Source organism: Bufo bufo, chromosome 6, assembly GCF_905171765.1.
Source record: "Bufo bufo chromosome 6, aBufBuf1.1, whole genome shotgun sequence".
NCBI classification, from domain to species: domain Eukaryota; kingdom Metazoa; phylum Chordata; class Amphibia; order Anura; family Bufonidae; genus Bufo; species Bufo bufo.
In genome coordinates, this window is record NC_053394.1 from 129,019,010 (window position 1) to 129,163,188 (window position 144,179).

Below are 144,179 nucleotides of genomic sequence, written 5' to 3' on the forward strand. Positions count from 1 at the left end.
CCGCAAGTGTGAAAGTACCCTTAGAATATCGCGTAGCAGAAAACGAAATATGTGCTAGCAAGGAGCTGGTATAAATTTCAGGTGCCAATTGTGCCAGATTTCTGGTGCACATATTGTTAAATGTATCGAGCTGCAGAAGTCCCTCCAGCCAAGTTTTTGTAAAAGTGGCAAGGATGCTGGAGAAGGGGGAAAAGTTACACATTTTGCCGCAGAATGGGCTAAAATGTAAGAGTTCTACAGAAAACTGGCATACCACAATAACATATTCCCCATAGTCTGGGGGTGTTTTTTTAGGAGCTGGTACCTTTTTTTCTGTAGTTTGTTTTAGATTAAAACACTGGGGGAGATTTATCAAACTGTTGCAAAGTAGAACTGGTTTAGTTGCCATAGCAACCAATCAGATTCCACCTTTCATTTGTCACAGCTTCATTGGAAAATGAAAGGTGGAATCTGATTGGTTGCTATGGGCAACTAAGCCAGTTCTACTTTGCAACAGTTTGATAAATCTCCACAACTATCGCCACTTTTATGGCATTTTTCTTCACTTTTTTTTTTTATTGCAGCGTGCCCTGGGTATGATGTTTTTTGCCTTATTTTCTGTCCCTTAGATATCCATTGTGTTATCGAGGTCTGCTTGAAAAAGAATACGTGTCAATATGTGTCAATGTGTGTTGCATTTTTTATGGCGTTTTCAAGTGGCGCTTTTTGAACCATGACTTTTTTCACATTTACAGAGAAAGAGGAGGTACATAGTTTCCTGTAGAAAAACACATGGCCTGCAAAAATTGTAATTATTATAAAAAAAATACCATAAAAAGGTGTTTTTGGATCAATCTTTTTTTTTAACAATAAACACGTAGTGTGGAAGCAGCCTTAAAGGACTTGCTAGGTTTTGAAAAAAAAGTATATTTAAATACCCTAGTACACCATTTAGCCATAGTAGAGAGCAGATACAAACTGTCCTCTCAATTTCTGGAGGACTCAGCATGTCTATGCATGAAGTGGCAGTCTTGACCACCATGCAATTGCGTGGAGCCCCCGAAAAGGCGAGTCAGACAGTGCCAGCTGACTGTGGGGCATGGCAGCCTATGGCTCCCGTCCCCACCGTTCATCTTCATAGACCTCAGTATCCTGGCATCGGAGCGCAGCTGGCTAGAGAAGCAAGCATGTGCACTTTCAAAGCCTGCTGCAGTGGCTGCCTATATTCTTCAGTTATACTCCAACACCGGGACACTAGAAGAAGAGAATTGTTTCTACTGTGTAGACGCTGAACACTTGATGTGGAGTCTACGCATTAGAAAACAGGATGAGAATGCCCACTGCCGGCAGGACGGGGAAGCCTATGCAGCCATTTTCTATAATGTCATACATGGGGGCCAGAGTTACATAAACAATGCAGAGGGCACTGCTTAAAGGGGCACCAGCCAGGAACAATAAAAGGACAAAAAAAAGAATATGGATGGATATTAGTGAGGACAAGTTCAGCAGTGACAAATACAGTGAGTAACGAAAAAATAATGCAAAGTGGCCAACCCCTTTAAAACTTAAAAAAAAAACATTAGTTCTTGTATGCTCTAGAAGACTCCATAGCCTTTCTAAGAGTGTTTAGCTATTTGACTGCTGAAGGGGAGAATGTGGGTGTTAGGCTACCCGTCTTACTTCTGAAAAGTGATGGCAGCATATATTTGGGGTGCATTGACTGTGTTGTGGATTTATACTCAATTTGCAGCCTGAGTGGAAGGTGAGTGCAAGACCGAGTAAGAAGAGGTACAGATGTAGCCGAGCTAAACTTGATGGTTAACGTGTTAAGTAAACAATGGCAAGAAAATGCTAATTGACTTTTTCAATAGATTTCAATGGTTTTTGTCACAAGATGACACAGTGGCACATGTGTTAGAGTCAATTTTAGCTCTGCTACATCTGTAGATTAACCCCATGCAGTCACGCCTATGTAATGTGCTAGGACAATGTGCGACTGTCCTCTTCATTGTTAACTAGACGTAGCTGCAAAACCAGGTACAGCCCTTACAAAAAGAATGGAGCTCTCTGTAACTCTGTCTCATACAAGTGAATGTGACTAAGGTGAAATCCAAAGCACGACCACCATTAAAAGTACTGAGCTGGAGCACCATAACCCCTGTAATCAGCTGATCAACCGTGGTGTCAGCAGTTGGGCCTCTATCTTCTGATATTCATGGCCTATCCTAAAGATAGGCCATCAATATTTTAGACCTGGAAAAATCTTTTGAAAGGGTAACTGACCAATCTGCAGAATACAAAAGAGGTTGCTGCTAGAAAAGAAATACAAGGTATTAATTATCCTATGTGTATATTTACTGCAGAGGCTTTATAGCCCAAGTAATCAGACCTCAATACTTAAACAGTCAGACAGATAATGTACTCTTCTGAATGCACAGCAGAATATATCCCACGTTTTTTTTTTGTCATCCTTATGTTTATTTAGTACTATCTTAATGTCCCTGTTCTATTTATAAAGTGCTTGAAGCTTTGCTAACATCATTGCTGACTCTGGTGCTCCGGGTGTCTGTCTGGCAGCATTCTTTGAAGGTGCCTCACATGAGCCTCAAGCTCCTTCACCTGAAACAGAAAATACAAAATTTAGTTTCAGTCCAATAGACTTAATACCTGGATTATCCCGAGCTGTGCTTGGACAACAGTGTGGCTACAGCAGGAGATGTTAGAAAGTTCTTGGCTTTAAAACAAGACCAAATGATCTGCCAGCTGTTCTTGTATGGCATCAGATGACCCCAAGGGAGGGGTGGCATGGTTATCAATCAGAAGGCATACTTGCTCTCCAGCTGTCACATATATGAGGTCTTGTTTTTTTTTCCAGAAAAGGAGTGAGAATTAAGGGTGCCCATACAGGTTGAGGCCCGGCCATGAGATCCATATGCGGAGCACGGCTAATTGTTGGGCTGATACAACTGGCAACACTGACAAGTATAATACATTAATTACTGAAGCAATCAAATGCTTGCAGGGCCAGGTATCATGGTGGAAGTAAAAAAAAATAATGGAAAAAAAAGTGTTTAATTAAATAAATCAAATTTTTTACAACATTTTATTTATATTACTATACACAAAAAAACGAAATGTAACTGGTGTAACCACATCTATACTGATCCATACTACAGAAAGAATAAGTTATCCATCTTGCATGGTAAATGCTATAAAAAATACATAAATACAATCCCAGGATAGCTGTTTTCTGTTTCTCACCTTTCAAAAACAGGAATAAAAAGTAATAAAAAAGTCCTATGTGCACCTGAAAGGCAACTATAAAAATGTGTCTCAGGCTATGTTCAATTAAGGCTATTTTCACACTAGCGTTTTTTGCGGATCTGTCATGATCTGCAAAAACGGTTCCGTTACAATAATACTACCGCATGCATCCGTCATGAACGGATCCGGTTGTATTAATGTCTTATATAGCCAAGACGGATCCGTCATGAACTCCATTGAAAGTCAATGGGAGACGGATTCGTTTTCACTTGTGTCAGAGAAAACGGATCCGTCCCCATTGACTTACCTTGTGTGCCAGGACGGATCCGTTTAGCTCCGCTTCGTCAGGCAGACAGCAAAACGCTGCAGGCAGCGTTTTGGTGTCCGCCTCCAGAGCGGAATGGTGACTGAAAGGAGGCAAACTGATGCATTCTGAGCGGATCCTTTTCCATGAATGCATTAGGGCAAAACTGATCCGTTTTGGACCGCTTGTGAGAGCCCTGAACGGATCTCACAAATGGAAAGCCAAAACACCAGTGTGAAAGTAGCTTAAAGGTGTTTTCCAGAAGTGCAACAATGATGACCTATACTCAGGATACATTTAGGTCATCAATATCTGATTGGTTCAACATTCAGCACCACCACCGATCTGCTGTTTGAAGAGTTTGCAGCACTCTTTTGCTGAGCGCTGTGGCCTCCTCACAGCACACCAAGCACAGTGCTGTAAATTGTATAGTTGCTGTGCTTGGTGTTGCAGCCCAGGCCCTTTCCTTTGAATGAGAGTGATCTCCACATAAGCCATGTCACTGATGAATGTGATGTTTCTGGCCTTGGAAGAGGCCACAATGCTCACCGAAGCAATGTGGCCTCTTCAAACAGCTGATCAGCGGTAGTGCTGGGAGTTGGACCTCCACTCATCTGATATTGATGACCTATCCCAAGGATAGACATTAATATATGAAGACAGCACCAATGTCCCAATTTCTAACAAGACGCGCGGTCACAAGCGGTCAGGCTCATCTCCGCTTTAAACCGTTAGGAACAAAAGGAATCGTGACCAGCATCTTCTCTTTTCCGCAAGTTTTATTCCAGTTCACAAGGCAATGTTTCGGCTTATATCAAGCCTTTCTCAAGCCATATTGTATGTCACACGTTAACAGATTTAAATACATACAAAAAAGGGGGTGCCTCGAATCCTCCACCAATCATCAGGCTGTGTATAATAACTATTTTTTTCAATACCTATCACAAGTATTTGCATAATGTGGATTAAAATATCCTCCATACAAAAGAGAACTTTTTACATGAAGTTTGTTTAAAATGGACCAGTAAACTGCAAGATGGCTGTAACAGCGTGCCTCTCCAGCGTCTCGGCTGTACCTCTGCGCCTGTCTCAGTATCGCGCATTTTCCGCACCTCCGTGCGGACTGCGCATGTCATGTAACGTGCTCTTCAAACTTTATGTATATGGACAAACTTTGTATACGGACATTTCCTGCAGTTCTCATCGTGTGAGCATGCACCAGCTAACGCCCAATGGGCAACAGGCGCCATGTTCCCATGACAACCTCCTACCCACAGCGCAGCACTTCAAACAGATCCCCGCATACTGTAGGAATCCGTCCGTGTGCTCCGGCCCCCTGCTCTCATATCACGGAAATTTGTGTCATTTTGCTATTTACCACTTGTACATATTATTCCTCTTTTCCCATTATTTCACCAGCCACACTGTATGCACTTCAATATCAGCCAGCTCGCAGTTCAATTTGTCCTAATACAAATACAATAGACACATTGTGTTATATAGCCACTGTGTTTAATTGGCGTCATATCACCTATATGTGATAAAATTATCAACATATAACAAAAAATTACTAAAATAAATCCCCCATAATAACATATACCTAGAAGGTCCAGGGACCCCCATGGTTACTACAGATGACTTACATTAAACTCAATATTTAACCCTCTTGGTTGTAATGATTGCAGTGTGTGAATCCTCTTCAATTCCTTCCCACGTAGCAAACCTTCTCTGTCACCTCCTCTACGAAGAGGGGGTACAGAGTCAGACCTTAAATCTCAATTGGTTAACAAAATGTCTTTTCTCATTAAAATGTTTAGGAATTGGTAATTCCATTACTTCTTTCCTAATTGTACTCTTATGTTTATTTATCCTTTCTCTGATCTCCATTGTCATTTCTCCTATATAGATTAAACTGCAGGGACGTTGTATGATGTATATCACATAGTCTGATCTGCATGTATACCTTTCCTTGATCTTATAACTTATCCCACTGCAGGCATGAGTGAATGTATCTCCTTTTAACATATTCCCACAGTTGCAACATCCTAAACATGGAAAATTACCTTTCCTAGGCTGCATAAAAAGTGTTTGTCCATCTTTATTCATAGATCCAATATCAGATTTCACCAACCTATCTTTCAGTTTCTTACTTCGTCTATATGACATCAATGGATTCTGTTCATCACATCTGGACATTCCTTCTTTAAGATCGACCAATCCTGTTTTAAAAATTGTGCTATTTTAGGACTTAAATCACAAAATGTGGAGACAAAGAGGATAAGACTGGGTTCACACGAGCGTGTCCGGATTAGTTCGGGATGCGTCCCGGTGTGTTACGGCAAACCCGCGCGAGTAGGAATGCAATTGCAGTCAGTTTTGACTGCGATTGCGTTCCGATGTTCAGTTTTTATCGCGCGGGTGCAATGTGTTTTGCACGCGCGTGATAAAAAACCGACTGTGGTACCCAGACCCGAACTTCTTCACAGAAGTTCAGGTTTGGGTTCGGTGTTGTGTAGATGTTATTATTTTCCCTTATAACATGGTTATAAGGGAAAATAATAGCATTCTGAAAACAGAATGCTTAGTAGGTGATCAATTGAGGGTTAAAAAAAATAAAAAAAATAAACTCACCTTCTCCTCTTGTTTGCGTAGGTCCCGGTCTCTTCTTTACTTCTTTAAAGATGAACTATGGGCTAAAGGACCTTTGGTGACGTCAGATCACATGCTCCAATCACATGGTGCATCACCGCGGTGATGGACCATGTGATTGGAGCATGTGATCTGACGTCACCAAAGGTTCTTTAGCCCATAGTTCATCTTTAAAGAAGTAAAGAAGAGACCGGGACCTACGCAAACAAGAGGAGAAGGTGAGTTTATTTTTTTAATTTTTTTTAACCCTCAATTGATCACCTACTAAGCATTCTGTTTTCAGAATGCTATTATTTTCCCTTATAACCATGTTATAAGGGAAAATAATATAGTGAATAGACTGTCACCTAGCAACCATGCGTGAAAATCGCACCGCATCCGCACTTGCTTGCGGATGCTTGCAATTTTCACGCAACCCCATTCACTTCTATGGGGCCTGCGTTGCGTGAAAAACGCAGAATATAGAGCATGCTGCGATTTTCACGCAACACACAAGTGATGCGTGAAAATCACCGCTCATCTGAACAACCCCATAGAAATGAATGGGTCAGGATTCAGTGCGGGTGCAATACGTTCACCTACCGCATTGCACCCGCTCGGAATACTCGCCCGTGTGAACGCAGCCTAAGTGCCCCCTTCTCCTTTCTCTTCCTTACATTTCCCTTCATTGTACATTTCCCTTCTTTACATATACATTTCCCTTCTTACATATTGTAGGGATTCGCTCTGGTAGTTAGGATAAGCAGGCGCAGTACAGAGGCAAAAAAAAGTTCGTAATTCCAACTTCACTGTTTATTCACACATGATGCCAAAAACAAAACGGTGTTACTTCACACCCAATGGCAAGTTAATATAACAAAAGTCACCTTGGTGGCAGTTCTGCCTCAGAAAGTTCAAATACAAATACAGGCTTTAGACGGCCTGTTCCCCTGACACATGGGTCTCCGCTCTCCAGCCCAGCACAGGCCTCAGATACCAGGACACAGACCTCCTGAGCTCCACTGTCAGACGGAGGTAATCTTCTCCACCTGGCAGTGCTGGCTGGTTTTTATGCCTGGCAAAACCTGGCCTGGAACATGGGGAGTAGTTACCCACCCAGCACTTTGACTACTCCAAGAGCCATCCCGGATCAGCTATTACAGCCATGCTAAGTACCAAGGTGTCAAACAGCAACTGCTGCTGACACATAAAAACGGGCTCTTAATCCACCGAGGCCAGCAACCTTGGTGACACGTACCTTTCATCCACAATGATTCCTTGTACTTTCTTGCAATATACATTTCCCTTCTTACATATATATTTCCCATCTTACATATACATTTCCCTTCTTTACATATTGACTCTTACGTGCCAAGTCTGCCCAGGAGGCGACTTGGATATTATCGCTGTGCAAACCTGTCACACATTTCGTCTATTCTGTAATTTTCTGTCATCCAACACAATCCGTCTTACCTTTGTGAGAGAAGGATTTATTATTTTATGCATATATAATTAGAACATTCTGTAGTACACATTTTTGTCCACTAGATGGCCGCAAACCATATGTATGAGAAGGTCAATAAGGGAGGGGGAAGAGGGGATTACATTACAGTTTTCAAATACACCTATAGACTCAGTTGAAGTTGCAGAAACCACTCCTATCAGGTTAAGGAGCCAATAGTCTCTTCTTAAGGAACACCCCTTTTGTGATGTCATGTCTGCTATTTAAGTGAATGTACTGTGAATAAAGGGTCTCTTCTACCATGGCTCAGGGAAGATGAGAAGATGCTTTCATGAAACCACCTAGCGTGTCTGGTCTCATTATAAAGCAGTATGGTGTACACATACTTATTCTTCTAATTGATTTGGCACCACACAAAGAAGAAGGAGAAGCGCATGAATTGCGCTAACAAAATGGCGCCCAACGCGGGGCAGACAGCTTGCGTAACTTCCGATTCAAACGCCACGAGAGCGACTTAAACGGAACCATCAGACGAGATCACATGCCGGCAAGGTAAGAAAGCTTTATTTCTTACGAATCTCCTCTGAAACTTCCGCTTTTGTGGGTTCTCAAGAGTTGAATTGGTGTTATCGCGATAGAAGGGTTCAAATTATAGCTGATCTGTCTGTTAGAAAGAACCTGTTGAAATATTCCTTCTTTGTGTGGTAGAACATGCTGGAACTAAACGGAAGTTGTTAGACAGCTGAGTCGGATATCCTGTGACGTAGAATTGGATCCCAGCCAAGATTCTGACGTGAATCTGGAGGAAAGGGTTAACACCAATTGTCATAGGCAATTGGAAGTTATTAAGATTTTGTATCCCGGTGAATTGACTAGGGGTCATCACTTTGAGAGATTGTGGGCTCAATACTATTATATCATTTGAGCTTTGTGCAACTGCGCTTAAGTTTGTGGGTTCGGTAGCGATTACTTATAGTAATCGGATACCGTTTGATCTTTGTGCAACTACGCTTAAGTTTGCGGGTTTGATAAGTAGCAATTGTTTAAACTTTGTGTAACTACAATAATGGGAAATTCTAATGTTGCAGGACAGAGTGAAGAGATATTAACGGCGGCTCAGTTGATGAGAGAAAAAGAAAGGAAAAGTTTCAGTTAGAAATAAAAGTTGAAAGCATTCTGTCATACTAAGTAGCAGCGATTTCCGGTATTATCCGGAAATATGCAGTTTTGTGTAAAAGTTCCCCCTAGAGTTTGCAAATGCAGTAGGAGATAGATTAAATTAAAGTTTGTGGATAAGTGTGTAGATGGAAAGTTGAAAGAAATTGAGAAGAATGGACAATATTGGTATAGTAAAATGGAGGATTGGGGTGTGGTAGGGAACAGAGAACAAAGAAGAGTTTGCCATGTGGCATTCCCTTCCCCCCACCACATCTGTTGTAACTTAAAAAAAAAAAAAAGTAATCCTGGGTCTTGTGGTCCATCAAAGACTACCTATTGCTTTTTCTGTCAGCCCCTCCTCTACACCATGTACTGGAATGTGCTAATCAGCACCACCCACTGTGCCTTCTGCTCCCTCTTCCTTAGAACATCAACCCCCCCTCCTTATGGGGGATGGGAGTGTGTGTGCAAGCCCGAGTAACATGTTGTTTGTTTGTGGATCTCAAAGACAGGACACAATTCCTATCATAGTTCCCAACACTGGATTATATCCAGTGATGTCTGAAAATAACCCTTCCCAATTGTATGTCCCATCAGTTAAAAATGTACCTGCAGTAATTGCCCCTATGATGCCTACTAGAAATATTCCAGACCAGTCTACTCAATCTAGGAATGCACCCATTCTAAGTCCTTATTCAGGTATGAGTGAAAGTGTAGGGATATCTGCATCATTATACCACACCCAGTAGGAACATCAATTTTGCCATGATGAATAGAATTCCCAATTCAGAGGACTCCCAATTTATAGAAAATTAGTTAAAATATGGAGAGTTTTCTCATATTATTTATGAGATTTTGAAAATTGAGTCCAATGTAGAGCTGGGGAATTAATGCATAGTGAAGATCATTGAGTCTGGGAGGAAGCGTCTAGGTCATCAGTCAGTCACATTGTCATCAGGACAGAGAGTGTGGTGAAAGTTTTCACTAGACTCCAGGAAAGTTGGGTGGATTTGGATTTTTGAGATTACCTTATCTATGCATGAGAAAATCCTAAGTGCTGCCTTTGTGTATGATCTTGAGAATCATCTAGAAAGGTCTAGTGTTGGCTAGGCTTGAGAGAAATTCATTTTGTCCCTATTTTGTCATATTGTTAAAGTTAAATCGAACAAAGACCTAAGGTGGGCGTGGCTGCCTATCAGTCCTCCCCACAAGGGGGGGAGGAAGACTTTGTATGTACTTGCCCAGTTCCTCGCCCGTGGGAGGAGCTACAAATGTTCAGCCCCTTCAAATGAAACACCCATAGGGAATTAACAACCCAGAATCAAATGCTGGATCCCTATTATTTATATAATCCTTGGGATCTAATTCCACTGCCTCATAGCAAACATGTTCCATGATCTCTCATGGCTAAGGGTAGTATCACATGTGTAGGAGCATATAGTAATGCAATTCCTACTCCTCTCACCAATTAATCACCGTCTTAAGGGTGTGCAAAATTAGATCCGATTACTCTGCTGCATCTGGAGGGGGGGAGGCTGGGAGTAGTAAATACAAATACTTTTTCCCACCTCTGTAAATAAAAATAAAAAGTGCTTTCTGGGAGTAGTAAATAAAAATATAAAAATTCAAATTTAATATCTCCAATTAATAACCACATTTTTGAGTTTCTGGTAGATCATTTCAGGTTCCTGGAAGATGGATCATTTCAGACAGGATATGCTGCTCCTACTTAATCTGATGTTGTCAAGAAAGAACCACTCCGTCCAGCAATGGTAGTGCAGGAGACAGAGCTGAAGACACTCGCTGAGGTTGGTAAGATGGCTGAGGGTAAGACTACTAACATCCAGGTATGCCTTCGGTATCTTCATTATTATGGTCTAATCTAGTGAAGCTGAGATTTTGTTTGATCCATGGCTAAGCCCATCAATAATGAATGCTGAGTGTATGAAAGATGTTTGATGCCCTGATGCTGCCTGAGAAGGTAAAGGCTACATTATTACCTGAAGTCTACGCTAAGTGGAAGTCTGTGTGATACGGGATGGCCTAGGGCCAATGGACTTCCAAAAAGTTTGTCTTTTTCTGAAAGGAAACATCAAAGGATAAAGGTAGAAGTGATAATAGGACTCTGGAGAGTTGGTAATAAACTCTTCCTTCAGAGGGCACTCTACCTAAAGAGGATGGATTTAGAACATGGGCAAATCGAGAGAGAGAAGGTGTGATTGGGTTCTGTAGTGGATGGCTCCTGGGTTCAACAATGCTGCCACTAGGTTAGTTGAAGGTGAATGCTGTAATAATGATGGGATAACTATGGGAGTTCCAGGAAGGCATATGCCCAGGTCATCTTACCCATTTCAGAGACTGCGGGTTGACTACATTCAGAACAAAGGTGGAACAGTGTGAATATGTCTGTGTCTGTATTGATCTCTTTCCAGAATATTCAGAGATTTGGCCTGTAGCAAAGGCTACACCTAAAAGATACTGACTGAGGTGAGAGTACCTATCCCTGGGGTTTTTCTCCCTCCGATATACCTCTAACCGGAAGATAGGCCTAAGTCCTTATGAAGTACTCTTTGGGAATGCTCCTGGATTAGGTGTCTATTTCCCCAATAGTTCCAGATGCAGCATAGTAGTTTTCCAAAATGTTGTCTGTTGCACAAATTTTATTGTCTAATTTGTATTTCCAAGTTTTAGTTGTCTTCTAGAATCCAGACTGTATAGAAGCAATTCATTCTTTACAATCAGGAGATTGGGTAGTGGCGAAACGAGAGACGTGTGGAAAGTCCTAGAGCTACGGTTTGAAGATCTACATCAAGTCCTGATAACCACCGCCACTGCTGTCGAATTGCAAGGAGAAACTGATCGTATTGCAATCAAGTGCCAGGACTATAAGAGCCATAATGTTGTTTCATGCCCTATTGTTTGTTCCATATTGTACAAAGGGAAAATCACAGTCAAATCAAATTCCAACGGTGATATATTATCAAGATGAGTCAGGAACAACTAAGCTGACTTTTGCAGTATAGTGGACTGTAAGACAGATGACAGGTAGGACACTTGGTTTTGGTCTGATAAGTACATCTGTGTGACTGGGACTGACCCAGTCTATGGTAATTGTGTTTAAATATGACCATACCAACTGTGGATATTGGAAATTAACCGAATGGAGCACTAGTCTGAAGTGTTAGGAATATAAACCAGTGGAAACTACCTCTCGAGTCAGAAAAGCTGAAGGTTTGTCGCAAAGGATGACTATCCTGAAGGGAACCCCACCAAACAGCTGTAAACATAATGAGTGTAATCCTCTGTTCCTGTCCATTAGAAATCCTATCCAACAGGATTCGGGGATATATGTGTTAGGAGCGTGTGTAAAGTGACAAAGATCCCCTAGGCAAATTTAGAATGTTGGCAAGAGAGAAACCTCAAAGTTCAGTTGCATCTGTGGCTCCTACATCCTTACCTATAGTTGACATTAAATATTTGGCCAAATTTAAAATATAATGACAAACTGACCTTAGAGACAGGATTTATACAGGAAAGCCCTTTGGTGTTTTCCCTCCAGGATATTGTTCTTACATAATTCAGCTGAAGAAGACAAGTAGTGACTCTAATGTTTACTCTGACAGTTGGTTTATCAACCAAAATGATCAAACCGCAGATATCTGGTGTGGAGATTTGAAACTCCGACCCGGGATGCAGGTAGAATGAAGTGGTCAATGTGCCCTGATCAAGTCCTGATCGGGTACTGATGCCATTTGTTCTATTCTCACCTCCTGAGTGGGATCAAATCAGAAAACAATGTCCGGTCACGACTAAGGAGGTCACTGCCTACATCCTTTGACTCACGTTTATACATGAATGCCATAGGAGTCGGTAGAAGAGTTTCTGACGAATTTAAAGCTAAAAGTCAGATAGTTGCAGGATTGGAGTCATTAATTCCCATGATTAGTAGTATAAAAAAATAAATAAATAATAATAATTTTGATTGGATTAACATCTCTATTGTCATCAACAGAGAGTTGTGAATTATATCTGTGATGCTGTTAAGGGAATGGTGGAACAACTGAGCTCTTTTCCAGTGATGACTCTACAGAACCGACTGGTCCTTGACAGCAGCAAAAGGAGGGGTCTACAGGAACTGCTGCATCTACATTCCGGACAACACGGCCCCTGAGGGAAGGATCGCCAAGGATCTGAAGAAACTAATGGACTTTATCAAATGAACTGATGGGAAAAATTCTGAAAATAATATCATGGCCAGAATAATGTTTTGGGAACTGGTTCTGCGACTACAATGTTATTAGAATTTGGTTTTAACAGGCTGTCATATAGTTCTACATTTTTAGGAAAATTGTTTTGGAAAATGTATAATACATCCATGCCCACACTATGTATATGTGCTGTGCCCCTGTCAAAGACACAGATTATTCCATCCTTAAGTAAATAAAACCATGTTGATGGTTGCGGGGTAAATAGGACAAGGTGAAGGCAAACCCGAAAGGGAGTTGAGGGGACCTGGTGAAGCAATAAGGAAAGTCTAGCTCTTCGCTGTTTAGGGCGTTGGGAGAGTACCTCACTTTGCCTGTTCACCTCTGGTCTATTTCCCGCAAAAGGAGGGATTTATGAGAGAAGGATTTATTATTTTATGCATATATAATTAGAACATTCTGTAGTACACATTTTTGTCCACTAGATGGCCGCAAACCATATGTATGAGAAGGTCAATAAGGGAGGGGGAAGAGGGGATTACATTACAGTTTTCAAATACACCTATAGACTCAGTTGAAGTTGCAGAAACCACTCCTATCAGGTTAAGGAGCCAATAGTCTCTTCTTAAGGAACACCCCTTTTGTGATGTCATGTCTGCTATTTAAGTGAATGTACTGTGAATAAAGGGTCTCTTCTACCATGGCTCAGGGAAGATGAGAAGATGCTTTCATGAAACCACCTAGCGTGTCTGGTCTCATTATAAAGCAGTATGGTGTACACATACTTATTCTTCTAATTGATTTGGCACCACACAAAGAAGAAGGAGAAGCGCATGAATTGCGCTAACACAATTGACTCCAAGGTAAGGAGTCTATCATATGCTTCAGGTGATTACTCTGATAATATAACATATTATATCAACTCCTGTGTGGACACTATTTCTTTTAGTGTCCACCATGATATACGGGATGTTTCTTTTTTGGATTTGCGCCTGAGGGTAGATCCCTCCACCAATCAAGTCCGCACATGCACTTATAGAAAACCCATGGCAGGGAATACCACACTACATGCTACATCTTGTCACCCTAAACATGTCATAGCCAATATACCAAGCGGTGAGATAATACATGCAAGAAGAAACTGCACGGATGAAAAAAGCTTCATGACTGAGGCATGGATTTTTGCATTAAATACGCGCCAACCAGATGGTCTGAATAAACGTTTGGACTTAATCCTGCAACAATAATTCACACCTTCAGAGCCCACGTGGCTTCCATATTTAGGAACATAATCTCTCCTTTTTATTATATTCTATTATTTTCCTAGCCAGCATATACCTTATGTGTTTCTTGCATAGTTTATTTTACTATGTATTGTATGTTTTTTTTCTCTTTTTATTTTCATGAGAACAGTTGTTCAAAGGCGTGGCACTCTCTTGAGGGCATTTGCAGTCATGTGAACACAATTAGTGAAAACAGGTGCAGTTTCCCTTTTAAAAAGTGCCACTTTTAATGTCTTACTGTGTCATGAGGAAGGGCTGGAATTGTTTCTGGTAGCCCGAAACGCATAGACAAGACTTTTTGTAACCATATTTGGATGAGATTTTACCGCAAGCAAAATAAAGATTCCTTTATCGAAGTGGAGCTGGATTTCTTGAATCTTTTTCGCATCTATGCTAGCCGGGCCTGACTCGGGCTTTCCGTGCTCACAGGTGAAGGAGGGGGCAGGTGAGAGCTGCTGAACTTTCCTTTTTACTATTTTTATCCGTTGGTTTAAAAAAAATATCTGTCTTCAATCTCCCTTCCTCTATATAAATCCAGACATCCAAAAATTGGATTGCCTGTTGGGATTTAGTCATAGTGAAGGTCAAGCCTTCTACACATAGGTTAAGGTACGCATGAAACTCAACTAGTGATATTTCATCCCCTTTCCATATCACAAAGATATAGTCGATGTAGTGCCACCAACTCAGGATGTGCTCACCAAATTTGGACCTGTACACGTACTGATCCTCAAACTGCGCCATAAAGATATTGGCATAAGTTGGGGCCACATTCGACCCCATCACCATACCCCGCCTCTGCCAATAGAGGTAATTTCCAAAGAGGAAATAATTCCTCCCGAGGACAGCCTCCAACAGTCCGAGGATCAGCCATGCACAGGGAGGAGCACATCCCGAGCCAGCCAGCACCACATCGACGACATCCATACCTGCTTTATGTTTAATAGATGTATATAATGATGTGATGTCAAAAGTTACCAAATACCCATTTATAAACTCAATCCCTTTTAATTTCTCCAAGAAATCTGAGGTGTCTTTCACAGGGTGCAGTTGTGGCAAAGCATTGAAGTACTTTATCCCAAAAAATTGCAATTGGACAGAAAATGGATCTTCTGCCAGGAGGATTCCTCAAATCTTTGCATATCTTAGGGAGCATACCGTATATAGTAATAGTGTAATTGGGTTTTCTACTATAAGGAATTTAGCCAAATCCCTATCAATTATTCCCCACTCTAAAGCTCTATCCACCTCTTCTATTTCTCTATTAATCTAACACTTGGGATCTTTATTTAATTTTGTGTATACCTCTTCATCATTTAATTGTCTGTATACCTCAGCCTTGCACTTCGATGTATCCATCACCACAACCGCTCCCCCCCCACTATCTGCTTGTTTAATGGTAATTTTCTTGTTTTCCATTCATTTTTGCAAATAAATCTGCAAGTACATGTCACGGACCCTTCTGTGACAGATGTTAGGAGATCAAGGAGACTGGTGGAGCATGGAGGAATCTAACAGAGTCTTTGATTACTCTTTATTCAGTGTTTGTTTGTGACCTCATCCCCTGTTTCAGGTGTAGCTTAGTACTCATTACTGTACCCTATTTAGTGTTGCCCCACCCTTCTGACTGTGCGGTAGATAGCTTCATTTGGGTTTGGATGAGCTGGTGTGAGGTCGTCTCTGGTGATCTTGCCCATCCATCACTACAGAAGTTAAAGGGATTCTGTCATCAGAAATGAGCCCTATAAGCTAAACATATGGCGATGTCCCTTGTAAAACACAGAATCCTAAAGTGAGTTTATCAAATGCCCCTGTGGCTCTATATTCATAAAAAAGTGGTTTATATCACCTGTCAATCACTTCAAAATGTGTCCAAGGGGACGTCTCATGGTGAAAGGTGCCCGGCTGCAGCCATGTCGTTTAGGTGCCCAGCGCCGCTTTCTGAGCTGAAATCGCCGCCCTCCCTTTCATGCGATCCGCCTACCTCACGTCATCACTGCCTCTCTAACTACCGCTCGCTTCATCCAGATCCCGCAAGCTTTGAACCAGGCTGTAGGAGGTTGGATGGCTGGGATGGGCTGTAATAGGGCACTCAGTGGAGGTTCGAGCGAAGTGCGCTGGCCGGCGCATGCACACTTCGCTATACGAGGCCGCTGCCAGTAGTCCGCACGGGCGCATCAGGATATACCTAGTGCGCACGCGCAGGATCTGGATGAAGCGAGCGGTCGTTAGAGAGGCAGTGATGACGTGAGGTAGGCGGATCGCATAAAAGGGAGGGCGGCGATTTCAGCTCAGAAGGCGGCGCTGGGCACCTAAACGACATGGCTGCAGCCGGGCACCTTTCACCAAGGACACATTTTGAAGTGATTGACAGGTGATATAAACCACTTTTTTATGAATATAGAGCCACAGGGGCATTTGATAAACTCACTTTAGGATTCTGTGTTTTACAAGGGACATCGCCATATGTTTAGCTTATAGGGCTCATTTCTGATGACAGAATCCCTTTAAGTGTCGCGTTTATTTGTGTTTTGTTTTCCCTTCCTTGCTTGTTGTTACTAGGTCTCAGGGAGACGCCTGTTCCTTCATCGGGGAAGGAACGGGTTGACTCAGCCCTGACAATATTTATAGGGCTCTCTAGGGTCTCCAGGGTCCCAGGTTACAGAGTATGGGAATTTCTACCTTCAAGGGGTGCCCATACAGTTAGGAGTCAGGGCCAGAAGTTGGGTTACTAGGAGGTGACCTTTTCCTGTCCCTAGCATTGAGGCCTAGTGGCTTTCCCTTTCCCTCCTGTTGCCAGTTTGGTGTTTCCTCCTATACCTCATCCGTGACAGTACAGTAGAGTCCAAAAGTAATGTGAATATGATGCGTCTGAGGGATTATTATATGATGTGTCTGAGGGATTATTATTTGAGACTGAAGAGAAACTTTACTCCTCCACTTTGTGGAGTCATACAATGAGATGACAACCCGCAGAGTGGCTGAACTGAGGTCTGATATATCAGTAAGAGGCAGTTATATAAACAATATCCCAAAATTATAGAGAGATGCATTAAAACAACTGTTGGAACACAACAGTTTTATATTAGAGTAATCACCCAAAGCATATGATAGACTCCTTACCTTGGAGTCAATTGTTGAGGGTAAGACGGATTTTGTCGGATGAGAAAAAATTACAGAATAGGATAGACTAAATGTGTGACAGGTTTACACAGTGAGGATATCCAAGTGGCCTCCTGGATAGACTTGGCACTCAAGTGTCAATATGTAAAAAGGATAACACAATGAAGGGAGCACGTATCTCCTTTGTCTCCACATTTTGTGATTGGAGTCCTAAAATAGCACAATTATTAAAACAGGATTGGGATCCTACAGAAGGGATGTCCAGATATGATGGAGTTCAAACATAATCCATTGATGTCATATAGACGAAGTAAGAATCTGAAAGATAGGTAAGTGAAACGGATATTGGTTCTATGAAAAAAGATGGACATTTTTGATGCAGCCTAGGAAAGGTAATTTTCCATGTTTAGGATGTTGCAGGATGTTGTTAGTCATCTGTAGTAACCATGGGGTCCCTGGACCTTCTAGGTATATGTTTTTATGGGGAATTTTTTTTTGTAGTTATATGTTGATAATTTTATCACATTTAGGTGATATGATGCCAATTGAACACAGTGGATATATAACACAATGTGTCTATTGTATTTGTATTAGGACGAATCAAACTGCGAGCTGGCTGATATTGAAGTGCATACAGTGTGGCTGGCGAAATAATGGGAAAAGAGGAATAATATGTACAAGTGGTAAATAGCAAAATGACACGAATTTCCGTGATGTGAGAGCAGGGGGCCGGAGCACACAGACAAATTCCTACAGTATGCAGGAATCTGTTTGAAGTGCTGCGCTGTGGGTAGGAGGTTGTCATGGGAACATGGCGCCTGGTGCCCATGCATTAGCTGGCGCATGCTCAAACGAAGAGTAGTGCAGGAAATGTCTATATTGTAGGGTTTTGCTCTGGTAGACAGGCTAGCGAACGCAGTATAGAGGCAATTACAAATTCTTTAACTTAAACAGTTCGGTGGTTATTCACACATAAGGAAAAACAAAAATGACCGTTCACAGTCTTGGTGTTTGTTCACACCATGCAATGTCCATAGAACAAAATCTTCACCTGGTTAGCAGTTTTCCACCCGAAGTCCAAAGCAGGCTTTAGGGGCCTGTTTCCCGGCATGCGGCTCTCAGCCCTTTAACACGGCACAAATTCACAGGTCCCAAAACACAGAGACTTCCCTCTATCAGATGGAGGATAAACCACTCACAGCTGAGACTGCTGGCTGGGTTTTATATAGGCCAAAAAAGACCTGGCCTGGAACATGGGGAGCAGCCACCCACCTAGCACTTTGGCTACTCCCAGTAAGAGCCGGCCCGGATCGGCTTTACAGTCATACTAACAACAAACAGTATCAGTCAGCACTAGCTGCCACTGACACTTAAAACTACCGTCTCTTACCTCACTGAGGCCAGGAATCTCGGTGACACATACCTTCCATCAATGATGGCCCCTTGCGCCTTCCTACATACCTCCCCCCCTTGTTCAACCCTGAGGGGGTGAAGACCCGCCCGACAGTGTACCCGGGACAGAGCATCTGCCTGCCTGCCCTATGTTCCACAGAAAATGTAAAGTTTTGTAATGACAAGAACCACCTGGTGAACCGAGCATTCCTCTCTTTGGCCTGGCTTATCCACTTGAAAGGGGAGTGGTCGGTCACCAGACGGAACTTTCTCCCCAACAGGTAATAGCGGAGAGATTCGAGTGCCCAATTTATGGCCAGGCACTCTCACTCCACTATACTGTACCTAGTCTCGGCTGGGGTAAGCTTTCAGCTCAGGAAAACAACAGGATGTTCCTCCCCATTTATGTCCTGAAAAAGTACAGCTCCGAGGCCTACTTCAGAGGCATCGGTCTGTACCACAAACTCCCTCTTGAAGGCAGGCATCACCAATACTGGGGACCCACACAGGGCAGACTTTAAAGCAGAGAAAGTATTTTCCGCCTGCTCATTCCACTGAACTGTCACTGACTTGCGTCCCTTCAAAAGGCCTGTCAATGGTGCGGCGACCGTGGCAAAATTGGGGTCGAACCTCATAGTACCCCACCATACCCAGGAACGACCTTACTTGTTGAGCAGTGACAGGGCGGGGCCAATTCTTAATTGCCTCAACTTTGTTCACCTGAGGTTTGATAACTCTGTGCCCAATTACATACCCCAGGTACTTGGTCTCTTCTAACCCTATCGCACACTTTTTTGGGTTAGCGGTTAGGTGACTTTCCCAGTCGGTGCTGTGGATAATGATATCGTCCAGGTACGCCGAAGTGTACCGCTGATGTGGACGGAGTACAATGTCCATTAGCCTTTGAAACGTAGCGGGAGCGCCATGTAGACCAAAGAGTAATACCTTGTACTGATACAGCCCCTCTGGTGTGATGAAAGCCGTTTTTTCCTTGGCAGCCTCCGTCAAGGGTACCTGGCAGTACCCTTTGATGAGGTACAACACAGAAAAATACCGGGCTTGGCCCAACAACTCAATAAGCTCATCCACTCGGGGCATGGGATATGCGTCAAACTTGGACACCTCATTCAGTTTGCGGAAGTCGTTACAGAACCGCAATGTCCCGTCCGGCTTGGGTATTAAGACTATCGGACTGGCCCATTCACTTTTTGACTCCTCGATGACACCTAGCTGGAGCATTAGCTGCACTTCCTCCATGATGGCTTGTCGTCGAGCCTCGGGTACCCGGTATGGTTTTAACCAGACTTTTGCCTGAGGCTCAGTAATAATGTCATGTCGGACTATGGAAGTGCGTCCAGGGAGGTCCGAAAACACGTCAGTGTTCCGACTAATGAACTCCCTGGTTTCCTGAGCCTGTTTAGAGCAGAGGCTGTCAGCAATTTTCACTGTGGCAGCCGCTTCCCTTGCTTTAGGCAGAGGGGTCGAAACCACTTCCCCTAGGAACCCTGGTCGTGCGCTGTCTTCCGTACAGGCCTCCCTATCTTTCCAGGGTTTGAGCAGATTCACATGGTACACCTGCTCCGGCTTTCTCCTACCTGGCTTGTGTACCTTGTAATCTACCTCTCCAATTTTTTCAAGCACCTCGTAGGGCCACTGCCACCTAGCTAGGAACTTACTGTTTATGGTTGGTACCAGACCCAATACCTGATCACCCGGGTTTAAGGTCCGGACCAGAGTCTGCAGATTATAGATCCTACTCTGGGCTCGCTGCGCTGCCTCCATATGCTCCCTAACCAGAGGCCAAACGGTTTCCATCCGTCCTTGCATCTGGGTGACGTACTCAACAACACTTCTGTGCTGAGTGGGTTGTTGTTCCCACGCCTCTTTGGCCACATCGAACAGACTGCGAGGGTGTCTGCCGTATAGCAGTTTCGCAGGGCGAGAACCCAGTAGAGGCCTGGGGCACCTCTCGCTCTGCGAACATGAGATAGCGCAGAAGAAGGTCCCAGTACCTCCTTATAATTAGTTCATACGGTAATTTTGTGGCGACGGCCACCTTATGAGTCCACCTCCAGCCACAGTTGATATAGAGACGGTGGGATAGCCCTTTAAGTCTCCATGAATGCACACAACGCCGACCTTTCGGCCAGTATACTCGATGGGCCGCACCAGGGTAGCTCTTACCAGGGACACCAGGCTCCCTGAATCCAGCAGTGCCACCGCCAGAGTGTCTCCCACTTCCACCTGGCACAGGTGAGTATTGTCTACAGTCTCGGAGGTACCTGTGGCACACAGCTTCCTGGCATAAAATGAGTGGCGGTAGCCATAGTTGGTATTCATGGGTTCACCCCGATGGGGACAGTCGGCCCTTATGTGTACAGGCTCGTGACACCGCCAGCAAACCACCGGGGCTGGGTCTGCAGGGATGGAGACTTTCAGGGTTTGACTGGCCCCCTCCCAAAAGAACCCCCCCTTCAGATTTCTGGTGTCCTCGTAGCGCTCCACCAGGTCAACCATCTCTGAGGCATTACCAGGAGACACCTCGCCGATCCAGTGCTGGATGCTGGAGAGGGTACGGCAAAACCCTCCAAAACACATCCACCAACAGACGGTCCTGCATTGCAGTGGGAGTCAATATGTCAGGCTGCAGCCATTTCTGCAACCAGTGTAGCAGGTCATAATATTGTGGTCTGGCGGGTTCAGCAGAGTTAAATTCCCACTGGTGCACCTGCTGAGCCCGGACCAATACATTCACCCCCAGTCTCCCCAGGATCTCACCTTTTACGGTCGGGTAGTCGGCCGCTTGATCATCAGGGAGATCCAAAAACACTTACTGGGGTCCAGACGCCAGGAACAGAGCGACTACCTCAGCCCACTGGTCTCGGGGTAATTTCTCCCTCATGGCCACCTTTTCGAACATCACCAGGTAGGTCTTGACGTCATCTGAGCGGGACATCTTAGGGATCGCCGCACGGACAGCTTTCCGGGCATCGTGGACATTCTGGGACACTCCGGCCGCTTGCAACGCCATTACATGTTGTAATAGCAGCTGATTAGTTTCCTGCTGCTGCTTGTTAGCCTCCCGCTGCTGCAAGTTAGCCTCCACGAGTGCTTTCACGACTGCCTCCATTTATCCGGGGACACGGGTCGTAACCTTGCCGGCTTAATATAGGACATGCACTTTGGGCCCGGGAAAAACAAAAAAACTTTTCGGCCTTCAGGCCTGCCTCACTGTGTTTGCCCGCATCCGACACCAATTGTGGGGTTTTGCTCTGGTAGACAGGCTAGCGGATGCAGTATAGAGGCAATCGCAAAGTCTTTAACTTAAACAGTTCGGTGTCTATTCACACATAAGGAAAAACAAAAATGACCGTTCACAGTCTTGGTGTTTGTTCACACCATGCAATGTCCATAGAACAAAACCTTCACCTGGTTAGCAGTTTTCCACCCGCAGTCCACAGCAGGCTTTAGGGGCCTGTTTCCCGGCATGTGGCACAGCACAAATTCACAGGTCCCAAAACACAGAGACTCCCCAGCTTCTCTGTCAGATGGAAGATAAACCACTCACAGCTGAAACTGCTGGCTGGGTTTTATAAAGACTCGGCCTGGAGCGTGGGGAGAAGCCACCCACCCAGCACTTTGGCTACTCCCAGTAAGAGCCAGCCCGGATCGGCTTTACAGCCATACTAATAACAAACAGTGTCAATCAGCATTAGCTGCCGCTGACACTTAAAACTACCGGCTCTTACCTCACAGAGGCCAGGAATCTCGGTGACACATACCTTCCATCAATGACGGCCCCTTGCTCCTTCCTACAATATACATAAAGTTTGATGAAAAACACGTTACGTGACATGCGCCGTCTGCACAGAGGTGCGGGACATGTGTGATACTGAGACATGCGCAGAGGTACAGCCGAGACGCTGGAGAGGCACGCTGTTACAGCCATCTTGCAGTTGACTGGTCCATTTTAAACAAACATCATGTAAGAAGTTCTCTTTTGTATGGAGGATATTTTAATCCACATTATGCAAATATTTGTGATAGGTATTGAGAAAATAGTGATTATACACAGCCTGATTGGTGGAGGATTCGATGCACTCCCTTTTCTTGTATGTATTTAAATCGGTTAATGTGTGACATACAATATTGCTTGAGAAAGGCTTGATATAAGCAGAAACATTGCCTTGTGTTATATGTGAACTGGAATAAAACTTGCGGATAAGAGAAGATGCTGGTCACGATTCCTTTTGTTCTATCCCAAGGATAGGTCATCAATACTTTACTTACGGAAAACCTCTATAAACTAACTTCTCAAAGCAGTTAGTTTCATTGAATATAGATAGCCTAATTAGTAGTACTCTAAAGGCCCCATGTCACTTCATGAGAATGCTTCAGCTGATGCCAAAGAAAGGCAGCTGTATATAGCTAAGCCAGCTACAATTTTTTTTACTCAGTAGAAACAAGCTGACTCCTGAACCAGTATAAGTACCCAGTACTGAGATTTTGTGGTGGAAGATGACCCCACATGATACACACTAGACCTGAACTTTCTTTACCGCTGTTTGCCATTGCTTTCCACATTGGAGATGCAGAACGATGTACTGTCTATCTCCATGTGGCCTAATTAGTGGTGACACTCCCACATTATGGTTTACAGTGGGGACACCTTGACAAAGTGACAGCAGGACTATATGACATTGGTCAAGGAGACCATGCATGGGTCTTATGCCCATCTCATTCCCTCTATGATATGGTGACCATAGGACTGCTAGCCTAATTTTTACAGTATCTAATTAAATGGTTTTTCTGAGACTTTAATACTGATGACCTATCCAACTCAGAATAGGTCTTCAGTTGTAAAGTCTTGGAAAACCCTTTTAACTAGATAATTTTAATCAGTGTTTTCTTAGGCAGGGACACTTGACTGAGGAGGGACCACTACACCACCTATTCCACACACAAAGAGGCTGTGATATTCCAGAGCAAGCAGACCTTTCTTGGCACCAGTTAGAGACTTTTGTCATATGGGATCTGTCAAAATCAAGAGCACGCTAGCATGAGACCCTTGAATGTCATAGCATTATGATTTCAGGAAGCAGTTATGAGGTTTGCCACTCTACCGTACACTGTGACACCTTTAACTTAATGTCCATATACACATTAGTTCATTGTTGCCCGAACCCTCCATTTTTAGAGGGACTGGGGACATTCTAATGTGTATGGGGAGCTACCGACTCTTCCCAGGCAGATGATGTCAGAGAAGAGAAGGATCTTTTGCCTGATCTTTTAGTTCTCCTGCGTCTGGCAGCAGCTTTCTCCTCTCTCCCTCTCCCCACTGAAAACACATACATGCTCGATTAAACTGAGCATGTATGTGTACAAAATGGGGGGTGGGAAAGATAGCTGTCAGCCAACAGCTACTGAATCTGTATGGGCATCTTTAGTTAATCTAAGTTTAATTATGTTACAATGTGAGATGGGGCCCTGATGATTTCCTATTGTTTTATGTTAGGCTACATTCACACATGCATCAGAGAAATCCAGCCCTCTGGATCCCATTGACTATAATGGGATCTTGCTACTCCTCGACATATCAGCTGGCATTTGGCTGGATAAATATTGCCGCACTAAACAGTTTTTGCCGTGCCGCATTCCATTAAAATCAACGGGCTACAGCAGGCACGTGGCACTATCTGGTTATGCCAATCTGAAGAACTTGGTAGGATGTTCTCTGCTGGGACAGCCTGCCAGATTTCTTTGACGCATGTGTGAAACTAACTTTATTGGCCATTTTCATGGGGCAATTGCTCATATCCTGAAATATTTCCAGATTTCAAAACGTAACTGACTATGTACGACGATCATTCCATAGTAAGTTAATATTCTAAAAGGGTTTCTACCACCTCATTTTGACCTAATTAGCTCTCAGACACTAGAGATCTGCTAGTGTCTGATCTACCTAACAATGCTATTCTCAGACCTGTGTGTGGATTCTCGCGCCTGCGCCGTGCGCGTCTGTATTCGGCGCAGGCGCAGTGAATGTCTGACTGCTCCCTGCATAGACATCTCCACTGCGCCTGCGCCGATGACCGAGATGTCTGTGCAGGCAGCGGTCAGACATTCACTGCGCCTGCGCCGAATACAGACGCGCACGGCGCAGGCGCGAGAATTCGTCCACTGGCTGAGATGGAGGATGGCATTCAAGAGGAGATGGGCGGGCTTAACGGACGATCGGGGCGGCATACAATGTGAGTAGACCGAGCCTCTAGGTGCTGAAAAGATGCCCCCATAGCACCTAGAGGCTCATTAGCATATTAATAAAAGTTCGTTTTTTTGTGAAACGGATCCACACACAGGTCTGAGAATAGTATTGTTAGGTAGATCAGACACTAGCAGATCGCTAGTGTCTGAGAGCTAATTAGGTCAAAATGAGGTGGTAGAAACCCTTTAATGGTTCTCATCACCTTGTTCTGTAGAGTGGAGATGGCACTCTCGAGCCTAGGCACATGATCTTCTGCAGAATAGTCATCAGGAAGATCCTTTAGTCTGTAATAAAGGTAAAGAATGTAATCAGTATGATGATAATTTTCTTCTGATGCCCTCTCACCTCCTTCTCAAAACCTACAAGTCCAGGTATAAATGAGGAAATTCTAGATGCTATAATGTCAGCTACACAAAATCTGAATGAAGACATCAGTACCCTGGATCAAATTCTTAAGAGGCAATCTTCTCTGCAAAAAAAACATTTTTGGGGCACTGTGGGGACTGTATCAGAGCTTTATTCATTGTCGAAATAAAAGTACCTCAATAGGGAAGTATAACTCACCTAGACTCCTCTGCACTGAATCTGTGGGGATTGTCTTCGGAATAACTGAACTGCTGGTTCCTTCTGCTTCGGAATGGTAGATTAAAAGCATCAAATTGACCTTTATTCCCACACCCTGCGTTCACATAGAAACAAGAGGGGGACAGGCCATGAATAAAGTGTCACAATAACCTATGCTCTTCTCTTGCTTATATACTTATGACCAGTCTCTGAGCATCACCAGCTCTGTTAGAACACAACTATGAGCCATGAAAAGATCAACCACATCCTACTCACCGTCACAGCATTCCTTCCAGAAACGTAAATCTATTCCCGGGATATCCTCACATTTCTGCATGCCTTGGGGGAAGAAGGCTAAATGGAAAACATCTTTCTGCACATGCCGAATGTTGTCCCCATTATCACAGAGGATCCGAGCTAGCGATGTCTGCTTTATCTGGGTGAGTTGAGCTGGAGTGAAGACACCCGGGTTACTATACCAGAATCTGCAGGAAGCACATTGAGGAGTTGAAATCCAAAAAGTGAAGGACTTCAAGCTCAAAAATAAAATAAAAATCTTACTGAGATGTGAAAATGATTCTATTCTTGTACATAGTATATGAGAAAAAGTAATCCCTCAACGAGTACTTTGAATGGACTGTTAAAATCCAAACTTTAATGACAAATGTTGAGAACACACATCTTAACGCATGTTGAAAAAGTAGTGTTGGCTTACGCATTTCAGAAAAAATCCTTACTAATAGGATCATGTGCAGTGTCCCACTATTTTTGCTGCTAACTGTCTTATTTAAAGGGACACTGACAGGCCAAATCAGCATATATAGTTAGATATATCACATTACAGGTCTTATAGAGTCTTTTAAAAGCATATAACTATCCCCCCTGTCCACCTTATAAAGAGCGAAATATAACGTTTTATAACCTGCATCTGCGGTCAGCAATCTGCCCAAGGGGCGGCGTTTCATGTGAAAATGCGCCCAGTCAGCCTTCCCAACTGCCGTTTGTAGCCCCGCCCAGCTCATCATTATTCACTTCGCTGGGCGGCGGCTACAACTCTCCCCAGTCCCGATCCTGCGCCTGCGCAATTCAATCCTCCGGGCATCGTTCATGCCCATTCTTCTGCGCCTGCGCCCCGCCCCGCCGTCGGACGCACTATAATTAACCCCTTATATGATGTGAGTGAGCAGCGCTCTGAAGCGCTGCTCTGGAAAAACATCCTATGGACAGATGAGATAAAGACCAACTTGAACCAGAGAGATGGGAAGAGAAGAGTATGGAGAAGGAAAGGAACTGCTCATGATCCTAAGCATACCACCTCATCAGTGAAGCATGGTGGTGGTAGTGTCATGGCGTGGGCATGTATGGCTGCTAATGGAACTGGTTCTCTTGTGTTTATTGATGATGTGATTGCTGACAAAAGCAGCAGGATAAATTCTGAAGTGTTTCGGGCGATATTATCTGCTCATATTCAGTCACATGCTTCAGAACTCATTGGACGGCGCTTCACAGTGCAGATGGACAATGACCCAAAGCATACTGCAAAAGCAACCAAAGAGTTTTTTAAGGAAAAGAAGTGGAATGTTATGCAATGGCCAAGTCAATCACCTGACCTGAATCTGATTGAGCATGGATTTCACTTGCTGAAGACAAAACTGAAGGGAAAATGCCCCAAGAACAAGCAGGAAGAGTTGCAGTAGAGGCCTGGCAGAGCATCACCAGGGATGAAACACAGCGTCTGGTGATGTCTATGCATTCCAGACTTCAGGCTGTAATTGACTGCAAAGGATTTGCAACCAAGTATTAAAAAGTGATGATTATTATTATGTCCTATTACTTTTGGTCCCTTAACAAGTGGGAGGCACATATGAAAACTGTTGTAATTCCTACACCGTTCACCTGATTTGGATGTAAATACCCTCAAATTAAAGCCGACAGTCTGCAGTTAAAGCACATCTTGTTTGTTCCCTTTCAAATCCATTGTGGTGGTGTATAGAGCCAAAAATGTTAGAATTGTGTTGATGTCCCAATATTTATGGACCTGACTGTAACTGCACCTCTGAACGGCAAAAATATATTTTTTTGCCACTAATACACGCCAAAAAGTGCTGTAATATTCTCACTTCACCACAGCTAATAAGCGCCTTTTTATTCCGCTAATACAAGACAAAAATGCTATAGAACATACAGTTGTGTTCAAAATAATAGCAGTGTGTTTAAAAAAGTTAATAAAGCTCAAAATCTTTCTAATAGCTTTTATTTCCATACACACAAATGCATTGGGAACACTACACATTCTATTCCAAATCAAAACATGAAGAAAAATATATCTAATTTGTGTTGTTCCTCTAAAAAAAAATTAGGAAAAGTGACTCTCACCCACAGTGGAATCCTTCAAAAGAAACCTGAAAACCCACCTCTTCAGACAAGCCTACAACCAGTGACCCTGCTGCCTCCATACCGCCATGACCAACTTCACCCGCACCTTCCCTACTACTTCCCTACTGTGTCCTTCTCCCATACCATGTAGATTGTAAGCCCTCACGGGCAGGGCCCTATTTCCTTCTGTACCAGTTTGTAACTCGTCTTGTTTATGATTAGTGCAATTGTCTGTATTATGTATGTATACCTCTTCTCATATGTACAGTGCTGTGGAATAAATGGCGCTTTAATAATAAATAGTAATAATATTAGACTGTTCAAAAAAATAGCAGTGTCTGTATTCTTCTTTACAAACTCAAACATTCACTATATAAACTGAAAAATGTTTGAAGATTTTTCTTTCCTTTGAATCACTTAACTAATATTTAGTTGTATAACCACTGTTTCTGAGAACTGCTGTACATCTGTGTTGAATGTCAACCAACTTCTGGCCCCTGTGACCAGGTATTCCAGCCCAGGATGATTGGACTACATTCCACAGTTCTTCTCTATTTCTTGGTTTTGCCTCAGAAACTGCATTTTTGATGTCACCCCACAAGTTTTCTATTGGATTAAGATCCGGGGATTGGGCTGACCACTCCATAACGTCAAGCTTGTTGGTCTGGAACCAAGATGTTGCACATTTACTGGTGTGTTTGGGGTCGTTATCTTGTTGGAACACCCATTTCAAGGGCATTTCCTCTTCAGCATAAGGCAGCATGACCTCTTCAAGTATTCTGATGTATTCAAACTGATCCATGATCCCTGGTATGTGATAAATAAGCCCAACACCGTAGTATGTGAAACATCCCCATATCATGATGCTTGCGCCACCATGCTTCAGTGTATTCAGAGTGTACTGTGGCTTGAATTCAGTGTTTGGGGGGTCGTCTGACAAACTGTCTCCGGCCACTAGACCCAAAAAGAACAATCTTACTTTCATCAGTCCACAAAATGTCTCTTTAACCTCTTCAGCACATGTCTTTTTTTCAACAGTGGGACTTTGCGGGGGCTTCTTGCATATAGCTTGCCTTCACATAGGCGTCTTCTAATTGTAACAGTACTCACAGGTAACTTTAGACCTTCTTTGATCTTCCTGGAGCTGATTGTTGGCTGAGTCCTTGCCATTTTGGCTATTCTTTTATCCATTCGAATGGTAGTTTTTCGCTTTCTTCCATGTCTTTCAGGTTTTGGTTGCCATTTTAAAGCATTTGCGATCATTTTAGCTGAGCAGCCTATAATTTTCTGCACTTCATTATATGTTTTCCCCTCTCCATTCAACTTTTTAATCAAGGTACGCTGTTCTTCTGAACAATGTCTAGAATGACACATTTTCCTCAGAATTTCAGAGAGAAATGCACTGTAACCAGCATGCACAACATTTGCTGCCTTCCTTCCTTAAATAAGGGCAATAATTGCGACCTGTTTTCAAAGAATGAATGGACCTCACTTATTGAACTCCACACTGCTATTATTTTGAACATGCCCCTTTTAATTAGTGATTCAATTATACAGAATCAGCAGTATTCATGTCATGACTTTTGGGTCTGTTGGATTTCTATTACTCTACTACACCTGCTAGTAAATTATTTGTCATGTAGAAATATAATTTCTACCAAAAACAGTGATTGATCAGGTGAGTGATGTCTGACTGCTATTATTTTGAACACAACTGTATAACTCCACCACACAAAGGCAAATAGGACGTAGAAATATTTCCTTGTAATAAACCCTGTTAGGCTGGTTTCACACGGGCGTTGCGGGAAATGATGCGGGTGCGTTGCGGGAACATGCGCGATTTTTCCGCGCGAGTGCAAAACATTGTAATGCGTTTTGCACGCGTGTGAGAAAAAAATCGTCATGTTTGGTACCCAGACTCGAACTTCTTCACAGAAGTTCGGGTTTGGGATCGGGGTTGTGTAGATTGTATTGTTTTCCCTTATAACATGGTTATAAGGGAAAATAATAGCATTCTTAATACAGAATGCATAGTACAATAGCGCTGGAGGGGTTAAAAAAAAAAAAATAATAATTTAACTCACCTTAATCCACTTGCTCGCGCAGCCCGGCTTCTCTTCTGTCTTCTTCTTTGCTGTGTACAGGAATAGAACCTGTGGTGATGTCACTCCGGTCATCACATGGTCCATCACATGATCTATCACCATGGTAAAAGATCATGTGATGGACCATGTGATGACCGGAGTGACGTCAGTCACCACAGGACTTTTTCCTGTACACAGCAAAGAAGAAGACAGAAGAGAAGCCGGGCTGCGCGAGCAAGTGGATTAAGGTGAGTTAAATTATTTTAAAAAAAAATTTAACCCCTCCAGCGCTATTGTACTATGCATTCTGTATTAAGAATGCTATTATTTTCCGCAGCCCCATTCACTTCTATGAGGCCTGCGTTGCGTGATAAACGCACAATATAGAGTATGCTGCGATTTTCACGCAACGCATAAGTGATGCGTGAAAATCACCGCTCATCTGCACAGCCCCATAGAAGTGAATGGGTCCGGATTCAGTGCGGGTGCAATGCGTTCACCTCACGCATTGCACCCGCGCGGAAAACTCGCCCGTGTGAAAGGGGCCTTAATGGATGTATCAAACAGCACTTGCACCCCAATAACGAGAACGGTTTGCTGGAATTACAGAGCTGTATAATGGCAATTTGGATCCCCAGTCAGTGCAGCAAGGTGTAATAGGATTGTTCCTATTACCCAGGCTGTAACCTCCCCTACTGATCCCTGTTCTACATAAATGCTGTGGAATGATTCCTCCCTATCCTTTCCCTGAACTTCTATACAGCAAAATAAAAGTTTTAACGTCTTTTCTACCACTGTCCTGCTGACATCTCTCCCTGCACTAAGTACACTGGAAAATGGCTGAGGCTATTTATAGGGCTGTGACATCACAGGGCTGGCTGGCTGCTGAATGGCTGCATGCATGGCATTGTGGGTGATCCCAGAGTTCCCAGAGTTCCTTGCTCCATGTCCCAACACGTGCAGCAGCTATTTTAGGAAAAAATGCAATTCGTTACCATGAAGCGTGAGGAAATTCGGATTCGGTGCGAATCAAATTTTTCCTGAAATTCAGATCGAATTCCACTTTGTCAACTTCGATTCGCTCATCTCTATTCATGACCTATCCTAAAGACAAGTCATCAATATCAGAAAACTGGCAACCTCTTTAAATACTTGCACTTAGGGGACAGTTTTATAGTAGTAATATTGTTATATTCTTGTACATAGGAGCAATATTATAGAAATTGTATTCTTGTACGTAGTGGCAGTATTAGAGTAGTTATATTCTTATACATACGGTACAGTATTAGTGCCTAGGCTACTTTCACAAGGCGTTTTGGCTTTCCGTTTGTGAGATCCGTTCAGGGCTCTCTCCAGCGGTCCAAAACGGATCAGTTTTGCCCTAATGCAATCTGAATGGAAGAGGATCCGCTGAGAATGCATCAGTTTGCCTCCGTTCCATCTCCATTCCGCTTTGGAGGCGGACACCAAAACGCTGCTTGCAGCGTTTTGGTGTCCGTCTGACAAAACTGAGCCAAACTGATCCGTTCTGACACACAATGTAAGGCTACTTTCACACTAGCGTTCAGAGCGGGTCCGTCTGATGTCTGCTCAGACGGATCCGCTCCTATAATGCAGACGTTTGTATCCGTTCAGAACGGATCCGTCTGCATTATAGTTTGAAAAAAAAACTAAGTCTGAAAGTAGCCTGAACGGATCCGTTTGAAGATTGAGCCATATGGTGTCATCTTCAAGCGGATCCGTCCCCATTGACTTCCATTGTAAGTCTGGACGGATCCGCTCGCCTCCGCGCGGCCAGGCGGACACCCGAACACTGCAAGCAGCGTTCAGGTGTCCACTCGCTGAGCGGAGCGGAGGCTGAACGCCGTCAGACTGATGCATTCTGAGCGGATCCGCGTCCACTGAGAATGCATTAGGGCTGGACGGTTGCGTTCGGGGCCGCTTGTGAGCCCTTTCAAACGGAGCTCACGAGCGGACACCCGAACGCAAGTGTGAAAGTAGCCTAAGTCAATGGCGACTGATCCGTTTTCTATGACACAATCTGGCACAATAGAAAACGGATCCGTTCTCCATTGACTTTCTTGGCTATGTTAAAGATAATACAAACGGATCCGTCTGTGCAGATCCATGACGGATCCGCACCAAACGCGAGTGTGAAAGTAGCCTTACTCACACATCCATATTAAAATGCTGTGACCACAATACATTTAATATGGCTTTGAGGTCTATATATCTGTGTAGGGCAATGACCTGGTGAATTGTCCCAAAAGGTCTCCAGATTCAGGTTTCATGAGACACATTTAAAAATAGGATATTTTCGGAGTATCCTGAGGGTCCAAGCTAAACAAAACTATGGTGTGAATAGCACCGCTTGTTTCTATGGGTCCGCATGCTATCCATGTGCCGTTAATTGCGTACAGAGATATTAGAAAATAAATATTAGAAAAATACAGTCGTGTAAATAAGCTCTTATAGGGTTTACATTCTTGCATGTAGAGGGTGGTATTATAGGAGCTATATTTTTGTTCATGGGGTAACACTACGGTAGTTTTATTATTGTATACAGGGAGTCATATTATGTTAGCTACATTCTTTTATATAGGGGTGGTAGGATGGTAATTAAACTTTTGTACAGAGGGTCATTATTATAATAGTTATTATAGTAGTTATATTCTTGTACATAGATGGTAGTATTATAGCAGTTATTCTTGTTAATTTTGAGTAGTATTATAACATTTATATATATATATATATATATAAATCTTCTGTACAAAGGGAGCAGTATTATAGTAGTTATATTCGTGAACGTAGGGAGCAGTATTATAGCAGTTAAAGAATGTTGTACATATGGAGCAGTATTATATGGTTACTTTCTTCTCCATGGGGGGGCTATTATAGTAGTATATTCTTAGATATAGGGGGAAGATTTGTAGTAGTTCTATTACTGTACATAGGGATCAGTACGATCAGTACCATATTAGTTAAATATATCTTCATGGGGGCAGTATTATAGTAATTATACTGGTAAGGAAAAATATAAGAAGAGGATCTTAGGCTCCATTCACATATCCGCAAATGGGTCCGCATCCGTTCCGCAGTTTGCGGAACGGGTGCGGACCCAGTCATTCTCTATGGGGACGGATCGGATGCGGAGAGCACACTATGTGCTCTCCGCAACCGCATTTCCGGAGCGCACCACCGATCTTCCGTTCAGCAGCTCCGGAAAAAAATAGAACATGTCCTATTCTTGTCTGCAAATGCGGACAAGAATAGGCATTTCTATGGGGGTGCCGGCCGGGTGTATTGCGGATCCACAATGCACTACGGACGTCTGAATGGAGCCTTAAAAACATTTTCTTGATTGGGCAGAAGTGGTTGTAATGCTATCATTGGGACATAACATATTTACCTGTCTCCATCTCTGAGTCTTTTAAACTGAGTCACTAGAAGACACAATAAGGTGGGTCCAAGCCGACTTCCTGGAACCAGGTCCTCCACAATCAGGGCTGGAAAAAGGTCCACATTTTTAGGTGTCCCATAGAGGCTAAAATTATACAATAAAAACAGCAGAGAGAATAGGTTCTATCACCATTAATATGTCTAAACATAAAATGTCATAATGAAATCTATACTATTGGGCATTTACAAAATCAATAGGTTGTATAATAGAGCTTATAATTAATAAGCATGTTTGGGATACAACAAGTGGTAGATTTGAACCTTTTTTCAATTGTTCCCTGACAGAGCTAAAATCAGAGACCCCTTGTCACACATTTTCACGTAGCTGACCATCAACAGTTAAGTTGAAACATCTAGCCTTAACCCAGCCTAAAATGATTATGTAGAACAACAGGTCACCTTAAGACTGGGTCACTGCCTATAGAGGCTATAGGCTGTGATCACCAAACTCCTATAATGTTTCTGAGTATTCAAATGACTGGAAGCTTCATCCTCTGGACCATTTTGGACATGGTTGGCCAAGATTAGGCCAATTGGACCATTGGGACATTTTTATCTCTAGGCCCACTAAAGTCATTGTGGAGTGTTGTACACCATTAAATTTGGAACTGTAATAATGTCCTAGATTAGGGAGTGCACATGTAGCAGCCACGCCAGGTGGCCATTATGTGATGCTTTACATATCTTTTTAGGCCTTTACTTTCTCAAACTATCATAACTGGAAACCTGTTTCTATATCTCATGGTATTATATCAATCATGGTATTCTCACCTACGAAGCTTCTCTCGTATATCTTGATTCTTGATCTCTTCCTTAAAGTCCTCAAAGTCCTGGGCTGATGTTAGATTGCAAAAAACCCTGAAGTCGTTATAGGGAGGAATACCATGGTCTCGGCCACGTTGGATATTAATTGCAGCAAGATCCAAGGACACAGTATGTACTGCAGAAAACAGTTTCTCTGTGAGTTCCAAGTTCAGCAGCTCTGTGGGTTCTCTCATCTTTCCAGGTACCCCAAAAAGTCCCCGAAGCACTGGATCAATGCCTCCATCCTGGATCAACCTGAAGGGACTAAAGAAAGTCTTGTGCAGTGGGAGATGTCCTTGCTTAATGGGTTGAAAGCTTTCATTCAATCGATAAAGAATTGGGTTAATCAATGTGTGTCCAAATCGGAAGGCAGCAGTGGCAAAAGCATTAAAGATCCCACTATTGACACTAGGGTCATAGCCTTTGTATTCTCCCAATATACTCAGACCAATTTCTCCAAAGATTTTAGGAAGCCAGTGTTCAAAGGTGATGTGCTGCATTTGAGCACCTACTAATTTCCGGGCTTCATGGTAGACCTTGTCCCCATTCCAGAGAGGGTTAATTTTTAGCAGATGTTCAGCAATACGGTTATGTTCCCGAAACCACAGCGTATGCATGGAGGTGAGGCCAAGCTGTTCATTAGCCCTATGGTCTCCAGCAAGGAAGCATGGAACTGAGCTTTCTCTTTCATCCCTCATACACTCTGTCGGAGGTCCACTGGAAGAAGGCATCAAGTGTTTTCCTGAAGTAGGTACCACTTGGCCAACTTTTAACATACCCTTCTGGTTACGAAGATTTCTCAGCTCACGGGATTCCTGCTCCGTACTTCCATAAACATTTGAGGCATCCAAGTATGAGGTCAGCATATTAACCTGCTCTCGAGAATAAACAGAATCCAAAAGAAGAGAAGTGACTCCACTCCCACAGACTGGACTGGATCGAGCAAAGAACATGCATCGTCCACTGTTCCCACGTGGATCATTGTCAGGTATATCAATTGGAAGGCAGGGAGGATCATTGGTGCAAACTTGGCTGCAAGGTGCAGAATCTGAAAATCTGGACATACTGAGTGCTGGCACAGTTTGGTCCAGATCATGGTCCAAGAACTGCCCCCATTGCATGAGCATGTGTGTGTACTGAGAATCTGGAGTAATGGTCTCTGAACCTATCATGGTTGTGGACACCAGACGCGGTAACGGTAAAGGCAAAGCTCCTGACCCTTCCGTGGCTCCAAGTCCACGTGGGAGATTAAATCCATTCTGGTAGGAGGGTTTAAGAAGACGCTGAAAGGCAGTGAGAGATGCCCCCCATGTCGGATGTTGGAGGTTGTTACAGGTTCCATCATGCATGCGATAATGTTGGTGGAAACAGAGATCAGAGCAGTTAGGAGTCCGTCTGTGGGCAGAACAGCCAGACAAATTGGCAATCTTGCTGATATAGTGAGGGGAGACCAGTTCACTGTAGTGGTAGCCTGTAGAAACATTTCATACACAAAATGAGCATATAGTTATTGAAAAGATAATGCCCACCCACCAATGATACTTTGCACCAGAGGACCACATTCCAGCACCATGAACCGACTGAGATAAGGAGGACCAGTTGTGGAATGACCAATCTAGGAATTGAACAATGCCTAACAGCCCAAATCATTAGGGGGACCCACAGCTCTCCAATTAGAAATGATAACAGACATCTTTATTGTGGGTTGGAGCTATGTTTTTCTTATACAGAGCCATTAATCCCCTGCTTCAAAATCATGGACTTAAAGGGGTTCTTCAGGCTGCAGATACTGATGATCTATCCTTTGGATAGGTCATCAATATCAGATTGGTGGGGTCCAGATGTTTCGAGCTCCTGCAGCACTGGGTACTATACAGTGTAAAGATATGATACAGATCTGTACACTGTGTAGTGGCCGTGCTAGGTTATGCGACTCAGCTCCTATTCAGGTAAATAGGAGATGAGCTTTAATACGGCACAGCTGCTGTCCGAAACAGCTGATCAGTGGGGGTGCCGGATGTTGGACCCCCACCGATCTTATATTGATGGCCTAGCCCGGAGAACCCCTTTAAACAACATTTTGAGATTCTGACTGCCTATAACCATCAATAGAGAAAGCTCCTTACATACACATTTATACAGCTTGAATTGTGTTCAATGGGGGCCCCCTACTGGCAACTTCCGGAAGCCTGAGTTTTATGATGCACTGGTAACTCAAGAACTGTGTAAAGGTGATTTAGGGCCCTGTACCAGAAAAATATATTTTTGACCACTATAAGAGATATATGGTGCAGTTGATGAGACCCAAAAAACTGTCAACTTTCAAAATCTATGTATTTAAAAATAGATAAAATTGTGTTAAATAATGTCAAATTCAATGTAAGAATGTCATTCTCAGTTCCACATACTTCAGTGGCCACAGTGACAAAACATTGTCAGGTGGATTCTGCTCTGTTACCCAATGGTAGCACTTCATACAACAGTACTACAATGACTTTTTTTTATTTTTTTTATATGACTCATGCTGATTGTTTCCACGTCTGCTGATGGTTTCCATATTGAGACAGGAAAAAGATGAACATATTTTGGATTATTGGAACTTTATTTCATCAGATGTTTACTGGACTGAATTCTTATATATCGTTCACTTACTTGTAGTATTAAGATCTTCAGGAAGTCCTTGCTGCACATGTTCCTCTATGAGTTGTAGCGTCATCTCTAGGATTTCTGCTGCCCTTACTATTTCGATAGCTTGAGGATCTCTGGGATAACGAGCAAGTGCCATCAGGTCGCTGGGAGATTTGGGGAGCCTAAGCAAACAAATGAAAGCCAAATTTTTTCTATGAATGATAGGACAGCCACTTAACCTGATCGGCAGATGCTCCAGATATAAATCCCACCCAGAGAAGATGTAAATTTCAAAATGTAATTATCCACCCATTGAGATGCCTATGAAACTAGTCTCCTACCAGCTGAACAGATGCCTGTGAGCGGAGTTGAAGCTGGTGTTGACACTATGTATAGCCTCTCGTAAGGACATCTCCACATAGGCATCTCCAAAGCGCACCATGTCTGACAGAAAACAGATGTGGCCATTATATGAAGAGTTTGATATTGAAGATACAAGAAGAATACACTCTGAGACTGGACAACCTTACCTTGTGGCTGTATGTAGAGCTGTACTGACACTGAGTTCACCCCCATAGAACTTGTAGCATGACACTCATACTGGCCCCCATCACCATGGCTGACCCTCAGGATCTGGAGAGTCCCTGATTCTTGAATGATGTGCCTTCCATCATTTGGCAATTCATCTCCTGATGAGAAGTGAATAAAATCTCAAAAATAGCTAATTTCTGAATGTAGCATATTACATGTACACACAGTAGTGGACATGCTCTGTAGGCTAATACATGGCCATATCCTTTAGTAGTAAGTAAACACAATTTTTAGGACACGATAATGGTCAGACCAGTGTTTTTTTGTGTTAGTAGGCCATGTCCGGCTGTTCTATAGAGATGAATGGGGTGGCGTGGCAATGCAAATGCTTGACTGCTGCACCATTCATACTAGGGGCACCCGTTCTTGTGATATGAGGAAGTCACAATGGTTTGAGGCCCACTGATCTAAAAGTGATCCTCTTTAAGATTATTAAGTTTTTGGAAGTGTTGGCTGGTTGTCCACAAGTTATTAATGATTCAGCAGATATTTGGTTTACACATGAGTTCACTTCAAATGGAGTCTTTTCAGGACACTGTGCTGTGTCATGTACCCTGCTGAGGGCTTTCAGTCCTAAAATTTGTGGCATAAAGCCCAAGCCGAGAGCAGCTGAGGACAGCAGTTTTATAGAGCAATTAGATGTCAATATGATGGGTTAATTAAAGGAATATTACAATTTCAGCAAATAAATGGTAAGCTTTACCGAATCAAAATGTATACAATCTTTCAATATACTTTCCATATCAGTGCTTCACATTTTCAATATCTCTGTTTTTGCTGTCATTGAATTTTAACCCGCTTTGTTTTCTTCGAGCAGGTAAGAATCTGTCCTGGTCACGTGATGACCACACACTTGCAGTGACCCAGTAAATCACTGATACAAGTTAATGTATTTGTAAAAGGGGTTAATGTATTTTCACTGCTGTGTTATGCGATTCCAAGAGCTGATATAGGAAAACAGCTTAGTTATTGTGTCCCGTACAGGAGGTGGCTGGCTGGACCTGCCTCCTCTGAGGGAGATGCTGTGTAGTCTGATTGCATCAGCCAGAGAATCTTGCCTAGGCAGCCGAAGTGTGAGGATCTGCATGTGCCTATGCAGTCTGACACTTATTACAAGAGGTTCTCTATTCCTACATGCCGAGGACAAGTGCCAGACCTCTGTGAAATAGAAGTAAGGAATCCGTAGACTGTTTAGGATCACAAAGGACTGTGTGTGATAGCAAATGTAACGCTTGTTTACGGCTATGGATTTTGCTGCTTGTGGAAGGTGTTAATTGCCTCCAGCACCCACGCTTTTACAACAGATTAGCTACCCACTGAGGATCTACACCGTGCTGTGGGAACTATAGTATTTATTATGGATTTGAACACATTATGTTAATTTGGGGAGTTGTCTGGATTTAATAGAGAGCTACTATACAGTCTGCTTTCCCATATACAGCCTTCGAAAGATTGTGTGTGGGTGTATGTGGAGAGACTGACCTTATCCTTACAAGTATTCATTACTAGGAATACTTCAGTAAAGCTTGTTGGACTCGTTACCCTACACTAGCTTCCTTATTGCCTCGCATCCAACACCAGCACTGCTGCCACCATTGCATTGCCTTCACACAGAGGGAGTCCTGCCTTGCATTCATCTACTTGACATCAAGGGCACCACATCTATCACCATCCAGAACTCAGGGAGTGCCCCGAGGGAAGATGGGATGCGCCCTCCATTCACTGCACAGCCCCAGGGAGCACCAGAGTGAAGACAGCTACAATGAACCACTACCCTCATATCAGTGCCACTACTACCACTCCTCCCAGCACTCCCACTTCAGGTTGCTTCACACTTGTAATGCTGATTACAGTTACAGTGTGATTATCAGAGATGCGTCTTTTTGAAAAAAAAAGAAAAAAGAAAAGAAAACGTGTTTGACCTTCACATGACCAGTAGTGTTGATCGCAGATATTCTAATAGCTAATTTTTATCGCGAATATCGGCACTTTGAGAATTCGCAAAGATGTAGAATATAGTGCTATATATTCGTAATTGCGAATATTCTAGATTTTTTTTTCATTAGTAACCTCCCTTCTTGCTTGTGGGCCATCGAGAAGCCTGCAATATCTTTGTCAGAGCTTAGCAACATCCCTAGCAACCAATAGGAAAGTTGCCTACCCCTTACTATACATTTTCTGCAGTTCTGAGAAAGAGAGCAGTGACATTGCTGTGCTCTGTGCTTTCACCTGGATCCTATTTCTTATCCAATTACATTAGATAGTTAGCTCATATATATATATATATATATATATAATACAGATAATTAGTGGGAGATAGTCAGTGTAGGTTAGATAGTGATATAGTGTAGCTGATAGGTTCCAGTGCAGGGTGTTAGGTAGTGTAATAGGAATTACTGTTTCTCTGCTGTCCATACATACATGCTACAGACATAGTGCTGTGATGTCACAACAATACAGAAATATCTACTCAGACCTGATAAAATGTAAAGTAGCATGTATTGCGCAAAAAATATGCACATCATTAGTGCCGATATGCGCAATTGTGACAATAATGACTGGAGATCACGAATTCTAGAATTCACAAATTTATTGTGAAATATCGCGAAAACGAAGATTGCCTATGTCGCTCATCACTAATGACCAGGGCAAAAGAATACCCCTTTAAGAAAGACTCCACTGGTTATTTGGGGATTCGGAGCATGGCACTCATCTAGATATAGGGTCTGATGCCAAAGCTGGCTGTACAATTAGATTTTTATTGGTGCATCCCACTGACTTCCACATCCCACATCACCCCTAATAGAGCACAATATTATCTTGATTGTTATAGTCTTGCAAAAAATCAAGATGAGAAAGGATGAGGCCATTACCTTGTTTAGTCCAGGTTATGACTGGAGCTGGGCGCCCGCTTGCAAAACATGGAAATTGGGCATCTTGACCCTCAGTTAAGGTTTGGTCACTGGGAAGAACAGTAAACTTCTGCACTTCTAGAAACATGGATTACTCCAGTAAGTAATTATACTGCAGCAGTAAAGTAGTTATTTTATACTGTACCTGATTGAACTTTACAATTTTTCCACAATTTGTTGCAGGGGCAACAAGTAATCAGGAGGAGCCAATATAAGAACTGTCCAACCTTGATCCTCCTTTTTTTTTTTACCAATCTTATAGATGGTGTCTAGACCTGCACCAGATTTATCACAGGTGCTCAGGCTGGATGACGGTGTAGGTATAGACACTTCTGTCTGACTTTATACCACCTGGTTGTTGGATAAACTAGATGTGCCAAAAATTTTCTAATTTGCCGACTTTTGGCACAGTTTACAACAATGTCTAGGTGCACCCACATTAGCAGATGTGGGACAATTTCTGTCTGTCGCCAAGAACCAAGATAATTCCCCTTTTATCAACAGCAGTTAAGCAGTGATCAATAAGTAACATACTGTATGTGATCAGCTACTTGCAGGAGAAATTGCTTAATTTAAAAGGGTTTTCCAACATTATAATACTGATGAACTATCCTCTGGATAGGTCATCTGTATCTGATCGATGGTGGTCTGACACCCGGGACCACTGATCAGCTGTGTTGAGAAGGCACCAGCACTCCTATGAGCGCCGGTGTCTTCTTGCAGCTAACCAAGCACAGAACACATTCACTCTCAGCCTCCTTCACTTCTATGAGACTGAGCTGCTCCGAGGCTACGTGACCGATGAACATGTCATCACTGGGCTAGGAAACACTGGAGAAGGCCATGGCGCTTACATGAGTCCCGGGTGTTGGACCCCACCGATCAGATACTGATGACCTATCCAGAACATAGGTCATCAGTATCTAAATGTTGGAAAACCCTTTTAAAGACATTGTCCAAACTGACTAATCCCAATATAACAGCTTTAGTTTATGAATAGACGCTTGTGCTTCTTCTACCTTGCACAATAATAGAGGCAGACGCCTGTATGGAGCCTTCGCTGTTGTTGGCGTGACACCAATAAAGTCCCTGTTCAGAGAAGGTGACATTTTGGATATACAGGTCTCCAGAGCTGGTGATGGTGAAGCGATCATTAGTGGAGACAGGATCTCCTGTGTCTGTGGTCCATGTAATATGTGGCTGGGGATCTCCGGAGACGCCACATTCAAGCGTTACGCTGCTGCCCACTAGGACTTCTGTGTTCTGGGGCTGAATTATAAAAAACGGCTTTGCTGTGAGAAAGAGACACATCTTGAACAAGATATCGAAGATGCAGGCACTAACAGAAAACAAAGGGGAGACAACCAATATGGCCACCATTGCAGTTTCTACAAGGGTTAGCACACAGCTATCTCTGACTTTTGAATGGCAAACCTGACCATATCATTTTGAAGACTTAAGGAAAGCTGGGCGATAACTCATATTGGTAGTCACCCACCTTTTCCCAGACACAGGTATAGGTATTGTATCAGTGATCTCCTAGTCTCCAGTTACTCACATCGGCTGCCGGAGTACCGTAGAATGGCCTCCGGTGTGCGCACCTCTCCGGCTATGTTTTTGGCCGCACATTGATAAATGCCTTTATCAGATTCCTGTGTATTGTGGATCATTAGGGTCCCATCGTGTAAAAGATTCAGACGCCCATCATAGCTTGTATCAATCTCATTGCTGTGAAGAAATCATATAACAAAGGATATACATTGTGCAATAAACTTGTCCTGACAATACCGCCATACACTGCTCAAATAGTACAACACAGTGGCCTCAAATACCACAGTACAGTACAGAAAGAAGTATCCTAGAGTGCCTCAATAATATCACCACACAGAGCCCCAAAAGTACCACAGTATTGAAAACAGTACCACCAAAAATCCAAATGGCCGGATGTCCGGCTTTAGGCTGGATAGTTCCGTTTCCTGGAGCAAGGCCTGGACGGACGATTGAGTGTCCTCCTTTTCCATGTGAGCGTATGCTACAGCCACAGTCTAAGTCACTAGAGTCGACCAACATGTCACTCTGTGACTGAACATGCACTCAGAGCCCGCTCACCTTAAGGTCCCCCTCTTTTTTTTTTCTTGCATGGAATGTTATTGGGAGAGGGGCATGGCTTAGCTGAGTTGGGGGCAAGGCCTAGTAGAGTTGGGTGTGTGGCATCAGGTGTCATCCTTTTTGGGGTTAAGCAAGTGCTAACTACACAGTGCCAAAATAACAGTGCCATGGAAACCCCACATCACATGGTGTCCAAAATCCACCATATAGTGCACAAAACCCACTGCCCTAACAATACAAGTACACAAGGCACAAATAAATACAGTATCGGAGTGATACTACTATATGCTAGAAAAATACCATAAACATAGTACCACAATGTGCCCCAATAATACCACAGCATGCTGCCATTCGAAAAATATTACCATACAATACCGCCAAATACATTGATATACAGCGCACTTATACAGTTCCTATAGTGGACCTGCCATACCACCATGCAGTACACAATCCACCGGATGGACTCACTTGTTGTGTAGCCATACAATATCAGGTTTAGGGTTCCCTTCTGCCCGACAGATGAAATAGACAGTGTTCCCGAGAATGACATCTGCATCTTTAGGTTCTGATGTGATACGAGGAACCTCTGAAAAGGAAATTGTGCAATTCAAATTAACAAGTAACCAAATGACCATCGGAGAAGAGAACCACTACTCACAGCCACATGGAATATCATCCAACCTTCTACCAATTAGTTCACTAAAACTGCTCAGCCTATGTGTCAGTAAAATTCTATTTATGAACCAGGAAGCCCTGGATGAGGAGTAAGATAAGTATATAAATAGATTATAAAATCTGATGGCTAACCGCAGTTGAACTGGTCCTTAGACAATGAGCTCACCGACGTCCCTCGCAGGTGGACAGGATGTTCACACATTGCAACTGTGTGTGTGCTGCTCCTCTCTGTGAGCATACGGAGAAGATCCGCCAGCCACATGAGTTCACAGTGACAGAACAGGGGATTGGAGTCCAGGCGTCTGTTCACACAGAAGGGTCAGGAGCCAATAAGCTTCTCATCACATCAGTCATGGTACAATAAAATCATATAAAACTACCACTTACAGCCGGTGGAGAGATGGAAGCTTAGAGAATGCTCCGGGCTGAATCCTGGTGATCCGGTTATTGTGCAAGAAACTGGAAGCAGTCAAAACATTAATGTGGTTCACGGACAGCAAGCAGAGTTGGTGAGGAATTGAAGCAAATTAGATATTGCAGAACTTTTCATTGTACTGTAAATGCTTTAACCCTTTCCCACATACATGTAAGTCGGGGAATGTGGTCAATTGCTGCATCCCTATGTAAATGTATGGGAAGAGGATCACGTGAGAACAGGAACTGTGCTTGCATGATCATGGCTGTACATGACTGAGGTCCCACCACAGCAGCAGGGATTGGAGATAACCCCTTAGATGCTGCAGTCAATTGCAACTATGGCATGTAAGGGGATTTTCAGAGTAAGGGCTCATGCACATGACTGTTGGGTGTTTTGCAGTCTGCAAAACACGGATACTGGCCGTGGGCATTCCGCATTTTGCGGAATGGAAGGTGTCGGCTCCTAATAGAACAGTCCTATCCTTGTCCGTAATGCGGACAATAATAGGACATGTTCTACTTTTTTGCGGAACGGCCATGCAGACATACGGACACGGAATGCACACAGAGTAATTTCCATTTTTTTGTGTTCCCATTGAAGCGATTGGTTCCGCATACAGGCTGCAAAAAAATAGAATGGAAACAGAAAAAAATAAGTTGATGAGCACTAACGCATATCCCCATTGGCACCTTGTGATCATGTTGCTAAGGCAGCTGGAGGCCTGTCTGTGTGACATTGACCGGTTTAATACACTGCAATTCAATACAGAATACAGAAACCAGTGAGCCAGGATCAAGTCCCCTAGTGCAGCCCAAAAAAAAAGTTTAATTGTTTAAAGAAGTTTTTCAGGTGGATAATAAAGTGGTTTTAATGGGTTAAAAATAAAAAGGATCGTTACTCACCTTACTGATCCCCTGCCTCTGCCATTCTGACACTGATCTGGTCCCTGCTACTCTCCACTTCCTCCTCCCAGGCTCGACACAAGAAAAGGCTTGGACTGTAGGTTCAGCCAACTACTGGTTCCTGTGGCCAGTGATTGGTTTAGCAGGCAGTCCAAGTCACTTCCTGTGTGTTGAGCCCGGGAGCATTGTAAAGGCAGCGGTGGGGGTCGGTCAGCTGAGTAATGATTCTTTTTTTTTTTTTCAATCTTTAACTCATTCTGTCCTTTTTTATTCCCCTAGAAATCCAGTTTAAAATACTGGGAAAAAAACAAAAAAAAAAAAACATTTTCCCATTAAAGGGCATCTGTCAGCAAATTTGTACCTGTGAAATTGGGTGACCTGTTGCATGTGTGCTTAGCAGCTGAAGGCATCTGTGTTGGTCCCATGTTCATATGTGCCCACATTGCTGAGGAAAAGGATGTTTTAATATATACAAATGAGCCTCTATCAGCAACGGGGGCATTGCCATTACACCTAGAGGCTCTGCTCCCTCTGCAACTGCTGCTCCGTCTGCATTTTGATTGACAGGACCAGGCATTATGATGTTTTTACTGCCTGGCCCTGTCAATTAAACTGCAGAGGCACAGCAGTTGCAGAGAGAGCAGAGCCTCTAGGTAACAGCAACGCCCCCGTTACTCCTAGAGGCTCATTTGCATATAGTAAAACATCATTTTTCTCAGCAATGCAGGCACATATGAACATGGGACCAACACAGATGCCTTCAGCTGCCAAGCGCACATGTAACAGGTCAGCCAGTTTCATAGGTACAAATCTGTTGACAGATGTCCTTTAAAAATTTACCCTTTATGTTAGGGTAAAAAAAATACACTACTTAATTGGTATCAACATATCTCTAACAACCCGATTAGCCTGCACACTAAATGCAGTAAAAAAAAAAAAAAACACCAGAATCACTGTTTTTATTCTACCTGCCTCCAAATACAACAGAATAAAATGTGATCAAAAAGTTTTATGAATGGTACCAATGAAGACATCAACACATCCCACACAAAAAAAATAATCAAAAGGAAAAATAAACTTTTTTTATGTGTTTTTCATGCAGAAGTAATTTAATATCCAAAAAAAAACATACATATTTGATATCTGATAACTGTACTGACCCAAAGAGGTTCTATTTATGCCACATGCTGAACGGCACAACATTTAAACCACATAAATCAATAATGGAATTATATATTTTTGCATCCCCCCAAAAAAGAATTAGTAATAGTTAATAAATTATATGCCTCAGAATGATGCGATTGAAAAATACAACTTGATGCAAGCTCTCGATTGAAAAATGTAAAAAAAAAAAAATATTGCTCCTCAAATGCGAGGATGAGAAAATCCAAAAAAGTTGCTGAGCCATTAAGGGGTTAATAGAACCAGCGTGAAATGGTTGATAGCAAGGAGAAATATATTGTATTCCATATCCATGAATTAAAGTAATACCCATTCTGCCTAGTGCAGGGTGTGAGGGGGCAGGGCACGCACAGTGACTCTCAGACTACCAAAGAGAGAATGACTGTGTCATGCTCCGCCCCCGCAGGTCACTATGCAGAAGAAGCATTACTTTTATTCATGAATATTGAACCCCAGTACTCACATGGTATGGCCTGTGTGTGCAATGATAGAATTACATATGACCATATTATGCATATGATGTGTGCGTCAGATTATTGCACTTACAGCCTCTCCAGCTTGGGCAGGTCCCCGAAGGTCTCTGCATCAAGAGTTTCCAAGTTATTGAAGTGAAGATACCTGGTGTAGGGAAAGAAAACATATAAAGTCAAAAGTAAATGTAAAATACGCATTCAGAACGGTGGAGATGCTGCAACTGTGACAGATGTGACACTGACCTCGGCGAACCTGTCACCGCGAACATCTGCAGGCAGCAGGTTATAGAACAGGAGGAGCTGAGCAGATTGATATGTAGCTTTATGGGAGAAGATTCAGTATAATATTTCATTTAAAGAGGACCTTTCATGGAATTTCTTTTGTTTAATTAAGTACCTTTACTTGCGAGGCACCCTCCGCTGATGCTGCTGTCCTTGTTCTTTTTTTCAAATACCCCTTGCATGCCCCGCTGTGCCCCCTGCAGTTTTGACACCCACTATGTTAATACTGAGCATCGTTACAGGCAGGAGGAGATGCCAGAGTTTCTCAGGGAGCATCTCCTTCTCCGTGGCTGTGCTGCAGTCCAATCACAGCAGAGAGAGTCACAGCCAAGGAGAAGCAGACACCCCCTTAGAAACCCTGGTGTCTCCTCCTGCCTGTACTGATGCTCAGTATTAACATACTAGGCCCGAAAACTGCAGGGGAGCACAGCGGAACATGCGAGGGGTATTTGAAAAAAAGAACAAGGACGGCAGCATCAGCGGAGGGTACCTCGCAAGTAAAGGTACTTAGGTACTTTATTAAACAAAAAAAATTCCATGAAAGGTCCTCATTAATTAGATGCAATTTCTATGCTGAAGAGTCATGAGGGCGGTCCTACCAGTGATTGACATCTATGACTCTACTCATACACAGCTGTCACTCACCGATAGGACCACCCATGTGTCTCCTAAGCATAGAAAGAGCATGGATTTAAGGACATAAAATACAAACTATTCTGAATCTTTTACCATAAGACCACATATCTGCTGCCTGCAGATTAGACTGCATTTTCATAGTACGTTAGCTTTACGCATAACGAAGGTGACCTTCAAGATAACTGGTAATATCACCTTGGACAAGTATACTCACAACTGCTCCAGGGACTGGAGGCCATAGAAAGCATTCCTCTGTACACTGCGGATCTCATTCTTGTAAAGATAACTGCAACAAAATAAAGACCAGGGCATAAGAGGTAGAGACCAGTGTGCAGCGACCCGGGAGCGGAGGATGTGGCTGAGGTTGTCACAGACTTGTCCTCACACTGTTGTTCCTTAGTGCCGTGTAGTAAAAGGAGGGGGCACCCTTTCTTCTCTCGGGGCATACTCTGAATATGGGGCTACTCTCTGATGGTAGTTGGAATGCCCTTGATGTTAGGAGTTTGGATGGGGGCAAGGCAAGAGGTTTAGAGTGAAATGGTAAAGAAGTCAGAAAATCAGGTCAGAGTTATGCCTTATTCACACCTCCGTGTTTGGTCAGTGATTTCCATCAGTGATTGTGAGCCAAAACCAGGTGCGGCTCTAAACACAGAACAGGTGCAGATCTTTCCCTTATACCTTATGTCTGTGGAGGCTCCAATACTGGATTTGGCTCACAATCAATTATGTAAATCACTGACCAAACACGGATGTGTGAATGAGGCATTAATTTTTTTTTTACTGTATTGCTTCCGATTAAAGCAAATCACAGCTCCAACTGTTCAAAGTGCAGTTCTCTCCTAGATAACTGTGTATGGATTTCACAAGGATTGGAATTATGTATTAGAGAATTGAGTAAAGCACACTGTTTTTCCTTTCCCGGTGCCAACAAAGACCCGACGGTCACCAATCAATAGTATAAATATGTGGCACGCATTAGAGCCAGACCTTCTTCAGCGACTTGGAATTTCTGGGGTCAGAAGTAGTGGTGCGATCCAGACACCCCACTACCTCTGACCACAGAAATTCCAAGTCGCTGAAGAAGGTCCTTATGGACCGAAATGTCCAGCTCTAATATGGAAAGTGGTTACAAAAGTATTTAATTTCCTATAAACTGGATCATGAACCTCTAATTGTGAAAATCACTTAATAAAATCACCTTTAAATTGCAAAGAATATCCTGTGTGCCACATATTTATACTAAGGATTGGAATTATGACCCTCTGTCCCCTCTATCTTAGCTAAATAGATTACGGTACCTATGCTTGGCCATGCAGAATCCAAATTCTCTTTTTCTCTCTCTTTCTTTAGATCTTGCAGAGATCTGTTAGTCTCTGAAGTCTAAGACCCAAAAGGAATGAGCACATTGAGTTTGCTTCCTTCCTATCTGAAAATACACTCTAGACTCTCCTAAAAGTTAGGGGTGGGTCTAGCACACATCTAACCTCCTATGAGGGCTGATCCACAGTTATTAACCCTTGATTTGCCTTCCATATACACGATACTGGTAGACATACATAACATGGTATAACATGGTATAACGATGTGTTATTTAATATTTAAAAAATAAAAACAAATTTGCAGTTACCCCCTGCACTGGAGTACTGCAAGTGCAATCAGGGAGCGCTACACATATAGTATACACATAATAGAGACCGGAAGCAGTATAAATATGATACAGATCACTGCTGTCATGGAGCAGTACACATATGATACAGATCACTGCTGTCATGGAGCAGTACACATATGATAGAGATCAGTGCTGTAAGGGAGCAGTACACATATGATAGAGATCAGTGCAGTCAGGGAGCAGTATACATATGATAGAGATCAGTGCAGTCAGGGAGCAGTATACATATGATAGAGATCAGTGCAGTCAGGGAGCAGTATACATATGATAGAGATCAGTGCTGTAAGGGAGCAGTATACATATGATAGAGATCAGTGCTGTAAGGGAGCAGTATACATATGATAGAGATCAGAGCAGTTAGGAAGCAGTACACATATAGCATACATATAATAGAGCAGTCAGGGAGCAGTATACATATGATAGAGATCAGTGCAGTCAGGGAGCAGTACACATATGATAGAGATCGGTGCAGTCAGGGAGCAGTATACATATGATAGAGATCAGTGCAGTCAGGGAGCAGTACACATATGATAGAGAGCGGTGCAGTCAGGGAGCAGTATACATATGATAGAGATCAGTGCAGTCAGGGAGCAGTATACATATGATAGAGATCAGTGCAGTCAGGGAGCAGTACACATATGATAGAGATCAGTGCAGTCAGGGAGCAGTATACATATGATAGAGATCAGTGCAGTCAGGGAGCAGTATACAAATGATAGAGATCAGTGCAGTCAGGGAGCAGTACACATATGATAGAGATCAGTGCTGTAAGGGAGCAGTGTACATATGATAGAGACCAGAGCAGTTAGGAAGCAGTACACATATAGCATACATATAATAGAGCAGTCAGGGAGCAGTATACATATGATAGAGATCAGTGCAGTCCTGGAGCAGTATACATATGATATAGATCAGTGCAGTCCTGGAGCAGTATACATATGATATAGATCAGTGCTGTAAGGGAGCAGTGTACATATGATAGAGATCAGTGCAGTCCTGGAGCAGTATACATATGATAGAGATCAGTGCAGTCAGGGAGCAGTATACATATGATAGAGACCAGAGAAGTTAGGAAGCAGTACACATATAGCATACATATAATAGAGCAGTCAGGGAGCAGTATACATATGATAGAGACCAATGCAGTGAGAGAGCAGCATATACTGTATAATGTACAGGGTGGGCCATTTATATGGATACACCTTAATAAAATGGGAATGGTTGGTGATATTAACTTCCCGTTTGTGGCACATTAGTATATGTGAGGGGGGGAAACTTTTCAAGATGGGTGGTGACCATGGCGGCCATTTTGAAGTCGGCCATTTTGAATCCAACTTTTGTTTTTTCAATAGGAAGAAGGTCATGTGACACATCAAACGTATTGGGAATTTCACACGAAAAACAATGGTGTTCTTGGTTTTAACGTAACTTTATTCTTTCATTAGTTATTTACAAGTTTCTCTTTGTTTACAGCTATTGACATGTCGCCGAGGTTAACACGTGAGGAGCGGATAGAAATTGTGTTGATGTCTGGTGAACGCAGTAACCGGGTCATTACAGCAGATTTCAATGCAAGACACCCTACGAGACCAGCCATCTCTCATGCTACAGTTAGAAAACTGCTTGCTAAGTTTCGTGAAACTGGTTTAGTGTTGGATTTGCCAAAATGTGGACGCATGAAATCTGTCTCTAATGAAGAAACATCAGTGGCTGTCCTAGCTTCATTCAGCAAGTTCCCACAGCGTAGCACTCGCCGCATGTCACTGGAGAGTGGCATTAGTTGAACATCCCTTCGGCGGATATTAGCGACTCACAAATGGCACCCTTACAAACTCCAGCTACTGCAGCATCTCAACGAGGATGACCCAGATCGGCGCACTGAATTTGCACAATGGGCAAAACAAAAATTGGAACAGGACCCTCAGTTTATGCAGAAGATTTTGTTCAGTGATGAGGCAAACTTTTATGTGAATGGTGAAGTTAACAAACAAAACCACCGCTATTGGTCTGACACTAACCCACATTGGATAGATCCCTCCAAGACTGTTGGAACAAAAAAATTGATGGTATGGTGTGGTATATGGGGTACAAAGATAGTGGGGCCATTCTTCATCAATGGAAACCTCAAGGCCATTGGATATGCGAAATTGCTACATGATGATAGGTTTCCCTCTTTATGCACTGAAGCTGGCACGTTCCCTGAGTTTTTCCAGCAAGATGGTGCACCACCACATTATGGGTGTCAGGTCTGAGCATTCCTAGATGAACAGTTTCCTGGAAAGTGGATTGGTCGTCGTGGGCCAGTTGAATGGCCCCCAAGGTCTCCCGATCTGACCCCCTTAGACTTTTATCTTTGGGGTCATCTGAAAGGCAATTATCTATGCTGTGAAGATATGAGATGTGCAGCACCTGAAACTACGGATACTGGAAGCCTGTGCTAGCATTTCTCCTGCGGTGTTGCTATCAGTGTGTGAAGAGTGGGAGAAGAGGGTTGCATTGACAATCCAACACAATGGGCAGCACATTGAACACATTTTATAAGTGGTCAGAAACGTGTAAATAACTCATGAAAGAATAAAGTTACGTTAAAACCAAGCACACCATTATTTTTCTTGTGAAATTCCCAATAAGTTTGATATGTCACATGACCCTCTTCCTATTGAAAAAACAAAAGTTGGATTCAAAATAGCCGACTTCAAAATGGCCACCATGGTCACCACCCATCTTGAAAAGTTTCCCCCATCACATATACTAATGTGCCACAAACAGGAAGTTAATATCACCAACCATTCCCATTTTATTAAGGTGTATCCATATAAATGGCCCACACTGTAGACAAGCACAGTCTGGTAGCAGCATACAAGGTGGGACATGGAACTCACAGATGTTTAAGATCTCTCAGCGCTTGAAATGATCTCTGTGAAATCCGTCTAATTTGATTGTTGTTCAGTAATCTACAATGTACAAAGACAGGTAATCAGTTCATTCAAATGCCACTACGTCCATCGCCATCAGAAGGCCAAATAATTAGGTCTTACAAAGTATGGAGGTTCTTCAGCTTCTGAAGATCATCAGAGATTATCTCACGGATGTGATTGAAGCGCAGGTCACTGTGGAGGCAGACAATGCAACAACCAATGTAGTTAAATCATGTTTTTTTGCGCCAACCACTTTAAGATCTGCATTACGATCTGCAGGTTACCACTTGAAACCTCTCACATTAAGCCTACGTGCAAATTAGCTCTCCTTCCAAAAAGAAAAGAAAGCTGAGCCTCTACTGCCACTAGATGTAAGGTAGCAATCCTGTAATTCAATGTTTGACCTTTTAAACAGGCCTTGAGGCATAACTAGGATTATAGCTAAGTTCATCATCATGGCAGGTATGTAACATGCTTCTCTCCTCGCTCTATACAGGTATCTTCAAATATTCAGCTCTGCTGACTTCTACGCTGTCTTTCGGGCGATTGTTATAATTTCATGGTACTTATTTCTGAGTCTCCATTTTCTTAACTTATCTAATGTTATCTTTGTTATTTTTGTAAAGCCTGTGATTCTTAAAGGGGTTGTCCCACTTCATCAAATGGCATTTATCATGTAGAAAAAGTTAATACAAGGCACTTATAATGCAATGTTATGGTCCATATTGCCTCCTGTCACAGTGACAGTTAGTTTCTGCGCATACATTAATGTTTCAGGTTCTTTAATGAGCCACAAACCCAAGTTCGGATTTGGATTTTGGAAACAATGTATGCGTAGAAGCTAACTGTAACAGGCCAGGCACGAGACTAAACAAGTCTCACATTACTGGTGGCGATAAGATTGCCTCAGCAGAGCCCATACATTGCAAGGCTGTACGGAGCGCACATTATTAACGAAGTTTAGGAACGTATCAGTTTTGGACAGAGCCGTCCGAACCCACTTCCCTGAAACCTATCTGTGTCCCTTGTATGCTGTGTGGGCTAGTTGTGTGAATGTGTATCTAGGGCCTTATGTTGCTGCGGCAATGCACATTTTCCTCTGTTGTGCATGCTGCCCGCGGATACTTGTGGGTGCACCATTGCTGCTGTGTCGGCTGGTTGCCAGAGTCGTGTGAATGTGTGTCTAGGGCCGTGTGCCAGTGCAGCAGCGCATATTCTCTGCGTCTCTGTTTCCTTGCAGGTCAGCTTACAAGTGTACAGTAATCACCCCAGGAGGTGGCAGTCCAGTCGCTCCCCTGCTGTAAAGGCCAGATCCCTGTATAGGGGTTAAAGGGTGAAGACCAGGGGAGCACTGGAATAATCCCCTTAGGGTTTGGCTCAAAGTTACAGTGGTTCCACATCTGCCTGATCCAGAACACCTCCTTTGCTGGCTTGATTTATTTTTCCATCACATTACACACCGCTTGTTTCCAGGTGTTATCTTGCAATCCAGCAGCGGTGGCCGTGCTTACACACTATAGGAAAAGGCGTGGACCGGACTGTGAGAGCGCAAATAGGGATTCATGCACAGCAGCTTCCGTCCCGGCCACCTCATATCTGGTCTGCAGCAGTTGTCGGAGCAGTGAGGCTGGAGTAGGAAGGAAGAGAGCCTTCAGATAGAATGGAGTGGGGAAAAGGAGTTGTGACGTCACAGGTCACATTTTGCCGACTGTTAGACAGTAAGAGGTACATGTATCACAGATGCAGTGTATACAGATTTATAGAATATACAGTAGTGTACTGGTATGTGAGGTACAGGGTATAAATTACACCTCGTACCTCACATATTAGTACACTGCTGTATATACTATATATCTATACACTGCATCTATTATACCCCGTACCTCACATATCAGTACACTTCTAAATATATTATATATCTGTACCCACTTCATCTATTATACATCGCGCCTTCCATATCAATACACTACTGTATATACTATATATCGTAACACACTGCATCTATTATACCTCATATGAGTACAATGCTGTATATATTACAAATCTGTAGCCACTGCATCTATTATACATTGTACCTCACATCAGTACACTGCTGTATATATTATATATCTGTATCTGCTGCGTCTATAATACTGCATGATATACTGTATGTTTCGCGTTATAAGGGCTCATGCACACGTACATGCCATTTTTTGCGGTCCGAAAATTGCGGATCCGCAAAAAAGGATGCCGCCCATGTGCTTTCCGCAATTTGCGGAACGGAACAGGAGGCCCATTATAGAAATGACTACTCTTGTCCGTAAAATGGACAAGAATAGGACATGCCTCATAATTTTTGCGGGGCCACGGAACGGAGCAACGGATGCGGACAGCACACAGAGTGCTGTCCGCATCTTTTGCGGACCCATTGAAATGAATGGTTCCGTATACGGAACGCAAAAAACGTTTGTGTGCATGAGCCCTAAGATGCAATTTTCAGCAAGAAAAAAAACTTGCTAAAAAGTGCCTGCATCTTATAAACAGAAGTCAAGGAAATCCAGCATGGCCAGACCCCCTGGCTGCTTCCTTCAAGTCTTTATTACAAATATGGAACCATTTTTTCTGTACAGTGCTGAGACGCTCTAATAGAGGGATCAGAATTTTCTCTCTGCTCCCAGCCAGCTAATTTGACAGGCTCCTTATCTCTGCTCTCTGACATTATAAACACTCATTATAGCCCAGTTCTTATCTTACTGACAGAATGTGGCTTAAATAAGTATGACCTCTTAAGGGTGTATTAGACTGCCAGATTTTCTGGCTGATGATCGCTAACCAGCGTTCCTGTGGACACTCTTTAGCGATCATCTGGCAGTCTAAGGCTAGGTCTACACGACGACAATAAGTCGTGCGACAGATAGGGCACAACTACACTGCAACATTTGTCGCGCGACAATTTTTATAATGGCAGTCTATAGTGTTGCACTGCAACATGCGACAGTCGCAGAAAAATACATCTCGATGTCGTCGTGTAGATCTAGCCTAATACTACCTCCAAATGCCCGATGAATCAGCAATCGTTCATTCATCAGGCATTTGTGATTTTAAAGCATGCTTAAAAAAATCACAATGGTGCCAGTGGCAAATCACGCTGTGTAATAGCAATCAGCCGCCGGCACACTGCTGCCCTGCATGGGGACGAGCAATAGCATAGCGATCACTCCTGCCCATGCCACAGAGGACATTGCTGCATGTAATAGCAGTGGTGTCCTCCGCTAGCTATCTGACTTCCAGGAGGGATGAGGATTATTAGATGACGGGCACAAAGTGAAAGTACAAAGTACATTTTTACCTTTGTGACAGGCTAAATATTTTTTAATAAAGACCAAATAAAAAAAAATGATTTTAAGCCCAAAATGAGTAAAATGCAATCATAAAAAAAAAAAAAAGTCTCTGGAGGACCTTTGATTATGTCATTAATGGGAGGACAAAAACACAGAAATATAGTGCCAATTCTGGAGAAGCTGCTCAACCCCTAACACTGTAGCGTGTTTCTCATTGGGTGAGCAGCCCCACCGCATGTGGACCGCAGCAAACGACTATCCCCAGCAAAAAATGCATACAATGGAGGATGTCGGCGCGGTCCACATGCACCACAAAGGCATCCTACACAAAACGGAGCATTGTGCGGATGAAAATATAATCATATAAATCACAGAAAAAATGCACCAAACAGATATGCCACTGACTATACTGGCTAGTCATAAATGCAGATATTAAAAGCTGAGACTTTTGCCAATATATTCCTGTCAGGAAAATATCGGAGCCCATCATGCACCACGTCACGGTGACTCAGCATGGCAAAGGGTCCTACCACTACGCTAACTATGGTGTGAACAAGGTCTAAAGGTGATGTAATCCAGCTCACAGCCTAGCTTCCACACAACCGCCTAGCAGGACAACTAGTGCAATGTGAACAAAGCAAGACTGTAAGCCACACCCATATCAGGTTGAGCAGCTCCTCCAGAATTGCCACTATATTTCTGTGTTTTTGTCTTGTTTTATATGTAGTGTATGTGCCTTTACCTGGCATTCAAACACTCTTTTGCACCTGGTAACCTCCATCACATGGTCTGATATGGGTGTGGCTCACAGTATGGCTTTGTTCACATTGCACTAGCTGTCCTGCTAGGCGGTTGTGTGGAAGCTTGGCTGTGAGCTGGATTACATCACCTTCAGACCTTGTTCACACCATAGTTAGCGTAGTGGTAGGACCCCTTGCCATGCTGAGTGACCGTGACGCGGTGCATGATGGGCTCCGATATTTTCCTGACAGGAATATATTGGCAAAAGTCTCAGCTTTTAATATCTGCATTTATGACTAGCCAGTATAGTCAGTGGCATATCCGTTTGGTGCATTTTTTCTGACATTAATGGGAGGAGCCAGAACAGAAAAACTATACAGCTGGCACTAGTGCAGGGAAATTTTAGTTTTTATTAAAGATGTGTGTGTAGCAGTGCTGTATGTGTGTATTTGTGTGTAGCAGAACTGTATGGGTGTAGCAGAGCTGTATCTATGTAATGGAACTGTATGTGTAGCAGGGCTATGTGTACAGCAAAAATGTATCTGTGTATGGCATTGATGTGTGTGTACCAGAACTGTGTGTGTGTTGCAGACAAATACTTAAAAATAATCTAGCAGAATAAGGCTACATGCACACGACCGTATGCATTGTGCAGTTCGCAAATTGCGGATCCGCAAAAAAAAAAAAAAAAAACAGATGACATTCATATGCCATCCGTTTTTTTTCCCGCTGATCCATTGTAATAATGCCTAAAATGGACAAGAATAGGACGTCATGGATCTGCACAGGCGGATCCGTTCAGATAATACAACCGTCTGCATCCGTTCAGAACGGATCCGTTTGTGTTATCTTTAACATAGCCAAGACGAAGTCAATGGAGGACGGATCAGTTTTCTATTGTGCCAGATTGGGTCAGTGAAAACGGATCCGTCCCCATTGACTTACATTGTGTGTCAGAACGGATCCGCTTGGCTCAGTTTCGTCAGACGGACACCAAAACGCTGCAAGCAGCGTTTTGGTGTCCGCCTCCAAAGAGGAATAGAGACGGAATGGAGGCAAACTGATGCATTCTGAGCGGATCCTTTTCTATTCAGAATGCATTAGGGCAAAGCTTGATCCGTTTTGGACCGCTTGTGAGAGCCCTGAACGGATCTCAAAAACGGAAAGCTAAAACGCCAGTGTGAAAGTAGCCTAAGAAGCATGGCCGGACACAACAGAGCAATGACAGGAGACACATTTATTTGGATAGGTACATTTAATGAGTTGACCACATGCACCATTGCTGGTTGTTACAATGGTCCGCAGATGACTCACTAAGGGTAACAGGAGCTGAGTAGCTGACCAAAACTATTCCTCTCCCCCTTACACTACACCCTAAAAGTACTGACCTTGACCCCTCCACTTCAGTAAACCACATTCTCTTCAAAGAGGACCTAGAAAATATTTTTGTTGTCTAAACCTGGGGTGCGTCTTATAGTCCAGTGCGTCTTATAAAGCGGGGAAATACGGTATGCAGTGATATATACACTCACCTAAAGAATTATTAGGAACACCATACTAATACGGTGTTTGACCCCCTTTTGCCTTCAGAACTGCCTTAATTCTACGTGGCATTGATTCAACAAGGTGCTAATAGCATTCTTTAGAAATGTTGGCCCATATTGATAGGATAGCATCTTGCAGTTGATGGAGATTTGAGGGATGCACATCCAGGGCACGAAGCTCCCGTTCCACCACATCCCAAAGATGCTCTATTGGGTTGAGATCTGGTGACTGTGGGGGCCATTTTAGTACAGTGAACTCATTGTCATGTTCAAGAAACCAATTTGAAATGATTCGAGCTTTGCGACATGGTGCATTATCCTGCTGGAAGTAGCCATCAGAGGATGGATACATGTTCTCATTCTGTTTACGCCAAATTCGGACTCTACCATTTGAATGTCTCAACAGAAATCGAGACTCCTCAGACCAGGCAACATTTTTCCAGTCTTCAACAGTCCAATTTTGGTGAGCTTGTGCAAATTGTAGCCTCTTTTTCCTATTTGTAGTGGAGATGAGTGGTACCCGGTGGGGTCTTCTGCCGTTGTAGCCCATCCGCCTCAAGGTTGTGCGTGTTGTGGCTTCACAAATGCTTTGCTGCATACCTCGGTTGTAACAAGTGGTTATTTCAGTCAACGTTGCTCTTCTATCAGCTTGAATCAGTCGGCCCATTCTCCTCTGACCTCTAGCATCCACAAGGCATTTTTGCCCACAGGACTGCTGTCGCATACTGGATGTTTGTCCCTTTTCACACCATTCTTTGTAAACCCTAGAAATGGTTGTGCGTGAAAATCCCAGTAACTGAGCAGATTGTGAAATACTCAGAGCGGCCCGTCTGGCACCAACAACCATGCCACGCTCAAAATTGCTTAAATCACCTTTCTTTCCCATTCTGACATTCAGTTTGGAGTTCAGAAGATTGTCTTGACCAGGACCACCCCCCTAAATGCATTGAAGCAACTGCCATGTGATTGGTTGACTAGATAATTGCATTAATGAGAAATAGAACAGGTGTTCCTAATAATTCTTTAGGTGAGTGTATGTGTATATATATATATATATATATATATTATATATATATATATACACTGCTCAAAAAAATAAAGGGAACACAAAAATAACACATCCTAGATCTGAATTAATTAAATATTGTTCTGAAATACTTTGTTCTTTACATAGTTGAATGTGCTGACAACAAAATCACACAAAAAAAAAAAATGGAAATCAAATTTTTTCACCCATGGAGGTCTGGATTTGGAGTCACCCTCAAAATTAAAGTGGAAAAACACACTACAGGCTGATCCAACTTTGATGTAATGTCCTTAAAACAAGTCAAAATGAGGCTCAGTAGTGTGTGTGGCCTCCACGTGCCTGTATGACCTCCCTACAACGCCTGTGCATGCTCCTGATGAGGTGGCGGACGGTCTCCTGAGGGATCTCCTCCCAGACCTGGACTAAAGCATCTGCCAACTCCTGGACAGTCTGTGGTGCAACGTGACGTTGGTGGATAGAGCGAGACGTGATGTCCCAGATGTGCTCAATTGGATTCAGGTCTGGGGAACGGGCGGGCTAGTCCATAGCATCAATGCCTTCGTCTTGCAGGAACTGCTGACACACTCCAGCCACATGAGCTCTAGCATTGTCTTGCATTAGGAGGAACCCAGGGCCAACCGCACCAGCATATGGTCTCACAAGGGGTCTGAGGATCTCATCTCGGTACCTAATGGCAGTCAGGCTACCTCTGGCGAGCACATGGAGGGCTGTGCGGCCCTCCAAAGAAATGCCACCTCACACCATTACTGACCCAATGCCAAACAGGTCATGCTGGAGGATGTTTCAGGCAGCAGAACATTCTCCACGGCGTCTCCAGACTCTGTCACATCTGTCACATGTGCTCAGTGTGAACCTGCTTTCATCTGTGAAGAGCACAGGGCGCCAGTGGCGAATTTGCCAATCTTGGTGTTCTCTGGCAAATGCCAAACGTCCTCCACGGTGTTGGGCTGTAAGCACAACCCCCACCTGTGGACGTCGGGCCCTCATATCACCCTCATGGAGTCTGTTTCTGACCGTTTGAGCAGACACATGCACATTTGTGGTCTGCTGGGAGGTCATTTTGCAGGGCTCTGGCAGTGCTCCTCCTGTTCCTCCTTGCACAAAGGCGGAGGTAGGGGTCCTGCTGCTGGGTTGTTGCCCTCCTACGGCCTCCTCCACGTCTTCTGATGTACTGGCCTGTCTCCTGGTAGCGCCTCCATGCTCTGGACACTACGCTGACAGACACAGCAAACCTTCTTGCCACAGCTCGCATTGATGTGCCATCCTGGATAAGCTGCACTACCTGAGCCACTTGTGTGGGTTGTAGACTCCGTCTCATGCTACCACTAGAGTGAAATCACCGGCAGCATTCAAAAGTGACCAAAACATCAGCCAGGAAGCATAGGAACTGAGAAGTGGTCAGGTCACCATCTGCAGAACCACTCCTTTATTGGGGGTGTCTTGCTAATTGCCTATAATTTCCACCTGTTGTCTATCCTATTTGCACAACAGCATGTGAAATTGATTGTCACTCAGTTTTGCTTCCTAAGTGGACAGTTTGATTTCACAGAAGTGTGATTGACTTGGAGTTACATTGTGTTGTTTAAGTGTTCCCTTTATTTTTTTGAGCAGTGTATATAGATAGATAGAGAGAGCGCAGTGGTAGGGGTTATGATACATATATACAGTATGTCATCAGTAAGGTTGCCTTCACACATGGCATCTTTTGTGGCAGAAAATTCCGCAACCGAAAATCAGTTACATTCACCTTAATGGGGCTTGCAGAAATCCATGTTTTTGTTGCCCCATTTTGTTAGGTATTTTTTTTTTTTCATTTTGGGGATAGGGGGCAATTTGAATTTGAACACGTTTGATCACGGCATCTGAAGGGTTAAAAGTCCACACTCAGCATTACCATCCGTCGCAGACTTTAGGCCCATGTATCACCTGTTTAAAACAGCAAGCACTCCGCAGCTATGGCGTCCACTGTGCTGGCCATCTTTAAAATCTCGGGCAGCACTGTACATGTATGGTGCTGGTCGGGAGGGGGTTAATGTTTTTTATGGGCCACCCAGGCCCAAAGCTTTGTATGTTTACCTCTGATTAGCATTTCCTCTTATGTTAACTTCATTGATTAATAAGTTAAAGAGCTAAATTTTCCCTAGACCTAAGCACACACTCCCCTATAAATCATGACACACTGTAAGGTGAGGCACTCGTGCTGGGATAGGCAGGAGTCAAATTGCCATCATTATGTAAGTGCCCGGCAGTTAATCATGGCAGTTAGACAGAGATGTTATGCCAGCTACACAAACACAGTTGTTGACAGCTCAGGTATATTGCAGTATTGCTTCACCTTATTCACTGCTTCGGTCTTCATTGTTGCTGCTGTTTACTTTCCATCTCATCTACAACGTTCAACCTTTGCTCCATCTCTCCACATCAGTCCGTCCCTCCTTCCCTCACCTATGTTCAGTTCACATACACTGTTCACCTTCTTACATCACCTTAACCCATCTTTCTCCCTGATGCAGCATAAAAACACGCTCACAAATCATTCAATAGTCTGCTGTCTCTGACATCTCACCAATCCAGAGTCCACCTTCTTCTACTAACTTCAGATTCTCACCTACCACAGAAAAACCCTGAAAATCCCCTCTGTCGATCCCCCCCTTAAAAGGTCTAGCATTGACTTCTAAGTTAGCTATGTCTGGTGGTGTTAGAGGCTCAGCTATCTTTTCTTTTTGGAAGGAAAGCTAATTTGCATACCTTTACCCAGAGGAGCATGCATGCATCCATCCATCATGACTGTTATATCCGTTATCCACTATACATAGTGCAGGGCTTGACAAATTTCTTTGGAATCTAGGAGCCAGCTAAAAAAGTTAGCTAAAAGTTAGTTAAATGGCAGCCAGGAGTCACGCTACTGAAGTCCTGGCTGCGATGGTATGTTAGTGAGCAGCATTATACTCACGTGCGCTGTGATCACCGGGAGCTCCTTCTTCTCATAGGTCTGTGCGGCGCATTGCTAATGCTATAAGCATTAGCAATGAGCCGCACAGACAGAAGAAGGAGCGCCCGGCGGCCACAGCGCACGTGAGTATAATGCTGCTCACTAACATACCATCGCAGCCAGGACTTTAGTAGCGTGACTCCTGGCTGCCATGTTAACCGATCAGAGCCCCAGCATTACACTGCTGGGACTCCGATCGGAACTGCCCACTGCCACCAATGCAGACAAACATTCCCGGCACCCGACCTCTGACAGGACGCTGTGATCCGCGCGATTAACTCCTCAACTAAGGGGTTAATCGCGCGGATCACAGCGTGCAGTAATAGGGGCCAGGATATGGCCGGCACATTGGTATTCAGGCATTCATTGGTGGCGCAGTGGCCACAGCCCCTACCCTCCTCCTCCTCCTACTCTGTTCTCATTGGTGGTCAGCGGCAGCCGCGCACAGTGGGGAGGGAGGGACTCCTCTCTTTCTCCACTGTGTCGGCTCAGGAAACCATGGTGCGCGCCGAGAGCGCATCTTTGAAAACGGGCTGACAAATACCCAAGCGCCAGGACCAAATTCCTGGTCGCCATGGCGACCTGGGATTTGTCGAGCCCTGACATAGTGTGTTTTGCTGCCGGCTAGTGGCTATTGTTATATTTGGTTTATATAATATATATATGGCTGTAATTTCATATGCTTTTCATTTTTTAACTCCTCCTCTTCTGTGAGCGGATATCCTATCCTATGCATCACAGAGCTGGATAGAAGATTTTACTTTGACTTCACTCCTCACATCATTTCTCAAGGTACATATAATAAATTATCTATAGACATACCCACTGCACCTTCCTCACTGTAATACTATATGCAATTGGTGTCGCTAGGGGAATGAGTATAGCGAGTTCACCATCTTTCATTGCTTGTAGAAGAGATTGCAACGCAGAGACTTTTATCACATAAATCAGTGGCAGAACATTCTTCATAAGGGAACGATCTAAGACTAAAAATGTAGATGAACTCTCTAGGGAGAAAAATACCTGAAAGACACCATCATCCAGGGATTTATTTTGCAAAAAATGCAACTAAAAATAACATACAAAATGCTGCGGTATGAAAAAGAATAAAAATGCAAGCTCTATGATGATTGTTAAGTGGCAAAAAAAAACAAAAAACACCAGCATAGAGGTTATCCACCAAGATAGGGCCTACTCACCACAGTTCTGCATATATTCCCATATTCAAAGGAATTGCATCTACCCCTATCGAGAATGATTTTTGTCTTATAGTTTAATTAATCTTAATTTGTAAAAAGCTAATACTAATTGAGTCCGGACAGCTAGTGCATATGAGCATTTGTAGGCGCTCTCTAAACTTTCAAGCTAGGGAGCAAGGACACCATCTTCAGAGATCTTTTCTCAGTCCAGCTACATTTGTTGCTGAGCATCCAGGATGCTATCAGAGATCTCTTCGAGCTGAAGGAGGGTCTCACATGGAGCAAAGTGTGATGTAAAAAGATAACAGAGTCAATAATAGCTGAACAAACGAAAAGGGACGTCTGTGCGAAGAAAAATAAAATTATTAATCCTACAATACAAGTCGTGGTCCGAAGAATAGAAGGCATCGTCCCTGGCATCTGGGTGGGCAGTTCTCCAAAGTCCAGCTGATGAGTGAACCTTTAAGGGTGCCTTTACACCTGGTAGAAAATTCCACGACTGAAAGGCTGGTCGATTCATTTGAATTGGGTAGCCAGCACATGGATGTTTGCAAATGGAGCTGAAAATCTGCAGTGTGTGAAGGTACCCTAAGTGATATGGGAGACATCAAGCAGGGTTATAGTCTCCCCCAAGTAACAGAATACCTTCAGGCTGGATGCTAACTTTGGAGCAGGGATGGACACTTTTCTCTAACTGCATACCAACTATTAGTTGGCTTACTTTGACACAGATTTTTACACAAGGATTGTGGTGCACAAAACGGCATACATTATATCATGCCTATTTCCCTGTGAAGCCCCACCCTTTGTATAGGATGTCAGAAAAAACTGTTGAAACTCTAAATGCACCACTTTTTTCTTAACAACATTTTAGTGCAGATACATTTGTAAATTGGGGGCTATGTCTGCACAGGATGAGCTCTGTTCCCATGGAACATCTCTAGACAGAAAGTGACTTCTCTAGATTTAGGGCCAGAGCCACAGCTGTAGTAGTAGGAATTAAAGTAGGAGAAACACAGATACACTGCCAGGGAGCGATGGTCAATAATAAGTAGGTTTTGAAAGGTGGCAAATGGTCATTTTAGTTTGTATCATCTGACCATTTCAGGGGTAGGGTAAAGTGGCCGATTCCTGGTTAAGAGGACAGTTCGGCAAATCTTTACAATGCCATACTCAAGCCACCCATTCCTTGGTAGACACATTTTGTATGAAAATGTAACTCCTCAAAAGATAAGCTGAACAAACCATTGCCAGAATAACTCATGATGAGTGAACATGTGTTTAAGTTCAACGTACAAGGTTCGGGTTATCTAAGAATAAGTTATGGTAGCAGAGTCCATAACAGAATTCTTATACCTTGTACACAGAACTTGAAAACACAAGTTTGCTCATCCCTAATCAGGATAGTAAGTTGACTGAAACTTTTATATGTTTGTGCATGTGACTTTATCTACCAGGAATGTACAGCCAGTCCCATAAAAGAACATGTATAGACCATTGCATGGAACATCATCATCCAAGCAAGGTTTATTCGTGATCTATCCAATCTTCAACTGAGTCAGTTCTTTCTGGAACACGGCCGAGACAAAATAATTTGTAATCATCAAGGGTTACCTCATTGTGTACAGACATAGCCATGGACACATCATGACATCACTCTGTGGCCTTCATTACAAAGACTGCAACCAGAGGGTCTATATATCAACAGTCACTGTCATCACAGACACATTTCTAGCCATCTGATCCTGAGAGGTCGGCCAGCAACACAATGCTCTAAGATATAGAACAGTTGCTAACAAGGAGGGATTTCTGCCAAAATAAACATTTACAGACTCCCAGTGGAAGATGGGACTAGTGCAGTACCAAATAAGACCAGAAGGAGGCTTTGCACCCAACAGGGCCCATGATAACCCCACTGTCTAATAATTTAAATCATATTCAGGGAATGCCCAGTTTTTTTGGGGATGCAGTTAAACAAATACAAGTACATTGGTCAAGGTGAAAATCGGATGTAGCAGGGCTCAGTTTGTCCTGTCATGTGTTATGTTTACACTGAACTACAGCTTGTGCCACTAATATAAATGTATCCTTCCCAACAGATATTGCTGTTACATCACTTTTCCCCAAATACAAACTATTTATCAAAACTGCCTTAGGCTCCTTTCAGACGAGCGAGTTCCACACTCCGGACTAGCAGCGCGAGTGATCATTTATAATGCTATGTAACCCTTAGAGGTCTGGAATGTATTGAATAACACTGACATAATGCTGTCAGTATTATCCAATACATTCCAGAAATGTAAGGGTTACATAGCATCATAGATCAATATAATGCTATGCAACCCCATCAGTGCTGGGAGGTCAGGACGGGAGCTGCTGCATACTCCCGCTGCAAGTCCTGAGTGTGGAACTCGCTCGTCTGAAAGGGGCCTTATTCTAAGTTTATTAGCCTACCATTGCACAGTGTGGTAAATATGTTTTGCTATTCATTTGCAGTTACATCCTGCATTGGAACTTTGTAATGTAGGACGTGGGACATATCAGTGGTAAGAACAAGGGGTGTGGTTAGTGTCACATGATCTGCTAATGTCAAGACACCTCTCACTGCCCTAAGGAATGATGGGACAGCAGACACATGACAAACCAGGAAGTAATATTCAAGCCTGGGGGAAAAGAGAAAAAGGGTATGGCCACACAGCACAGCCACGGTATGTGTGGGGGTGGGGAGATGCCAAACATTATTTTCATTCCTAATATAGTCGTTTTTTTTTTTTTTTTATATGTGGATTATCCCGTTTTTTGTATGGGTATGGCCATGCAGTGGATGAGTTGGTCCCTTAGGATAGGTCATCAATATCAGATCGACAGGGGGCCGACTGCCAGCACCCTCTGCCAATCAGGTGTTTGAAGAGAACACAGCTCTCATATGAGCGCTGTGGTCTCCTCACTGTTTACTTGCTAGCTGTCGACATTGCAGTTGTAATTACAGTTCTGCCATCCCTATTCACTTGAATAGGAGGGAGCCTTCCTATTGAAGTGAATGGGACAGTGAAGGTATAATTACACCTACCCCCCCTGCAATGTCGACAGTGAGCAGGTAAAGAGAAAAGAACAGCGCTTGTACGAGCACTGTGTTCTCTTCAAGCAGATGATCAGCAGAGTGCTGAATCCCCATCTATAAAGCCCAATCTGCTATGTAACCAATGGGGAGTAGTTTGGGATCTCCCCACACCTTTATTTCTTGGAGTGGCCTACACTCATGGACATACATGGTCAGCCATTTATTTGTATGGGCACCATGTACTATTTAATTTCTGTGGCAGGGAAAATGTGTAGTACCTGTACTTTCCCTGCTTGGTTCTGGACTTCGTTACCCATGTCACGCTGTTGGAGAATATACGCAAATCACACTGGCTCCCTCTCGAAAGGAATTTCAAGTGACGGAATGCACATTTCCAGCCGCCTTACATCATGCATTCTTTTACATGCTTGGCCTCAGGACACAAAACAAGCAAGTTGAATGTCAGTGGGTGTCTGTATGTAATCAGGATCACTAAGCAGAGAGAAAGCAGCCTGTGGGAAATCAGGGGCCAAAGCACGTCGTTTCTACACTTTATAAGAGGGCATTCACATGACCGTATTTTCGGTCTGCATCCAATCCGCCTTTCTTGTGAATCGCATGTGGACACTCATTTCAATGGGACTGCAAAAGATGTGGACAGCACACAGTGTGCTATCCGCATCCAAATGTCTATTCCGCGGCCGCGCAAGAAACAAAAACACACATCTTGTTCTTGTCTGACAAGAACACGCATTTCTAACAAACGGCAGGACACGCTGATCTGCAAACTGTGGAACACACACGACCGGTATCCGTGTTTTTTGAACCCGCAATTTGTGGACCACAAAATGGATACGGTTGTGTGAATTCCCCCTAAAGCTGAAGTAAGCGCCAGGATGCAGGTGCCCAACACCATCACACTGGTATATAAAAACAGGACAATAATATGGAAAACCAACTTTTTTGGGATAGAGGGACAGATTTAAAGCAAGAAAGTTATTCCAGCCACAACTGATAAACATACAGCCAGGTCCATAAATATTGGGACATGGACGCGATTCTAACATTTTTGGCTCTATACACCACCACAATGGATTTGAAATGAAACAAACAATATGTGCTTTACCTGCAGACGGTCAGATTTAATTTGAGGGTATTTACATCCACATCAGGTGAACGGTGCAGGAATTACAACAGTTTGCATATGTGCCTCCCACTTGTTAAGGGACCAAAAGTAATGGGACATAATAATAATAATCATAAATCAAACTTTCACTTTTCAATAATTGGTTGCAAATCCTTTGCAGTCAATTACAGCCTGAAGTCTGGAACGCATAGACATCACCAGACGCTGGGTTTCATCCCTGGTGATGCTCTGCCAGGCCTCTACTGCAACGGTCTCCAGTTCCTGCTTGTTCTTGGGGCATTTTCCCTTCAGTTTTGTCTTCAGCATGTGAAATGCATGCTCAATCGGATTCAGGTCCGGGGATTGACTCGGCCATTGCATAACATTCCACTTCTTTCCCTTAATCTCTTCGGTTGCTTTTGCAGTATGCTTTGGGTCATTGTCCATCTGCACTGCGCCGTCCAATGAGTTCTGAAGCATTTGGCTGAATATGAGCAGATAATATTGCCCGAAACACTTCAGAATTCATCCTGCTGCTTTTGTCAGCAGTCACATCATCAATAAATACAAGAGAAGCAGTTCCATTGGCAGCCATACATGCCCACGCCATGACACTACCACCACCATGCTTCACTGATGAGGTGGTATGCTTAGGATCATGAGCAGCTCCTTTCCTTCTCCATACTCTTCTATTCCCATCACTCTGGTACAAGTTGATCTTGGTCTCATCTGTCTATAGGATGTTGTTCCAGAACTGTGAAGGCTTTTTTAGATGTCGTTTGGCAAACTCTAATCTGGCCTTCCTGTTTTTGAGGCTCACCAATGGTTTACATCTTGTGGTGAACCCTCTGTATTCACTCTGGTGAAGTCTTCTCTTGATTGTTGACTTTGACACACATACACCTTCCTCCTGGAGAGTGTTCTTGATCTGGCCAACTGTTGTGAAGGGTGTTTTCTTCACCAGGGAAAGAATTCTTCGGTCATGCACTACAGTTGTTTTCCGTGGTCTTCCGGGTCTTTTGGTGTTGCTGAGCTCACCGGTGTGTTCCTTCTTTTTAAGAATGTTCCAGACAGTTGTTTTGGCCGCGCCTAATGATTTTGCCATCTCTGATGGGTTTGTTGTGTTTTTTTCAGCCTAATGATGGCTTGCTTCACTAATAGTGACAGCTCTTTGGATCTCATCTTGAGAGTTGACAGCAACAGATTCCAAATGCAGATAGCAGACTGGAAATGACCTCTGGACCTTTTATCTGCTCATTGTATTTGGGATAATGAGGGAATAACACACACCTGGCCATGGAACCGCTGAGAAGACAATTGTTCCATTACTTCTGGTCCCTTAACAAGTGGGAGGCACATATGCAAACTGTTGTAATTCCTGCACCGTTCACCTGATTTGGATGTAAATACCTCAAATTACAGCTGACAGTCTGCAGGTAAAGCACATCTTGTCCGTTTCATTTCAAATCCATTGTGGTGGTGTATAGAGCCAAAAATGTTAGAATTGTGTCCATGTCCCAATATTTATGGACCTGACTGTACATACAAAAATATAGCTACTATAATACTGTCACATATGTACAAGAACAGAACTACTATAATACTGTCTATGTACAAGAATATTACTATAATACTGTTTCCTACGTACAAGAATATAAACTATTATAATACTGCTCTTCTATACAAGAATAAATACTGCATCTTAGGTGCAAGAATATAACCGCTATAATACGGTCCTCTGTACAAGAATCTAACTACTATAATACTGCCCCCCCCCCCCCCCCCCAAGGTCAAGAATCTAACTACTAGAATACTGATCACACACCTTCTATTGATGATGGGAATGGTGAGAGTTGCCACACAGATTCCCATAGCATGAATACTAATAACAGTGACTACTCACAGTACAGTGGTCTGGACTGGGACATCGGGGATAGAATCCAGCATCAAATGCATGCACCTTACAGTGGTCCGAAAGCATAAACACCGGCTGGGACATGCTGCCCCCTGCTGAGGTGGTAAAAGCAAGAAAAGCAGTCCATACAATCCCCACTGCATGTTCATAACTGTGTTGCCTCAAGGTCTGATCAGTAAGGAGAGGACCGAGCCTTCCCAAACCTCTGTAGGAGGGAGAACATGTGTTTCTTGTTAATCTCACTCACACCCCTCTGCCCAAACACATGTTCCCTCCTTCTGTGTTCTATGGAGCTTTTCATACTCCAATTTGCCCTTGGACTGATGTGAAGTCATTTATTAGGACTGTTAAACAGACCTCCTTGCTAAAAAAGGGGGGGCCAGAGGTCTGTTAATGGGGTTTTCTGCTGTAATGGTGACAGGTGCTCAGCTCACTTCTGGTGCTACAGCTGGTTGAAGTGAAGGATGGGGTGGCAGGTGCCTGCTGGACCCAGTGATATAAGGGCCTATTGTAATTCATTTGTATGTCTACACTGAAAATCTCAGCTCTTGATATGAGGTGTACTGAACGGCTCGTTCTACTAATGCCATAAAACTGCAGCTATACATATAGGGCGACATTTATCAAGACTGGCGTATTAAGCCAGAGGATACAATAAACTGATGTTGAGGTGCAGGCCTCATGAATTTATCGCATTCTATGGCAGTCTGTGCAACACACTTAGGGCCAGGGGCGTAGCTATAGGGGAAGAGGCTGCTTTGGGGCCCTGACCCAGAAGGGGCCCATCCAGGAGGAGGAGGACTAAAAGATTTTGTCAGGGCCCCCTCAACAGTATTACACAATGACATTACATACAATGACAGTATAGACAGTGTAAAACGGATGGAACAGCTGCCGGGCCTGGTCTGAGAGAGTGATCTTTACTAGCCACAGGAATGGGGGCGGCATGAAAGAAAGGGGTTGCGAAAAAATTACTAGGGGAGGGGGGCCCCATTCAAAAATTTGCTGTGGGGCCCAGTCATTGCTAGCTACGCCACTGCTTAGGGCTCATACACACGACCGTAGGCCATTTTGCGGTCCACAAAACACAGATACTGGCCGTGTAAGTTCCACAGTTTGCATAACAGAACGTCCTGGCCTCTATAGAACAGTCCTATCCTTCTCCGTAAAATGGACAAGAATAAGAAGACAGTCTATTTGTTTGTTTTTGCGGGCGTCACAGAACGGCATGCTGTCCGCATCTTTTGAGCCTCTGTTGAAGTGAATGGGATCGCATCCAACCCGCAAAAAATGCAGATCAGATGTGGAAAAAAATTAAATAAAAATAAAATATTTAATGTGGATGCGCCCTTAAAGGGGTTGTGTCACTTCAGCAAATAGCATATAATATGTAAAGAAAGTTAATACAAGGCACTTACTAATGTATTGGGATTGTCCATATCGTCTCCTTTGCTGACTTGGTTCATTTTTCCATCACATTATACACTGCTCGTTTCCATGGTTACAACAGCCCTGCAGTCCCTCAGCTGTGGCTGTGCTTACATACTATAGGAAAAAGCGCTGGCCTCTCTGGTGGCCGGGACCATGGTGGCGCACATGGTGGCGCACACTACTGCTTTTTTCTTTAGTGTGCCAATATGGCAACCACATTGCAGGGCGGTCATAACCATGGAAACGAGCAGTGTAAAATGTGACGAAAAAATTAATCCAGCCAGCAAAGGAGGCAATATGGACAATCACAATACATTAGTAAGTGCCTTGTATTAACTTCCTCTACAGAATATATGCCACTTGCTGAAGTGAGAGAGCCCCTTTAAGTCTACAGCGGCCTTCTAATTGCTGTAGGTTTCCATCCTTATTTCCGCCTGAAAACTGGTATGAATAAAGACAGATGTGTAAGCCCTTCTGGCCCACCCCCTCACAACACCCCTTTTCACGCCACTTCTAAAAAAAAAAAAGGCGAAGGGCAAAGTCCCAACTTTTGCCGCAAATACAGCATGCGACTTTTCCATGGCCGAATTCTGGAGTAAAAGAGATAGTAAATGCCCCCATAGTGTGTAATATAAAAATCTTACCGTTCATATTTTGTTGCCCCACTCTGTAATCAAAGAATGGCAAAGGGAGGTCTGCTGGTGATGGGAAATCAACTTCTTCCATCTTCTAGGTCATCCATAAAGTATAAGGAGGAGCTTTCATTTCTTGAGGCACAAGTGTTCTTAGGAAATGCAGGTTCATTTCTACTAGCAACAGCATCTATATGGCGAGCTTTTAGTTTTCGTGTTGAATAATAGTCAGGGTGTTATATATATCCTTTTTCCACTATGCTTTGCCTTTTTTTTTTTTTTTTTTTTTTTTTTTTTAAGGGGTTTACCGGGAGTAAAATATTCTCAGGACAGGTTATCCAAATCGTGGGATCGGACTCTCAGCATCCACACCAATCAGCTGTTTGAATAGGCTGTGGCACTCCTGTGGGCACCATGGCTGTACTGCAGCCCAGGCCCATTAACTTGAATGGAACAGAGCTGTGCCTATGCCATGTGACCGATGAAAGTGACATCACAGGACTATGGAGATCGCCGCGGTCTCTTCAAACAGCTGTCCGGTAGGAGAGGACTAGAGTTTGACTCCCACCAATCAGATATTGATAACTTAATAACTTATCCTGAAGATTGGTCATCAATATTGTACTTTAAAAAACAAAAACCCTTTAAATGGTGAATATAAGGCCTTATACACGAATATTAGCACATGGCATCCCAACAGTTCCCAGTTTACACAGCCACGCTATAACCCATAGGGGGTACTATATCTCCTTATGGAGAGCACCTAATCACAGAGCTTGATAAGAGCTCATTTGCATACCTTCTTCACAGTATAAGGCCTCTTGCACACGAAAGTGTGCGCCCCGTGGCCGTGCTGCGGCCCGCAAATTGCAGGCCACAATGCACGAACACCAACCGTGGGGCAGCCGCAGCGGATCGCGAACCCATTTTCACTTTAATGGGTCTGTGATCCGCCCGTTCCGCAAAAAGATAGGACATGTTCTATCTTTTTGCGGAACAGAAGTATGGGACGAAACCCCACGGAAGCACTTTGGGTCCACATCTGTGATGCGGAATGCCCACGGAACGGCACCCGTGTATTGCGGGTCCGCAATACGGGCACGGAGCGCACACGTTCGTGTGAAAGAGGCCTAACCCTGTAATGTTTCTAGGGTAGAACACCACCCTAATAAAATCCAAGGTAATGTATAGGCCCATATACTCCTAGGGGTGCTGCATTACAAAATCCTAACAACTGAAATTGTATGTAGATGCAATACGAATGCATGATATTGCTTGGCCACCACAGGTGATAATGGTAAACCAGTAATTAACCTTTTGTATAACTATTTTAACCTCTTCATGACCCAGTCAGTATTCACCTTAAAGCGGTTGTCTCACTTCAGGAAATGACATAATGTAGAGAAAGTTAATACAAGGCACTTGCTAATGTATTTTTTTATTATCCATATTGCCTCTTTGCTTACTAGATTCATTTTTCCATCACGATATACACTGCTCGTTTCCATGGTTACGGCCACCTTTGCAATCCAGCATTGGCGGCTGTGCTTGCACACTATAGGAAAAAGCTCAGGCCTCTCTGGTCACTTGGACCATGAGTGTATGCACAGTCCAGCATTTTTATTCTATAGAGTTCAAGCACTACCACCTCTGCTGGACTGGAGGGTGGTTGGAACCATGGAAACGAGCAGTTTATAATGTGATGGAAAAATTAATCTAGCCAGCAAAGGAAGCAATATGAACAAATACATCACAATACATTTGTAAGTGCCTTATATAAAAGAGGTTCTCAGGGAATTCAGAAAATAAAAATACTTAAATATTACTTTATTATAACTAATACTCTTCATTCGTTTGGACTTGTTTTATCTAGGAATCAATCATTCTGAGAAATAAAATGGCCGCTGCCCTAATCACATAGATCAAGTTACTTCAGAGCACTGAGGTAAAGAGCCACCTCATCCTCCTCTCTGCTCTACATGTCAGGGATTATGATCCTCAATACAGTTGATCTTTAGCTGCATCTCTGTGGGAATGGAGTTCATAAGGAGACATCAAGTACAGAAAGGACAAACTGTGGTAATGGAGACCACATACAGGTGCTGCTCCTTATCCACCTCCCCACCCTCTCTCTTTACGTCATGTCGCCTCATAATCTCCATTCCTACAGAGATTCAGCTGAATATCATATTAAACTGCAGTCATAATCCCTGACAAGCAGAGAGAAGGATGAAGCAGCTCTTTAGCGCAGTGCTCTGAAGTAACTTGTCCTGCTGTGTGATTAACACAGGTTTTGTGTGTACTAATAGAACAACGGCCATTTTATTTCACCTGAGGATTGCTCCCTAGACAAAATGAGCCATTAATAAAGGAATATTTAAATGGATTATCCAACACCTGAAATCCCCCCCCCCCCCATATGCCTGGGCCCCTCACACACAATGTACTTAACCCTCCCCCCTGAACTTTTTAATCCGCATAACAGGAAGATGCAGCAGTGGCCGTGCAGACGTCAGAAGCAACGCGGGTGCCGGGGAGGGAGGTAAGTACATTGTGTGTGAGGGGCCGGGGCATTTCGGGGGTTGGATAAACCTTTTAACCATTTTCATGTTCTTAATTCCCAGGGAACCCTTTTAACTTTGCCTACATGATAAGTGCCATTTGCTGAAGTGCTAAAACCCAGAGCCCAATTTTGCTCATTTGAAGTGTCTCTTGTGGGAATAACTTTGAAATGCTTTTACTTATCCAAGCCATTCGGAGACAGTTTTTTCGTGACACATCATACTTCAAGTTAATAGTAAATTTGGGTTGATATGTTTTGGGGTGCCATGTCACATTTGAAGCTACCTTTAGGTACCGCTACAGTGAAAAACACCAAAGAGTGACCCCATTTTGGAAACTACACCGCTTAAAGAAATGTCTGAGGACTGTAGCATTTTGACCCCATAGTTTTTTTTCCCCAGAAATGCATATGTAGTGCATGGTGAAAAGTGAATATGTTGTGTGGAGTATAGCAGTGTAATAAGGTAGTAAAAATAGTAGTAAAATTAGAGGGTGAATAAGGGATAAAATGAATAATCCATGGATGGTTAAAAGCAATCCTTTACACAGAGGCTAGGTTTCACAGTGATAAATTGTGTCATTTCATATACTCCTTTTGGAATAAACTCTGCATTTTTGGGGTCTTTCCTTGCTGTTTGGTGTACCAAAAAGTTAGCTTATCCTATCCTGGTCACCATGTCAGACACTGTGACCAGTTTTTTTTGTTGTCAGGAAGGGGTTAAACTATTCTAAATGGCTTATAATTCACATTTATTTTACTGTATTAAATAGGCATCTGAAGTTCAGGGCGTTCATAGCGCTTTAAAACTTGTACACCAGTACAAGGCTGACATGTATGCACTGTACGGATTGCACAGTGCTGCAAGCATAGGGGCCACAATGAGCATTGGCAGGAGCACTCATCACTGCACCTAACCTGTGCCCGCTCCTCTAAAGCCTGGTATAGCACATCAATGCAGGCCCTCATCTCAGACTGAGTGGAGCGGGCACTGCGAAGAGTGCTCCAGCCAATACAGCGCTCACTGCATCCCCATTACAAAAATGATTTACAGGCCTTCTAGAATGGTCTAAAATACAGTTATATAAAAAAAAGGTTAGTTACCCTATCAATTGCTTTATATGTGGGGGGGGGGGGGGGGGGGGTGACAAAAAAAAAAAAAAAAAAAAAAAAAACATTAAAACACAACTTATGAAAAACAACATTTCTATTTAAAGACTACATAAATATACAAAAAAAAAAAAAAAAAGAAATCTCGAATTAGCACAAGTAATACAGGATGCATCGGCTGTAACATGAATCATACCCAACAGCACAAGCGCAGGAAAAAGAATTGTGATGTGGCACTTAAGTAAATCTTGCAATGAGCTCAAATGAAACAGCAAAGTAGTTAGGGATGACAGAACCTAAACCCACCTCACTGTGGCATGCCGCTCTCCTCCATTAAATAGTACTGCCCACCATTACTGAAAGGCAACATACTTAACGTAGAGATTGTTTTTTCCAAAGCATTTATTTTGTTAGGCTACACGCACATGACAGTGAAACACAGACATGTGAAGTACATTGTTTTAATGGCCATTACAAGTCTGTTGTAATACCAATGGTAGTCTGTGGGGCTTATTCAAATGTCATTTATTTTTTTTGACCGTTGGTGAAAAAAAAAAAAAAAAATAGAACATGTTCTATCTTGTCCGCTTTTCACTGACAGACTGGCCCCATGCAATTGAATGTGTCCATTTTTAATGTCCTTTTCTCAGAAAGGAATCAGTGAAAATGTCTGTTTTTAAAGGACTTTTTTTTCCCCCTGTCGTGTGCATGTAGCCTTAGGGTTTGGTTTAAGTAGCAAAAAATCTTGAAGGGAAGAAACACCTCCTTGCTTTCAGATGCACGGTAGGTCCCTTTTAACAAATACCACATACTGAATACTGCCCAGTGTGCCTTTTTTGTTGCTTAATTTACATATACCCTAAACATAACCTGTGACTCACACACAATGGGCTTCCACATCTCCAAATACAACACTGAACCACCCCCTCACTCATAGCTCAACGCTATACTGGAGCTTTACTGCTCCACCTTGTGCCTGAACTCCAGCATAACAACCTAAACGGACCAGTCACTGTACAATTCATGTATTGGAGCTCCACCTAGTGGCTAGAATCCAGCACTACAGACGGCATTGACTTTTCCACTGTATTGAGGCTTGTAACCTAGCTCCACCTTGTGGCAACACCCAAGCACAGCAGGTTGCATTGATCCATTGACCACACACAATTCAAGTCAAGTCTATCTATAATCTAGCATTTGAGCTGTAATTTCCTGTATATGCCTAAAAGTGCTTACCTATCAAGCCAAGCCTCTGCGTCACTGGAATCTGTAAAGGCCAACAGACTATTGAGAATATACAGATGACTCAGAATTACATGCCACTTTATGACATTTGCACATTTCACTTGCTCTAATAAAAGATGAGTAGGTCAATGATATGGACCATTGATCATTTTTACACTGTGGTTACTCCACACGACAGATGGTGTCAACCAGTGTTGGCGCAGGGGCTCAAAATGGCATTAAATAGGACAGGTGTGCTTGTTGAATGATAGCTTGCTCTGTCCAGCAGTATCAGAAGGTACTGGAAGCAGAGGTATTAACATGCAAGCTGTTGTATTGTACCCAATGACTGACAGGCACCTGTACTTCCAGATGGACCCAGTATAGATATCACTTGCAAAATGGTGCATAGTTTGCATGGAATGAGCCCTGTAAAGCTACAACCAAGGTAATTGACGCTCCATCATGCTTACCCTGAATTAGCAGTTTCTTATTTCTATGAAAGGTTTGAACACCAATATACCTGCAACATTACTTAAAGGGATTTAGCATTTAGGGCACCACCTATGCTGAATGCACTAAAAGCTCTGGTTTCTGGTGAATGCTCCGGTATAGCATGTTTTCTACAGAGACACAATAGTACCTGGAAGAGTGACTAGACTAGTACACCCTATAATCACCACATTAGGTCAAAAACCTATGACCTTTTCAAATGTTGCAGATAAACCACCATAGGTCAAAGATGTAGCCAAGTGGGGTTATGTGATTGGAAAGCGAGTGGAAAAGAGCTGTGCTTTTAAAGGGCTGCTCTGCTAGACAAAGCACCCAATGGGCTTCTATAGAAGAGCAATCAATCCTTAGAGGAAAGCAAAAGGATGGAAAGTGTCAGAGTCCATGGACATTCTGGATTCGACTTGGTTGCTTGGGCTATAGAAGAAATTGGCTGCAGAGCTGGAGATACAATTGTCAAGAAGGCAAAAGGGACTGGCCGTCATCCCCATAAGACCAGATGCCAGCCAGTTTAAAGGGGGGAAAAAAATTGGTGCAGTCAGAAGACCTCCATATTGTCCTGGGGTTTATTTTTCTCGGTAGTAGAGCAGATAGTATTTCAGAGGATCTGGAAGAGGCAGACTCAGAATTTTCTCTCTGAGAAAGTTAACAAGAGGTTCTGGCTTTGTGTCAATGACCACTCGTTCTTCCTCTTCTCTTGGGTCTTCCTCCACATCTTCACAGTTGTTGTTGTCATCAAAGGGGTTTGGGATGCGGCTGGCAAACACTTCTTTGTCGAGGAAGACTATGGTCTCCATACGGCGTCGGCGCAGGCGCTTACGTTTGTAGCGGCGTTGGGGTTTTAGGCTCCCCCCAACTCCCCTGCAGGTGACCTCCTGTTTGAGGGTCTTCTTAATACGTCCCCTGATGGCGATGCGAGCCAAGTCTTGCAGTGAGCGCACGTTCGGAGGAGCTAAGAAAGAAAGAGCTCGATTTATATTTTTCTCATTATAAAGATACAGTGTAGCTCTTGGGATTCATTTGACATAATTCACTAATATACGTAAATACATAGAATAAGGAGTTTATCTGATGGGGGGGGGGGGGGGTATTATCGTCCTCACCTTCCTGCAGACTAAAGGCGCTGCATGAATGTTCTCTCTGTGAAACTACAACTCCTAGCATGCAAACATGCTTGGCTGTTCTTCTATCTACCATGAAAGTGAATTAGGCATTCTGGGAGTTGTAGTTTCTGAACAGCTGGAGTGCCGGAGGTTGTTGACCCCTGGAATAGACCTTCTCTCTGTGAGGCATCATGGTGAGAGAGGGGAGGCAGGACAGGATGAGAACATCTGATTACCTCAGAGTGCTATGCACAGCAGGTAACGGTACCAAAAGTAATGAATATCACACCAGAAGAGTCTGTCCACTGAGAAAAGATGCACAGCAAAGAAATTCATACAGAAGCCACAAAAAGACCCACAATATGGACGCTGGACAATATCTGTCTGCTTTATTTCACAGCTGCCCAAGGATTCGGGGTACCAATAAAACATTTGTACTTACGAAGATGGAGGGGGTGTCTCCTTCCATTGTCCACTTTAGTTATTTGCACTAGCGGAGCAAATGACACAGCCAGGATCTTCTTGGTTTCCCAGGATGTTAGACCAGTGCGGGTTATCTTTGTGAGCTGAAACAGAAAAAAAAAAAAAAGGAGAAGGATAAGTGAAGATAATCCATCTCTATATAAGAATCCATTATGGGGGGCTCTGCTACATAAGAGCTGATGAGAGAACAAAGTGACCACCTTCTCAGCGGTAAGGTCTCAGTGCAATGTGGCAGTCGTCTTGATAGGGCTAGCAGAATAAAGCCTCGTGCACATGGCCATAGTTTTTACCCGCATCTAATCCGCATTTTTTGTGGATCAGATGCAGACCTGTTTTTCTCCATGGGGCCTCAAAAGATGGACAATCACACCTGCGTGCCGTCCAAATCCGTTCTACAGCCGGGGGGGGGGGGCAGGCTCTCGGCTGGTATCTGCGTTTTGCAAAAATGGATACAGTATGCAGGAGCCCTAAAAATCTCAAAGTCATAGGTCAATCTAGTTCTTGTATCCTGTGTTGTAGAGAAACATATCCCTTCGTCCTACAAACTGAAGATGCAAGGGTCTTCAGTGTATGCATTTCATCCAACCAAATAAACTAAGCCAATACGTAGGTACAGCTACCCCGATGTCCTATATAGGAACCAGAGAATTGTGCAAGATGACTTAAGTGCTCAAAATAATAAACAGTCATCTTAATTAACAGTTACGTTTTATTGAAGGTACCTTTACTGTCGTTTTCATATTCATTTCACCCCCCTCCCTACAGTGCACAGCCATCTCCAACATGCCCACAGAAAATGAACAGTGCAGCAGCGCGCATGCACGACCTGCCGCTTCTTTTTCGTGATCAGTGGGAGTCCCAGTGGTCAGACCCCAGCGATCAGCTAGTTATAGGATAGGGGAAAATAAAACTTAAAAACTTTGCACAACCCCCTGAAGCTCAAAGCGTGAACAGTCAATAGTAAACTCTAAGTAGCAGATAGCCAGCATGTCGCAGGTTAACTGTCTATGCAGAAATTTGGAGCTTGGTATAAAAAGAAAGCTGTGGTCACTACAACATTATATTCAAACGTAACAGCACAAATTTTCTAAATCTACAGAAATTAACTTTTCTAAAGGACACAATCTATGGCGCTACCTTCTCTTCGAGTGGCATCACAAGGATCCCGCCCACTTTTAAAAAGTTCTTCATGTATTCCTCATGCTCCTTCTGTACCCCGGCTCCACAGTACACGCGATCGTAAGCGGAAGATTCCAGAGAGATTTCCAGACAGTTGCCAGCCACAAAGGACGGTTCACAGAAGTCAAACCTTGGGGAGGAAGGCATTCGGAAATTGTCAATGTATTCATAAATGTTAAACGGAGTGCTGCCTAACCAGCAAAAGAGAAGAAAGAAGTAACAGTGAATGGTGTAATACATCATCTGATGGTGCAGTTTGTACACATATGTGAGCGAGTATACATTCATGCCCCAGGTCTGCTGCATTGGATCCGGACTGGCGCAGTAGCAGCTTGTAGCTGGACGCAGCAGTGAAGAAAGAATCTGAAAAATCTTGATCCTAGTATGGCACCGTATGCGATAACTGACGAAGAAGGCAGCTCGCCATTGAAAAGCATTGTTGTACACGTTAATGAACTGACATCAGACTTGAAACGGGTTTATTCTGTCCAAAATGATAGTGCCATACTATGATCACGAAATTACATATAGACTGGCACTGCTTGGACAGTGTAAGGACATACGCCCCTTTGATGGCATAGTTCGAGCATTAGACAGGGCACAGGCAACATCCATATCTCCAAAGTGTTTCATTGCTTAACGCTCCTGCAAACCTGCACCCTCCCAAACCCATATAGGCCACAGACAGCAGCCATACTTGTCGAAGCTGTCGCTTGTTCGGATGAACTGATCCAACTTCCGCTTTGCATATTCAATGACGTCTGGGTGAAGCTCAACTCCATGGTTCAAGCCATAAGGCCCTGATGACAGAGATAAAGGTTAGTGCAAGCACCAACAACAGGGGGAGCCATGTCACGTCAGCTGCAAGAATGACATTAAAAATTCCAGCGGGCATACATACAATATATAGTGTGAGGTCGGGAGAGGAGCAGCTAACAGACAGACTGTTCAGGTCTGCAACATGGTCCCCACCCCAATGATATGTAACATTCAGTTACAGCCCTCAATGTGTTCTAGAAACCCCACAAATGAGTCGTTTTTACCCAAGGCCGGCAGCCTGCCGCAGTAAGTGAGAGATTCATACTTACCTGCTCCCCGCCACTCTGGTCCTCTGCAATGGCTGAGGCGGACTGAGAACTTAACCACTTAAGGACCACAGGTTTATACCCCCCTAGTGACCAGGCCCTTTTTTACAAATCGGCACTTCACAACTTTAACGGTTTATTGCTCGGTCATGCAACTTGGCACCCCAATGAATTTTACCTCCTTTTCTTCTCACAAATACAGCTTTCTTTTGGTGGTATTTGATTGCTGCTGACATTTTTAGTTTTTCTGATATCAAAATAGACCGCAAAAAATGTGCATTTTTAACTTTTTCGGGTAAAATTGTTCAAATATACCGTAATTACATTTCTATACAAGTTTGTGTCAGAATTTATTGTGCTACATGTCTTTGATAAAAAAATAAAAATCCAATAAGTGTATATTTATTGGTTTGCGCAAAAGTTATAGCGTTTACAAGCTATGGTACAAAAATGTGAGTTTCCACATTTTGAAGCAGCTCTGACTTTCTGAGCACCTGTCATGTTTCTTGAGGCGCTAGAATGCCAGGATAGTATAACTACCCCCCATATGACCCCATTTTAGAAAGAAGACACCCCAAAGTATTCGCGGAGGGGCATGGTGAGTTTATGTATAATTAAAAAAAAAAAATTCACAAGTTAGCGGAAAATGACACTTTGAGGGGAAAAAAAAAAAAAATAATAAAGTTTCCATTTCTGCTAACTTCTGGCAAAAAAAAAATTTAATCTCCCACGGACTCACTATGCCCCTCAGTGAATACCTTGGAGTGTCTACTTTCCAAAATGGGGTCATTTGTGGGGTGTGTTTACTGTTCTGGCATTTTGGGCGGGGCTAAATTGTGAGCAAAAACACAGAAATATAGTGGCCAATATGGGGGAACTGCTCAAACCCCAAACACTGTAGCGTGTTTCTCATTGGGGGAGCAGTCCCACCGCATGTGGACCGCAGCAAACGACTATCCCCAGCAAAAAATGCGTACAATGGAGGATGCCGGCACGGTCCACATGCACCACAAAGGCATCCTACACAAAACGGAGCATTGTGCGGATGAAAATATAATTATATAAATCACAGAAAAAAAATGCACCAAACGGATATGCCACTGACTATACTAGCTAGTCATAAATGCAGATATTAAAAGCTGAGACTTTTGCCAATATATTCCTGTCAGGAACACATCGGAGCCCATCATGCACCACGTCACGGTCTCTCAGCATGGCAAGGGTCCTACCACTACGCTAACTATGGTGTGAACAAGGTCTGAAGGTGATGAAATCCAGCTCACAGCCAAGCTTCCACACAACCGCCTAGCAGGACAACTAGTGCAATGTGAATAAAGCCAGACTGTAAGCCACACCCATATCAGACCCTGTGATGGAGGTTAGTGGTAGGACCCTTGCCATGCTGAGAGACCGTGACGTGGTGTATGATGGGCTCCGATGTGTTCCTGACAGGAATATATTGGCAAAAGTCTCAGGTTTTAATATCTGCTTGTACGACTAGCTAGTATAGTCAGTGGCATATCCGTTTGGTGCATTTCTTTCTGTGATAAATTGTGAGCAACCCTGTAAAGCCTAAGGTACTCGTTGGACTTTCAGCCCCTTTACGCACCTAGGCTGCAAAAAAGTGTCACACATGTGGTATTGCCGTACTCAGAAGAAGTAGGGCAATGTGTTTTGGGGTGTATTTTTACATATACCCATGCTGGGTGAGAGAAATATCTCTGTAAATTGACAACTTTGTATAAAAAAAAATTGTTTTTAAGTTGTCATTTACAGAGATATTTCTCACACACAGCATGGGTATATGTCAAAATACACCCCAAAACACATTGCCCTACTTCTTCTGAGTACAGCGATACCACATGTGTGACACTTTTTTGCAGCCTAGGTGCATAAAGGGGCCCATATTCCAATGAGTACCTTTAGGATTTCACAGGGCATTTTTACACATTTGGATTCCGTGAGGGGTATGGCGAGTTCATGTAAGATTTTATTTTTTGTCACAAGTTAGTGGAATATGAGACTTTGTAAGAAAAAACAAAAAACAAAAAAATCAATTTCCGCTAACTTGTGCCAAAAAAATAAAAATATCTTCTATGAACTCGCCATGCCCCTCAAAAGTGATCTTTATAGCGCCGCAGCGATTTTACGGTGTTTTTGCAGTGATCAGAAAAAAATTATAATTCTGTCACTGCGGTGGGGCGGACTGAACGCAAGTGTGGGCACAAGATCAGGCGAACACTGCATTTTTTGTAGAGCCTAAGGTGACCCTAATGTACTGATATAGATCTGATTGCGATCAGTCTTGATCACTTACAGATACTAAATAGTACTAGTGCTGATTAGCGACAGCGATGACGCTAATCAGCGACTAATCAGTGACTGCGGTGCGGTGGGCGCCAACTACCTAACAAGTAGCTAACTAACTGGCGGTGATAAGGGACCCTTAGGCCACATTCACACGTCCGCAATTCTGTTTCGCATTTTGCGGAACGGAATTGCGGACCCATTCATTTCTATTGGGACAGACTTTGTCCCGCTCGGATCCGAAATTGCGGATCTGCACTTCCGGGTCTGCACTTCCGTTCCGCAAAAATATAGAACATGTCCTATTCTTGTCCGCAATAGCGGACAAGAAAAGGCATTTTCTATATAGTTCTGGCAATGTGCGAATCCGCAAGATGCGGAAAGCACATTGCCGGTGTTCGTGTTTTGCGGATCCGCAAAACACATACGGATGTCTGAATGGAGCCTTACAGGGGGGTGATCAGGGAGTCTATATGGGGTGATCAGGGGTTAATAAGTGACGGGGGGGGGGGGGTGTAGTGTAGTGCTCTTACAGAGCTGCCTGTGTCCTCTGGTGGTCGATCCAAACAAAAGGGACCACCAGAGGACCAGGAAGCAGGTATATCAGACGCTGTTAACAAAACAGCGTCTAATATACCTTTCTGATGCAATTTTTTTTACATCTACAGCCTGCCAGCGAATGATCAGCGCTGGCAGGCTGTAATTTAACTTCAGAGCTGCGCGCCGCTCTCGGGTCTCACGAGATGACGCGAATAGGCGTCGCTGAGACCTGACAGCGCTGCCGCCCCCGGAAGCCTATCAGCGTTACAGTGGCGGCAAGCAGTTAAAGTGGCCCTGGGGAAAAAAAAAAAAGGGGTCCTCATGTTGTATGCGGGTCCAAATTGACAGAAGGCAGGGCTAATATACATAGGCGGGGCCAACAGTACTATAGTGCAGCACAAAATACTGCTGCCGCAGAATTTAACACCATCATCCTGTGAATAGCAATACAGCTAAATACAGGAGGGCATTTTCTTCTGCCAGCCAGGTGCATAAGTAATAGATCAGGGGTACTCAACTCGCAGACCAAATCTGGAGCGGGGACACCAGCTGTCTGGACCAACGAGGAGAGAAGCAGAAGAGAAAAGGACCTGTCATACAGCCAGTGAGGGGGAAGAAGCAGGACAGGACCCGGGAGGTGTTCCAGCCAATTGATGTGCTGCACACAGGCAGCTTCACACGAACTACCAATCACTGGTAGGGAGGGAGGAGTTGGCTCCGCCTACATCACTTCTGCCTTTAGCGAGTCTGTGATGGCGGGTTGTCGATGTGCAGAGCAGGTTTCTTCAACTCCTGCATGGAGAAGTGGCCTCTACATGTGGGCTGTAAGGAGGAGAGGTCAGTATCTGCACCAAGTCAGGGCTGCAGGGGAGAGGACTGCTGTCCAGCACTGGGAAGGGGGGGGGCTAACATTTCCACTGTGTTATCTGAGGACTGGACGATCTCCCTGTGTGTATGACCTGTATCAGCCTGTCTGAGATGTGTCATCCACATGCCCCTTACACACAAGCACTAAACCCCCCCCCCCCCCCCCCCCCCCCCCCCCCCCATGAAATAAGCCAGAGTGCCCCCATAGTCAGTGAGTGGTCAGAGTCCCTCTGTACTATGGCAGCATCAATAACAGCAGAGTGCCCCAACAGTCAGTGAGTGGTAAGTGGCCCTCCTAGGGGCATTCTAGAAATGTGGGGTACATAGGACTATTCAATTTAATGGCCTCCAATCTGTGTGCAGTACTCACACCTGTTAGTGTTCAGTCTGGACCTCCACCTCACAGCAGATCCAATTATGTGAAACTTTACAAAAAGTAGTTGAGTACCCCTGTAATGGGTGCTCCTAGCATTAATTAATGCTAAGAGCATCAGATCGCTATGGACCCGACCAACGCCTGTGAGGAGGCCTTGGGCAGCCCCCTGGGCATCGGCCCACTGGGAAGTTTTCCTGTAGGATCTATGCTCAGTCAGTCCCGGCGATGGCTCTAGTATGGCGATCTTCCGGTCCCCGACTAGTTTACTTCTAGCGCAGCATGGGCATGGTCATATGCTCCGCTGCAGCCAATGAATGCCTTCAGCGGTGACGTGCCACTTGTGGAGCAGAATATGGACATACTGGAGCCATCACAGAGGACCAGAGTGGCGGGGAGCAGGCAAGTATGATTCTTCCACTTACTGAGGAAGGCTGTGGGCATTAGGTAAAACTACTTATCCCTGGACAACCCCTTTAAGTAAAATGTAATCATTGGGTAATAAGTTCTGCAACTTGCTAATATAATTTGATCACATGGCTGATTTCTTACTATGTATGCATTCACTACTCTGTAAGATTCATATTTCCTGGACCTACATTGTGACAAAACCTCAGCTGTGTAATCATATCTAGACCTCCAAGTTTTCAGCTTCTGGGTGCTAATACGATGGTTTAATGACAGCAAACGGGTCATGAACATTATGAGGAATGGAAACAAAAAACCCCACAAGATCAAAACACAGCGCAGCCACTACTCACCCAAGATGAGTCCCACCATAGTGCTTAAATATCCAGTGCCGCTGCCCAAGTTCAGGAAGGACAGGCCGGGCTGTAATTCCAGAGCCTCCATCACCTCGGAATAAATGCAGGGGGCTGACAGATGGATGTTGCCATGCTTCCAGGCCAAGTCCTTATATGCTATTTCCTTAAATTCATCCAGGTAGTAATCTGCACGGTCAATGGCACGAAAGGCCTGCTCCACCTCTTCAGTGCGAATGTACTGAGCTTCCTTTAAGTTGTCGATCAGGTCATCATTGTCCTCCCCGGCGCTCACCGCCCCTCCCATTTTGATTAGAGACCCTGTTCAGGAAAAAATAAAAATGAAGCAGAACAGAGAATTTAAGTCTTCGCATTGTACAGGGGTCAAAAGGTACCATTACCCCCAGTAGGGGATCCACAAACTCACAGCCAATGGCTTCATTGATAGCAACCAAATTCTATCATCAGGAAACATTTTCTTGGTGCACCAGATGACTTCTACAGACGAGACTCACTGCGTGGGAACCTCTCTGAGGAAGGTTAACCAAAAGGGGCCTCACTGCTAGGAGCTCCAACCATATCACCCGCTTGTGACAGGGAAGCCGCTAGGTTTAGAGCCAGAGAACAGAGGAACTGGATGCAAATCAGATCGAGACCATTTTCTGCCAACCATTGGCCCACATTCATGACTGAGTGACAGATGCCAAAAAGTTGACCTGCAGTGTTGCATTTTTGTGCTCATTGTCTAGTGCTTTCCATGGATCAAGGCAGGGAATTATCAGTGACTTGTCATTTTAAGTTGTGCTATAGTTCTTCAAGATGACAGCTTTCACAGACCAACCATGAATGACAAGCCATTCTGAAGATGGCCATCTGAAATCCCTAATGCAGGGTCAGCTATAGGGCGCATTCACACGAGCGTGGCTCGGATAAGGACCCATTCACTTCAATGGGGCTGAAAAGATGCGGACAGTTGCTCCGTTCCGTGGCCCCGCAAACATTATAAATCATGTCCTATTCTTGTCCATTTGGCGGACAAGAATAAGCATTTCTATAATGGGCCGCCTGTTCGTTCGGCAATTTGCGGACCCACAAAACACCGCACATTTCTGTGCATGAGCCCTTACAGTGATGTTTTTAAAATGTCTTTCCAATTACATCTAACATCCAGTGCGGAGGGTTACTACCGCACATTTTGTGGTACAGCTGCCATCCCACGACCCAACGATGTCCACAAAGTATTAGCCACGTGTCCTATCGATTATTACAGGAGCAATGCACAATACCCCCTGGGCACCATACAGTTGCCACAGTGTCACATTGGGTATATGATCATAGTTCCACTTTAAGAGGAAGGAAAATTTAGTCTACAGATATTAAGGACAAGGAAATGGCTTATGTATACCCCAGGGATCCTTCAAGATACAATGGCCTTTTCTGATCCATCCTAAGTTGAAACTAGACTCAACATACAATGCCTCAGACTCAGATCCAACCATTCAAGGCCACTTCTCTGGTAAAATAGCCGGATTAGGTGCTAGTTAGCAACGAATCCTGACTGTTATGTGTAAGGACTTGTTTTACCTGTGTCCATTTTCTCTGATCTTGGACGACATTTTGGGGCTTTGGAACCGGTTACTCATGTTACAATGGTCATCCTGGAACCAATTAATATAGTAACTTGAGGGACCACTGTATACCAATCAGCCAAACCACCTGCCAGGGAGATGGGGGCAGCAATACAGCAGCAAAGCCCTGCACAATACCGGTGGCCAATGGCTGCATAGAGACAGACTTCAAGGAGCTTTAGGTGCCCATGACTCTGTCAAAGGATAACCGTCAAGTCAAAAGTGCCCTTTCCACCCCTTAAAATGTTTTTTTGGGACCTTTCTTATATTGCATACAATGTAGTGGGAGACTGGAAAAAATCCATATGAAGTGGAACTGGGGAAAGAAAAAGCCATAGTTCTCACCATAGTTTTCTGGCTGTTTTTACACCGTTCCCCCATGCGGTAAAACTGACCTGTCCAGTCTTTTGAGTACAATTAAAGGTTTTACAGCGGATAACACATTTATAGTTTTTCTTGTATTTTCATATGTAAAAGAGTTACTCTTACCGGTAATTGGTTTTTCAAATAGCCTCCCAACGGCACTTACAGGAGGGTGTCTCCACCCCAGGACAGGAAACAACGCAGGAGCAAATAATTTAAAAGGCCTCCTCCCCTTACCTATTCAGTCAATAAGAGGACACGGAAGTGATGCAAGAACAAAAATAATTTTTTTTTTTAATTAAAATAAATAAATAAATAATTGTATTAAACATAAAATTACATCATTTGACAAAAAACATAAATAGAGAAAAAAAAAGGGAGGGAAAAACCCAGTGCCATTGTGGAGGCTACTGGAAAAACCAATTGCCAGTAAGAGTAATTAACCCTTTTCCCCAGCGCCTCCACAATGGCACTTACAGGAGGATTAACAGAGTAATCAACTCTAGGGAGGGACAACAGCAGAAAGGATTCTATGACCAAAAGACAAGTTGTTTCGGGTATCGAATTTTCAATACCCAATCGATACTTTTGTCCCGGTATCGATACAATACCAGGATTTGCCTTTTATCGATACTAGGCTGTGCTTTTGCACAGCCTAGTATCATAGAATATGGATCGTGCTGCTCTCAGCGTGGCCATGTTCCTTCAGCAGCACGGGGAGAAGGAAGCAGTCTCTCCCTCCCCCCTGTGCCGCTGCCACCAGTGGGAATGTAGGGGAGGGGAGGGCACACTGCGCCACCAATGATAACTAGCGTTTAATACATTACAAATACAGGCGGCAGAAACACATTGCCGGCACCCGACCTCTGACAGGGAGTTGTGATCAGCGGACGCAGCGCCCTGTCACAGGTCGGGTACCGGCAATGTGTTTCTGCCGTCTGTATTTGTAATGTATTAAACGCTAGTTATCATTGGTGGCGCAGTGTGCCCTCCCCTCCCTTACATTCCCACTGGTGGCAGCAGCACAGGAGGGGAGGGAGAGACTGCTTCCTTCTCCCCGTGCTGCTGAAGGAACATGGCCACGCTGAGAGCAGCACGATCCATATTCTATGATACTAGGCTGTGCAAAAGCACAGCCTAGTATCGATAAAAGGCAAATCCTGGTATTGTATCGATACCGGGACAAAAGTATCGATTGGGTATTGAAAATTCGATACCCGAAACAACCCTAATTGAAAGAATAGACAAAAGGAAGGCAATGATACTTCCTGTTCACAATGAAACCTGGAGACAACCTTGGGAAGGAAGGACAATGCCTGAGAATTATATGACCGTCCAGGACCGGAAGATATGGAGGCTTGCAGGAAAACGCCTGGATTTCTCCAATCCTTCTTGCAGTGGTTATTGCTACTAGAAAAACTATTTTGTAGGCGAGTAGTTTCAAAGGAATCCGATCCACTGGTTCAAATAGAGGTTCCATCAAGGCTGAGGACCAAGTTTAGGTCCCAGGGTGGAATGACTGAACGGATAGTAGGAAACCTTCTCGTAGCCCCCTTTAAGAAATGTTTTATAAGACGAGAGTCTGCCAACTTTCTATCTAGAAAAGCACCTAAAGATGATATCTGTACTTTGAGTGTAGCAGGCCCAAGACCTTTATCCAATCCTGCCTGTAATAAACCTAGAATCTGAGGGATGTCTGGATAAAGGCTATTATTTGAGAAGGTTAAAAAAAGAGTTCCAGGTTCTTAAATAGATTTTGGATGTTATAAACTTACGACTCCACTTTAAAGTGGCAATTATCTCATCCGACAACCCTTTCTTCTTCAAGGCGAGGCGTTCAGTCGCCAGGCCGTCAGGTTGAGCTGGCTTATCTTTGGATGAAATACCGGACCTTGATGGAGAAGATCCGGGATCGAAGGCAAGGTCCAGAATATTCCCGCAGACAGCCGCAGCAGCAGGGGGAACCAAGACCTTCTTGGCCAAAATGGAGCAATGAAAACTTCTTGAGCGCCTTCCTCCTCTACCTTCATCAGAGTTCTTGGATTCAAACTGAAGGGAGGGAACGCATAAAGTAGCGTCTTCGGCCATGGCTGGGATAGAGCTTCTATCCATAAAGGCTGATCATGACGGGAGAGGGACCAAAATCTCCTGGTCTGTCTGTTGACCCTTGTGGCGAATAGATATAGGTCTGGTATTCCCCATTTTTCGCAGATCTGGAATATTTGAGAATTTAGGGACCATTCTCCTTCCTTCAAAGCTCTGCGGCTGAGGAAGTTAGCTACTATAGTCTTCTCCTTTGACATGGACCGCAGTTAAAGATTTTAGATTTTTTTTCTAACCAAAGAAAAATGTTGCAAGACACAGACCCCAGAGAGCGACTTCTTGTCCCTCCTTGCCTGTTCAGGTAAGCAACAGCTGTAGTGTTGTCTGATAACACATTTGTGCGGTTCGGAGATGAGGGAGTGTGAAGGGAAGTAACGACCTTGTAGATGGCAGTGAGTTCTTGATCCGTGGTTATTCTCATTTGTCTCTCCTGTCGCCAATGAACCCCCGTCTGCAAGTTCTTTCTCATTCTCCACCACATCAGGGACTTCTTTACGGCATTGGGAATGTAAATACGCTTTTCTAGAGCGGAATTTGTTCCGTCCCAGGAGGATAAGAGGAAGGCCTGAAGAACCCCAAGAAGATCTTTCTTCTGTCTGGGGACAAGTCTGGCTTCTTGAAGTTTAGGATCCAACCCAGGGTGGTAAAGCATTTCTGAACCAGGTGGGATCGCTGGATCTCTTCTGAGGGAAACGCGATCAGGAAGTCGTCCAGAGAACGTACAATTAAAATCTCTTTCAGACGTAAATATTTAGTGACTTCTGACATTATCTTTGAAAATATCCTTGGGGCTGTGGAGAGACCGAATGGAAGAGCTATGAACTGGAAATGGCTTAGATGTTCTCCTATGTTGCCCCTTCGCTGTGACTAACAACGCTTATGCAGAGAGTTCGGGAAAGCCAGCCGAACTGCTGGCTGTCAGTCACAGCGAAGGGGCAGGGAAGGGGGCGTGGTTATCTTGACTTGAAGCGAGAAGGCCGCTGCCCCCTTGACTTCAGGCATGGCTAGAGAAGCGCGCTGGCAGGGGATAAAAACGTTTTCTGAGCTTTAGCCGCATCGGCTTTCAGGAAGAAAATTATCGTCGGAAACACACTGCTGGCTACTGTCAGGTACTGCTGGCAGCTTGGGATGTTTTTTGGTAGGGATGTCCCGATACAATTTTTTTAAGACAGAGTACGAGTACCGACACTTTTATTTAAGTACTCACCGATACCAATTATGGTGTGGTAATGTTTTTACAGCAAATTTCAATTTAATTTAGTCATAGGGAAGATTTATCAAACCTTGTACAAAGTTAAGCTCGAATTTGGTTGCTATGGACAACTGCTTAACTTCTCCTTTGTACAAGGGTTAATAAATGGGCATATATTACAGTGTTTTCCAACCAATCTGCCTCCAGCTGTTGCAAAACTACAACTCCCAGCATGCCTGGAGACAGCCTCTGGCTGTCCGGGCATGCTGGGAGGTGTAGTGTTGCAACAGCTGGAGGCACACTGGTTGGGAATCACTATTATATGCCCATTCCCCCCCCACCTTATTTTACATTCACTGTTTGAAAATGAAACGGAGAGAAAATAACTGAATTTCTCCTCAATTTCCTGCACCATACCCACCTGGCCTGCTGTAATCCTTCCCATGCGGAAGCACCAGAGTACTGTGAGGAAGTGGCTTTAACTTCCTCTCAGTGCTAGGCAACCGCATGGGACTTGGGAGCCGCCGCACAGAAGTCCCGCCCCCACGCCGATCAGCTGGGACAAGTTGCCGTCCCCACAGAAGCCGACACAGGCCCCGCCGCTGCAGCCGCAGTTGTTGATCTGGAGCCAGATGAGAGGTAAGGCACAAGCGCATTAGGTGGCCCCTTCTCCCCAACTCTGGTGTGAAATTTATCTACCCCGTCATTGTGCACCTGCGCGGCACACCTCCTTCCAAAGCTGGGAATGTCATGTCCGGTGCGGCCGCGTCACAACAGAAAGTGACAAGGGTAGGGAAATTTCACGGAACACCGTCCCCACCGCTCAACTTGTGGGACACAGGACCCGCCGCTGCACGGCCATCAGGTATCGGCGACATTTGTGGGAGTACAAGTACTCGTGCAAATGTCCGGTACATCCCTAGTTTTTGGAAGTGACAGGTTCCTTTTAACATAGGCAAGGAGGCCAAGATTTCTTCCCTTGGGGTACCCGCAGCTACTTGGTCCTCTAACTGATTAAGCCAGACAGTGTTCTGGCTGTACAGGTAGAAGCAATACTAGGGCGCAGCTTAGCCCAGGCTTTTTTTTTTTATTAAACTCTCCGATTTCTTGTCCATGGGATCTTGTAAGAGCCCCATATCTTCAAACGGGAGAGAGTTTTTTTTTTAGAAATACGGACAACTGGGGCATCAACCTTTGGCATCTTGTCCCACTGATTGGTCTCTGCAAAAGGATATTTTCTTTTAAAGGAGTTTGTTATAGCCAGTCTCCTTTCAGGATCTCTCCACTCTTTGGATATCAGAGACTTAATGTTATTATGGATGGGGAAGACCCTTCTTTCTCCCAGACCTTTCGAACAACTGATCCTGAATGGAATGGGCTTCCTTTACATCTTCAATATCCATGGTGGCTCTAATGGTCTTTAGAAGACAGTCTGTTTCTTCCGGGAGAAACAAAGGTCTACCCGAGCCGTCATCTGAGGAAGCAGAGTCCGGATCAGATAATTCCCCCTCATCCAGATCAAATGCCACCTCAGAAGTATGGGATTTCTGAGACATTGATAGATGTGGGGATTGTGGTGCAATTCTTAATCCTTAATCATAGCTCTTATAGAATCAAGGAAGGAAGGAGACTTCTGTGTAACCACTTTTTCGGTGCACTCTGACATAAGGCTTTTTTAGATTTAGAGGGAAAGGACTTCCTGCAGATAGCGCACTTTCTGTGTCCTGAATCTCCACTGGCCGGTTTAGGTGCCATGGTCTCAGTGCCCTAAGATTTAAATAAAAAATAAATAAAAAAAAGTCTATAGGGCCATGAATATTAAAAAGGCCACCACCTTCACCAGGGTGGAATTTCACTGCCACCAATAATACCCAAGGAGCTGTGCAGACTAAAAGACACAGAAAGGATAGAAGAAATAAGTCCCCCAGGGGAGGAGGCTTACCGGGCTGAGGGAAGAGGCATCTCCAGGCTTCCTTGCGGGGGCAAGCATGACTGCAGGCAGCGAGCGCACGCTTGTTCAGACAGCTTATCGCATTTTAATGATTCTGCAGTTGCGCTCTTATCATCCCCGGAAGCGGCCGCATTAACGCGAGATTCTCTTGCCCAAGGAGAATCTCGCCTGGTGATGTCACGGGTCAGGATCCCACGCAATTTCCCCTTACCTGGGAATTACGCGAGCCCGGGGATGCCTGCACGCAGAGCTTAGTCCGAGGAACGGGTAAGGGAGGCAGCGTTTCCCCGGGGTACCCGTTCCCTGCACCAGCCCTCCCACCTAATGTGGGGGGGGGGGGGGGGAAATCAAGGCTGGGCGAAACAAACATACATTCCTGGCACTGCAGCAGAGGCTCCCACACATCCTGAGGACAGGAAACGACTGAATAGGTAAGGGGAGGAGGCCTTTTAAATCATCTGCTCCTGCGTTGTTTCCTGTCCTATCACATTTTGTAACATTTTCCTTGGCAAACCAGTCATTTTGATTTTTTTTCCCCGTTACCGTGTTCAATGTACAGGATAAATATGTTTGTAAATTCTAAGTTTGGGCACTTTGGGAATCAGCTTCTAAATGGGCTCCATCTTTAAAGGATCCCACATTGGGCATGCATAAAAAATAAAATATGCGGATTACATTTACCGGTAATTTTGTTTTTGTGAATCCTCCAGGACAGCATAAGGGTCCATTCACACATCCGTGTGTTTTGCGGATCCATGGATCCGCAAAACACGGACAGCGGCAATGTGCCTTCCGCATTTTGCGGACCGCACATTGCCGGCACTAAGAGAATATGCCTATTCTTGTCCGCTATTGCGGACAAGAATAGGACATGTTCTATTTTTTCCAGGATCGGAATTGCGGACCCAGAAGTGCAGGTCCGCAATTCCGATTCCGCAAAATGCGGAATGGAATTGCGGATGTGTGAATGGACCCTTACAGTGAGATGACCCTCCTCCAACCATGTAGGGACAGGGAGAAGAAGTTTGACCTTCTTCTGGCTCCTTCTCAGTGTCTAACTGGACCGACAGTCTAGAGCGGGGGTAGGCAACCTTTGGCACTACAGCTATTGTAAAACTACAACTCCCAGCATGCATACTGACACTGCTTTTCTAAAAGCTCACATAGAAATGACCGAAGCATGCTGGGAATTGTAGTTTTACAACAGCTGGAGTGCCAAAGGTTGCGGATCCCTGGTCTAGAGTCTAATATCGCACATACACACCCCAACTCAGCATCAAGATTTTGCAACCTATGTGTTCTAATTATCTAATATATTTTTTTGAGGGGGGGGGGGGGGGGGAATATACCATTCCATCATGAAGGACTTACAAAAAGGAAGAAATTAAGAAGTTAAAGTAATGCAGTTTTTCCATTTTGTCCTCCACAACTGCACTACAGTGAGATATACCAGATTATACAACTAGGGTGGGACTATAGCCTGCAGAATCGTCCTGCCACGTGCTAAATCCGGTTCTAAATTAACATCGATCCCGTATAGTTTTACAAACGGATGTGGATTTGAGGACCTTTGTTCCATGGAGGCTCCAGCCCTTTCTGCCCAGGAGGCTGATACTGACTAGTGGAATGAGCCCTTAGCTTTACTGGAGGATCTTTATCTCTGGCTTTAGAGACTTCACAAATCGATACTTTTATCTGACGAGCCAGAGAACTCTTTGAGGCTCTGAATCCCTTATTAAGCTCTCTGGAACGGAACAAAAAGATAACCAGATTTCCTCCATCCTTTAGTAGCTTCTAAATATTGCAAATAAAAGCATTTTACATTGAACCTATGAAAGGTTACTTCTCTCAGATTTTGGGTTTTCACAGAAATAGGCCTCATGCACACGACCGGTGTTTTGGTCCACATCCGAGCCGCAGTATTTGTGGCTTGGATGCGGACCCATTCACTTCAATGGGGCCGCAAAAGATGCGGACAGCACTCCGTGTGCTGTCTGCATCCGTTGCTCCGTTCTGTGGCTCGCAAAAAAATATATAACCTGTCCTATTCTTGTCCGTTTTGCGGACAAGAATGGGAAGTTATATTAATGGTTTGTCCATGCCGTTCCGCAAATTGCGGAATGCACACGGACGCCATCCGTGTTTTGCAGATCCGCAAAACACACAACGGTCATGTGCATGAGGCCTTAGGCCTCTTTCACACAACCGGATGTATTTCGCGGTCCGTTTTTCACAGATCCGTTGTTCCATATTTATTTATTTTTGTTTCTGTATTTCCGCAAAAACATCTCATTATGGTTTCCGTATGCGATCCGTTTTTTGTGGACCCATTGACTTGAATGGAGCGACGGAATGTTATTTGCAGACAATAATAGGACAAGTTGTATGTTTTCTTAAAGGAACGGACACGAAAAAATACATTTGTGTGCAAGAGGCCTTAGTAAAAAACAATCTCCTGCTGTTTGTGAAAGTCAGAGACTAATTTATGTAAAAAGGGCTGATCGAAAATCAACACAATTCTATCCTTTGAATCTTGAGAAAGGGTTCTCCGATCCCTCGGTTAAAAACAAAAAAACAAAAACAAAACCAAAGACTGTTTTTAGAGTCAGAAAATTAGCGATATCTCTGCCAGGAATTCAAAGGGAGAACAGGCAAGACCCGATAACACCAGGTTTAAAGGGAACCTGTCACCTGGATTTTGGGCATAGAGCTGAGAAACATAGACTGTGTCGGCAGATAAGAACCATTTGGCCCATCTAGTCTGCCCAATATACTGAATACTATGGATAGCCCCTGGCCCTATCTTATATGAAGGATGGCCTTATGCCTATCCCATGCATGCTTAAACTCCTTCACTGTATTTGCAGCTACCACTTCTGTGGGAAGGCTATTCCATGCATCCACTACTCTCTCAGTAAAGTAATACTTCCTTATATTACTTTTAAACCTTTGCCCCTCTAATTTAAGACTATGTCCTCTTGTAGCAGTTTTTCTTCTTTTAAATATTCTCTCCTCTTTTACCTTGTTGATTCCCTTTATGTATTTAAAAGTTTCTATCATATCCCCTCTGTCTCTTCTTTCTTCCAAGCTATACATGTTAAGGTCCTTTAATCTTTCCTGGTAAGTTTTATCCTGCAATCCATGTACCAGTTTAGTAGCTCTTCTCTGAACTCTCTCCAAAGTATCAATATCCTTCTGGAGATATGGTCTCCAGTACTGCGCACAATACTCCAAATGAGGTCTCACTAGTGCTCTGTAGAGCGGCATGAGCACCTCCCTCTTTCTACTGGTAATGCCTCTCCCTATACACCCAAGCATTCTGCTAGCATTTCCTGCTGCTCTATGACATTGTCTGCCTACCTTTAAGTCTTCTGAAATAATGACCCCTAAATCCCTTTCCTCAGATACTGAGGTTAGGACTGTATCACTGATTTTATATTCTGCTCTTGGGTTTTTACGCCCCAGGTGCATTATCTTGCACTTAACATTACATTTTAGTTGCCAGATTTTTGATCATTCCTCTAGTTTTCCTAAATCCTTTTCCATTTGGCGTTTCCCTCCAGGAACATCAACCCTGTTACAAATCTTTGCGTCATCAGCAAAAAGACACACCTTACCATCGAGGCCTTCTGCAATATATATTAAACAATATGGGTCCCAGAACAGATCCCTGAGGTACCCCACTGGTAACAAGACCATGGTCTGAATATACTCCATTGACTACAACCCTCTGTTGCCTGTCCCTCAGCCACTGCCTAATCCATTCAACAATATGGGAGTCCAAGCCCAAAGACTGCAATTTATTGATAAGCCTTCTATGTGGAACAGTATCAAAAGCCTTACTAAAGTCTAGATAAGCGATGTCTACTGCACCTCCTCCATCTATTATTTTAGTCACCCAATCAAAAAAATCTATAAGAATAGTTTGACATGATCTCCCTGAAGTAAACCCATGGTGTTTTTCATCTTTCAATCCATGGGATTTTAGATGTTCCACAATCCTCTCCTTAAGTATGGTTTCCATTAATTTCCCCACTATTGATGTCAGGCTTACTGGCCTATAGTTGCCCGATTCCTCCCTACCTTTCTTGTGAATGGGCACAACATTTTCTAATTTCCAATCTTCTGGGACGACTCCTGTTACCAGTAATTGGTTAAATAAATCTGTTAATGGACATGGGTTGCTAGATAGCCGCTAGCACATCCGCAATATCCAGTCCCCATAGCTCTGTGTGCTTTTATTGTGTAAAAAAACTATTTTATAGATATGTAAATGAGGCTACTACCGTTTCCAGAGCCCAGCCACGCCCACTGTGAAGGAGCCCAGCACCGGCCCGCATCCGCCGAATCTTCTCCTTGCTCCCCCGATAATACAAAGCTAGATCACCGTAATCTCGCGACGCGATAGCTAGATCATGCGCAGTTCGTTCCCTGAGGCTGATGCCAGCACAGGGAAGGAACGCTATGCCTATCACAGGACCTTTTACAAGCAGGAGAAAGGTCCTGTGACAGCACTGAAACGTTGCCAAGATATGGGTGGATAAACTATTTGCACTTTTATTCAAGCCGTTGGAGTGTTTTTTCTTGGAAATAGATATAGAGATGATAAATATTTTTTTGCACCAATGCTGAGATTACTTATTGTGCAGCGCTATCTTTGCATTTTTAACTGTATAGGGGGGGATCTGATTTGGGTAGAGGCAGAATGTACCATTAGGCATTTGTAACTAGTTTTGGGAATTATTTTAATAATTTTTTTTTTATTATTCTGTGGTGTTTTTTTTTTTTGTATTCATTGCAATGTCACACAGTGCCTTATAGGCTTTCTATACTTTCCTATGTGCAGATTTGCAATGGATTACAGACACCCCAGAACTGCAGCAACACAATACAGGCGCAGTCTGAGGCCATCTGCACATGGGTGCAGGTGAAAGCACATCAGATCTACACACTTTTCTATGCGGATTTACATGCGTTTCTGCAGCATATACGCACCAAAAAGGCTCCATCTACATTCTGCGGCACTGTAAAAGACCACATAACACGCCACCTGCAGGATGCAAGCGGACCTGCACACCACGGCCAGTGAAATACGCGTCACAAATGAATAAACATTACAAAAGAAACTCCCCTTCAGGACTCAAGAGGAATGTCCTCACACAGGTCCCTACAACACAACCACACGGTACTCCGCTGCTCCCCCTGCAGGGGTTAAGCAGAATAGCTCCAAGCCCTGTCTGACTACCGCACGACATAGCGGGCCTGCGTCCTACAGAGTTTGCCCCTGCTGCCCTGCACACGCACCGTCCCCCGGCAGTCTGGGGACCGTTCGGCGTGTTACCTCGGTAAAGCACGGCGGGAGGCCGAGGGTGTTGTCGGTGCTCGGTAGTGACGCGCTCTCCACACTCGCTCACCTCCTGCTGTAAACACAGTACCAGCTGACCGCGCCTTACGTCACCAGACAGGCTAATGAGATGGGCGTGACTCAGCCGCAGCACCGCCCTCCCAGAGCACGGGCCCCACGCCCCCTTAACTGCTCGAGCGCTGCCCGTTCTTGTCCCAGGCACGTGATGCAGGCTTGCAAAGGGCGGGACATTTCTGCTATTTAAGGCGACATCCTGTCATGAAGGGGACTCTGAGGAGATATACGAAGCCTGTCACTCCGAGCATTACCATGTTCTTCAGTACCTTTATACCTGGAGAAACTAGGGAGCCCGACAGTAATGCCAGGCTTTTCAGCATGTGTGTCCACCATGCTTAGGTTCTGAGAGGCCAACAAAAAATACTGGCCGAGTTAGGACACACCCCAAAGAGGGTGTGATTGTGGGGCGTGGCTTAACACAAGATATGAAGTTGCTGTCATACAGTGGCTACGAATAATATTAATGCCCCCCCTATTTGAGCTGCCCAGAATTATTAATGCCCCATTAGTACCCCACCGCATTAATAATGCCCCCATTAGTGCCCCCAGTAATAGTAATACCCCCATTAGTGCCTCCCAGTAATAATAATGCCTCCATTAGTGTCCCCAATAATATTAACCCCTTAAGGACATAGGACGTACCGGTACGCCCTATTTCCCGAGTCCTTAAGGACCAAGGACGTACCGGTACGTCCTGACTTAAAATCGGAATTCCGGCGCCGCGGGGGTTAATCGGAACGGGACGCCGGCTGAAATCATTCAGCCGGCATCCCGTAACAACGCGGGGGGGGGGTCATTTGACCCCCCCGTATCGGCGATCGCAGAAAACCGCAGGTCAATTCAGACCTGCGGTTTTCTGCTTTTCCGGTCCATTCGGGTGTCCTGTGACCCGATGAACCGGAAAAAGACTGCGATCGGTGGCGTAATTATACACCACCTATCGCAGTCCGAGGATTTGGAGAGGCGGTGCTGGCCCTGGTGCTGAATGCCGCTGTCCAGGGTGCTGATTGGTGCAGGGGAGAGAGGCGCGAGATTCAAACTTCCTGCGCTCCTCTCTCCCCTCCTCTTCCTGTCCAGCACCCTGACCGTGCAGCATCGTCCAGCACCAGCTCCTGCGTCCCCCTAATCGGCATACATCACCCTCCTGCACCCATCGCCACCCAGGTAGGTTAGGGTCAGTGAGGGAGAGGCACCGTTAGGCAGGGAAAGAAGGGAAAAGTAAGTTAGAAAAAAAAAAAAGAAAAAGTACTTTTATTCCAAACTTCCATCTAACCCTAACCCAGACCCCCCCTGCCACTTGCCCCCCCCCCCCACCAGCCCCCCCACCCGTCCTATACCAGACCCCACTGTACAGTATGGTCATGACACGTACACGGTTTGAGGCCATCCGGAAATGTCTGCATTATTCCGATAATGCAGCATGTCCACCCCGAGGTGATCCTGCCTATGACCGGCTGTATAAGATACGGCCGGTCATCGATCACTTTGGGGCCACATTTCAGCAGGTCTACGTACCTGGAAGGGAGGTCGCGGTTGATGAGTCTCTCGTTGCGTTCAAGGGGAGACTCAGTTTCCGCCAATACATTCCCACAAAGCGGGCGAGGTATGGCGTGAAGCTATACAAAATTTGTGAGAGTACCTCAGAGTACACTTACAAATTTCGTGTGTACGAGGGGCGAGATTCCCGTATTCAACCCCCAGAATGTCCCCCCACTCTGGGTGTTAGCGGGAAACTCGTGTGGGACCTTATGTACCCACTGCTGGATAATGGTTACCAATTGTACGTGGATAACTTTTATACCAGCATTCCCTTGTTCAGGTCCCTTGCCGCCAGATCCACGTTCGCTTGTGGGACCGTGCGGAAAAATCAACGCGGCCTCCCTGCCTACCCCCTCCAGGTACCTATCCCCAGGGGTGAGACCCGTGCCCTTACCAGTGGAAACCTGTTGCTGGTCAGGTATAAGGACAAGAGGGATGTCCTTATGCTGTCCACAATCCACGGTAACGGCACCACCCCTGTCCCTGTGCGAGGTACCGCGGCAACGGTCCTCAAGCCCGATTGTATCGTCGACTATAATCGGTATATGGGAGGAGTTGATCTCTCTGATCAAGTCCTCACGCCATATAACGCTATGCGCAAAACCCGGGCATGGTACAAAAAAGTTGCGGTCTACTTGGTGCAGGTTGCCATGTACAACTCTTTTGTACTATCCCGAAGCGCTGGCAGCACAGGGACATTTCTCCAGTTCTATGAGGCAGTCCTCAAGGCCCTGATCTTTTCGGACCGGGAAAGAGCAGGCCGGAGTACCTCGGGAACTGGAGGCGCCCGGATCGTCCCTGGCCAACACTTTCCAGGTGTGGTCCCCCATACTGGAAAGAAGGGACGAACCCAAATAAAGTGCAGAGTGTGTCACAAGAGGGGGATACGGAAGGACACCACCACTCAATGTGACACTTGCCCCGATCATCCGGGCCTCTGCATTGACGGTTGCTTCAGGGAGTACCACACTTCCATGGAGTACTAAATTTTTATAATCCCCAACAGTCCACTAGAGAACATAAAAAACTATGGCTCTCAGACTTTGGAGACACGGAAACAATTTTTCTTTCCCCAAAAAATATTAGTTTTAGTGCAGGCATCCTCAAACTGCGGCCCTCCAGATGTTGTAAAACTATAACTCCCAGCATGCCCAGACAACCTACAGCCATCAGCAGGGCATGGTGGGAATTGTAGTTTTACAACATCTGGAGGGCCGCAGTTTTAGGATGCCTGCTTAGTGTCTCCAAAGTCTGAGAGCCATACATATTGGGCATCGTCGCGTGCGTAAAAGTCGTTGCTATAAAAATAACATTTGACCAAACGCCTCGGATGAACGGTGTTAAAAATATAAAATAAAAACTGTGCCAAAACACCCATTTTTGGGCAAAATTTCAATTTGAATCCATTTTGCCGGTAATAAAGCAAGGGTTAACAGCCAAACAAAACTAAATATTTATTGCCCCGATTCTGTAGTTTGCAGAAACACCCCATATGTGGTCGTAAATGGCTATATAGCCGCACGGCAGGGCATAGAACGAAGGGAACTCCATACGGTTTCTGGAAGGCAGATTTTGATGGACAGTTTTTTTTTTTACACCATGTCCCATTAGAAGCCCCCCCTGATGTAGCCTAGACTAGAAACTCCAAAAAAGTGACCCCATCTAAGAAACTACACCCCTCAAGGTATTCAAAAGTTACTTTACAAACTATGTTAACCCTTTAGGTGTTCCACAAAACTAAATCGCGAATGTAGAAACAATTTTAGAATTAAATTTTTTTGTTACATTGCCTCAAAAAAGAGTAAAATGGAGTAACCAAAAATCAAATTTACCGCAAAAATAGTCCCAAAACAACAACTACCTTATCCCGTAGTTTCCTAGATGGGGTCACTTTTATGGAGTTTCTACTCTAGGGGTGCATCAGGGGGCTTGAAAGGGTACATGGTGTAAATAAACCAGTCCAGCAAAATCTGCCTTCCAAAAACCATATGACGTTCCCCTTCTTCTATGTCCTGCCGTTTAGCCAAATAGTAGTTTACGACCACATATGGGGTGTTTCTGCAAACTACAGAATCAGGGCAACCCATTTTGAGTGTTGTTTGGCAGTTAACCCTTGTTTTACTCCTGGAAAAAATTGATTATATTGGAAAATTTTCCAAAAAATAGAAATTTCTAAATTGTTTCTCCATCTGCCATTAACTCTTGTGGAACACCTAAAGGGTTAAAAAAGTTTGTAAATCCAGTTTTGAATACCTTGAGGGGTGTACTTTCTTAGATGGAGTCACTTTTTTGAAATTTCTATTCTAGGGGTGCCACAGGGGGCTTCAAATGGGACATGGTATAAACAAAACCAGACCTGCCAAATCTGCCTTCCAAAAACCATATGGTGTTCCCCTCCTTCTATGTGCTACCGTTCGGCCAAACAGTAGTTTACGACCACATATGGGGTGTTTTTGCAAACTACAGAATCAGGGCAACCCATTTTGAGTGTTGTTTGGCAGTTAACCCTTGTTTTACTCCTGGAAAAAATTGATTATATTGGAAAATTTTCCAAAAAATAGAAATTTCTAAATTGTTTCTCCATCTGCCATTAACTCTTGTGGAAGACCTAAAGGGTTAATAAAGTTTGAAAAAAACAGTTTTGAATACATTGAGGGGTGTAGTTTCTACAATGGGGTCATTTTTGGGAGGTTTCTATTATCTAAGCCTCACAATATGACTTCAAACCTGAACTGGTCCATAAAAAGGGATTTTGAAGCTTTCTGAAAATTTCAAAATTTGCTTCTAAACTTCTAAGCCTTGTAACATCCCCAAAAAATAAAATATCATTCCCAAAATGCTACAAACATGAAGTAGACATATGGGGAATGTAAAGTCATCACAATTTTTAGGGGTATTACTATGTATCACAGAAGTAGAGAAACTGAAACTTTGAAATTTGCTAATTTTTCAAAATTTTTGGTAAAAATTTTATTTTTTTTATGCAAAAAAATTTACTTTTTTGACCCAATTTTAGCAGTGACATGAAGTACAATATGTGACGAAAAAACAATCTCAGAATGGCCTGGGTAAGTCAAAGCGTTTTAAAGTTATGAGCACTTAAAGTGACACTGGTCAGATTTGCAAAAAATGGCCTGGTCCTTAAGGTGAAAATGTGCCCGGTCCTTAAGGGGTTAATGCTCTCATTAGCGCCTCCTAGAATTAATGCTGCCCCCATTAGTGCCCCCGTAATATTAATGCCCCCAGTAATAGTAATGCCCCCATTAGTGCCTCCCAGTAATAGTAATGCCCCCATTAGAGCCTCCCAGTAATAGTCATGCCCCTATTAGAGCCTCCCAGTAAAAGTAATGGCCCCATTAGTGCTCCCAGTAAGAATGCCCTAATTAGCGCCCCCCAATAAGAATGCCCCCATTAGTGCCCCCCAGTAATAGTAATGCCCCATTAATGCCACCAGTAACAATAATGCCATAATTAGTGCCCCCCAGTAAGAATAATGCCCCCATTAGTGCCCCCCAGTAAGAATAATGCCATAATTAGTGCCCCCCAGTAAGAATAATGCCCCCATTAGTGCCCCCCCAGTAAGAATAATGCCATTATTAGTGCCCCCCAGTAAGAATAATTCCCTCCATTAGCGCCCCCTTCTCCGCTTTTGCAAAATAAAGAAGAAAAACTCACCTCCTCCATTTGCTCGTGCCGCAGTGAACGCTCGCTGCTGACTGGAAGCTGAGGACAGGACCTGCTCCAGAGTGATGACGTCTCGCAGGTCCTATCCTGCACATCCAGTCAGTGGCGCAAACAAATGGAGGAGGTGAGTGTTTTTTTTATTAACACAAGTGGGGGGGAGGGGTGGAGGTAAAGGCTGCACCAATGAGCGCTCCACAATGGAAACGCACATTAGTAGCAGTCCGCACAGGAAATGCCGGCAATAGAAAAAAATTACCGTCAGCTCCACTAAAATACAGGCTTTGCCGGTGAGATACCGGCTGGGTGTCAACCTTTCTGAGAGGGTATTAAAAGAACATCAGGGGGCGCCCTAACAAGCATGTGACAGCAATATCTACACCCAGGAGCAAGGTATTTTTTAATCCCTCCAGCACCCAGCCATTTTTCACCCTAAGGATCAGGCCAATTTTTGCAAATCTAAGTGTCACATTATGTGGGAATAACTCTGGAATACTTTTACTTATCCAAGCCGTTCTAAAGATAAATATGTTTTTATTAAAAAATAAAAAATTTGCAGAAAATTTGGAAAAATCTTCATTTTTTAAAATTCTAATTTCTCTGATTTTAAAACAGATAAAAATACCTCATAAATAGTTATTACTCAACATTTGTCATATGTCTACTTTATATATTATTTTTAGGATGTTAGGGTACTTTCACACTTGCGTTTTTCATTTCCGGCATAGAGTTCCGTCACAGGGGCTCTATATCGGAAAAGAACTGATCAGGCATATTCCCATGCATTCTGAATGGAGAACAACCTGTTCAGGATGCATAAGGATGTCTTCAGTTCAGTCTTTTTGACTGATCAGGCAAAAGATAAAACCGTAGCATGCTACGGTTTTATCTCCGGCGAAAAAAACTGAAGACTTGCCTGAATGCCGGATCCGTCATTTTTCCCCATAGAAATGTATTAGTGCCGGATCCGGCATTCAAAATACCGGAATGCCGGATCCGTCCTTCCGGTCTGCGCATGCGCAAACCGGTAAAAATGTGAAAAAAAGATACAAGACGGATCCGTCTGTCCGCATGACAAGCGGAGAGACAGATCCGTTCTTGCAATGCATTTGTGAGACGGATGCGTCTCACAAATGCTTTCAGTCACATGCGGATCCGGTGGGCAGTTCCGACGACGGAACTGCCCGCCGGATCACACTTCCCCAAGTGTTAAAGTAGCCTTAGAAGGCTTAGAATTTTAGAAGCAATTTTTTTTAATTTTTAAAAATTGTTTAAAAACCCACTTTTTTAATGACCGATTCCATTAATCTGCTGACAGATGCCCTTTACATAAATACATATCAACTATGTAAGAGCATAAAAATGTTTGTGATACCCACCTGCCCTAGGGAAAAAAGAGGTCAAGAACAAAAAAAGAATAAAACAATAAATATCCGAGATCTTTTTAAAGGGTTGGTAGACAACTTAAATATTGATGACCTATTCACAGGATCCTTCCACCAGCTCCCCCATCTAACAGCTGTCTGGCAAGTGATGAGGCCTCTTCCTTGGCGGGTGACGCTGCTTCCATCGGTCACATGGCCTTTATGCAGCTCACTTTCAGTAAATGGAATTGAACTGCAATACGAAGCAGAGACGCGACCCAATGTGCAGTGCTGTGCATGGTATAATTTGAAGAGGCCACAGCACTCATCCAAGCACAAAGATCCTTCAAAAATCTGATGCCGGGAGTCGGACCCCCTCAATCTGATATTGACGAGATATCCCTGTTGCATTGATCTGTGATATGACGGCCATACACTGGTATAGGCTCATTCTATATGAATTTGATTTCATGGCCATGTTCCATTAGACACTGTAGGCGTGTAATGGACCAGAGGGACACTACCACTCCTACATTCCTATTGCTATCCTGTTTGCCACCATTGTATTGGTTTGCACCACCAACTGTACCACCACCAGCCCAGCAAAGTGTGATTTTGTTATATGCTGTGGTAATGTGGACAGTGCGGGAAGGCGTGTGTATCCCACCCGGATACCTCAGCTGGGTGAGATGACCATAATCCGGAAGGCTGCAGTGATCTCAGCAAAGTATAGTTTGCTGAGACAGTTTTGTGTACATTTTCTTCTGGGCTGGATTTTACTTGGATTGGCAGATAGGTTTTGTAGTGGGATCTGCCAGTCCACACCCTTCCGGCACAGGTATTCACTTTCACCTGAGGTGATCGCAGGTGAGGCCTGCTCTAATCAAGAAGGCATAAAACCAACCCTCTGTGTGTTAGTCAGGGGGAAGGAAAGGCTTAGGAGGCCTGAGAAAGAAAGGCTGAGGAAGCCTGAGTTTGGGAGAACTAGCGACACCTGCGGAGAGAGGGTCGCGCGGCCAGAATCAAGCGGACTTCTGGGCCACAATCCCCCAAAGATACTGATGTTGTAGTCACAGCCTGGAGGCTGCTGGACTGTTTGGGCTGAGAAAGCCGCATCTGATCACGTGTGTGAACTATGTTCTTTAGAGGTGAGTCAGGGAATGAATTATGTATTAGGTAGTGCCTAGACGGGCAGGAGTTATTTTGGTTGTTGTATTGTGCTAAAGTGCTAGAAAATAAAGCATCGTTTGGACTTCAATCCGGTTGTCTGCGAGAAATCTGTGATTGAGACCCGCTGAGAGAGAGCGAACCCTTACAATGCAACAACTGTTATGTTCATGTACTGTGACTGGTTCACCAACAGGTGGCAGTGTATCTGGCAGAGATCTTTGTGCAGTGTCCTGAAACACAGTGATTAATGTTGTGATTGTGTTTCATGTAAACTGTTTTTGTAAAGATGTTCTCATAAAGTTGCATAGGGAGTGGGAGGTTCTAACAAGCCTCCCAGGGCTAACGCTGCCCTTCACTAAGTGTGTGTTCAGAAAGCCGGAAGAAGAAAGTCTATGTGTGATGCCTGAGGACAACCTGCACCTCAGCTTCCATCTTGGAGGGTTACAAAACCTCCATACTTAATTCTATGTACCAGCCCATAGAAGCGAAAAGATCACAGTATCTCCAGACAACTCAGAGAGGTAATGAAGATATTGACAAAGGAAGGTAACTGTCATGTATGACTCCAGCCTCCTTTGCATTAGGCTCCATTCACACACCCGAATTCCGTTCCGCAAAATCGACCAATTCATTTCTATGGGGTCCCCGATGGACCCGCATTTCCGGACAAGAATAGGCATATTCTATTAGTGCCAGCGATGTGCGGTCTGCAAAATGCGGAACGCACATTGCCGGTGTCCTTGTTTTGTGGATCCGCAAAACTCACACGGATGTGTGAATGGACCCTTAGGTGGAGAGATCTCAAGCTATCACCTACCCACCATACTTAAAGACAAAAGGATCATTTGTCTGACTATAGTATTCCTATAAAAGGAAACTGAAGTATAGGATTATGCAGTACAATAAAAACAGCATTAACCTTCAATTTGGAGCATTAAGAGAGAGAAAGACTGATTGTCATAAAGGACTATTCCTCATGCAACTTCTGAGAACTAATGGGAATCATTGTAAAAGCTGCTCTGATGTAAATGACTTTTCAGACATTGATAACCTGTGGATCAGCTTCAGTAAAATACCAGGAGTTTATTTAAAACGCTAGTCTCTTTATTTCATATCATCTTAACTACTACTCCCAAAATTTGCACCTACTGATGCTGGCGTCACGAACCAGGGACCCAGCCACAAGCACCCTAAACATCATCACCATCAACGGCACATCAACCAACATCTGACTGGTGTTCCCTGCAACAGAGAGTTCCCCGGAAGATCTCGTGCTGTCTTCCCATCTACTGCACTGCCGGCCCCAAGGGACAACTAAACCGTGAGTACTACTATCCTTGGCACCTTATCACTAGTACGCTCACGCGCGCATCCTCCATAGGAAGCCCCGGCATGTTGCATTTGGTCACAATGGAACTTGCCATTCCATTCTCCCCCCTTTTAGGCAGAAGTGGGCTAGTCCTGCTTCGCACCAAGGGAGAGATTGCAGGAAGTTGTAGAGAGTTGCAAGGAGACCAAACAAGGAGTAAGTGAGGCAGCATTTTCGCCTCACTGCTGAAGAAGCCCCGGGAAGCAGCTTATAAAGCATCACGACTCCTTGCAGTTCATAGACTTAGTATTATGAGGGGACACCCCACTCAATGGTACCAGAACCTCTAAAAAGTCCAGTATCCAGACTGAATTCCGAGATTAGCACAGCAGAGAGAGAGAAAGCAACGCATTTTAAGTTTACATGCCATTTTACCCTTAGCCTGCTGGAGCCTAGAGAAAGATCAAATATTGTTTGGATGACACAAGTTTATTCAAGTTAAACCATTAAACTTCACCAAGTCTGGACTCTACTTATTCCACCAACTACAACTCCTTTGTTGTTATGAACCCAGGGAGCAACAATAACCCGATAGCAACACCTTGACACAAACTATTAGGACCACAACATACCTATTACTGGGACATGATCGTCCTGGGGGGCAGCACGTTGAAGGTGTATTGCACTAGAAACACAGTGGCACGCGAAGCGCATACAAGTCCATAATCTGAGTGCCATTGTTAATTGCACCATGTATGCACTTTTGCCATATACATGGAGTCCTAACTTGTGGATGGTTCAACTCAGCACATACACCAAATAATTTGTTCCTAAACAACCCATAATTAATCCTGTTTCTACCCATTTGGTTAGAAATGTGGCATCTTTTTTTAGCTATTTTCTTTTTTTTTCCCTTTGCCACAAGAAAATTAAGTATTACAATAGGGGGAGATTTATTATCTCACCATGCCTCTTTTATGGCCTAAATAAGTTTTTGACTTTTTAAAAGTCAATTATGACAAATCTTTTTTTGCAATTTGCGTTTCTTCGCTGCCCTCACCTCTTCCTAAAAAGGGGCATGGCCAGCAGGTCAGCCACAGTTATCTTCATTTGCGCCTGTTTTCAGGCGCAAATGAAGACCGAAATCTACGGCCTTTCTGAGCTGCCATAGATATCATTTTGGTGCTTGGACAGTAGGAAGATGTGCTTCCTTTATGACTAGACCTGCACCTCATCATAAATTATTCACATCTTCTGGCAGCCAGCTCAGGAGATTTCAAAAAACAGCCTAAGACTCTGGTCTTTGATAAATCTCCCCCATATTGTTACATTCCTAGGACTGGTGCACACAAATGTGAGCCCGTGCTGCGGACTGCAAGTTGCGGTCCCCAATGCATTGGCACTGACCGTGTGCACGATCCCTAAGAATGTAACAATATAGAGGAGATTTATCAAAGTCTGCGGATGAAGACCCATTCACTTGAATGGGGTCCTCGATCTGCATCCAACGGTCTGCCCCACAAAAAAGTAGAGCATGTACTACTTTTTTGCTGTGCAGAGGCACGGACAGAAAACCCACGGAAACACTCCGCAGTGCCTCAGTTTCACACCGTATCTTCTGGATTGCGGAACCATTCATTACGGGCACGGCTGGCACATGAGCCATTACCTGGATCTAATAACCCGTTTTTGCAGTAGACCTATAGATCTTGCAATAGTATGAATGGTGGTGGCATAGCAGAATGAGGAGGTTAACCCATTTGCAACATCTACTATACATGTATGGTGGAAGTCGAGGTTTTAACCCCTTAGGGTACTTTCACACTTGCGGCAGAGGATTCCGGCAGGCAGTTCCGCCGCCGGAACTGCCTGCCGACTCCATCAAAATGCATGCAAACTGATGGCATTTGTCAGATGGATCAGGATACTGATCCGTCTGACAAATACATTGAAATGACGGATCCGTCTCTCCAGTGTCATCTGGAAAAACGGATCCGGCATTTATTTTTTTCACATTTTTTGCGGTCTGAGCATGCGCAGACCACAAGGCCGGATCCGTTTTGCCAGAACACTTGGGGCTGGATCCGGCATTAATGATTGTCAATGGGAAAAAATGCCGGATCCAGCATTCCGGCAAGTGTTCCAGTCAAAAAGTCAAAAAGACTGAACTGGAAACATCCTGAACGGATTGCTCATCATTCAGAATGCATTAGGATAAAACTGATCAGTTCTTTTCCGGTATTGAGCCCCTAGGACGGAACTCAATGCCGGAAAAGAATAACGCTAGTGTGAAAGTACCCTTAGTGACCAAGCCTGTTTGGGCCTTAATGACCAAGCCACATTTTTTTGCATGTCCTATTATTGTCTCCATTATGGACAAGGATAGGACTGTTCTATTTGGGGTTGGTCGTTCCACAAAATGCGGAATGCACATGACTAGTACCGCAAAACAAGCAACGGTCATGTGCATTTTTTTCCTGTTTGCAACTGCAGTATTTCACATATATACATAAATACGGTTCCATATTTTTATCAGAAATATATTTCTTTATTTTATTTTCGGCAGCACTTTTTTTTTATTTTTATTACCCACAAGTCAAAAAAGATGCTGATAGTGGTCCCCGTTCACGTCTATACATCTTTGGGCAGGTCGGATTATGTTGGCTGATACAGTTTGTGATGTTGCAGATGTTGTGAGGTTTTCCTTGAGTTTATTCAGAGGATGTGGATTGTTAGCGGACACTTTCTGTTTTAAATTTACCCACACATAAAAGTCTGGGGAACGTGGGGGCCATAACCCCTTGCTCACAGTTTGCTCCTCCATAAACAGTTCATGAACCTGTGCCAGTGAGTTCGGTGAGGTGCAGCATGTTCCCCCATCTTGTTAGAAAAAGCAGGACATTTTTTCTTCTGGTGTTAGTTGGTTGTAAAACTGTTTAACCCCTTCAACCCCAGGCCTGTTTTCACCTTCCTGCCCAGGCCATTTTTTGAAAATCTGACATGTGTGACTTTATGTGGTTTAAAACGCTTTTACTTATCCAGGCCATTCTGAGATTGTTTTCTCGTCACATATCGTACTTCATGACACTGGTGAAATGGAGTCAAAAAAATATTTTTTTATTTATTAAAAGAATACCAAATTTACCCCAAAAATTAAAAAATTAGCAAATTTCCAAATTTCAATTTCTCTACTTTTATAATAGATAGTAATACCTCCAAAAATAGTAATTACTTTACATTCCCCATATGTCTACCTCATGTTTGGATCATTTTGAAAATGACATTTTATATTTTTGGGACGTTAGAAGGCTTAGAAGTTTAGAAACAAATCTTAACATTTTTAACAATATTTTCAAAACCCAAATTTTTCAGGATCAGTTCAGTTATGAAGTCACTATCTGGGGCTTATATATTAGAAACCACCCATAAATCACCCCATTTTAGAAACTACACCCCTCAAGGTATTTAAAACTGATTTTACATTGGCAGATTTTTCATTTTAATCCATTTGTTCCAGTAGCAAAGCAAGGGTTAACAGCCAAACAAAACTCAAAATCTATTACCCTGAATCTGGGGTTTACAGAAACACCCCATGTGTGCTCAGAAACTGATGTATGTGCGCACAGCAGGCTTCATAGTGGAAGGAGCATCATATGGCTTTTGGAGAGCGGATTTAGCTGGAATGGTAATTGGGAGCAATGTCGCATGTGAAGACAATCTGAGGTTGCCCTACAGTGAAAACCCCCAAAAAGTCACCCCATTCTGGAAACTACACCCCTCAAGGAATATTTCAAGGTGTGTAGTGAGCACTTTGACCCATCGGGCGTTTCACAGAATTAGGAAACGCTTGGCTATGAAAATGAAAAATTAAATTTTTTTCCAGAAAAAGTAGCTTTACACCCACATTTTTCACAAGGGGTAGCAGGACAAAATGAACCCCACATTTTGTTCCCCATTTCCCCTCCGAATACGCCAACACCCAATATGTGCTCATAAAATGATGTATGGGTGCATGGCAGGGTCCAAAAGGGAAGTAGCGCCATAGGGCTTTTGGAGGACAGATTTTGCAGGATTGACTTTTGGGAGCTATGTCGCATATAAAGACACCCTGAGGTAAAACATGGAATTGGCTGTGAAAATGAAAAATTTAAATTTTTTCAAGAAAAATGGACTTTAGCACCACATTTTTCCCTTTCAAAATGGGGAACTGGAGAAAATATACCCCCTGATTTATTGCTCATTTTCTCCTGATTACAGCAATACCCCATATGTGCTTGTATACTGCTATATGGGCGTACCACAGGGGTCAGAAGGAAAGGAGCACCAAATGGCTTCTGGAAGGCAGATTTCACTGGAATAATTCACAGGCGCCATCTTGCAATTGAACACACCCTGAGGTCAGGGCTGGGACAAGGTCAACCACCAACAGAGGCTGAGCTTCCCAAGTGCGCCCCCCCCCCCCATCAACTTGTGTAGTCTTTACTAAATACTTACTGTTGTAATCACACATAAGTATGCGCAGTTTAATGGCAGTTTAATGATTATTTACCAATTAACTATAGCTGTAAACAAATGCACAACCTCTTTAGATCCATATAAAGAAAGAAATAAAGTGCAAAAAGAAGTCATATAAGACAATAACCACATAATATTAATATAAACATAATCCTGTCAACAAGACAGAATAAAAACTAGCAAGTTTTGCATCAAAAACTGTATAGTTTTGTGGTCAGCAAAATTCCAAGTGCAAAATTCCAAGTGAAAAACAGATACGGGTGTAAATTACAGTGCAACTTTTCTTGCCTTCATTGAAGCAAATTGGTCGATCACCCTTTCAAAGTCAATTTGCTTTGCCATTGCATATTCAATGGAAAGAATGGCAAGATTTGAAAGTCTCTCTTGTCCCATACTGGAGCGTAGATAGTTTTTGATAAGTTTTAACTTGCTGAAACTTCTTTCACACGATGCTACAGTGACCGGTAGAGTCAGAAATATACGCAACGCTGTTTCAATATTTGGATAGCAAGCTGACAGTGAATAATCATAGATCATTTGACAGATATCAATAACTGTTGCCGACATAGCTTGTGGCAATATGGCTTGCACCTGAAACCTAAAGCTTTCAATTTCTGAAGACAGCTCTATGGCATCTAAGTCTTTGTTATACTTCAGAGCCAAATCAGAAGCGGCCTTCTGTAACTCCGCCATATCCAGTGTAAGAAGTGCAGGACAACAAAGAAACTCAAAATCTTGGGATGTTTCCATTAGTGCTTTTGATTTCCAAGTTAAGTCAGAAATGAGAATGTCAAAAACCTGTTTTACAGTAATTCGGAAGTTGTCCTCAGAAGTCAGATTGGCTCCTTCATCAGGGGATTCATAAGGTGCTTTGTTTTTTTTCTTTCTTTGCCTTTTTTGAGGAAGCATTGCAGGGATGTCAAGTTTTCCACATGCCTCTGAAGCATACTGGTATACTTCCTGAAAATCAATATTCCTCATTTCTTGAAAGGTTCCTCTTAAACCGTCAATCATTTTTGAAGCCTGCAACACAGAAACGCCTTTGGCCTGTATGGCTTGATTTACTCTGTCGACATGACCCAAAATTCTGTTCCAAACAAAAAGTTTGCACAGGAAACCATAGTCCACTTGCATCACCAGACTTTCTGCTGTTGAAACTGAATCTGGATTTGCTGAATTTTCCGCAATGTCTGTGAGTGATTCACATATTTCAGTGATCTGTGTATACAAAGCCTTCACTGCACTTGCTCTGGATGACCATCGAGTATCGGTATGGCCTTTTACAGTAGTTTTGACATGCTTTAGAAGTACTTCCCAACGAGCTGTGGAACTGGAGAAAAAAGTAAAAATTCTTTGAACAGTCCCAAAAAAGGTTTTAATGTCAGGGTTCACAGATGCTGCATGTACCCCTGCCAAATTGAGACTATGTGCTGCACATGGAACAAATTTAGCATATTCATTTTCCAGAAGAAGTCTTGCTTGTACTCCATTATATTTTCCTGCCATGTTGGCTGCATTGTCATAGCCTTGCCCTCGTGCATCTTTAAAGTCGAGTCCATCAGTCTGTAGCTTGTTCATTATCTCAGAAGCTAATCCACTTCCAGTTTTTTCCTTAGTGTGGATAAAATCGATAAAACTCTCCTCTATTGTTACCTTTCCATTTACAACTGTAACATAACGGATTATTTCGCTCATTTGTTCCTGATGGGATATATCAGGAGTGCAGTCAAAAAGAATTGAAAAAGATTTTGCTTCCTTTATTCTATTAATGATTTGAGAGCGGACTGTATCCCCCAAAATACTGATAAATTCGTTTTGAATTTTGCTTGAAAGGTAATTGACACCACGCTTCTGATGAGTCTCAATCTTCTCTTTCAGTGACATGTTGTGATGACTTATTACCTCCATTAGATCAAGGAATATGCCAGCGTTTGGACTTCCGATAATATCTTCAGAACCTCTGAGTGCAAGGTTGTTTTTTGCACAAAACAAAATTCCATCCAAAATGCACTTCAAGACATCTCGCCACTTTTGTTTCTCAGTCAAAACCATTTTCTCTATAGTGCTGTCAAAAAGCTGGCCGGTTTTCATGTTCTTTTCCATTACTTTCCATTTATAATAGTTGGTCCGATGCTCTGCTGAATTTTCATGTGTGGGGATACGTGGGTTTAGGTTTTTCCAATCAGAAAAACCTTTTTTTGGATTTGTTATTGAAAAATTGTGCTTTCCGAATAAGATACATGGAAAACAAAACACTGCATTTGATGTTTGGGAGTATATCAACCATGCACGGTCAATTTTCCTACCACCAGGTAGATGTTTTATAAACCAACTGGGATAGAATGTACGCCCTTCTTGGAACTGAGATCTTCCAAAATCTGCATCGATTCCTTGATGTGGGCCCTGTTCTATTAAATAACGCCGAATTTTGTCTGTGATATCAGGCCATGAGGGTGGATCATTCAAGTTAAACGTCATCCTGCTGGGCTCTTCAGCTGCCATTTCTTCCGGCATGAGTTCACTTGGTATTGCCGATGTGTCTTCAGCTTCTTGCAAGCATTCTTCACCTTCAATCTGTTCTCTTTCTGACACATTGTACTCCGGACTTTCTGCCATTTCAGTGGAAAAACCAAAATGTGGATCTGTAGGACTGCAACCAATCTCTGTAGCAGTTGAGGTTGGCTCTCTGGAACTTGAACTTGCTCCTGCTTCTGACTCTGTGTCTGTACCTTTGCTAGGCTGTAGCCATTTTTGCAATTTTTGAGAACTCTTACTTGCTTCCTCTTCCCTCAACTTTCTTCTTTTTCTGAACTCTGCTCCAGAAGGTTTTTTAGAAGACATTCTGTTATAAGCAAATAAAAAACTTAGGAGGTTCCAAGTAGTGACAGCAACTGTGTAAGCATAAGGTCAGGTGTAATTTCATACATTTTTGTTCCCCAATTATCTATTTTTAATCATGTTTGACAGATATTTTTCATCCAGGATGTCTCTGTACATTGCTGCAGTCATCTTTCCCTTTATCCTGACTATTCTCCCAGTTCCTGCCCCTGATAAACATCCCCACAGCATGATGCTGCCACCACCATGCTTCACTGTAGAGATGGTATTGGGCAGGTGATGAGCGGCGCCTGGTCTCCTCCAGACATGATGCTGCCTCCACCATGCTTCACTGTAGGGATGGTATTGGGCAGGTGATAAGCGGCGCCTGGTTTCCTCCAAACGTGACACTTTGTATTCAAACCAGAGTTCAATCTTTGTCTCATCAGACCAGAGAATTTTGTTTATGATGATCTGAAAGTCCTTTAGGTGCCTTTTGGAAAACTCTAGGCGAGCTGCCATTTACCTTTTACTAAGCCATCACTAATTTTGGTGAGGCTGGGTGAGTATTTTGGGGGGGAGATTTTTGCTTTTTTGGCCAATTGCTACAGCAACAGGCAAGCACATTTATCTGGCATCAGGCGATCTCTGCTGGTGCCATATACTGAGGACTTGTCTGCTGTAGTAATTTTAATTGCCTGGTACCTTTCTCCGATCTTAAAGCAATAATGAAACCAGAAAAAAAAATAAAAAATACAGGTACTTACCTATGGAGAGTGAAGGCTCTAATTCCCATAGAGCATTCCTGTTCTTATAACGTCTCCTGGTTGTAGTGCTGTCACCCCCTTAAGAATCTGTCGCTGTGGAAGGCATTGGGAGCCCGAGTGCTCCCAAAGATAGGCGGCTCTGTGCAGGGCCAGACTGGGGATGAAAACCAGCCCTGGAAGAAATTACATACCAGCCCCATAGCATTGCGTAATTATACCAGCACAACGGCAGCGGCCGGTGCGATTGGCAGAGTCTGCGTCGCCGGCCGCATAGAATCTAACAGGAATGACCCCCGCATAGTGACTGGATACTAACACCACACTGTAACTAAATTAAAACCAATATGACAATATAGTGGAAAATACTAGCACTACACCGATTCTGCAAACCATAAGTGATTAAAAGTACCTAAATATTGACTCACACGGCGACTCAAGGGTGAATCAAAGGCGACGTCTTCTTTGATTGGAATCAGTCTTTTTCTGGCCACCACTCGTCTCCGCAGAATCTGCAAAACTAATAGTTTAGGCTTCTCATTCCATGATTCCAGCACCATCCCCACCTCTGTACAAACTCCCAATGCGTATTGCCCCACACAGTAATAAAGCCCACTAAACATGGCAACACAGAGAAAAGGAATCTGTACTATATGACAGCACAGATGGGGGAGCCTGTACTATATGGGGGCTGTACTATATTGGGGCACAGAGGAGGGAAATGAAAATAAATGCAGACTTGTATGACTTTAAAGGGGTTGTCCTGTTATTTAAAATGTATCCCCCATCCACAGGATGGGACTCCCTGAGCGATCTCCAGATCGGGCAGGTCTGTGGATGACAACACTGTTATGTGGGATCTGTGGATGGCACCATTATGGGGGGATCTTTCGATGACACTGTTATGGAGGATGTGTGGATGACACTGCTATGGGGGATCTGTGGTGGATGACACTGCTATGGGGGATCTGTGGTGGATGACACTGCTATGGGGGATCTGTGGTGGATGAGACTGCTATGGGGGATCTGTGGTGGAGGACACTGCTATGGGGGATCTGTGGTGGAGGACACTGCTATGGGGGATCTGTGGTGGAGGACACTGCTATGGGGGATCTGTGGTGGAGGACACTGCTATGGGGGGATCTGTGGTGGAGGACACTGCTATGGGGGGATCTGTGGTGGAGGACACTGCTATGGGGGATCTGTGGTGGAGGACACTGCTATGGGGGGATCTGTGGTGGAGGACACTGCTATGGGGGGATCTGTGGTGGAGGACACTGCTATGGGGGGATCTGTGGTGGAGGACACTGCTATGGGGGATCTGTGGTGGAGGACACTGCTATGGGGGATCTGTGGTGGAGGACACTGCTATGGGGGGATCTGTGGTGGAGGACACTGCTATGGGGGATCTGTGGTGGAGGACACTGCTATGGGGGGGATCTGTGGTGGAGGACACTGCTATGGGGGGATCTGTGGTGGATGACACTGTTATGGGGGGATCTGTAGTGGTTGACACTGTTATGGGGGGATCTGTGGTGGATGACACTGCTATGGGGGGATCTGTGGTGGAAGACACTGCTATGGGGGATCTGTGGTGGATGACACTGCTATGGGGGGGATCTGTGGTGGATGACACTGCTATGGGGGGGATCTGTGGTGGATGACACTGTTATGGGGGGATCTGTAGTGGTGGATCTGTAGTGGTTGACACTGTTATGGGGGAATCTGTGGTGGATGACACTATGGGGGGGATCTGTGGTGGATGACACTGCTATTGGGGGGATCTGAGGATGACACTGTTATTGGGGGAATCCCCCCCATAACAGGGTCCGTGTAGGAATGACCCCCAAATACAAGGGGTGAGGCTGTGGTGCTGTAACAGCGCTAGCGGGGCCCGGTTATATAGTTAATAAGATTATATCCAGTGAGCGGGGGGGTGTAGTAGAATACAGTCACATTGCACGGGCCCTGCTGTCATTATGAAAGCAAATGCGACCCCACACACCTCTTTTATTGGTCCAATAAAAGAGGTGTGGGGTCGCATTTGCTTTCATAATGACAGCAGGGCCCGTCGCCCGTGCAATGTGACTGTATTCTACTACTATAAAAGCAAAGCTCTGCAGATGTGACTGTATTGGGTCAGTCAATCACTAAATGAACCCTGTTATGGGGAGAAACTGTGGATGACACTATTACAAATAGTGTCATCCACAGTTTCTCCCCATAACAGGGTTCATTTAGTGATTGACTGACCCAATACAGTCACATCTGCAGAGCTTTGCTTTTATGCCTCATATGCATCCATCCCCCCCCCCCCCCACCCCCCCCCCCCCCCCCCCCCCCTTCCCAGCAGGCACTGTAAAAATCACATTTTTATTTTTCAAACTGTCTGACTGACTTACAAGTTATACAGAGGCAGCGGCCAGGGCACTTTATTACTGGAGGTAAGTACTGTTACTGACTACAGTCCACACCACACCAGGACAGCTGAGCTGGGCACAGTGGGCAGGCTGCCTGGCCCTGAGCTGAGGCGGGAGAACTTGGAGAAGGCAGCAGGTGCAGGAGTCGGGAGAAGAATTCAGTCAGTGGGCGGGCTCTGCCTGGCGCAGCGTGACATCAGCGTGACGCATCACGCTCTGGGCCCGCCCACCGTTCTCCTGCCGCTGCCGCCGCCGCCTCCCTCCTGGGTCCTTTGAATCACCGGCTCAACTGTGATGATGTCTCTGTCAGACAGACTGTCTTTTAAGTACCGCACTCGGCGCGGCGCACTGTTGCACTGCACATCACAACTCAAGCGGCAGCAAGCGCTCGCCTGCCGCCGGCTCGCCACTGTCTGGCCTGCCGCCTGGGGCGGGACTTAAAGTGTTTGACTCCGGCGGTGACTGCTGCGCCCTGAGGCTGGAGCGCCCTGAGGCTGGAGCCTCCCCAGCCTCTGTGTCGGCCCGGCCCTGCCTGAGGTAACCCTAGAGTGGAAACCCCCAAAAAGTGACCCCATTTTTGAAACAACACCCCTCAAGGAATATTCCAAGGTGTGTAGTGAGCACTTTGACCCATCGAGCGTTTCACAGAATTAGGAAACGCTTGGCTGTGAAAATAAAAAATGACAATTTTTTTCCAGAAAAAGTAGCTTTACACCCACATTTTTCACTTTCACAAGGCGTAGCAGGACAAAATGCACCCCACATTTTGTTCCCCATTTCCCCCCGAATACGCCAACACCCAATATGTGCTCATAAAATGATGTATGGGTGCATGGCAGGGTCCAAAAGGGAAGTAGCGTCATAGGGCTTTTGGAGGACAGATTTTTCAGGATTGGCTTGGTCACGGCTGAGGATGGGGGAAATCCTCAGCCGTGCGATGCCAGATGCTGTTGGCCTACTCGGCCATGAGAACAGGATAGGGAGCAGGTCACCTCCTAACAGCGTCCCTACCCTGACCCTAACTCCTAACTGCATGGGCCGACCTTAAAGGTAGGAGGACCCATGCGCAGGAACCTCGGATCCCTAACTCACCCTCCGTCCGGTCCCTGCGCTAGGAGTCAGGGTAAGACGACCTACTCCTCCTAGACGCGGAGTAGGAGTCTCACTGGCCAAGCTGTTGGGAAAAAGGGGAACACAAACAACTTTACGGGTATGGCAGGCGAATTAGAAGTTCCACCAACCTGCCACAGCCTTGCTGACTGGATCCCTGTGCAACAGGAATCCAGAACCGTAAACTGCACAAAGTAACAAGGAAGGTCCCAACAGAACATCACATACAACATGACATACAAGAAGACATACAAGAAGACATAAACATAAACTATGACCACAGTGGTGGCTCTCACAGGCGGATGGAAAACACAGGCGGCTGCTTCAGCTAGCAAGACTGAAGCAACCTACTGAGCCCTGCTAGAGAGAGGGTCTATATAGGCCCAAGTGGCCACACCCAAGGGTTGGACACACCCAGTGACATCACACACACACTGGGAAGGAAGTTAACCCTTCCAGTACCACAGAAGGAAAAGACACATAAATGGGAAGTGCACACAATACATACAACGTGCATAACATACACACACCTAACATAAAGGTTGCTAGGTGTGACCGCATGCCAGGGCAGCAAGCTGCCTAGCGACACTCAGGCTGCTCTGCTGCAAAATACAACACTGGTTGCCCGCGGCAACCACAAGTGAGGCCACAGACAAACGGCCCTCACCCGTGGTTGAACACCCATACAAAACCGCAGGCAACTGCATGTGGTAAAGGAGTCACGGTCATGGGCATGGCCGTGACAGGCTTTTGGGAACTATATCTCATATAAAGACACCCTGAGGTACCCCTAGAGTGGAAATCCTCAAAAATTGACCCCATTCCGGAAACTACACCCCTCAAGGAATATTTCAATGTGTGTAGTGAGCACTTAGACCCATCGGGCGTTTCACAGAATTAGGAACATTTAAAAAATTTCCAGAGGTCCCCAGAATTGAAAAATCACCAAAAGTGACCCCATTTCGGAAAGAGCACCCCCGTACGAACATTTTAAGTGGTGGAAAGGGTACTTTTTACCGAACAGGTATCTCACAGAAGCCAGAATTACTTGAGACAAGCATTTCATAGCACACATTTGTAAAAATTACTAGCAGACCCCAATTTTTCACTTTCACAAGGGGTTAAAGGAGAAAATGCACCCCCGTACTGACATTTTAAGTGGTGGAAAGGGTACTTTTTACCAAACAGGTGTCTCACAGAAGGCAGAAATACTAGAGCATGGGTGTCAAACATGCGGCCCGCAATGAATATCTTTGCGGCCTGGCAAAGATGCAGCATCGCAGACTGCTATGTATGAGCCGGGAGAGAGGAGGGGCTGGAGTCCGTAACTAGGGGCGGGGCCCGGTGCAGTCACTTTACTCTTACACCGGGCCCCGCCGCTCACCAAAGTATTTATAAACGTGAATCCTTATCCTGTTATTAAGTTGAACTAACGCTGCCCTCTCCCATGTTCCCATGTTCCCCTGTATCCCCATAGCACTTACTTAAGCTTCAATAGCAGGCAGAGCGGACGGCAGCAGTAACGTCACTCACTGACGTCGAGCGCCTGCTCCGCCCACTTTATGAATGAAGCAGGCGGAGCAGACGCGCGACGTCAGTGAGTGACGTTACTGGTGCCGTCCGCTCTGCCTGCTATGGAAGCGTGTTCATAAGTGCTGTGGGGATACAGGGGAACATGGGAACATGGGAGAGGGCAGCGTTAGTTCAACTTAATAACAGGATAAGGATTCACGTTTATAAATACTTCGGTGAGCGGCGGGGCCCGGTGTATTGGGGGACACTGTTATGAGGGGGATCTGTGGATGACATATAGCAGTGTCATCCACAGATCCCCCCCATAACAGTTCCATCCACAGATCCCCCCACCTCATAACAATGCCATCCACAGATATCCCACCTGTCACGGCCACGGTTTTGGCCGTGACTCCTTGGGAGCCGCATACTGTTGCCCGCGGTTTTGTGTTGTAGTTTCAACCGCAGCTTGAGGCATAATGTAGTTGGCCTCAGGTGCGGTTGCCGCGGACAACAGCTATGTGTGCGGTTTCCTAGGAGTTGTGTGTATGTATGCACTTTTGTATGTCGGTGTGCACTCTCTGTTTTGTGTGGTGTACACTTACATCTTCTCCTCACTGTGGTTGCCCGTGGCAACGTTTGGTTGCATGGTGTACATGTGGTGGCAGTGTCCCGGCCTTCGGGCTGACTCCCAGGACATGGTTGCCACCCATGTCGTTGCCTGCGGCAACAGCCACAGTGTGTTTCTGAGTTGGACACTTTCCCTTTTAATTTATGTTTCCCTTCCCTGGTGTTGGAAGGGTTAACCTCCTTCCTAGTGTGTGTGTGCACTGGGTGTGTCTGACTGTGGGTGTGGCTTCCTGGCCTATATAGCCTCGCTGTTAGCATGGCTCAGTGGGTTGTTTCAGCCATGCTTGCTGGAGCAGCCGCCTGTGTTATTATCTGCCTGTGAGAGCCACCCCTGTGGTCATAAAGAAAATGTCACTTTATGTTTTATGTCATGTTGTGCGAGATGTCCATCTGATGTTCTGTTGGGTCCTTCCTGCGTTTGGTTTGTGCAGCTAATGGTTCTGGATTCTGTGTGTTCTCAGGGATCCAGTCAGCAAGGCTGTGGCAGTTTGGTTGAACTACTTAGTTCACCTGCCATTTCCGTTAGTCTGTTTTGGTTCCCCTTTTTCCCAACAGCTTGGCCAGTGAGACTCCTGCTCCTCCGCGCCTAGGAGGAGTAGGTCGTCTTACCCTGACTCCTAGCGCAGGGACCGGACGGAGGGTGAGTTAGGGATCCGAGGTTCCTGCGCATGGGTCCTCCTACCTTTAAGGTCGGCCCATGCAGTTAGGAGTTAGGGTCAGGGTAGGGACGATGTTAGGAGGTGACCTGCTCCCTATCCTGTTCTCCTGGCCGAGTAGGCCAACAGCATCTGGCATCGCACGGCTGAGGATTTCCCCTATCCTCAGGCGTGACACCACCCCATAGCAGTACCATCCACAGATATCCCACCCCATAACAGTTCCATTCACAGATCCCCCACCTCATAACAACGCCATCCACAGATCCCCCATAACAACACCATCCACAGATCCCCCACCCCATAACAACGCCATCCACAGATCCCCCCACCCCATAACAATGCCATCCACAGATCCCCCCACCCCATAACAATGCCATCCACAGATATCCCACCCCATAGCAGTACCATCCACAGATCCCCATAACAGTGCCATCCACAGATCCCCCATAAGTGCCATCCACAGATCCCCCATAACAGTGCCATCCACAGATCCCCCATAACAGTGCCATCCACAGATCCCCATAACAGTGCCATCCACAGATCCCCCATAACAGCACCATCCACAGATCCCCCATAACAACACCATCCACAGATCCCCCACCCCATAACAACGCCATCCACAGATCCCCCCACCCCATAACAATGCCATCCACAGATCCCCCCACCCCATAACAATGCCATCCACAGATATCCCACCCCATAGCAGTACCATCCACAGATCCCCATAACAGTGCCATCCACAGATCCCCCATAAGTGCCATCCACAGATCCCCCATAACAGTGCCATCCACAGATCCCCCATAACAGTGCCATCCACAGATCCCCATAACAGTGCCATCCACAGATCCCCCATAACAGCACCATCCACAGATCCCCCATAACAGCGCCATCCACAGATCCCCATAACAGTGCCATCCACAGATCCCCCATAACAGTGCCATCCACAGATCCCCCATAACAGTGCCATCCACAGATCCCCCATAACAGTGCCATCCACAGATCCCCCATAACAGTGCCATCCACAGGTCCCCCATAACAGTGCCATCCACAGATCCCCCACATGACAGTGCGTCATCCACAGATCCCCCATAATAGTGTCATGCACAGACCACTATTAATTCAAAGCCCACCAAAAGCACAACTTTTGGTTAAAAATATTTTTTTCTTATTTTCCTCCTCAAAAACCTAGGTGCGTCTTATAGTGAAGTTTATTATTTGTATATATATATATATATATAGGTCTCACTTGTGTTATTGGGCAACGGGATGTTGGGGGTCAGCAGTCATGAAACAACAATGTTGTTCTATGAAAATGTACTTTTTTTTTTTTGTTTTTTTATGCGGCCCACATAAACTTAAATTTTGTTTTTTTGGCCCATGTTAGCCTTTGAGTTTGACATGCTTGTACTAGAGAGAGGATTTCAAAGCACACATTTGTAAAAATGAAAAAGTACTAGCAGACCCCAATTTTTCACTTTCACAAGGGGTTAAAGGAGAAAATGCACCCCAGTATATGTTCCACATTTTCTCCACATTTTGCAAACACCCCATATGTGCTTGTAGCCTGCTGTATTGGCGCACAGCAGGCCGCTACAGGCAAAGTACAAAATATGGTTTTTGCAGGCCGGAATTAGCGGACATGGATTTTAGCTGCCATGTCGCATTTAAAAAATTTCCTGAGGTCCCCAGAAATGAAAAACCCCAAGAAGTGACCTTATTTTGGAAAAAGCACCCCCGTACGGACATTTTAAGTGGTGGAAAGGGTACTTTTTACCAAACAGGTGTCTCACAGAATGGATTATGTAGTGGTTGTTGGAAAGTGGGTATGCAAGTGAGGTGGACTAAATCAGAGATATGGAAATATTAAAGGGAGCATAAAGGATGAAATTAAAAATCCATGGATGAGTGGTAGGTTCGGAAGCATTCTTTCATGCAGAGGCCAGGTTTATCAGGGCAGGTGTCGCACTGATAAATGGTGTCCTTTCGTATTCCCCTTTTGTAACAAACCCAACATTTTTTTGGGTCTTTCCCCTCTTTGCTGTTTGTGGGACTTCACCAGGGAAATGTTGTCCTGGTACAACACGGGCATCATGACCTCCTGAAGTACTCGGGCCCTCCCCTTCCTGACTTTGGAAAATTAGGGCCTTGATTACCGCCTCTTGGAACTGAAGGAAAGTCCCTGTCTGGCCTGCAGTTCTATGTAAAATGTATGCATTGTACATTGCCATCTGGACAATGTATACGGCAAGCTTTTTGTACCACACCTTAGTTTTACGCATGGTACTGTAGGGCTTCAGAACTTGATCGGACAGATCAACCCCTCCCATGTGCCTGTTGTAATCAAGGATGCAGTCAGGCTTGTTGACAGGGGTAGTGGTACCTCGCACTTGGGCAGGAGAACTGGTGTTTGTGTGAATGGTGGTTAGTACAAGGACATCCCTCTTGTACTTAACCGCCAGCATGTTCTCATGGAGGAGAGCCTTACTGTCACCTTTTCGGCGTAGTTGCCCTACCAGGGATCTAGGGAGCCCTCTCTGATTTTTTTCGCACTGTGCCGCAAGCCACAGTACCTCAGGCTTTTAGGGACATGAATAGGGGTATGCTGGTGTAATAGTTATCTACATAGAGGTGATAACCATTATCCAGCAGTGGGTGCAATAAGTTCCACACAATCTTGCCAGTAACTCCTAGGACGGGGGGCATTCAGGGGGTTGTATCTGGGAATCTTTCCCCTTATAAACCCAGAACCTGTAGGTGTACCCAGAGGTACTCTCGCACAGCTTGTAAAATTTTTTCCCCTACCATGCCCGCTATTCTTATTTTGAATAGACAGTCAAAATTTGGGTCATTTTGGTGTGGGGGGGGGGGGGGGGGGGGGGGACTGTGCATTATCATTGTAATGTAGGAATTTCCAAATGGATTCAAATATTGAGCAGGACATGGTCATATTGTAATTGGAGTGTTGTACAAGACATCTGAACTCCAATATTGTCTCATTTCATTTTTTTTTTTTACAAGGCCCATATGCAGCAACAGCCCCCAAAACTTCATTATGTCTGCTGCATTTACAGGGGTCCAACCTAGGGGTCTAACATATGAGGATGTTGGGTTTTGATAAATAAACTGCTGGGCGTACAAATTTGTTTGGGTCACGATCAAATTTATGAATTCATCAGAGAAATAGATTTTGAAAAAATCTATTTCTGTGAAGCCTGTGTAGTCAATCTGGATTCCAGAGTTTCCCACAAATTCTGGAATTTGGGGCTCATAATCCTCAGGCGGTGTGGACCATAGGGGATCACTGGGGGGGGGGGGGCTACTTCATCTCAACCTGGGGCGTCTCCTTGAGGGTCCCTCATCACCGGATGACGATGATGATGAATAAGTTGAGGAGTAGACGAATGTGGCATCATCTTCTCCCTCACTTTCAGACTCCGTTTCAGAGGCAAGGATGGCGTATGCCTCTTCAGCGGAATACATTCTCTGGGATGAACTGGACATTTTTTTTTTATTGGTGTATGTAAAGTGAAAAGTGTCAGGGGGGTGTATGTAGTGATTTTACACGTTAGGGGACTTGTAATGAATTAATTAAAATAAAATTTATGATAAAGAAAAAAAGAGAAAGAAAGAAAAGAGAAAAAGATAAGTGAAAGAATTAGATAAAAATGTAGAAAAAAAGGAAAAACAAATATATATATATATATAAATAAAAAAAAAAGGCTCTAAACCTGAGCAGACGCAGTCAGTAATTGACAGTACTGACCGGCGCTCACCAGGTGCAGGACCCGCACACGCAGACGGCACATGTGTGGGTTCAAAAATCGAAACTAGTACTAACTAAAAATATTGGTAGGTTGTGGTGGCTCACTAGCAAGTAGTTAAGGTATGGTGCTACAAGCTCATATAGAGGGAATCACCCCACCCTCTCTTTAAAGGCAAATGTAGTAATAGGAAAATGAGCGAGCACTCATACACTTGGCAACCAAATTGACATGTGCAGAAAATATTTATTAAATCCCCATAAAATACAAGTAATAAAATTTATAAGAACAATGTAGCAATAATATACAACATTACAGTCACATATATTGTGGTAGATATGATCGATACTATATTCGATAAAAATATATTCGATAGAAATATTCGATAAATTGAATGGTAGAAAATTCAATGTCGAAATATTCGATAGAATATTCGATACCACTCAATAGTGTCGATAAATTCAATGATATATATCACACAAAAAAACTTTAAGTATATGCTGTTATTTGGGAAAGAGGGGGTATTATCTTCTAGCGCTCTATCCCAATTTGGGAAACTGAATGTCACTGAAAATGTTGTAGGTGTATTCACTGGGAGTGCAATATGTTCATAAAGTGTCCACAGGAATCCTGATAATGTGAAAAGTCTCTTATAGCATATCCTATTAAGGTCGATATGAGCTTTGAATTGAAGAAAACTTTAAATCGATGTTTGGCTTACCGTCTAGCGTCTGCTGTCTCCCTATTGCTTCAATGGAGCTTTAAATATTTGCCGGCTTATTCAGTCACTCCATACAGCAAGCTGGTTTAAATTTCGCGGGAGTTCCAAAGATCGCGGGAGTTGCCACTCTGTTCCGCAATTTCCTTTGGTGCAGCTTTCGACGATAAGAATAGTTAATCCTTTACTGTAGACATTTTCTTCTGTATGGCCATAGCTGCAGATGAGCCAAAGATCACCACAGCTGTTCCAGATGTTCTTTTTCTTCTTCTGAAAAGCTCTGAGTGAAAAGCAGTGATTTATGTGGTAGTACCACAAGTCCCAGCCGACAATGAGCAGCACAGAAGGGCACAGGTCCTCTCTGCAAGCAGTCACCAAGCTAGAATGGCTGCCTGCAGAGAGGCACCAACGGTTCTTTCTGCTGCATAGCGCTGCCATTGGCTGGAGCGTTGCTCCAGCCAATCGCAGCGCTGGGAAGGGACACCTGTGTCTGGTGTCCCCTCCCTGACCTAGGAGGAGACATGGGCTGATGTCATCAGCCCCCTCCCACCTCTAGCCGAGCCCCCCTGCCGCTCCATTCATTGCCGGCGCTGCGATGGGCTGGTCTTCACTAGCAAGCCAATCGCAGCGATCAGGGCTGCAGGGGGGCAGAAAAACTAGTATTCTCCTTCATCTAAGATGGCTGACTGCCGATTAGTGCAGTCAGCTTACTCCGGTCACCGCGCTATTCGCCGCGGTGACCGGAGTTATCCATGAAGTACTATTACGTCACGATGCGGTAAGTCACCGACTTTCATGACGTACTAGTACGTCATGTGTCGGGAAGGGTATTAAAGATGTCCAGATAAATTGCGTTATTCACAGTTGATTTTAAGAAAATTAGGCCCACTATTCGTGCTCTCGACACTGCGCACCAAATGCCAATTTTATGGTCGTGAAGTGGTGTTTTGTGAATCAAATGGGTATTTTTAGCAGACCAGTACCTTGTATTCTGGGATTTTACATGATCTGATAAATAAAATCAAGCTTTGTCCATCATGTAGTACAGCAACGGGCCCAGATCTCTGTCAGCAATTATAGTCCGCAACCAAGTCCAGTAATTTACACGTTTAGATTTGTCGGACTCTTTCAGTTCTGGCACACACGTTATTTGGTACGGTTTCAGGTTCAGAGATTTGAGCACTCGCTGTCGTTTGTGATACACCAACTTGCTGAGACAGTCTTCAAGTAGATTTTTGGAGGCTACTTGCAATCATGCACAACTTCAGCTGTCCTGATCAATTGAGGCCTTGGTTTCTTCATGTTTGCAACAGATCCAGTTTGATACCAATTCCGAACCAGACTCTGAAGACAACATTTGGCTGGTGGTTTTGTTCCTGGGTACTTGTCGGCAAAGGTCTTCTGCGTTTCCCTTATCGATGTGCTTCTCACCTAGCCTTCTACAATCACTATTCGCTGTTCCAGGGAGAACACCATCTTTCTGACACAATAAACCAAATAATAAATCAGTCTTAGCTGCCCATAGCGACCAATCAGAGCTCAGCTTTCAGTTCCTACAGGTCTCTGAAAAATGAAAGCTGAGCTCTGATTGGTTTCTGTGGACAACTAACAGAGATTTACTAGATGTGGGCTACTTTTTCGTGGGCCACCCTGTAGTTGCCAGAATCATAGGAACCCTAGAAATGACCAAATATTGAAATCTACACTCGCTGAGTTATTCATTGGGGAGTTTTATCAATATTTTGACCTAACAGTTGTTTTGCTGGAATGAATTAGTACTAAGCATGTGAAAAATAGATTTTTTTTCACATGTGTCGTTTTAAAGTTTATTTTCTACAGAACACATGGAAATGAAGAAGCTCCCTCTAAAATGTATCACCCCATTTCTCGTGTCTTCAGAAATATCCCCATTATGGTTCTAATCTTATGTCAGGGCCCAAACTAAAAGGGAACCTGTCACCGGGATTTTGTGTATAGAGTTGAGGACATGGGTTGCTAGATGGCCGCTAGGACATCCGCAATACCCAGTCCCCATAGCCCTGTGTGCTTTTATTGTGTATAAAAAAACGATTTGATACATGTATCTCCCGTACAGGACTCATCTCAGATTAATTTACATATGTATAAAATCGGGTTTTTTACACAATAAAAGCACACAGAGCTATGGGGACTGGGTATTGCGGATGTGCTAGCGGCCATCTAGCAACCTATGTCCTCAGCTCTATACACAAAATCCCGGCGACAGGTTCCCTTTAAAGGGGCACCTAGTGGCTTTCAGAACACCAATGGAACATGTTTTAGACGCCATTGTGTACTTGTGGAGGCATTGTGCTGCCAAAGTGATAGAAAATCCCCAGAAATGAACCCATTGTAAAATCTAGATCACTTAAAGCATGCATGTAGTGGTGTAATGAGCATTCTGAGTGCAAACGTTTTATAGGACAAAATAATGGATATACATGGTTTTCTTCAAATTTTTTTACACAGTAATACAGTATACAGAATACAGTATTTCAAAATTGGTAACTGTCACTGAACATTCTGGTCTGACATATAATAGATTATGGCAGAAAAAACTGTACTTTAGTGAAAAGCAACATAACAAAAAAAAATGGAGGAAAATGTATCCAACTATGTGGCAAATTCGAGTTTGTTTACAAGATGAAAGAACAACCATAGGGTTATGATGACAAGCTATTTTTCAAAGTGACTGGTCGTACAATGTCTCTTTAGTCCCATCAATCCCTATGTGATAGATGAATGTGCCAAGCAACAGGGTGCGCCATAATCGGTTCCTGCCCAGCAAGGTGGAAGCTGCTATGTACAAAAAGTTGTCCAGCAAGAAATAAAACCATCACTTCTTCCAAAAGATTAAAATTCACTCCGGTGGCATATTACAGAGCTGTCAACGCATTTCAATCAACAGATCTTACTCATGACATACAGAGTACAGAAGCTACAGCACAAACAACCAGTCACCTACAGAATATATAAAAGGAAAGTGTCCAGAACCATCTGTAGGAACAGTAAGGGATCACTAATATGTCAGTATTTCTAGACATATTATTGGGTGTAAGAGTTCCGGCAAAAACATGTCCTTAATAAAGCCCTTAGTGTATTGGTAAGGAACAACTAAATTTTTAGAAACCCTCTAAATAAAAAAAGCATCATGCCCATATCACGATACAGTAAGGCCTTATGCACATGACCGTATTTTGTTTCCGTGTCCGATCCATCTTTTTTGCGGATAGGATGCGGACCCATTCATTTCAATGGGTCTGCAAAAAACGCGGACAGCACACCGTGTGTTGTCCGCATCAGTATGTCCGTTCCGTTGCTCCGCAAAAAAAATAGTGCATGTCCTATTTTTTCCTAGTTTGCGGACAAGGATAGGCATTATTACAATGGATCCGCAAAAAAAACGGATGCCATACGGAACGTCATCCGTTTTATTTGCGGATCCGCAATTTGCGGACCGCAAAACACATACGGTCGTGTGCATGTAGCCTAGTGTGAATGGAGTAGCTTTATGTGGCAGGACATGTTTTTTTGGTGGGACCTGAAAATTGTCACTAAAATACATGAACCAGGGGCATAGCTATAGTGGAAGCAGGGGAAGTGGCTGACAGGGGTCCAGAACTCAGAAGGGGCCCACCCAAAAAGAGGACTAAAAGATTTTATTGTCAAGGCCCGCACAACAGTGTTATACAATGACATTATATACAGTGACAGTATATACAGTAAGATGACATACAGTATATATATGTAGGGAACGGATGGAGCCGATGCCTGGCCTGGTCTGGGAGAGCGATATTGACTAGCTGCAGGAGTGGGGGTTGTATGGGCGGAGAGGGTTGAGAAGAAGTTGCTGGGCCCGTTCAAAAATTTCGTGTGGGGCCCAGTCATTTCTAGCTATGTATTCAATATGAGAGAGAATCTAAATTGCACATCCTCATTACTATGCTTTTGATAGGACAACTGTTTAAAATTTCAGCATGATAAAACATGGCTATACAGCACTATTATCAATCTATTGCTATGCACTATTAGGAGGCATTAGTATACAGTTTGATCAAAGAGCATAGGCCCACTTACTACGACAAGGTTGCCTCTTCAAGTAGGGACCTACCCTAACTTTGGCACGGCACTGTGTGGCGACTATCGCGCCCCCACACCGCACCAGCAGGCGATGGGACCCAGCAGCCACACAGTGCCCTCACTGTGCGGCAAAGCCACCTAGGCCCTGGGCCCCATGACTCCACCAGCACAGCAAGAAAGCAGCGACGGCCACCGTCCAGCACCGCATAATGTGAACAGGTGCTGAGAGCTCACCTGTTCACAGCCTCTCAGGAACACCAACTGAGAGGTGGTAGGAATTTATAAACCCTTTGCAGACTTCTGCTAGTTAAAAGCACCTGAGCCGAATGGGGAGGAGTGCTGATCCAGAGGGGGGAAAATGTATGTATAGACTTTCTCCTTTTCTAGCTATGTGACTGACATAAACCACATGCTGAAATACAGGGTGACATAGGCAATACTGATTGCCTACCAAGAGCAGAATGATATTTTTTGTCACCAAGAACATTTGTGGGCTTATGCACAGTAATCTACTTAATAAAAATTAGTTAGTGAGTGATCAAGTTCTGTAATTAATTGCACAAGAAATATATTGAAAAAATCTGAAGTGGTAAAATTAGTTTTACTGTCTGAAAAAAATATGCTCCACAGCCCGTCCAAAAAGAATCCATTTCCTCCTGGAAACCCACAAACTGAATAGAAAATACAAATAAATTGACTGCCAGAAAAGACCCTGTACCCACTCTTTTTGATATTAAATAAAATTAATAACTGGAGACTATATGGTACGTTTCAAAACAAGGGTAATTAAAAAGGCCTTTGTAGTTTGCCAGCTAAGACCTGTCCTAGGTTGCTAACATAGCTTATATGTTTATACAGCTAGACCTGCCAATAACCTTTATACAGTTCCTATGTTTGTGTGTTAAAGACAAAAGCAGAGTTATTTACAGTGACTTCATATTTGGATGTCATGTAATAGTTATATTTTGTGTCCACAGAAGCAGAAAAAGATAATGTGCCTTTAAGATTCATTATATAATGTAAGGTAAGCTCGATAACACAGCAGACACAACAGAAAGCATAAAGTTAAACTGTTGTTGCTAAGCAGGGGTCTTAACCAATCCTAGCTAGCCTCACACAGCCCAAGAGTTTTGACCAATTAAAGCCAGCCTCACACACAGCTTGTGTGGGAAATTCCCCTAGCAGGAGCTGCTGGAATAATAATTCACCAGAGAGAGGAGCTGAACAGACACACACTCCACTAAGAGCTGTGTTTTATGGAAGCAGAGAGGCCAAAATAGGTATTTAAAACAGTTATATAATGTTCTTATTATTAATATAGTGATTAGAGCTGTATACTGAACCAGTTATATGTGTGTTTACTTACAGTTCCACCATATAAATGAACTACTGAGCCATACAATCATACAATCCAAACAAATTGCATACAAAGGCAAACTGCTCATACCAGATCATAAGCAATTGTATAGAGCAAACTGCAAACCAAGTAGAGCAAGTGAACTATTGGTTAACCTCAGATATACCTCTCAGAGAGATCATAAAGTGCTTAAATAACTTAAAGTGAGAGTACAGATACTGAAGAGAGAAATATATCCACCATTTTATGTTAAATGACAAGATTGAATAGTTGAACCACCATCTTATGCATACCGCCATTTTTTCTGAATCATTATGCAACACGTGTTTTGTTCATGGACTATCTGCTGCGGAGGTAGCAGTGTTATATAAAGAAAAGTTTAAGTTAATAAAGACGTTATTTCAAGCATTTGGTGTGCTCTTTAAACCTACTGTTTCCATAGAACGGCGCTAGAGGAATTACAGAGTAATAGACAGTCTGGTTAGACTAAAAAGTCAGAGATATCAAAATTCTTCTAATGCCACAGCGCAAAAGGCACTTCATAGTGCTGAGCCTGCCACATGGTTGTGATGGGCAACTGGGGGAAGAAAAGAGGTGGACTTAAACAGTAGATGGTCAAGAAAGGGGAGCATTCCTTGGGCCTTTTTAAGTAAAACGAAATAGATTACTATTTTTTTGTACCAGGCCCTGTTTTTTTTTATTTATTTTTTTGCTTTACTGGGTAGAGTTGAAGTGCCTGGTCTGAGAGATCTACAGCACCCATAAATTTGTTGTAGCCTGCTACACAGACCGGTGCCACTGTGGTGTCTGCGTGGGTGGTGGTCAGCAGGTAAACTGATTTCCTGTTCTTCCACTTCACTGGAAGGAGCTGGTCACTTGCAAGTGCGAGGGATGTTCCTCTCTCCAAATGCTTGGACACCAGTGGTTGTGAGAATCCCACTCTGTTTTTGCATACCGACCCACAAGACCCTGTGTTTGCAGCATGGAAGGTTTTAAAAAGCAGTACAGTAGTATAAGAATTATCAGTGTACACATGGTACCATTTGTGCAGGAATGGCACCAATAGGACCTACACAATTTTCCCTGATGTTCCAATTAAGGATGAACAAAACAGTTCAGACTGAACTGAGTTCGGTCCGAACTTTGCTATTTTTTGGATGAATCCACTAAAACGGCGCATAGCAGAAGAAAAAAGCATTGCCTTGTGCAAGCTGTGCAAGAGCAAAATAAAACACAAACGTAGGCAACACAGCTCTATTAAAAAACATGAAGTGACATTAACCCATCCCATGAACAAACAGAGGTGCAGCCAGCCAGCCACCGCAGCAGGAGTTCTCTCCTTCTCCCAGTCCAGCTTGAGGCAGCCAGGCTGCATCCACGAGCAATACAGTGTCTTTCACATCATCATCATCATCCCTTTCCACTTCTCCAGCTCAGACTCCTCCTCCTCCGCTCCATTGTCAGCCATCCATAATGGAATACGTAGCCAGGGAACAACTCTGCGCGCCCAACTATCCGACAGTGCCTTTAGGGAGCTAATGGCGTGTGCTCAGCCTGGCTGGAAGATTCCTACCCAGCATTATTTCTCCCAAAAATCCATCCTTGTCTTTTACTCTCATGTGATGGACAACATGGGCCGCTCCCTGCGATTCTCGCTGTGCGACAAGGTTCACTCCATGGTGGTCACCTGGAGCAGCTCTTACGAGCAGGGACAGTACATGGCTTTCACGGCTCAATGGGTCAATGTTTTTTCCAGCAGCGGCGAGGCAGCACCCTGGCAATGAGGCCATGTCCTTTTGACCCCCCGCAATTGGGTCGGCCAGCCTCCTACGCCAGGCACTTTCTGCCTCCTGCTCAATGAACAAGTTCCAGTCCCCAACAGCAGCTGTGCACAGGGTCGCCACTTGCACTACTCCTCCTTCCTATCACATGTGTTAGGTCAAGCGTTGCCACGTCGCTTTGAAGCTGATCGGTCTGGGATAGAGTAGCCACACTGGCAAGCAGTTGCTCAAGTACATCAAGCAGCAAACATCCTGCATGCTGTCACCTCGCAACTCCAACTGGGCAAGGTGGTCAGTGACAATGTGGCTGCCCTGAACCTGGCCAAAAGAACACATGCTCCCTGCTTGGCGTACGTTATCAACCTAGTGGTGCAACGCTTTTTAAATAAGTACACTGGCTTGTGCAAGGTGCTGGCAAAGTCCAGGAGACTGTCCAAGCAATTCAGGCAATTACTGAGGCAAGGAACGCTCTGCTGGACCTGCAGCTACAGAACAGCCTGCCGCTACACTGCTTAATCTATGTCTACAACGTGCCAACTCAATGAAACTGGACATTGCTCATGCTCAAGCATCTGTATGAGCAGTGGAAAGCCGTGGACGATTTTGTCATGCACCAGACCACTTCAGCAGCGGATGGAGCTTGTGTTGCTTCAAGGTCAGGCAGTGGCAGCTCATCTGAGATACCTGTCGGGTGCTGAAGCCCTTTGAAGAGGCCTTAAAGTTTGTCAGCGGGGATAACTGTGGCACGAACAACATCATCCCTCTCATATTTATCTTAGAACAGACGCTGACGCTCATGCAGCATAGGATCATGGCGGAAGAAGAGTAACTGACACATCTTGCTGTCTGCCCTATGGCTGTTGGGGAAACGGGACTGTGGGGGATTTGATATGGTAGTTAGGACTAGCGGATGCAGTATAGAGGCAAAGTACACAGTTCTTGAATAAAACAGCAGTGTTTATTCACACATTGGTGTATAACAAAATGCAGATAAGGTGTATCACAAAACGTAGGTGGCTTGGTGTTTGTTCACACAAGGAAAGTCGATAAACAATAGAAGTCACCTTTTCTCCTGGGTGTTAATTCACACCCTGTTAGCAGTTCAGCCTCATCAAGTCCATAGGCAGCCTGTTCACCTTTAGAGGGGCCTGAGTCCTCCAACCGGGTTCAAACCTCAGATCCCAACACAGCCCTCAGATCACAGACCTCCTGAGCTCCACTGTCAAATGGAGGTAATCCTCCCCACCTGGCATTTCTGGCTGTTTTTTATGCCTGGCAAAACCCGGCCTGGAACATGGGGAATAGTCACCCACCCAGCACTTTGACTACTCCCAGTAAGAGCCGTTCCAGATCAGCTATTACAGCCATACTAATTATTAAGGTGTCAAACAGCAACTGCTGCTGACACATAAAAACCGACTCTCACTCCACCGAGGCCAGGAACCTCGGTGACACGTACCTATCATCCACGATGATTCCTTGTACCTTCTTACAGAACACAGAAAGGGAATCTGCCATGGACAAGGAGGATGACAAAGATACCAAGATTTTGTCACAGTCCAGGCAATGCTAGGGCTTGCATCATGCTACTAATGCCTGAGGGTCAGTTTCCATGTACTCAGTTTCCACACAGTAGAAATTTCTAAAAAAAAATTGTGTGTGTGTGTGTGGGTAAATATATTTAAGGTGCAGCATAAATTTACGTAATTACTGCGTCAATACCAATATTTTATCACTGTAACCGTGACGTGTTTTACAGTCCGCAAAACACGCATGCCGTCTGTGTGCATTCCTCAATTTGCGGAATGGAATGGGCAGCCCATTATAGAAATGCCTATACATGCTCTAGATTTTTTGCGGGGCTATGGAACAGAACAACTTCACATGGTGTGCTGTCCACATTTTTAGTGGCCCCATTGAAATGAATCGGTCTGCACCCATTCAGCAAAATTGCGGAATGGATGCGGACTCATTCGTACGGTCGTGTGAATGAGCCCTCAAAGGCCCTCAAATTTTTGAGGGGGGTGAGGGGATATTAACAGGGTTGAAGTTTTGAAAAAATTTTTTGGGAGGGGGGTCAACATGGTTGAAATGTAATTTTTTTTTTTTGTGGGGGGGGGGGGGGGGGGAGGTAATTTCATGAGGTGGCATATATGTGTCATTACAGAAATTTTCTCACAGTCCAGGCAGGCTGAATGCGAAGAATAGACTTCTCCTTGCTGCCAGTGCCCCATCTTGCCACTCTTGCTGTCTGCCCACCTACTATCATGTTCTGTACAGCTGCTGCTACAGCCTGCATTTTGTCACTAATGCAACTTGCCAACCATCACGTTCCCCAAAGACACTTTTTTTTGTCCAAAAATATAGCTCAAATAATGATTTTTCTGTGAGCCATGTTTGTTTTTATATAACTTTTTTTTATCCCATAGCACAGTGTTTAAACATCATCTGCTCCCAATAATGGACGATTTTTGAACGCTTTGGAATATGAAAAAGCATGAGACATGTGCCGGCAATGTGGCTTTTTAAACATGCTATATGATAACACCCTCATGTGCGTTTACCTATAGCTAGGTATGTCAGTGTCACTTAGACATCATTTACTATTGCTGTCATTGCGTTCCAGAGCTTGGGGACAGGGAATGTTGGAGGGGGAAAAAAAATCATAAAAATTAATTAAAAAAAGATAACTAGTTTTCCCTAAAAATTATGAATCCTAGAAGGCTAGAGGGGGTTATATACCAACTTTCAAGGCAATTGGAACAACTTCAGTTTGACCTGACCTGAGTTGGGTACAAAACAAACGTTATAAAAAATTCGATGAACCTTGCACGCCCCGATTTTGCCGCATAACTTGCGTGTTTGGAAGTAATAAATAATAATAATAATCTTTATTTATATATGGCCAACATATTCCACAGTGCCTTACGAACAGGGGGTTCAAGTACAAACAGTCATTAATAGATAAATAAAATAAATACATTGTCAGAAGAAAAGACCACCTTTGCAATTCACTCTGTCGACAGATTTTTATCAGGGGTGTACTAATTGATAAAAAAACATACAAAACATCCTGCACGATATGATAGTAAATATGTGGATGTGCATGGCTACATTTATAAAATCATGGAAAAATAATGCCTGGCCTTCGGAGCTGCAACTTCGCAGGCAGGCTAAATGCCTGGCCCTGTTTATCTTGCGCCAGGTGGGGGCTTCTTCACCTCCATGGACAGCATCTTACAGGTGAAGAGGTCATTAGAATTGGTTCGCTCATCTCTAAAATGGACCATTAAAAGACACTCTTTCCCCGGCAGAAAAGTACTACATGTTTACCTCCCGTGCGTTAAGAAACTGCCGCTGGCAATAACAAAATCTGAGACTCTCAGCCAATATATTTTGATCAAAACACATCTGTGCTCACCTACCCAGCGCCAAGGTGGTCTCAGTTAGGCAGGTCCTACTTTAAACCTACCTGGATTTTTTCTTAATGTCCATTAACATTAATGTAAAATAAATAAAATTAAAATAAAATTATAAATTTAAAAAGTACCGTATTTTTTGCCCCATAAGACACATTTTTTTGCCCCAAGTGGGGGAAAAATGCCCCTGCGTCTTATGAGGCGAATACTAATGAGCGCTACCATTATGGAAGCGCTCATTAGTATCAGAGCACTGTGAAGCAGTGAAGGCTTTGTACTTACCGCTTCCTGGTTCTCGGCTGTGAAGGCTGCACACAGCGTGACTGCGCTCTGTGATCTTTTGCTGTGCGCAGCCTTTACAGCACAGCCAGAAGACAGAGCATGCTGGAGGAGAGGAGCGGTGGCGTCCGGAGCAGGAGAGGTAAGTGGTTGTTTTATTTTAACCCATATGAGGCTGATGGGGGCTTAAACACTGCTGGGGGCTGATATGAGGCTACTGGGGGGGAAATGAGGCTACTGGGGGCTGAAATGAGGCTATTGGGGGCTGATATGAGGCTACTGGGGGCTGATGAGAGGCATGTGGCTCTTATCTGAGGTCTAATTGGGGGTCATTCACATTGGGGTCTCAGCTGAGGTCTGATTTGGGGTCTTATCTGATGTCTTATTGGGGTCTTATTAACATTAAGGGTCTTATTGGGGCTGTAAGCTCAGGTCTGATTAACATTGGGGGTCTGATTGGTGGTCTGACCTGAGGTGTAATGAAAAATAATTTTTTATTATTGTCCCCTTCTAAAACCTAGGTGCGTCTTATGGGCCGGTGCGTCTAATAGGGCGAAAAATACGGTATATATTTTCCCATTCAAAAAAGTTCATGCTCTGATTTGTAGACCATAAATAATGGGGTTGGTTAAGTGAGATATGACTGACACCATAGCTTTCATTTTTACAGGATATGACAGATATGACATCCGTTCTGAGCTATCATAATCTGCTAGGATAAATTTAGTTCTCAACACATGTACAAAACATAATGGTGTATTTTGGAATATATATTTTTTTTTATTGTTGTCAATCTCTTCAGAATATTTATAAGTTTATTAACAACACACAGAGAACTAACATCTCATTACTGATCTTCACGGCCTTTTCACCCCCTTTCTATTCCCTGAAAAGCTTCAATTTGGATGAGAGGTAACCTTGAACCCCATGGAATTGACTTCTCCAAAGGAAAGGGCCAAAGGCTGGGCTCCTGCCATTTGTCCTGTACATCAACTCAAAGAACAAGCTGGAAAAAGTTTGTCTGCTACATGGGAGCTCAGTTTCCCATGAAAATCCGTCTCACTTCCCATATGTCACTTCTCCTGCCCTCTGTTGCCTGGCGAATACATTAGCACCAACATATTACCAACTGTTGTGACAAAGGTTAAATTTTCCCTTTGTGTCTGAGTCCCAAACTGGGCTTGTTTAATCATTTCTGTATCGTTTATCGCTTTGTAAAAAAAAAAAAAAAACTCACAATGAACACTGACAAAGACGACTTGCTGAATGTCTGGGGTGCCAAGGACTTTCCTGTGTCATGTACAGGACATTTGTGAGTGTAGTGGAAGACTATCTATTATTTGCAGCAATTAAATAAATACAAATAATTAATCCTCAAATAACAAAAGAAGTAAACTGAAGTCATAAGGGGGAGATTTATTCATGAGGGTAGTATTTGAAGTCAGTTTTGCTTAAGTCTGCATTGGTGTACTTCGCTCCAAATGTACCAAATGACACCCCGGCTAATGACATACAGATTGCCTGTCCTTAATATTGGCCATCAGTAAGTACCTGAAAACCCCCTCTAAACCCTAACACTTTTGTCTATAATTGCTCCAGTTTTTTAAATTTAACCCCCCTGAAGTGAGTTTGCAACTTTGTTTGCAACTTTGAAAAAGTTTCAGTGATAAATCTGGAGGGAAACGAATTAACATGGCTAACAATGCCCACTTTCCCACCACTTTTTCAAAACTGGAGTAAGGCTGCTTTCAGACGAGTGTATTTGCAATGCGTATACAGTCCGGAATTCGCTGCTAATGTTAATGAATGGAGCTATTCACGTAGGCGTATAATTTCCATCAGTATTTGAGATCCGCAGCATGTTCGAGTTTTGTGCGGATTTGTTTCCAAATACACCCATTACAGTCTGTGCATTGCATAAATAATGATGGAAGGAAGAAATACAATACTGATGGTATATTATCAGAAATCCCGAGCCAGAATACTGACGGCTCTCAATACGCTCGTGTGAAAGTGGCCTCAGTCACACATTTTAGTGCAAATAAGCTGAAAAAGTCACATATTGCAACCGTTCCTAAAACCAGAACTCTACAGTGCACTGTTTGATAAATTCTTCCCATTGAGTTGCTCTTGTTACATTGAGCCAGTTGCTATGGCAATAATCAGTGATGTCGAGGAGTTATTTTACACAATTTAAAATCAGAAATGGACCCCCCCCCCCCCATCACTAACAGCTCCTTAAAGGGAATGTATCATCAGAAAATTACCTATTGTTTAAATCAAATTTTTATGTTAAAGGGGTTGTACAGTTTCTGATATTGATGACCTATCTTCAATATAGGTCATTAGAGATGGCCTTGCGGTTCGCCCGGCGGACGTTTGCAATTCGCCAAACATGCGAACATATGGCGATGTCCGCCGGCATCATATTCTTTTGCATTGCGCCGAACTTTGACCCATAACACATCCATCAGGTGGGACAGGACAGCCAATTGAGACGTTTCAGCACATGGACACAACCCCACCCTATCACAGAACCCGATCTGGCAGCCACTTTACATTCTATGTTTTGCCAGTGTAGGGAGAGGTGGCTTTGTGGAGCAGGGACAGGGTTGCTTTGTGGAGCAGGCTAATAGGGCCACAAAAGTCCTTTTAAGATGTTATTGATAGGTGTGATATACTGAGGGGTGTGAAATACTTATAATATACTTTATAACATAGAAAGTATATTATAGTGCATTTGTATTGTGCAGCAGTTGTGTGCGGTTCTGCTACGATACCGCAGCTATACAGAGGGACAAACGCTATTGGAACAACTAATTGCAATTGGTGTGATATACCTGTTGCCCCCCAAAACACTGATTGAGGGGTGTGATATACCTATAATATACTTTCTAACATAGAAAGTATATAGTGCATTTGTATTGTGCAACAGTTGTGTGTGTTTCTGCTGCGATATCGCAGCTATATAGAGGGACAAGCGCTATTGGAACAACTATTTGCAACGGGTGTGATATACCAGTTGCCCCCCAAAAAACTGATTGAGGGGTGTGATATACCTGTTGCCCCCAAAAAAACTGATTGAGGGGTGTGATATACCTTCTTCCACAAAATACTGATTGAGGCCTGCGATATACCTGCTTCCACAAAACACTGATTAAGGGGTTTAATTTACCTGCTTCCACAAAATATTGATTGAGGCCTGCGATATACCTGCTTCCACAAAATACTGATTAAGGGGTTTGATATACCAGTTTTCACCAAATATTGATTGAGGCCTGCGATATAACTGCTTCCACAAATACTGCTCTTCTCTAGGGACTTAGGCACAGGGTCATTTCTAAAATGACAGGCAGAGGAAGAGGCAGGCTGTTCCGTAGGGGTGGTAGGGGCCGGGCAGATGCACTAGGCCGGAGCCTAAGTGGGAAGTTGGAGAAGGTGCGTACGATTACTTCAAAGGACGCACCAGAGTTGGTTGAGTGGCTCATTTAGCCTTCCACTTCTGCACCCTCCTCATCATCTGTATCTGCACCCTCCTCACTCTCTGCTGTGTGCATCCCAAAGACACCACCACCACCACCATAGCCCCTCCACTCGAGTCAGAGGAATTATTTTCCCATCCATTCCCAGACCTTACCAATGCACAGCCATTCTTGAAATCAGATAAGGAAGAGGAGGTAGCAACGGCCGCCAGCCAGCGGTCTGACGACAATACCCAGATCAGCCCAAGGAGGGAGGTCCCTGCTGTTGCTGCCTACTCCGAGATCTCAAATCACAGTGGTGGTGAAGGTGACTATGATGACGTGTCGATGGACATCATGTGGGTGCCCACAAGAGAGGAAGAGGAGGGGAGTTCAGAGGGAGAGACAGAGCAGCAGAGAGGGAGGAGAAGCAGGCAGAGCTCGCAGGCCACATGAGGCAAAAAGCAGACTGCAAATGTATCTGGAGCAAGACATCCACCATGCACGGTCACTTCTGGCCCTCCCAGGATGCCGGCACAAGGCTCCTGAGTGTGGACTTTTTTTTAACGTCACCGATAAGGGTGAAGGAGAGGAGTGCCAAACTTCTAATCTTGTACCAGATAATATTGAGGGTCAATAAATTATGTGGTGGTTAATAAATAAATAACCTTTCACACAAGGAAAGCAGATGAATAAAATGGTATTAAAATCGGTGAACCCATTCAGTCACCGTGACCAGAAATGAACTAGACACCAATGTATAGATGTGGCCAATAGGGATCAAAGTAAAATTAATGAATGCTATTTAGAATCTACAATTAAACCTACATTAAAATTATGTGCCAAATAAAAACGAGGAAAAGAAGGACCACTCACTTCACTAGGGGGGTCACCTCCAGGACAAGCTCAAGACACCTGGGGTGAGTCCCCCACGGCCGGGATCATTCGTAGAATGGTAGAGATCCAGGTAAGAAGGCCAGGTCTGCAATGAAGATCGAAAATAGATATACGGCTCAACGCATTTTGGAAGTCCATACAATACCCCCTTCATCAGGAGCAGATATAAAAAGGTAAGTAAAATCCACAGGTATATATACACAGAAGTATGAGGGTAAAAATGGCGCCAAACCCTTGTGGGCGGGGCCCCGGAAATGACATCATGTACAGTCATATACAGATATAATATTGTACTTTTACCCCCTCCTTGGGATTGAGCTCCCCACCAACTAGCAATGGACATCTGGAATCACATAGAACAAAAACGTTTGTTAGTGGAATCATTTCTATTTGATAACACAAATGAAATGTATACGACACAATTAGGGGAAAAACCAATGGCTGACACATTTAAAGAGCTGGAATTCTTGGTATAGAAGCAATTGAAACAACGATGGGAAATCAAAATGTTAAGCCAATACATAAAACAAGGAAAAATACCCAAAGGATTGCTTCTGTCCAAGACGCCAGCTCACGATTTATGTAATGAGGAATTTGAACAGGAATGGCACGCCTTTTTGCGATCACAATCCATTGCATTAATGGAGATGATCGTAAGGAGGAGAATACAGATCCTTGAACAAATCACATCGCAGATTGAACAAATGAAAGTTGTTATTGCTAAATTGCCAAAGAATGATGAATATATGCTCCTACAAGAAAGATTATGTAAGAATCTGGATAAAATGGAATATGACATAATAACGAAAAAAACAAGAAAAATACATAACACACAAACAGAATCACACCAAACAGTTAAAAACACAGGAACCTGTGGAGTTAAGGGATACACACTTGGATACACAAAATAATTATACAATACCCACAACCAATAGATATGAAGTTTTTACTGAGAACCATTTTTTAGATCAAACCCCCCCTCACCACAGAGCACGACCACGAACACCACAATCATACACACTGACACAGATGAAATCTCCAATCAGACATCAATTCAATTTAAGATACCGACACAACAGTCAGGAACAGAATCACAGATCACATCACCACAAAACACAACAATGGGAGCCTACACACTACAGAGAGCAACATCACACACAACAACACCAATACAGACCACAAATACACAAAGGAAGAAAAAATTACGTAGGGGAAAAAGGCAGAAAAAACCACGACAGATAGACACAGCACAAATGGACACTTCTAATGCCATAGTAAATTTAAGCACTATACCTCTCACAAAACCTCAAATAGATCTATTAAATAAAGGACTTAAATTTGCGCCAACGATTCAACTTAATAAATCTGATACTTACATAGGAGTAGAAAAATTCATTCGAAAATTGTGTCTGAAAAAATATTATATGAAGAATCCTGTCAGTATAGAAACAGCCGTATCTGTTAAACAAATCTTTGCACATACAGATTTGAAAAGCAGATCCACAAAATACCCTAGACAGGAAGTAAGTCATGAAATGGCCACATTCTGACAATCAGTGGAATGCGATATAAGAAAAGTGAAAACATAAAAAAACATGAGTAATAATAACCTATCCCGACAGGAAATACACGCAATTAAACAATTACAGAAAAAAAACAATATAGTTATACGCCCTGCAGATAAAGGCGGAGCAATCGTCATTTTGGAGGCGGATAATTATAATAAGGAATGTAAAAGACAATTGGCTGATGTCAACACATATAAGAAATTAAAATCAGATCCAACACAAGAATTCTACGTAGAGTTAACTGAGCTGTGCAATAGAGGTTTGGAACAAGAAATATTATCAAAAGAGGAACATAAATATATACTGAATACTCAACAAAGACTGCCAGTCTTTTATTGCATCCCTAAATTACACAAGAATCAAATCAATCCACCCGAACGACCAATTATTTCGGGCATAAATTCACTCACGGCCAATCTGTCACAATAAATCGACAGATTATTACAACCCGTGGTGAAAAGGACTAGATCGTACACTAAGGATACAACTCAGATAATACAAATTGTGGAAAAAATACAATGGGATCCAAACTGGACTATCGGTACACTAGACGTGCAGTCTTTGTATACAGTGATTCATCATGACCAAGGTATTCAAGCCATGAAAAAGCAACTATTACAAGATGGACAATTACCTATTCAACAAATAGAATACATAATGGAGTCAGTACGATTCATATTGAATCATAATTATTTTTACTTTGACACTGAGTTCTATGTGCAAACACAGGGCACAGCTATGGGCACCAGGTTGGCCCCCAGTTATGCCAATTTATTTATGGCCCAATGGGAGCAGGACATTATTGCTCCCAAACTGGGGACAGACCTGGTGCTCTGGAAACAATATATAGACGATGTGCTGTTTATTTGGCGTAACGATCAGGCATCACTTGATGTTTTTCTGGAAGAAATTAATGACAATTTACTAAACTTACGCTTTTCAGCCATGACAAGCATGTCCTCTGTTGAGTTTTTAGATTTACAAATCACTATAGAAGACAATAGCCTAGGAGTGTAGCACTTATCAAAAGCCGACATCAAAAAATAGCTACATACTATACAACAGTTGCCATTTACCACAATGGCTTGTAAACATACCTTCAGGTCAATTTAGACGCATTAAAAGAAATTGTTCCAAACAAGAAATATTTGAGGAAGAAGCAATAAAATTAAGAGATCAATTTTTACAGAAAAAAATACCCATCAGAAATATTAGAATCCTTATTAGAAGCAGTCCGCAGATTAGATCGAAAAACTTTTTTTGTGGACAACTTGGAAACACCAAAATCCAGCACAAATGATAATATAAGATTAATATTACCATTTAATTCACAACATAAAAAGATCAGATATATAATTAATAAACATTGGCACCATATCGTCAAAGATAAAACAATAGGACATATATTACCCAATAAACCTCAAATTACTTTCACTAAGGCTCCAAATTTAGGTTTGTTGGTAGCCCCCACAATCACCAATAAAGCTTCAAAAACACAATCAATCCAAAAATGGATGGGCCTTTCAGGCTTTTATAGATGTGGATCGTGTATGGGGTGTAAAGTTACCTCATTCCCTAAAAAAACTATTGAGGTCAAATCCACTAGCAATACTCATAAACGGAGAGTGTTATATACATCATACAATGCCCATGTAAAAAACAGTACGTGGGCAGAACTAAAAGAACTTTGAAAAAACGTATTGCAGAGCATATTGCAAATATAAAAAAAGGATACGACAAACACACTTTGTCCCTCTATTTTAAGACCTCACACAATCAGGACCCAAAAGGAATGGTGTTTGCAGCCTTGGAAAAGGTGAACACACACTGGAGAG

The 144,179-nt window shown here is 43.9% G+C and overlaps 2 protein-coding genes across 4 annotated transcripts; both read right to left on the reverse strand.

Moving 5' to 3' along the window:
• Window positions 1–2,043: 2,043 nt before the first annotated feature.
• Window positions 2,044–68,907, reverse strand: LOC121004836 (peroxidasin homolog). Of its 2 annotated transcripts, XM_040437211.1 has the most exons (20): window positions 68,680–68,906; window positions 51,866–51,937; window positions 51,710–51,781; window positions 47,373–47,444; window positions 46,314–46,385; window positions 43,653–43,724; window positions 43,398–43,567; window positions 43,059–43,176; window positions 42,040–42,209; window positions 41,501–41,773; window positions 40,443–40,559; window positions 37,509–37,667; window positions 37,320–37,422; window positions 37,003–37,160; window positions 34,318–35,821; window positions 33,497–33,631; window positions 25,904–26,112; window positions 25,628–25,742; window positions 25,266–25,347; window positions 2,044–2,598 (listed from the first exon to the last, which is right to left on the reverse strand). In XM_040437211.1, exons 1-20 carry the CDS (start codon window positions 68,838–68,840, stop codon window positions 2,518–2,520), a joined length of 3,915 nt encoding a protein of 1,304 aa, XP_040293145.1. In that variant the 5' UTR covers window positions 68,841–68,906; the 3' UTR covers window positions 2,044–2,517. The 2 variants fall into 2 exon arrangements, with proteins under 2 accessions (XP_040293145.1, XP_040293146.1); XM_040437212.1 differs by lacking the exons at window positions 2,044–2,598; window positions 25,266–25,347; window positions 25,628–25,742 and having other exon boundaries at window positions 25,909–26,077; window positions 68,680–68,907.
• Window positions 68,908–76,141: 7,234 nt separating this feature from the next.
• Window positions 76,142–97,607, reverse strand: PCMTD2 (protein-L-isoaspartate (D-aspartate) O-methyltransferase domain containing 2). 2 transcript variants are annotated; one of them, XM_040434597.1, is made up of 6 exons: window positions 97,508–97,607; window positions 84,857–85,177; window positions 79,621–79,723; window positions 78,882–79,053; window positions 77,704–77,827; window positions 76,142–77,110 (listed from the first exon to the last, which is right to left on the reverse strand). In XM_040434597.1, exons 2-6 carry the CDS (start codon window positions 85,161–85,163, stop codon window positions 76,725–76,727), a joined length of 1,092 nt encoding a protein of 363 aa, XP_040290531.1. In that variant the 5' UTR covers window positions 85,164–85,177; window positions 97,508–97,607; the 3' UTR covers window positions 76,142–76,724. The 2 variants fall into 2 exon arrangements, with proteins under 2 accessions (XP_040290531.1, XP_040290530.1); XM_040434596.1 differs by having other exon boundaries at window positions 97,435–97,570.
• Between the last annotated feature and the right edge of the window lie 46,572 nt (window positions 97,608–144,179).

Coding starts and splice junctions, on each gene's coding strand:
- LOC121004836 (XM_040437211.1), bottom strand. CDS start 68,840: ATGAACATGCAGTGGGGATTGTATGGACTGCTTTTCTTGCTTTTACCA. Junction 47,445..51,709: donor CTGAGAGATCTTAAACATCT/GTGAGTTCCATG, acceptor ATTTTGTTGCAG/TTATCTTTACAAGAATGAGA. Junction 37,161..37,319: donor CACAGGCATCTGTTCAGCTG/GTAGGAGACTAG, acceptor TTGTTTGCTTAG/GCTCCCCAAATCTCCCAGCG.
- PCMTD2 (XM_040434597.1), bottom strand. CDS start 85,163: ATGGGAGGGGCGGTGAGCGCCGGGGAGGACAATGATGACCTGATCGAC. Junction 79,054..79,620: donor ACAAGCGACAGCTTCGACAA/GTATGGCTGCTG, acceptor TTCCTCCCCAAG/GTTTGACTTCTGTGAACCGT. Junction 77,111..77,703: donor GAGACACCCCCTCCATCTTC/GTAAGTACAAAT, acceptor TTTCTTTCTTAG/CTCCTCCGAACGTGCGCTCA.